This window comes from Lagenorhynchus albirostris, chromosome 1 (assembly GCF_949774975.1).
Source record: "Lagenorhynchus albirostris chromosome 1, mLagAlb1.1, whole genome shotgun sequence".
Lineage (NCBI taxonomy): Eukaryota > Metazoa > Chordata > Mammalia > Artiodactyla > Delphinidae > Lagenorhynchus > Lagenorhynchus albirostris.
In genome coordinates this window covers 104,084,822-104,229,000 of record NC_083095.1, presented here as the reverse complement: position 1 = coordinate 104,229,000, position 144,179 = coordinate 104,084,822, and positions in this window count along the sequence as shown.

Here is a 144,179-nt window from a genome sequence, read left to right as displayed (position 1 = left end):
ATTTCTTTTTCTGTGTGACATATTTCACTTAGAATCATCGTACCTGAATCCACTCATTATGCTGCTATGGGCCTGATGACATAGATTTCATTGCTGAGTGATATTGCCTTGTACGTAAGTACCACAAATTCTTTATTCATTTTTCGCTTTCTGTGATATTGAACTTGTACCATAAACGAGGATCTTCTAAACAGAGCCGTCCCAAACTTTTGGGTGGCTGTGTCTTTTTGATTTGAATTTCCCTAAGCTATAGGAGCATAAGTGGAAGTGCCCTAGGCTCTGTTGCTTTGTTTTTTAGATGTTTCAGGAAACACCATACACTTCTTCAGAGTGGCTGTTGGCAATTTACATCCCGCCCATCAGCATAACAAGGCTCCCAGTTCTCCATGGCCTGTCCTGCCTTTCTGGATTTTACACTTTTTTCAGATGGCCCTTTTGCCCGGGGGGCAGTGAGACTTCATTGTAGTGCAGATTTCCTTTGCAAGCTTGCTTGGTTGGCCAAAAAGGGCGTATGCGTTTTTTCCTGAATATATTCAGGAAAAAACGCATACGCCCTTTTTGGCCAAGTGCATCATTGTGGACGTTCTGCCTCTTTTCCTATGCTTTTCATGCAATTCCAGTCTACCTCCTGAAATCGGTTTCCTGCAATTCTGCCCCGCTTTCAAGTGCTCTTGGCAGCCTTACTTCAATATATTTTTGGACGATAGCTGTCATTTATAACTCTGCAGGTTTGTGAATGACAGTGCCCCTGAGATCCTTTCTTCAACTCTCTTTATTGTGAGCTGGCTGCAACACCGCAGGATTGCTTCAGGCCCTAGTGTGGTTCCGGCACGGCAAGCTGAGCCTTTGGTTAATTCCTCTTCCTGGTGGGAAATGAGAGTTAAATTTGCCCGTCCAGACACCTCCAGCTAGTCTCTCATTGGTTCTCCCTTTTCCTGTTCATTTCCCGCAGAAATTGCAAACTGGGCCAAACAGGACGTTAAAGGCACTGACTCTCCAAGTGGGCAGAGTGTTAGTAAAGCGTCTGGAATGTTGCACCCGAGTACCAGGGGACGAAAACTGAGACACATTTGAACACGTTTCCCGATCACACGGTGGATCATACTCTGGGTTCCACATGCATGTTTTAGCTGAAGGAGGAATCCCTTAAACCTGGAGAGTTGTGACCCATGGAATGGGTACCATGCAATATGACTTCAAAGGGTCTGCATTTGCTCACCGAACCTCACCAATCCTATCACTGCTGAGTTTATGCTGCTGTACACACGCTGGATTCTCTTTCAGAGACATGTAAATCCATAGGTTTTAAGATTCTTACCAGTCAGGTATATTCTTAGGCGTTTAATATGGGGTGTTGAGTCCACTTCGTTGAGCAAGGAGTAGCTCTTGTCTATTACATATTTGGCTTATGGAACGGTATCTGTGCTAATTTCAATCTCTGGTTTTATGCAGCACCCCAACTCACCTTTCCCTTAAGCAAGCATAAGTTGGTTTTCTACATTTGAGACCCTGTTCTGTTTTGTAATTCAGTTCCTGTGTAGCCAAGTTTACATTCCGTGTATTAGTGATACCTTATGATATTTCTTTTTCTGTGTGACATATTTCACTTAGAATCATCGTACCTGAATCCACTCATTATGCTGCTACGGGCCTGATGACATAGATTTCATTGCTGAGTGATATTGCCTTGTACGTAAGTACCACAAATTCTTTATTCATTTTTCGCTTTCTGTGATATTGAACTTGTACCATAAACGAGGATCTTCTAAACAGAGCCGTCCCAAACTTTTGGGTGGCTGTGTCTTTTTGATTTGAATTTCCCTAAGCTATAGGAGCATAAGTGGAAGTGCCCTAGGCTCTGTTGCTTTGTTTTTTAGATGTTTCAGGAAACACCATACACTTCTCCAGAGTGGCTGTTGGCAATTTACATCCCGCCCATCAGCATAACAAGGCTCCCAGTTCTCCATGGCCTGTCCTGCCTTTCTGGATTTTACATTTTTTCAGATGGCCCTTTTGCCCGGGGGGCACTGAGACTTCATTGTAGTGCAGATTTCCTTTGCAAGCTTGCTTGGTTGGCCAAAAAGCGTGTATGCGTTTTTTCCTGAATATATTCAGGAAAAAACGCATACGCCCTTTTTGTCCAAGTGCATCATTGTGGAGGTTCTGCCTCTTTTCCTATGCTTTTCATGCAATTCCAGTCTACCTCCTGAAATCGGTTTCCTGCAATTCTGCCCCGCTTTCAAGTGCTCTTGGCAGCCTTACTTCAATATATTTTTGGACGATAGCTGTCATTTATAACTCTGCAGGTTTGTGAATGACAGTGCCCCTGAGATCCTTTCTTCAACTCTCTTTATTGTGAGCTGGCTGCAACACCGCAGGATTGCTTCAGGCCCTAGTGTGGTTCCGGCACGGCAAGCTGAGCCTTTGGTTAATTCCTCTTCCTGGTGGGAAATGAGAGTTAAATTTGCCCGTCCAGACACCTCCAGCTAGTCTCTCATTGGTTCTCCCTATTCCTGTTCATTTCCCGCAGAAATTGCAAACTGGGCCAAACACGACGTTAAAGGCACTGACTCTCCAAGTGGGGAGAGTGTTAGTAAAGCGTCTGGAATGTTGCACCCGAGTACCAGGGGACGAAAACTGAGACACATTTGAACACGTTTCCCGATCACACGGTGGATCATACTCTGGGTTCCACATGTATGTTTTAGCTGAAGGAGGAATCCCTTAAACCTGGAGAGTTGTGACCCATGGAATGGGTACCATGCTATATGACTTCAAAGGGTCTGCATTTGCTCACCGAACCTCACCAATCCTATCACTGCTGAGTTTATGCTGCTGTACACACACTTGATTCTCTTTTGGAGACATGTAAATCCATAGGTTTTAAGATTCTTACCAGTCAGGTATATTCTTAGGCGTTTAATATGGTGTGTTGAGTCCACTTCGTTGAGCAAGGAGTAGCTCTTGTCTATTACATATTTGGCTTATGGAACGGTATCTGTGCTAATTTCAATCTCTGGTTTTATGCAGCACCGCAACTCACCTTTCCCTTAAGCAAGCATAAGTTGGTTTTCTACATTTGAGACCCTGTTCTGTTTTGTAATTCAGTTCGTGTGTAGCCAAGTTTACATTCCATGTATTAGTGATACCTTATGATATTTCTTTTTCTGTGTGACATATTTCACTTAGAATCATCGTACCTGAATCCACTCATTATGCTGCTACGGGCCTGATGACATAGATTTCATTGCTGAGTGATATTGCCTTGTACGTAAGTACCACAAATTCTTTATTCATTTTTCGCTTTCTGTGATATTGAACTTGTACCATAAACGAGGATCTTCTAAACAGAGCCGTCCCAAACTTTTGGGTGGCTGTGTCTTTTTGATTTGAATTTCCCTAAGCTATAGGAGCATAAGTGGAAGTGCCCTAGGCTCTGTTGCTTTGTTTTTTAGATGTTTCAGGAAACACCATACACTTCTCCAGAGTGGCTGTTGGCAATTTACATCCCGCCCATCAGCATAACAAGGCTCCCAGTTCTCCATGGCCTGTCCTGCCTTTCTGGATTTTACATTTTTTCAGATGGCCCTTTTGCCCGGGGGGCACTGAGACTTCATTGTAGTGCAGATTTCCTTTGCAAGCTTGCTTGGTTGGCCAAAAAGCGTGTATGCGTTTTTTCCTGAATATATTCAGGAAAAAACGCATACGCCCTTTTTGTCCAAGTGCATCATTGTGGAGGTTCTGCCTCTTTTCCTATGCTTTTCATGCAATTCCAGTCTACCTCCTGAAATCGGTTTCCTGCAATTCTGCCCCGCTTTCAAGTGCTCTTGGCAGCCTTACTTCAATATATTTTTGGACGATAGCTGTCATTTATAACTCTGCAGGTTTGTGAATGACAGTGCCCCTGAGATCCTTTCTTCAACTCTCTTTATTGTGAGCTGGCTGCAACACCGCAGGATTGCTTCAGGCCCTAGTGTGGTTCCGGCACGGCAAGCTGAGCCTTTGGTTAATTCCTCTTCCTGGTGGGAAATGAGAGTTAAATTTGCCCGTCCAGACACCTCCAGCTAGTCTCTCATTGGTTCTCCCTATTCCTGTTCATTTCCCGCAGAAATTGCAAACTGGGCCAAACACGACGTTAAAGGCACTGACTCTCCAAGTGGGGAGAGTGTTAGTAAAGCGTCTGGAATGTTGCACCCGAGTACCAGGGGACGAAAACTGAGACACATTTGAACACGTTTCCCGATCACACGGTGGATCATACTCTGGGTTCCACATGTATGTTTTAGCTGAAGGAGGAATCCCTTAAACCTGGAGAGTTGTGACCCATGGAATGGGTACCATGCTATATGACTTCAAAGGGTCTGCATTTGCTCACCGAACCTCACCAATCCTATCACTGCTGAGTTTATGCTGCTGTACACACACTTGATTCTCTTTCAGAGACATGTAAATCCATAGGTTTTAAGATTCTTACCAGTCAGGTATATTCTTAGGCGTTTAATATGGGGTGTTGAGTCCACTTCGTTGAGCAAGGAGTAGCTCTTGTCTATTACATATTTGGCTTATGGAACGGTATCTGTGCTAATTTCAATCTCTGGTTTTATGCAGCACCCCAACTCACCTTTCCCTTAAGCAAGCATAAGTTGGTTTTCTACATTTGAGACCCTGTTCTGTTTTGTAATTCAGTTCCTGGGTAGCCAAGTTTACATTCCGTGTATTAGTGATACCTTATGATATTTCTTTTTCTGTGTGACATATTTCACTTAGAATCATCGTACCTGAATCCACTCATTATGCTGCTACGGGCCTGATGACATAGATTTCATTGCTGAGTGATATTGCCTTGTACGTAAGTACCACAAATTCTTTATTCATTTTTCGCTTTCTGTGATATTGAACTTGTACCATAAACGAGGATCTTCTAAACAGAGCCGTCCCAAACTTTTGGGTGGCTGTGTCTTTTTGATTTGAATTTCCCTAAGCTATAGGAGCATAAGTGGAAGTGCCCTAGGCTCTGTTGCTTTGTTTTTTAGATGTTTCAGGAAACACCATACACTTCTCCAGAGTGGCTGTTGGCAATTTACATCCCGCCCATCAGCATAACAAGGCTCCCAGTTCTCCATGGCCTGTCCTGCCTTTCTGGATTTTACATTTTTTCAGATGGCCCTTTTGCCCGGGGGGCACTGAGACTTCATTGTAGTGCAGATTTCCTTTGCAAGCTTGCTTGGTTGGCCAAAAAGCGTGTATGCGTTTTTTCCTGAATATATTCAGGAAAAAACGCATACGCCCTTTTTGGCCAAGTGCATCATTGTGGAGGTTCTGCCTCTTTTCCTATGCTTTTCATGCAATTCCAGTCTACCTCCTGAAATCGGTTTCCTGCAATTCTGCCCCGCTTTCAAGTGCTCTTGGCAGCCTTACTTCAATATATTTTTGGACGATAGCTGTCATTTATAACTCTGCAGGTTTGTGAATGACAGTGCCCCTGAGATCCTTTCTTCAACTCTCTTTATTGTGAGCTGGCTGCAACACCGCAGGATTGCTTCAGGCCCTAGTGTGGTTCCGGCACGGCAAGCTGAGCCTTTGGTTAATTCCTCTTCCTGGTGGGAAATGAGAGTTAAATTTGCCCGTCCAGACACCTCCAGCTAGTCTCTCATTGGTTCTCCCTATTCCTGTTCATTTCCCGCAGAAATTGCAAACTGGGCCAAACACGACGTTAAAGGCACTGACTCTCCAAGTGGGGAGAGTGTTAGTAAAGCGTCTGGAATGTTGCACCCGAGTACCAGGGGACGAAAACTGAGACACATTTGAACACGTTTCCCGATCACACGGTGGATCATACTCTGGGTTCCACATGTATGTTTTAACTGAAGGAGGAATCCCTTAAACCTGGAGAGTTGTGACCCATGGAATGGGTACCATGCTATATGACTTCAAAGGGTCTGCATTTGCTCACAGAACCTCACCAATCCTATCACTGCTGAGTTTATGCTGCTGTACACACACTTGATTCTCTTTCAGAGACATGTAAATCCATAGGTTTTAAGATTCTTACCAGTCAGGTATATTCTTAGGCGTTTAATATGGGGTGTTGAGTCCACTTCGTTGAGCAAGGAGTAGCTCTTGTCTATTACATATTTGGCTTATGGAACGGTATCTGTGCTAATTTCAATCTCTGGTTTTATGCAGCACCCCAACTCACCTTTCCCTTAAGCAAGCATAAGTTGGTTTTCTACATTTGAGACCCTGTTCTGTTTTGTAATTCAGTTCCTGTGTAGCCAAGTTTACATTCCGTGTATTAGTGATACCTTATGATATTTCTTTTTCTGTGTGACATATTTCACTTAGAATCATCGTACCTGAATCCACTCATTATGCTGCTACGGGCCTGATGACATAGATTTCATTGCTGAGTGATATTGCATTGTACGTAAGTACCACAAATTCTTTATTCATTTTTCGCTTTCTGTGATATTGAACTTGTACCATAAACGAGGATCTTGTAAACAGAGCCGTCCCAAACTTTTGGGTGGCTGTGTCTTTTTGATTTGAATTTCCCTAAGCTATAGGAGCATAAGTGGAAGTGCCCTAGGCTCTGTTGCTTTGTTTTTTAGATGTTTCAGGAAACACCATACACTTCTCCAGAGTGGCTGTTGGCAATTTACATCCCGCCCATCAGCATAACAAGGCTCCCAGTTCTCCATGGCCTGTCCTGCCTTTCTGGATTTTACACTTTTTTCAGATGGCCCTTTTGCCCGGGGGGCAGTGAGACTTCATTGTAGTGCAGATTTCCTTTGCAAGCTTGCTTGGTTGGCCAAAAAGCGCGTATGCGTTTTTTCCTGAATATATTCAGGAAAAAACGCATACGCCCTTTTTGGCCAAGTGCATCATTGTGGACGTTCTGCCTCTTTTCCTATGCTTTTCATGCAATTCCAGTCTACCTCCTGAAATCGGTTTCCTGCAATTCTGCCCCGCTTTCAAGTGCTCTTGGCAGCCTTACTTCAATATATTTTTGGACGATAGCTGTCATTTATAACTCTGCAGGTTTGTGAATGACAGTGCCCCTGAGATCCTTTCTTCAACTCTCTTTATTGTGAGCTGGCTGCAACACCGCAGGATTGCTTCAGGCCCTAGTGTGGTTCCGGCACGGCAAGCTGAGCCTTTGGTTAATTCCTCTTCCTGGTGGGAAATGAGAGTTAAATTTGCCCGTCCAGACACCTCCAGCTAGTCTCTCATTGGTTCTCCCTATTCCTGTTCATTTCCCGCAGAAATTGCAAACTGGGCCAAACACGACGTTAAAGGCACTGACTCTCCAAGTGGGGAGAGTGTTAGTAAAGCGTCTGGAATGTTGCACCCGAGTACCAGGGGACGAAAACTGAGACACATTTGAACACGTTTCCCGATCACACGGTGGATCATACTCTGGGTTCCACATGCATGTTTTAGCTGAAGGAGGAATCCCTTAAACCTGGAGAGTTGTGACCCATGGAATGGGTACCATGCTATATGACTTCAAAGGGTCTGCATTTGCTCACCGAACCTCACCAATCCTATCACTGCTGAGTTTATGCTGCTGTACACACGCTTGATTCTCTTTCAGAGACATGTAAATCCATAGGTTTTAAGATTCTTACCAGTCAGGTATATTCTTAGGCGTTTAATATGGGGTGTTGAGTCCACTTCATTGAGCAAGGAGTAGCTCTTGTCTATTACATATTTGGCTTATGGAACGGTATCTGTGCTAATTTCAATCTCTGGTTTTATGCAGCACCCCAACTCACCTTTCCCTTAAGCAAGCATAAGTTGGTTTTCTACATTTGAGACCCTGTTCTGTTTTGTAATTCAGTTCCTGTGTAGCCAAGTTTACATTCCATGTATTAGTGATACCTTATGATATTTCTTTTTCTGTGTGACATATTTCACTTAGAATCATCGTACCTGAATCCACTCATTATGCTGCTACGGGCCTGATGACATAGATTTCATTGCTGAGTGATATTGCCTTGTACGTAAGTACCACAAATTCTTTATTCATTTTTCGCTTTCTGTGATATTGAACTTGTACCATAAACGAGGATCTTGTAAACATAGCCGTCCCAAACTTTTGGGTGGCTGTGTCTTTTTGATTTGAATTTCCCTAAGCTATAGGAGCATAAGTGGAAGTGCCCTAGGCTCTGTTGCTTTGTTTTTTAGATGTTTCAGGAAACACCATACACTTCTCCAGAGTGGCTGTTGGCAATTTACATCCCGCCCATCAGCATAACAAGGCTCCCAGTTCTCCATGGCCTGTCCTGCCTTTCTGGATTTTACATTTTTTCAGATGGACCTTTTGCCTGTGGGGCAGTGAGACTTCATTGCAGTGCAGATTTCCTTTGCAAGCTTGCTTGGTTGGCCAAAAAGCGCGTATGCGTTTTCTCCTGAATATATTCAGGAAAAAACGCATACGCCCTTTTTGGCCAAGTGCATCATTGTGGACGTTCTGCCTCTTTTCCTATGCTTTTCATGCAATTCCAGTCTACCGCCTGAAATCGGTTTCCTGCAATTCTGCCCCGCTTTCAAGTGCTCTTGGCAGCCTTACTTCAATATATTTTTGGACGATAGCTGTCATTTATAACTCTGCAGGTTTGTGAATGACAGTGCCCCTGAGATCCTTTCTTCAACTCTCTTTATTGTGAGCTGGCTGCAACACCGCAGGATTGCTTCAGGCCCTAGTGTGGTTCCGGCACGGCAAGCTGAGCCTTTGGTTAATTCCTCTTCCTGGTGGGAAATGAGAGTTAAATTTGCCCATCCAGACACCTCCAGCTAGTCTCTCATTGGTTCTCCCTATTCCTGTTCATTTCCCGCAGAAATTGCAAACTGGGCCAAACAGGAGGTTAAAGGCACTGACTCTCCAAGTGGGGAGAGTGTTAGTAAAGCGTCTGGAATGTTGCACCCGAGTACCAGGGGACGAAAACTGAGACACATTTGAACACGTTTCCCGATCACACGGTGGATCATACTCTGGGTTCCACATGCATGTTTTAGCTGAAGGAGGAATCCCTTAAACCTGGAGAGTTGTGACCCATGGAATGGGTACCATGCTATATGACTTCAAAGGGTCTGCATTTGCTCACCGAACCTCACCAATCCTATCACTGCTGAGTTTATGCTGCTGTACACACGCTGGATTCTCTTTCAGAGACATGTAAATCCATAGGTTTTAAGATTCTTACCAGTCAGGTATATTCTTAGGCGTTTAATATGGGGTGTTGAGTCCACTTCGTTGAGCAAGGAGTAGCTCTTGTCTATTACATATTTGGCTTATGGAACGGTATCTGTGCTAATTTCAATCTCTGGTTTTATGCAGCACCCCAACTCACCTTTCCCTTAAGCAAGCATAAGTTGGTTTTCTACATTTGAGACCCTGTTCTGTTTTGTAATTCAGTTCCTGGGTAGCCAAGTTTACATTCCGTGTATTAGTGATACCTTATGATATTTCTTTTTCTGTGTGACATATTTCACTTAGAATCATCGTACCTGAATCCACTCATTATGCTGCTACGGGCCTGATGACATAGATTTCATTGCTGAGTGATATTGCATTGTACGTAAGTACCACAAATTCTTTATTCATTTTTCGCTTTCTGTCATATTGAACTTGTACCATAAACGAGGATCTTGTAAACAGAGCCGTCCCAAACTTTTGGGTGGCTGTGTCTTTTTGATTTGAATTTCCCTAAGGTATAGGAGCATAAGTGGAAGTGCCCTAGGCTCTGTTGCTTTGTTTTTTAGATGTTTCAGGAAACACCATACACTTCTCCAGAGTGGCTGTTGGCAATTTACATCCCTCCCATCAGCATAACAAGGCTCCCAGTTCTCCATAGCCTGTCCTGCCTTTCTGGATTTTACACTTTTTTCAGATAGCCCTTTTGCCCGGGGGGCAGTGAGACTTCATTGTAGTGCAGATTTCCTTTGCAAGCTTGCTTGGTTGGCCAAAAAGGGCGTATGCGTTTTTTCCTGAATATATTCAGGAAAAAACGCATACGCCCTTTTTGGCCAAGTGCATCATTGTGGAGGTTCTGCCTCTTTTCCTATGCTTTTCATGCAATTCCAGTCTACCGCCTGAAATCGGTTTCCTGCAATTCTGCCCCGCTTTCAAGTGCTCTTGGCAGCCTTACTTCAATATATTTTTGGACGATAGCTGTCATTTATAACTCTGCAGGTTTGTGAATGACAGTGCCCCTGAGATCCTTTCTTCAACTCTCTTTATTGTGAGCTGGCTGCAACACCGCAGGATTGCTTCAGGCCCTAGTGTGGTTCCGGCACGGCAAGCTGAGCCTTTGGTTAATTCCTCTTCCTGGTGGGAAATGAGAGTTAAATTTGCCCGTCCAGACACCTCCAGCTAGTCTCTCATTGGTTCTCCCTATTCCTGTTCATTTCCCGCAGAAATTGCAAACTGGGCCAAACACGACGTTAAAGGCACTGACTCTCCAAGTGGGGAGAGTGTTAGTAAAGCGTCTGGAATGTTGCACCCGAGTACCAGGGGACGAAAACTGAGACACATTTGAACACGTTTCCCGATCACACGGTGGATCATACTCTGGGTTCCACATGCATGTTTTAGCTGAAGGAGGAATCCCTTAAACCTGGAGAGTTGTGACCCATGGAATGGGTACCATGCTATATGACTTCAAAGGGTCTGCATTTGCTCACCGAACCTCACCAATCCTATCACTGCTGAGTTTATGCTGCTGTACACACGCTTGATTCTCTTTCAGAGACATGTAAATCCATAGGTTTTAAGATTCTTACCAGTCAGGTATATTCTTAGGCGTTTAATATGGGGTGTTGAGTCCACTTCGTTGAGCAAGGAGTAGCTCTTGTCTATTACATATTTGGCTTATGGAACGGTATCTGTGCTAATTTCAATCTCTGGTTTTATGCAGCACCCCAACTCACCTTTCCCTTAAGCAAGCATAAGTTGGTTTTCTACATTTGAGACCCTGTTCTGTTTTGTAATTCAGTTCCTGTGTAGCCAAGTTTACATTCCGTGTATTAGTGATACCTTATGATATTTCTTTTTCTGTGTGACATATTTCACTTAGAATCATCGTACCTGAATCCACTCATTATGCTGCTACGGGCCTGATGACATAGATTTCATTGCTGAGTGATATGGCATTGTACGTAAGTACCACAAATTCTTTATTAATTTTTCGCTTTCTGTGATATTGAACTTGTACCATAAACGAGGTTCTTGTAAACAGAGTTGTCCCAAACTTTGGGGTGGCTGTGTCTTTTTGATTTTAATTTCCCTAAGCTATAGGAGCATAAGTGGAAGTGCCCTAGGCTCTGTTGCTTTGTTTTTTAGATGTTTCAGGAAACACCATACACTTCTCCAGAGTGGCTGTTGGCAATTTACATCCCGCCCATCAGCATAACAAGGCTCCCAGTTCTCCATGGCCTGTCCTGCCTTTCTGGATTTTACACATTTTTCAGATGGCCCTTTTGTCCGGGGGGCAGTGATACTTCATTGTAGTGCAGATTTCCTTTGCAAGCTTGCTTGGTTGGCCAAAAAGGGCGTATGCGTTTTTTCCTGAATATATTCAGGAAAAAACGCATACGCCCTTTTTGGCCAAGTGCATCATTGTGGACGTTCTGCCTCTTTTCCTATGCTTTTCATGCAATTCCAGTCTACCTCCTGAAACCGGTGTCCTGCAATTCTGCCCCGCTTTCAAGTGCTCTTGGCAGCCTTACTTCAATATATTTTTGGACGATAGCTGTCATTTATAACTCTGCAGGTTTGTGAATGACAGTGCCCCTGCGCTCCTTTGTTCAACTCGCTTTCTTGTGAGCTGGCCGCAACACCGCAGGATTGCTTCAGGCCCTAGTGTGGTTCCGGCACGGCAAGCTGAGCCTTTGGTTAATTCCTCTTCCTGGTGGGAAATGAGAGTTAAATTTGCCCGTCCAGACACCTCCAGCTAGTTTCTCATTGGTTCTCCCTATTCCTGTTCATTTCCCGCAGAAATTACAAACTGGGCCAAACAGGACGTTAAAGGCACTGACTCTCCAAGTGGGGAGCGTGTTAGTAAAGCGTCTGGAATGTTGCACCCGAGTACCAGGGGACGAAAACTGAGACACATTTGAACACGTTTCCCGATCACACGGTGGATCATACTCTGGGTTCCACATGCATGTTTTAGCTGAAGGAGGAATCCCTTAAACCTGGAGAGTTGTGACCCATGGAATGGGTACCATGCTATATGACTTCAAAGGGTCTGCATTTGCTCACCGAACCTCACCAATCCTATCACTGCTGAGTTTATGCTGCTGTACACACGCTTGATTCTCTTTCAGAGACATGTAAATCCATAGGTTTTAAGATTCTTACCAGTCAGGTATATTCTTAGGCGTTTAATATGGGGTGTTGAGTCCACTTCATTGAGCAAGGAGTAGCTCTTGTCTATTACATATTTGGCTTATGGAACGGTATCTGTGCTAATTTCAATCTTTGGTTTTATGCAGCACCCCAACTCACCTTTCCCTTAAGCAAGCATAAGTTGGTTTTCTACATTTGAGACCCTGTTCTGTTTTGTAATTCAGTTCCTGTGTAGCCAAGTTTACATTCCATGTATTAGTGATACCTTATGATATTTCTTTTTCTGTGTGACATATTTCACTTAGAATCATCGTACCTGAATCCACTCATTATGCTGCTACGGGCCTGATGACATAGATTTCATTGCTGAGTGATATTGCCTTGTACGTAAGTACCACAAATTCTTTATTCATTTTTCGCTTTCTGTGATATTGAACTTGTACCATAAACGAGGATCTTGTAAACAGAGCCGTCCCAAACTTTTGGGTGGCTGTGTCTTTTTGATTTGAATTTCCCTAAGCTATAGGAGCATAAGTGGAAGTGCCCTAGGCTCTGTTGCTTTGTTTTTTAGATGTTTCAGGAAACACCATACACTTCTCCAGAGTGGCTGTTGGCAATTTACATCCCGCCCATCAGCATAACAAGGCTCCCAGTTCTCCATGGCCTGTCCTGCCTTTCTGGATTTTACATTTTTTCAGATGGACCTTTTGCCTGTGGGGCAGTGAGACTTCATTGTAGTGCAGATTTCCTTTGCAAGCTTGCTTGGTTGGCCAAAAAGCGCGTATGCGTTTTCTCCTGAATATATTCAGGAGAAAACGCATACGCCCTTTTTGGCCAAGTGCATCATTGTGGAGGTTCTGCCTCTTTTCCTATGCTTTTCATGCAATTCCAGTCTACCGCCTGAAATCGGTTTCCTGCAATTCTGCCCCGCTTTCAAGTGCTCTTGGCAGCCTTACTTCAATATATTTTTGGACGATAGCTGTCATTTATAACTCTGCAGGTTTGTGAATGACAGTGCCCCTGAGATCCTTTCTTCAACTCTCTTTATTGTGAGCTGGCTGCAACACCGCAGGATTGCTTCAGGCCCTAGTGTGGTTCCGGCACGGCAAGCTGAGCCTTTGGTTAATTCCTCTTCCTGGTGGGAAATGAGAGTTAAATTTGCCCGTCCAGACACCTCCAGCTAGTCTCTCATTGGTTCTCCCTATTCCTGTTCATTTCCCGCAGAAATTGCAAACTGGGCCAAACACGACGTTAAAGGCACTGACTCTCCAAGTGGGGAGAGTGTTAGTAAAGCGTCTGGAATGTTGCACCCGAGTACCAGGGGACGAAAACTGAGACACATTTGAACACGTTTCCCGATCACACGGTGGATCATACTCTGGGTTCCACATGCATGTTTTAGCTGAAGGAGGAATCCCTTAAACCTGGAGAGTTGTGACCCATGGAATGGGTACCATGCTATATGACTTCAAAGGGTCTGCATTTGCTCACCGAACCTCACCAATCCTATCACTGCTGAGTTTATGCTGCTGTACACACGCTGGATTCTCTTTCAGAGACATGTAAATCCATAGGTTTTAAGATTCTTACCAGTCAGGTATATTCTTAGGCGTTTAATATGGGGTGTTGAGTCCACTTCGTTGAGCAAGGAGTAGCTCTTGTCTATTACATATTTGGCTTATGGAACGGTATCTGTGCTAATTTCAATCTCTGGTTTTATGCAGCACCCCAACTCACCTTTCCCTTAAGCAAGCATAAGTTGGTTTTCTACATTTGAGACCCTGTTCTGTTTTGTAATTCAGTTCCTGGGTAGCCAAGTTTACATTCCGTGTATTAGTGATACCTTATGATATTTCTTTTTCTGTGTGACATATTTCACTTAGAATCATCGTACCTGAATCCACTCATTATGCTGCTACGGGCCTGATGACATAGATTTCATTGCTGAGTGATATTGCCTTGTACGTAAGTACCACAAATTCTTTATTCATTTTTCGCTTTCTGTCATATTGAACTTGTACCATAAACGAGGATCTTGTAAACAGAGCCGTCCCAAACTTTTGGGTGGCTGTGTCTTTTTGATTTGAATTTCCCTAAGCTATAGGAGCATAAGTGGAAGTGCCCTAGGCTCTGTTGCTTTGTTTTTTAGATGTTTCAGGAAACACCATACACTTCTCCAGAGTGGCTGTTGGCAATTTACATCCCTCCCATCAGCATAACAAGGCTCCCAGTTCTCCATAGCCTGTCCTGCCTTTCTGGATTTTACACTTTTTTCAGATAGCCCTTTTGCCCGGGGGGCAGTGAGACTTCATTGTAGTGCAGATTTCCTTTGCAAGCTTGCTTGGTTGGCCAAAAAGGGCGTATGCGTTTTTTCCTGAATATATTCAGGAAAAAACGCATACGCCCTTTTTGGCCAAGTGCATCATTGTGGAGGTTCTGCCTCTTTTCCTATGCTTTTCATGCAATTCCAGTCTACCGCCTGAAATCGGTTTCCTGCAATTCTGCCCCGCTTTCAAGTGCTCTTGGCAGCCTTACTTCAATATATTTTTGGACGATAGCTGTCATTTATAACTCTGCAGGTTTGTGAATGACAGTGCCCCTGAGATCCTTTCTTCAACTCTCTTTATTGTGAGCTGGCTGCAACACCGCAGGATTGCTTCAGGCCCTAGTGTGGTTCCGGCACGGCAAGCTGAGCCTTTGGTTAATTCCTCTTCCTGGTGGGAAATGAGAGTTAAATTTGCCCGTCCAGACACCTCCAGCTAGTCTCTCATTGGTTCTCCCTATTCCTGTTCATTTCCCGCAGAAATTGCAAACTGGGCCAAACACGACGTTAAAGGCACTGACTCTCCAAGTGGGGAGAGTGTTAGTAAAGCGTCTGGAATGTTGCACCCGAGTACCAGGGGACGAAAACTGAGACACATTTGAACACGTTTCCCGATCACACGGTGGATCATACTCTGGGTTCCACATGCATGTTTTAGCTGAAGGAGGAATCCCTTAAACCTGGAGAGTTGTGACCCATGGAATGGGTACCATGCTATATGACTTCAAAGGGTCTGCATTTGCTCACCGAACCTCACCAATCCTATCACTGCTGAGTTTATGCTGCTGTACACACGCTTGATTCTCTTTCAGAGACATGTAAATCCATAGGTTTTAAGATTCTTACCAGTCAGGTATATTCTTAGGCGTTTAATATGGGGTGTTGAGTCCACTTCGTTGAGCAAGGAGTAGCTCTTGTCTATTACATATTTGGCTTATGGAACGGTATCTGTGCTAATTTCAATCTCTGGTTTTATGCAGCACCCCAACTCACCTTTCCCTTAAGCAAGCATAAGTTGGTTTTCTACATTTGAGACCCTGTTCTGTTTTGTAATTCAGTTCCTGTGTAGCCAAGTTTACATTCCGTGTATTAGTGATACCTTATGATATTTCTTTTTCTGTGTGACATATTTCACTTAGAATCATCGTACCTGAATCCACTCATTATGCTGCTACGGGCCTGATGACATAGATTTCATTGCTGAGTGATATGGCATTGTACGTAAGTACCACAAATTCTTTATTAATTTTTCGCTTTCTGTGATATTGAACTTGTACCATAAACGAGGTTCTTGTAAACAGAGTTGTCCCAAACTTTGGGGTGGCTGTGTCTTTTTGATTTTAATTTCCCTAAGCTATAGGAGCATAAGTGGAAGTGCCCTAGGCTCTGTTGCTTTGTTTTTTAGATGTTTCAGGAAACACCATACACTTCTCCAGAGTGGCTGTTGGCAATTTACATCCCGCCCATCAGCATAACAAGGCTCCCAGTTCTCCATGGCCTGTCCTGCCTTTCTGGATTTTACACATTTTTCAGATGGCCCTTTTGTCCGGGGGGCAGTGAGACTTCATTGTAGTGCAGATTTCCTTTGCAAGCTTGCTTGGTTGGCCAAAAAGGGCGTATGCGTTTTTTCCTGAATATATTCAGGAAAAAACGCATACGCCCTTTTTGGCCAAGTGCATCATTGTGGACGTTCTGCCTCTTTTCCTATGCTTTTCATGCAATTCCAGTCTACCTCCTGAAACCGGTGTCCTGCAATTCTGCCCCGCTTTCAAGTGCTCTTGGCAGCCTTACTTCAATATATTTTTGGACGATAGCTGTCATTTATAACTCTGCAGGTTTGTGAATGACAGTGCCCCTGCGCTCCTTTGTTCAACTCGCTTTCTTGTGAGCTGGCCGCAACACCGCAGGATTGCTTCAGGCCCTAGTGTGGTTCCGGCACGGCAAGCTGAGCCTTTGGTTAATTCCTCTTCCTGGTGGGAAATGAGAGTTAAATTTGCCCGTCCAGACACCTCCAGCTAGTTTCTCATTGGTTCTCCCTATTCCTGTTCATTTCCCGCAGAAATTACAAACTGGGCCAAACAGGACGTTAAAGGCACTGACTCTCCAAGTGGGGAGCGTGTTAGTAAAGCGTCTGGAATGTTGCACCCGAGTACCAGGGGACGAAAACTGAGACACATTTGAACACGTTTCCCGATCACACGGTGGATCATACTCTGGGTTCCACATGCATGTTTTAGCTGAAGGAGGAATCCCTTAAACCTGGAGAGTTGTGACCCATGGAATGGGTACCATGCTATATGACTTCAAAGGGTCTGCATTTGCTCACCGAACCTCACCAATCCTATCACTGCTGAGTTTATGCTGCTGTACACACGCTTGATTCTCTTTCAGAGACATGTAAATCCATAGGTTTTAAGATTCTTACCAGTCAGGTATATTCTTAGGCGTTTAATATGGGGTGTTGAGTCCACTTCATTGAGCAAGGAGTAGCTCTTGTCTATTACATATTTGGCTTATGGAACGGTATCTGTGCTAATTTCAATCTCTGGTTTTATGCAGCACCCCAACTCACCTTTCCCTTAAGCAAGCATAAGTTGGTTTTCTACATTTGAGACCCTGTTCTGTTTTGTAATTCAGTTCCTGGGTAGCCAAGTTTACATTCCATGTATTAGTGATACCTTATGATATTTCTTTTTCTGTGTGACATATTTCACTTAGAATCATCGTACCTGAATCCACTCATTATGCTGCTACGGGCCTGATGACATAGATTTCATTGCTGAGTGATATTGCCTTGTACGTAAGTACCACAAATTCTTTATTCATTTTTCGCTTTCTGTGATATTGAACTTGTACCATAAACGAGGATCTTGTAAACAGAGCCGTCCCAAACTTTTGGGTGGCTGTGTCTTTTTGATTTGAATTTCCCTAAGCTATAGGAGCATAAGTGGAAGTGCCCTAGGCTCTGTTGCTTTGTTTTTTAGATGTTTCAGGAAACACCATACACTTCTCCAGAGTGGCTGTTGGCAATTTACATCCCGCCCATCAGCATAACAAGGCTCCCAGTTCTCCATGGCCTGTCCTGCCTTTCTGGATTTTACATTTTTTCAGACGGACCTTTTGCCCGTGGGGCAGTGAGACTTCATTGTAGTGCAGATTTCCTTTGCAAGCTTGCTTGGTTGGCCAAAAAGCGCGTATGCGTTTTCTCCTGAATATATTCAGGAAAAAACGCATACGCCCTTTTTGGCCAAGTGCATCATTGTGGACGTTCTGCCTCTTTTCCTATGCTTTTCATGCAATTCCAGTCTACCTCCTGAAACCGGTGTCCTGCAATTCTGCCCCGCTTTCAAGTGCTCTTGGCAGCCTTACTTCAATATATTTTTGGACGATAGCTGTCATTTATAACTCTGCAGGTTTGTGAATGACAGTGCCCCTGCGCTCCTTTGTTCAACTCGCTTTCTTGTGAGCTGGCCGCAACACCGCAGGATTGCTTCAGGCCCTAGTGTGGTTCCGGCACGGCAAGCTGAGCCTTTGGTTAATTCCTCTTCCTGGTGGGAAATGAGAGTTAAATTTGCCCATCCAGACACCTCCAGCTAGTTTCTCATTGGTTCTCCCTATTCCTGTTCATTTCCCGCAGAAATTACAAACTGGGCCAAACAGGACGTTAAAGGCACTGACTCTCCAAGTGGGGAGCGTGTTAGTAAAGCGTCTGGAATGTTGCACCCGAGTACCAGGGGACGAAAACTGAGACACATTTGAACACGTTTCCCGATCACACGGTGGATCATACTCTGGGTTCCACATGCATGTTTTAGCTGAAGGAGGAATCCCTTAAACCTGGAGAGTTGTGACCCATGGAATGGGTACCATGCTATATGACTTCAAAGGGTCTGCATTTGCTCACCGAACCTCACCAATCCTATCACTGCTGAGTTTATGCTGCTGTACACACGCTGGATTCTCTTTCAGAGACATGTAAATCCATAGGTTTTAAGATTCTTACCAGTCAGGTATATTCTTAGGCGTTTAATATGGGGTGTTGAGTCCACTTCGTTGAGCAAGGAGTAGCTCTTGTCTATTACATATTTGGCTTATGGAACGGTATCTGTGCTAATTTCAATCTCTGGTTTTATGCAGCACCCCAACTCACCTTTCCCTTAAGCAAGCATAAGTTGGTTTTCTACATTTGAGACCCTGTTCTGTTTTGTAATTCAGTTCCTTTGTAGCCAAGTTTACATTCCATGTATTAGTGATACCTTATGATATTTCTTTTTCTGTGTGACATATTTCACTTAGAATCATCGTACCTGAATCCACTCATTATGCTGCTACGGGCCTGATGACATAGATTTCATTGCTGAGTGATATGGCATTGTACGTAAGTACCACAATTTCTTTATTCATTTTTCGCTTTCTGTGATATTGAACTTGTACCATAAACGAGGATCTTCTAAACAGAGCCGTCCCAAACTTTTGGGTGGCTGTGTCTTTTTGATTTTAATTTCCCTAAGCTATAGGAGCATAAGTGGAAGTGCCCTAGGCTCTGTTGCTTTGTTTTTTAGATGTTTCAGGAAACACCATACACTTCTCCAGAGTGGCAGTTGGCAATTTACATCCCGCCCATCAGCATAACAAGGCTCCCAGTTCTCCATGGCCTGTCCTGCCTTTCTGGATTTTACATTTTTTCAGATGGCCCTTTTGCCCGGGGGGCAGTGAGACTTCATTGTAGTGCAGATTTCCTTTGCAAGCTTGCTTGGTTGGCCAAAAAGGGCGTATGCGTTTTTTCCTGAATATATTCAGGAAAAAACGCATACGCCCTTTTTGGCCAAGTGCATCATTGTGGACGTTCTGCCTCTTTTCCTATGCTTTTCATGCAATTCCAGTCTACCGCCTGAAATCGGTTTCCTGCAATTCTGCCCCGCTTTCAAGTGCTCTTGGCAGCCTTACTTCAATATATTTTTGGACGATAGCTGTCATTTATAACTCTGCAGGTTTGTGAATGACAGTGCCCCTGAGATCCTTTCTTCAACTCTCTTTATTGTGAGCTGCCTGCAACACCGCAGGATTGCTTCAGGCCCTAGTGTGGTTCCGGCACGGCAAGCTGAGCCTTTGGTTAATTCCTCTTCCTGGTGGGAAATGAGAGTTAAATTTGCCCGTCCAGACACCTCCAGCTAGTCTCTCATTGGTTCTCCCTATTCCTGTTCATTTCCCGCAGAAATTGCAAACTGGGCCAAACACGACGTTAAAGGCACTGACTCTCCAAGTGGGGAGAGTGTTAGTAAAACGTCTGGAATGTTGCACCCGAGTACCAGGGGACGAAAACTGAGACACATTTGAACACGTTTCCCGATCACACGGTGGATCATACTCTGGGTTCCACATGCATGTTTTAGCTGAAGGAGGAATCCCTTAAACCTGGAGAGTTGTGACCCATGGAATGGGTACCATGCTATATGACTTCAAAGGGTCTGCATTTGCTCACCGAACCTCACCAATCCTATCACTGCTGAGTTTATGCTGCTGTACACACGCTTGATTCTCTTTCAGAGACATGTAAATCCATAGGTGTTAAGATTCTTACCAGTCAGGTATATTCTTAGGCGTTTAATATGGGGTGTTGAGTCCACTTCATTGAGCAAGGAGTAGCTCTTGTCTATTACATATTTGGCTTATGGAACGGTATCTGTGCTAATTTCAATCTCTGGTTTTATGCAGCACCCCAACTCACCTTTCCCTTAAGCAAGCATAAGTTGGTTTTCTACATTTGAGACCCTGTTCTGTTTTGTAATTCAGTTCCTGGGTAGCCAAGTTTACATTCCGTGTATTAGTGATACCTTATGATATTTCTTTTTCTGTGTGACATATTTCACTTAGAATCATCGTACCTGAATCCACTCATTATGCTGCTACGGGCCTGATGACATAGATTTCATTGCTGAGTGATATTGCATTGTACGTAAGTACCACAAATTCTTTATTCATTTTTCGCTTTCTGTGATATTGAACTTGTACCATAAACGAGGATCTTGTAAACAGAGCCGTCCCAAACTTTTGGGTGGCTGTGTCATTTTGATTTTAATTTCCCTAAGCTATAGGAGCATAAGTGGAAGTGCCCTAGGCTCTGTTGCTTTGTTTTTTAGATGTTTCAGGAAACACCATACACTTCTCCAGAGTGGCTGTTGGCAATTTTCATCCCTCCCATCAGCAAAACAAGGCTCCCAGTTCTCCATGGCCTGTCCTGCCTTTCTGGATTTTACACTTTTTTCAGATGGCCCTTTTGCCCGTGGGGCAGTGAGACTTCATTGTAGTGCAGATTTCCTTTGCAAGCTTGCTTGGTTGGCCAAAAAGGGCGTATGCGTTTTTTCCTGAATATATTCAGGAAAAACGCATACGCCCTTTTTGGCCAAGTGCATCATTGTGGACGTTCTGCCTCTTTTCCTATGCTTTTCATGCAATTCCAGTCTACCTCCTGAAACCGGTGTCCTGCAATTCTGCCCCGCTTTCAAGTGCTCTTGGCAGCCTTACTTCAATATATTTTTGGACGATAGCTGTCATTTATAACTCTGCAGGTTTGTGAATGACAGTGCCCCTGCGCTCCTTTGTTCAACTCGCTTTCTTGTGAGCTGGCCGCAACACCGCAGGATTGCTTCAGGCCCTAGTGTGGTTCTGGCACGCAAGCTGAGCCTTTGGTTAATTCCTCTTCCTGGTGGGAAATGAGAGTTAAATTTGCCCGTCCAGACACCTCCAGCTAGTCTCTCATTGGTTCTCCCTATTCCTGTTCATTTCCCGCAGAAATTGCAAACTGGGCCAAACACGACGTTAAAGGCACTGACTCTCCAAGTGGGGAGAGTGTTAGTAAAACGTCTGGAATGTTGCACCCGAGTACCAGGGGACGAAAACTGAGACACATTTGAACACGTTTCCCGATCACACGGTGGATCATACTCTGGGTTCCACATGCATGTTTTAGCTGAAGGAGGAATCCCTTAAACCTGGAGAGTTGTGACCCATGGAATGGGTACCATGCTATATGACTTCAAAGGGTCTGCATTTGCTCACCGAACCTCACCAATCCTATCACTGCTGAGTTTATGCTGCTGTACACATGCTTGATTCTCTTTCAGAGACATGTAAATCCATAGGTTTTAAGATTCTTACCAGTCAGGTATATTCTTAGGCGTTTAATATGGGGTGTTGAGTCCACTTCGTTGAGCAAGGAGTAGCTCTTGTCTATTACATATTTGGCTTATGGAACGGTATCTGTGCTAATTTCAATCTCTGGTTTTATGCAGCACCCCAACTCACCTTTCCCTTAAGCAAGCATAAGTTGGTTTTTTACATTTGAGACCCTGTTCTGTTTTGTAATTCAGTTCCTGTGTAGCCAAGTTTACATTCCGTGTATTAGTGATACCTTATGATATTTCTTTTTCTGTGTGACATATTTCACTTAGAATCATCGTACCTGAATCCACTCATTATGCTGCTACGGGCCTGATGACATAGATTTCATTGCTGAGTGATATGGCATTGTACGTAAGTACCACAAATTCTTTATTCATTTTTCGCTTTCTGTGATATTGAACTTGTACCATAAACGAGGATCTTGTAAACAGAGCCGTCCCAAACTTTTGGGTGGCTGTGTCTTTTTGATTTTAATTTCCCTAAGCTATAGGAGCATAAGTGGAAGTGCCCTAGGCTCTGTTGCTTTGTTTTTTAGATGTTTCAGGAAACACCATACACTTCTCCAGAGTGGCTGTTGGCAATTTACATCCCGCCCATCAGCATAACAAGGCTCCCAGTTCTCCATGGCCTGTCCTGCCTTTCTGGATTTTACATTTTTTCAGATGGCCCTTTTGCCCGGGGGGCAGTGAGACTTCATTGTAGTGCAGATTTCCTTTGCAAGCTTGCTTGGTTGGCCAAAAAGCGCGTATGCGTTTTTTCCTGAATATATTCAGGAAAAAACGCATACGCCCTTTTTGGCCAAGTGCATCATTGTGGACGTTCTGCCTCTTTTCCTATGCTTTTCATGCAATTCCAGTCTACCTCCTGAAATCGGTTTCCTGCAATTCTGCCCCGCTTTCAAGTGCTCTTGGCAGCCTTACTTCAATATATTTTTGGACGATAGCTGTCATTTATAACTCTGCAGGTTTGTGAATGACAGTGCCCCTGAGATTCTTTCTTCAACTCTCTTTCTTGTGAGCTGGCTGCAACACCGCAGGATTGCTTCAGGCCCTAGTGTGGTTCCGGCACGGCAAGCTGAGCCTTTGGTTAATTCCTCTTCCTGGTGGGAAATGAGAGTTAAATTTGCCCGTCCAGACACCTCCAGCTAGTCTCTCATTGGTTCTCCCTATTCCTGTTCATTTCCCGCAGAAATTGCAAACTGGGCCAAACACAACGTTAAAGGCACTGACTCTCCAAGTGGGGAGAGTGTTAGTAAAGCGTCTGGAATGTTGCACCCGAGTACCAGGGGACGAAAACTGAGACACATTTGAACACGTTTCCCGATCACACGGTGGATCATACTCTGGGTTCCACATGCATGTTTTAGCTGAAGGAGGAATCCCTTAAACCTGGAGAGTTGTGACCCATGGAATGGGTACCATGCTATATGACTTCAAAGGGTCTGCATTTGCTCACCGAACCTCACCAATCCTATCACTGCTGAGTTTATGCTGCTGTACACACGCTTGATTCTCTTTCAGAGACATGTAAATCCATAGGTTTTAAGATTCTTACCAGTCAGGTATATTCTTAGGCGTTTAATATGGGGTGTTGAGTCCACTTCATTGAGCAAGGAGTAGCTCTTGTCTATTACATATTTGGCTTATGGAACGGTATCTGTGCTAATTTCAATCTCTGGTTTTATGCAGCACCCCAACTCACCTTTCCCTTAAGCAAGCATAAGTTGGTTTTCTACATTTGAGACCCTGTTCTGTTTTGTAATTCAGTTCCTGGGTAGCCAAGTTTACATTCCGTGTATTAGTGATACCTTATGATATTTCTTTTTCTGTGTGACATATTTCACTTAGAATCATCGTACCTGAATCCACTCATTATGCTGCTACGGGCCTGATGACATAGATTTCATTGCTGAGTGATATTGCATTGTACGTAAGTACCACAAATTCTTTATTCATTTTTCGCTTTCTGTGATATTGAACTTGTACCATAAACGAGGATCTTGTAAACAGAGCCGTCCCAAACTTTTGGGTGGCTGTGTCATTTTGATTTGAATTTCCCTAAGCTATAGGAGCATAAGTGGAAGTGCCCTAGGCTCTGTTGCTTTGTTTTTTAGATGTTTCAGGAAACACCATACACTTCTCCAGAGTGGCTGTTGGCAATTTTCATCCCTCCCATCAGCATAACAAGGCTCCCAGTTCTCCATGGCCTGTCCTGCCTTTCTGGATTTTACACTTTTTTCAGATGGCCCTTTTGCCCGTGGGGCAGTGAGACTTCATTGTAGTGCAGATTTCCTTTGCAAGCTTGCTTGGTTGGCCAAAAAGGGCGTATGCGTTTTTTCCTGAATATATTCAGGAAAAAACGCATACACCCTTTTTGGCCAAGTGCATCATTGTGGACGTTCTGCCTCTTTTCCTATGCTTTTCATGCAATTCCAGTCTACCTCCTGAAATCGGTTTCCTGCAATTCTGCCCCGCTTTCAAGTGCTCTTGGCAGCCTTACTTCAATATATTTTTGGACGATAGCTGTCATTTATAACTCTGCAGGTTTGTGAATGACAGTGCCCCTGCGCTCCTTTGTTCAACTCGCTTTCTTGTGAGCTGGCCACAACACCGCAAGATTGCTTCAGGCCCTAGTGTGGTTCCGGCACGGCAAGCTGAGCCTTTGGTTAATTCCTCTTCCTGGTGGGAAATGAGAGTTAAATTTGCCCGTCCAGACACCTCCAGCTAGTTTCTCATTGGTTCTCCCTATTCCTGTTCATTTCCCGCAGAAATTACAAACTGGGCCAAACAGGACGTTAAAGGCACTGACTCTCCAAGTGGGGAGAGTGTTAGTAAAGCGTCTGGAATGTTGCACCCGAGTACCAGGGGACGAAAACTGAGACACATTTGAACACGTTTCCCGATCACACGGTGGATCATACTCTGGGTTCCACATGCATGTTTTAGCTGAAGGAGGAATCCCTTAAACCTGGAGAGTTGTGACCCATGGAATGGGTACCATGCTATATGACTTCAAAGGGTCTGCATTTGCTCACCGAACCTCACCAATCCTATCACTGCTGAGTTTATGCTGCTGTACACATGCTTGATTCTCTTTCAGAGACATGTAAATCCATAGGTTTTAAGATTCTTACCAGTCAGGTATATTCTTAGGCGTTTAATATGGGGTGTTGAGTCCACTTCGTTGAGCAAGGTGTAGCTCTTGTCTATTACATATTTGGCTTATGGAACGTTATCTGTGCTAATTTCAATCTCTGGTTTTTATGCAGCACCCCAACTCACCTTTCCCTTAAGCAAGCATAAGTTGGTTTTCTACATTTGAGACCCTGTTCTGTTTTGTAATTCAGTTCCTGGGTAGCCAAGTTTACATTCCGTGTATTAGTGATACCTTATGATATTTCTTTTTCTGTGTGACATATTTCACTTAGAATCATCGTACCTGAATCCACTCATTATGCTGCTACGGGCCTGATGACATAGATTTCATTGCTGAGTGATATTGCATTGTACGTAAGTACCACAAATTCTTTATTCATTTTTCGCTTTCTGTGATATTGAACTTGTACCATAAACGAGGATCTTGTAAACAGAGCCGTCCCAAACTTTTGGGTGGCTGTGTCATTTTGATTTGAATTTCCCTAAGCTATAGGAGCATAAGTGGAAGTGCCCTAGGCTCTGTTGCTTTGTTTTTTAGATGTTTCAGGAAACACCATACACTTCTCCAGAGTGGCTGTTGGCAATTTTCATCCCTCCCATCAGCAAAACAAGGCTCCCAGTTCTCCATGGCCTGTCCTGCCTTTCTGGATTTTACACTTTTTTCAGATGGCCCTTTTGCCCGTGGGGCAGTGAGACTTCATTGTAGTGCAGATTTCCTTTGCAAGCTTGCTTGGTTGGCCAAAAAGGGCGTATGCGTTTTTTCCTGAATATATTCAGGAAAAACGCATACGCCCTTTTTGGCCAAGTGCATCATTGTGGACGTTCTGCCTCTTTTCCTATGCTTTTCATGCAATTCCAGTCTACCTCCTGAAACCGGTGTCCTGCAATTCTGCCCCGCTTTCAAGTGCTCTTGGCAGCCTTACTTCAATATATTTTTGGACGATAGCTGTCATTTATAACTCTGCAGGTTTGTGAATGACAGTGCCCCTGCGCTCCTTTGTTCAACTCGCTTTCTTGTGAGCTGGCCGCAACACCGCAGGATTGCTTCAGGCCCTAGTGTGGTTCCGGCACGGCAAGCTGAGCCTTTGGTTAATTCCTCTTCCTGGTGGGAAATGAGAGTTAAATTTGCCCATCCAGACACCTCCAGCTAGTTTCTCATTGGTTCTCCCTATTCCTGTTCATTTCCCGCAGAAATTACAAACTGGGCCAAACAGGACGTTAAAGGCACTGACTCTCCAAGTGGGGAGCGTGTTAGTAAAGCGTCTGGAATGTTGCACCCGAGTACCAGGGGACGAAAACTGAGACACATTTGAACACGTTTCCCGATCACACGGTGGATCATACTCTGGGTTCCACATGCATGTTTTAGCTGAAGGAGGAATCCCTTAAACCTGGAGAGTTGTGACCCATGGAATGGGTACCATGCTATATGACTTCAAAGGGTCTGCATTTGCTCACCGAACCTCACCAATCCTATCACTGCTGAGTTTATGCTGCTGTACACATGCTTGATTCTCTTTCAGAGACATGTAAATCCATAGGTTTTAAGATTCTTACCAGTCAGGTATATTCTTAGGCGTTTAATATGGGGTGTTGAGTCCACTTCGTTGAGCAAGGAGTAGCTCTTGTCTATTACATATTTGGCTTATGGAACGGTATCTGTGCTAATTTCAATCTCTGGTTTTATGCAGCACCCCAACTCACCTTTCCCTTAAGCAAGCATAAGTTGGTTTTCTACATTTGAGACCCTGTTCTGTTTTGTAATTCAGTTCCTGTGTAGCCAAGTTTACATTCCGTGTATTAGTGATACCTTATGATATTTCTTTTTCTGTGTGACATATTTCACTTAGAATCATCGTACCTGAATCCACTCATTATGCTGCTACGGGCCTGATGACATAGATTTCATTGCTGAGTGATATTGCATTGTACGTAAGTACCACAAATTCTTTATTCATTTTTCGCTTTCTGTGATATTGAACTTGTACCATAAACGAGGATCTTGTAAACAGAGCCGTCCCAAACTTTTGGGTGGCTGTGTCTTTTTGATTTTAATTTCCCTAAGCTATAGGAGCATAAGTGGAAGTGCCCTAGGCTCTGTTGCTTTGTTTTTTAGATGTTTCAGGAAACACCATACACTTCTCCAGAGTGGCTGTTGGCAATTTACATCCCGCCCATCAGCATAACAAGGCTCCCAGTTCTCCATGGCCTGTCCTGCCTTTCTGGATTTTACATTTTTTCAGATGGCCCTTTTGCCCGGGGGGCAGTGAGACTTCATTGTAGTGCAGATTTCCTTTGCAAGCTTGCTTGGTTGGCCAAAAAGGGCGTATGCGTTTTTTCCTGAATATATTCAGGAAAAAACGCATACGCCCTTTTTGGCCAAGTGCATCATTGTGGAGGTTCTGCCTCTTTTCCTATGCTTTTCATGCAATTCCAGTCTACCTCCTGAAATCGGTTTCCTGCAATTCTGCCCCGCTTTCAAGTGCTCTTGGCAGCCTTACTTCAATATATTTTTGGACGATAGCTGTCATTTATAACTCTGCAGGTTTGTGAATGACAGTGCCCCTGAGATCCTTTCTTCAACTCTCTTTCTTGTGAGCTGGCTGCAACACCGCAGGATTGCTTCAGGCCCTAGTGTGGTTCCGGCACGGCAAGCTGAGCCTTTGGTTAATTCCTCTTCCTGGTGGGAAATGAGAGTTAAATTTGCCCGTCCAGACACCTCCAGCTAGTCTCTCATTGGTTCTCCCTATTCCTGTTCATTTCCCGCAGAAATTGCAAACTGGGCCAAACACAACGTTAAAGGCACTGACTCTCCAAGTGGGGAGAGTGTTAGTAAAGCGTCTGGAATGTTGCACCCGAGTACCAGGGGACGAAAACTGAGACACATTTGAACACGTTTCCCGATCACACGGTGGATCATACTCTGGGTTCCACATGCATGTTTTAGCTGAAGGAGGAATCCCTTAAACCTGGAGAGTTGTGACCCATGGAATGGGTACCATGCTATATGACTTCAAAGGGTCTGCATTTGCTCACCGAACCTCACCAATCCTATCACTGCTGAGTTTATGCTGCTGTACACACGCTTGATTCTCTTTCAGAGACATGTAAATCCATAGGTTTTAAGATTCTTACCAGTCAGGTATATTCTTAGGCGTTTAATATGGGGTGTTGAGTCCACTTCATTGAGCAAGGAGTAGCTCTTGTCTATTACATATTTGGCTTATGGAACGGTATCTGTGCTAATTTCAATCTCTGGTTTTATGCAGCACCCCAACTCACCTTTCCCTTAAGCAAGCATAAGTTGGTTTTCTACATTTGAGACCCTGTTCTGTTTTGTAATTCAGTTCCTGGGTAGCCAAGTTTACATTCCGTGTATTAGTGATACCTTATGATATTTCTTTTTCTGTGTGACATATTTCACTTAGAATCATCGTACCTGAATCCACTCATTATGCTGCTACGGGCCTGATGACATAGATTTCATTGCTGAGTGATATTGCATTGTACGTAAGTACCACAAATTCTTTATTCATTTTTCGCTTTCTGTGATATTGAACTTGTACCATAAACGAGGATCTTGTAAACAGAGCCGTCCCAAACTTTTGGGTGGCTGTGTCATTTTGATTTTAATTTCCCTAAGCTATAGGAGCATAAGTGGAAGTGCCCTAGGCTCTGTTGCTTTGTTTTTTAGATGTTTCAGGAAACACCATACACTTCTCCAGAGTGGCTGTTGGCAATTTTCATCCCTCCCATCAGCATAACAAGGCTCCCAGTTCTCCATGGCCTGTCCTGCCTTTCTGGATTTTACACTTTTTTCAGATGGCCCTTTTGCCCGTGGGGCAGTGAGACTTCATTGTAGTGCAGATTTCCTTTGCAAGCTTGCTTGGTTGGCCAAAAAGGGCGTATGCGTTTTTTCCTGAATATATTCAGGAAAAAACGCATACGCCCTTTTTGGCCAAGTGCATCATTGTGGACGTTCTGCCTCTTTTCCTATGCTTTTCATGCAATTCCAGTCTACCTCCTGAAATCGGTTTCCTGCAATTCTGCCCCGCTTTCAAGTGCTCTTGGCAGCCTTACTTCAATATATTTTTGGACGATAGCTGTCATTTATAACTCTGCAGGTTTGTGAATGACAGTGCCCCTGCGCTCCTTTGTTCAACTCGCTTTCTTGTGAGCTGGCCACAACACCGCAAGATTGCTTCAGGCCCTAGTGTGGTTCCGGCACGGCAAGCTGAGCCTTTGGTTAATTCCTCTTCCTGGTGGGAAATGAGAGTTAAATTTGCCCGTCCAGACACCTCCAGCTAGTTTCTCATTGGTTCTCCCTATTCCTGTTCATTTCCCGCAGAAATTACAAACTGGGCCAAACAGGACGTTAAAGGCACTGACTCTCCAAGTGGGGAGAGTGTTAGTAAAGCGTCTGGAATGTTGCACCCGAGTACCAGGGGACGAAAACTGAGACACATTTGAACACGTTTCCCGATCACACGGTGGATCATACTCTGGGTTCCACATGCATGTTTTAGCTGAAGGAGGAATCCCTTAAACCTGGAGAGTTGTGACCCATGGAATGGGTACCATGCTATATGACTTCAAAGGGTCTGCATTTGCTCACCGAACCTCACCAATCCTATCACTGCTGAGTTTATGCTGCTGTACACATGCTTGATTCTCTTTCAGAGACATGTAAATCCATAGGTTTTAAGATTCTTACCAGTCAGGTATATTCTTAGGCGTTTAATATGGGGTGTTGAGTCCACTTCGTTGAGCAAGGTGTAGCTCTTGTCTATTACATATTTGGCTTATGGAACGGTATCTGTGCTAATTTCAATCTCTGGTTTTATGCAGCACCCCAACTCACCTTTCCCTTAAGCAAGCATAAGTTGGTTTTCTACATTTGAGACCCTGTTCTGTTTTGTAATTCAGTTCCTGTGTAGCCAAGTTTACATTCCGTGTATTAGTGATACCTTATGATATTTCTTTTTCTGTGTGACATATTTCACTTAGAATCATCGTACCTGAATCCACTCATTATGCTGCTACGGGCCTGATGACATAGATTTCATTGCTGAGTGATATGGCATTGTACGTAAGTACCACAAATTCTTTATTCAGTTTTCGCTTTCTGTGATATTGAACTTGTACCATAAACGAGGATCTTGTAAACAGAGCCGTCCCAAACTTTTGGGTGGCTGTGTCTTTTTGATTTTAATTTCCCTAAGCTATAGGAGCATAAGTGGAAGTGCCCTAGGCTCTGTTGCTTTGTTTTTTAGATGTTTCAGGAAACACCATACACTTCTCCAGAGTGGCTGTTGACAATTGACATCCCGCCCATCAGCATAACAAGGCTCCCAGTTCTCCATGGCCTGTCCTGCCTTTCTGGATTTTACACTTTTTTCAGATGGCCCTTTTGCCCGGGGGGCAGTGAGACATCATTGTAGTGCAGATTTCCTTTGCAAGCTTGCTTGGTTGGCCAAAAAGCGCGTATGCGTTTTTTCCTGAATATATTCAGGAAAAAACGCATACGCCCTTTTTGGCCAAGTGCATCATTGTGGACGTTCTGCCTCTTTTCCTATGCTTTTCATGCAATTCCAGTCTACCTCCTGAAATCGGTTTCCTGCAATTCTGCCCCGCTTTCAAGTGCTCTTGGCAGCCTTACTTCAATATATTTTTGGACGATAGCTGTCATTTATAACTCTGCAGGTTTGTGAATGACAGTGCCCCTGAGATCCTTTCTTCAACTCTCTTTATTGTGAGCTGGCTGCAACACCGCAGGATTGCTTCAGGCCCTAGTGTGGTTCCGGCACGGCAAGCTGAGCCTTTGGTTAATTCCTCTTCCTGGTGGGAAATGAGAGTTAAATTTGCCCGTCCAGACACCTCCAGCTAGTCTCTCATTGGTTCTCCCTATTCCTGTTCATTTCCCGCAGAAATTGCAAACTGGGCCAAACAGGACGTTAAAGGCACTGACTCTCCAAGTGGGGAGAGTGTTAGTAAAGCGTCTGGAATGTTGCACCCGAGTACCAGGGGACGAAAACTGAGACACATTTGAACACGTTTCCCGATCACACGGTGGATCATACTCTGGGTTCCACATGCATGTTTTAGCTGAAGGAGGAATCCCTTAAACCTGGAGAGTTGTGACCCATGGAATGGGTACCATGCTATATGACTTCAAAGGGTCTGCATTTGCTCACCGAACCTCACCAATCCTATCACTGCTGAGTTTATGCTGCTGTACACACGCTTGATTCTCTTTTGGAGACATGTAAATCCATAGGTTTTAAGATTCTTACCAGTCAGGTATATTCTTAGGCGTTTAATTTGGGGTGTTGAGTCCACTTCATTGAGCAAGAGTAGCTCTTGTCTATTACATATTTGGCTTATGGAACGGTATCTGTGCTAATTTCAATCTCTGGTTTTATGCAGCACCCCAACTCACCTTTCCCTTAAGCAAGCATAAGTTGGTTTTCTACATTTGAGACCCTGTTCTGTTTTGTAATTCAGTTCCTGTGTAGCCAAGTTTACATTCCATGTATTAGTGATACCTTATGATATTTCTTTTTCTGTGTGACATATTTCACTTAGAATCATCGTACCTGAATCCACTCATTATGCTGCTACGGGCCTGATGACATAGATTTCATTGCTGAGTGATATTGCCTTGTACGTAAGTACCACAAATTCTTTATTCATTTTTCGCTTTCTGTGATATTGAACTTGTACCATAAACGAGGATCTTGTAAACAGAGCCGTCCCAAACTTTTGGGTGGCTGTGTCTTTTTGATTTGAATTTCCCTAAGCTATAGGAGCATAAGTGGAAGTGCCCTAGGCTCTGTTGCTTTGTTTTTTAGATGTTTCAGGAAACACCATACACTTCTCCAGAGTGGCTGTTGGCAATTTACATCCCGCCCATCAGCATAACAAGGCTCCCAGTTCTCCATGGCCTGTCCTGCCTTTCTGGATTTTACATTTTTTCAGATGGACCTTTTGCCCGTGGGGCAGTGAGACTTCATTGTAGTGCAGATTTCCTTTGCAAGCTTGCTTGGTTGGCCAAAAAGCGCGTATACGTTTTCTCCTGAATATATTCAGGAAAAAACGCATACGCCCTTTTTGGCCAAGTGCATCATTGTGGAGGTTCTGCCTCTTTTCCTATGCTTTTCATGCAATTCCAGTCTACCGCCTGAAATCGGTTTCCTGCAATTCTGCCCCGCTTTCAAGTGCTCTTGGCAGCCTTACTTCAATATATTTTTGGACGATAGCTGTCATTTATAACTCTGCAGGTTTGTGAATGACAGTGCCCCTGAGATCCTTTCTTCAACTCTCTTTATTGTGAGCTGGCTGCAACACCGCAGGATTGCTTCAGGCCCTAGTGTGGTTCCGGCACGGCAAGCTGAGCCTTTGGTTAATTCCTCTTCCTGGTGGGAAATGAGAGTTAAATTTGCCCATCCAGACACCTCCAGCTAGTCTCTCATTGGTTCTCCCTATTCCTGTTCATTTCCCGCAGAAATTGCAAACTGGGCCAAACAGGAGGTTAAAGGCACTGACTCTCCAAGTGGGGAGAGTGTTAGTAAAGCGTCTGGAATGTTGCACCCGAGTACCAGGGAACGAAAACTGAGACACATTTGAACACGTTTCCCGATCACACGGTGGATCATACTCTGGGTTCCACATGCATGTTTTAGCTGAAGGAGGAATCCCTTAAACCTGGAGAGTTGTGACCCATGGAATGGGTACCATGCTATATGACTTCAAAGGGTCTGCATTTGCTCACCGAACCTCACCAATCCTATCACTGCTGAGTTTATGCTGCTGTACACACGCTGGATTCTCTTTCAGAGACATGTAAATCCATAGGTTTTAAGATTCTTACCAGTCAGGTATATTCTTAGGCGTTTAATATGGGGTGTTGAGTCCACTTCGTTGAGCAAGGAGTAGCTCTTGTCTATTACATATTTGGCTTATGGAACGGTATCTGTGCTAATTTCAATCTCTGGTTTTATGCAGCACCCCAACTCACCTTTCCCTTAAGCAAGCATAAGTTGGTTTTCTACATTTGAGACCCTGTTCTGTTTTGTAATTCAGTTCCTGGGTAGCCAAGTTTACATTCCGTGTATTAGTGATACCTTATGATATTTCTTTTTCTGTGTGACATATTTCACTTAGAATCATCGTACCTGAATCCACTCATTATGCTGCTACGGGCCTGATGACATAGATTTCATTGCTGAGTGATATTGCATTGTACGTAAGTACCACAAATTCTTTATTCATTTTTCGCTTTCTGTGATATTGAACTTGTACCATAAACGAGGATCTTGTAAACAGAGCCGTCCCAAACTTTTGGGTGGCTGTGTCTTTTTGATTTGAATTTCCCTAAGCTATAGGAGCATAAGTGGAAGTGCCCTAGGCTCTGTTGCTTTGTTTTTTAGATGTTTCATGAAACACCATACACTTCTCCAGAGTGGCTGTTGGCAATTTACATCCCTCCGATCAGCATAACAAGGCTCCCAGTTCTCCATAGCCTGTCCTGCCTTTCTGGATTTTACACTTTTTTCAGATGGCCCTTTTGCCCGGGGGGCAGTGAGACTTCATTGTAGTGCAGATTTCCTTTGCAAGCTTGCTTGGTTGGCCAAAAAGGGCGTATGCGTTTTTTCCTGAATATATTCAGGAAAAAACGCATACGCCCTTTTTGGCCAAGTGCATCATTGTGGACGTTCTGCCTCTTTTCCTATGCTTTTCATGCAATTCCAGTCTACCGCCTGAAATCGGTTTCCTGCAATTCTGCCCCGCTTTCAAGTGCTCTTGGCAGCCTTACTTCAATATATTTTTGGACGATAGCTGTCATTTATAACTCTGCAGGTTTGTGAATGACAGTGCCCCTGAGATCCTTTCTTCAACTCTCTTTCTTGTGAGCTGGCTGCAACACCGCAGGATTGCTTCAGGCCCTAGTGTGGTTCCGGCACGGCAAGCTGAGCCTTTGGTTAATTCCTCTTCCTGGTGGGAAATGAGAGTTAAATTTGCCCGTCCAGACACCTCCAGCTAGTCTCTCATTGGTTCTCCCTATTCCTGTTCATTTCCCGCAGAAATTGCAAACTGGGCCAAACACGACGTTAAAGGCACTGACTCTCCAAGTGGGGAGAGTGTTAGTAAAGCGTCTGGAATGTTGCACCCGAGTACCAGGGGACGAAAACTGAGACACATTTGAACACGTTTCCCGATCACACGGTGGATCATACTCTGGGTTCCACATGCATGTTTTAGCTGAAGGAGGAATCCCTTAAACCTGGAGATTTGTGACCCATGGAATGGGTACCATGCTATATGACTTCAAAGGGTCTGCATTTGCTCACCGAACCTCACCAATCCTATCACTGCTGAGTTTATGCTGCTGTACACACGCTTGATTCTCTTTCAGAGACATGTAAATCCATAGGTTTTAAGATTCTTACCAGTCAGGTATATTCTTAGGCGTTTAATATGGGGTGTTGAGTCCACTTCATTGAGCAAGGAGTAGCTCTTGTCTATTACATATTTGGCTTATGGAACGGTATCTGTGCTAATTTCAATCTCTGGTTTTATGCAGCACCCCAACTCACCTTTCCCTTAAGCAAGCATAAGTTGGTTTTCTACATTTGAGACCCTGTTCTGTTTTGTAATTCAGTTCCTGGGTAGCCAAGTTTACATTCCGTGTATTAGTGATACCTTATGATATTTCTTTTTCTGTGTGACATATTTCACTTAGAATCATCTTACCTGAATCCACTCATTATGCTGCTACGGGCCTGATGACATAGATTTCATTGCTGAGTGATATTGCATTGTACGTAAGTACCACAAATTCTTTATTCATTTTTCGCTTTCTGTGATATTGAACTTGTACCATAAACGAGGATCTTGTAAACAGAGCCGTCCCAAACTTTTGGGTGGCTGTGTCATTTTGATTTTAATTTCCCTAAGCTATAGGAGCATAAGTGGAAGTGCCCTAGGCTCTGTTGCTTTGTTTTTTAGATGTTTCAGGAAACACCATACACTTCTCCAGAGTGGCTGTTGGCAATTTTCATCCCTCCCATCAGCATAACAAGGCTCCCAGTTCTCCATGGCCTGTCCTGCCTTTCTGGATTTTACACTTTTTTCAGATGGCCCTTTTGCCCGGGGGGCAGTGAGACTTCATTGTAGTGCAGATTTCCTTTGCAAGCTTGCTTGGTTGGCCAAAAAGGGCGTATGCGTTTTTTCCTGAATATATTCAGGAAAAAACGCATACGCCCTTTTTGGCCAAGTGCATCATTGTGGACGTTCTGCCTCTTTTCCTATGCTTTTCATGCAATTCCAGTCTACCTCCTGAAACCGGTTTCCTGCAATTCTGCCCCGCTTTCAAGTGCTCTTGGCAGCCTTACTTCAATATATTTTTGGACGATAGCTGTCATTTATAACTCTGCAGGTTTGTGAATGACAGTGCCCCTGCGCTCCTTTGTTCAACTCGCTTTCTTGTGAGCTGGCCACAACACCGCAAGATTGCTTCAGGCCCTAGTGTGGTTCCGGCACGGCAAGCTGAGCCTTTGGTTAATTCCTCTTCCTGGTGGGAAATGAGAGTTAAATTTGCCCGTCCAGACACCTCCAGCTAGTTTCTCATTGGTTCTCCGTATTCCTGTTCATTTCCCGCAGAAATTACAAACTGGGCCAAACAGGACGTTAAAGGCACTGACTCTCCAAGTGGGGAGAGTGTTAGTAAAGCGTCTGGAATGTTGCACCCGAGTACCAGGGGACGAAAACTGAGACACATTTGAACACGTTTCCCGATCACACGGTGGATCATACTCTGGGTTCCACATGCATGTTTTAGCTGAAGGAGGAATCCCTTAAACCTGGAGAGTTGTGACCCATGGAATGGGTACCATGCTATATGACTTCAAAGGGTCTGCATTTGCTCACCGAACCTCACCAATCCTATCACTGCTGAGTTTATGCTGCTGTACACATGCTTGATTCTCTTTCAGAGACATGTAAATCCATAGGTTTTAAGATTCTTACCAGTCAGGTATATTCTTAGGCGTTTAATATGGGGTGTTGAGTCCACTTCGTTGAGCAAGGTGTAGCTCTTGTCTATTACATATTTGGCTTATGGAACGGTATCTGTGCTAATTTCAATCTCTGGTTTTATGCAGCACCCCAACTCACCTTTCCCTTAAGCAAGCATAAGTTGGTTTTCTACATTTGAGACCCTGTTCTGTTTTGTAATTCAGTTCCTGTGTAGCCAAGTTTACATTCCGTGTATTAGTGATACCTTATGATATTTCTTTTTCTGTGTGACATATTTCACTTAGAATCATCGTACCTGAATCCACTCATTATGCTGCTACGGGCCTGATGACATAGATTTCATTGCTGAGTGATATGGCATTGTACGTAAGTACCACAAATTCTTTATTCATTTTTCGCTTTCTGTGATATTGAACTTGTACCATAAACGAGGATCTTGTAAACAGAGCCGTCCCAAACTTTTGGGTGGCTGTGTCTTTTTGATTTGAATTTCCCTAAGCTATAGGAGCATAAGTGGAAGTGCCCTAGGCTCTGTTGCTTTGTTTTTTAGATGTTTCAGGAAACACCATACACTTCTCCAGAGTGGCTGTTGGCAATTTACATCCCGCCCATCAGCATAACAAGGCTCCCAGTTCTCCATGGCCTGTCCTGCCTTTCTGGATTTTACATTTTTTCAGATGGCCCTTTTGCCCGGGGGGCAGTGAGACTTCATTGTAGTGCAGATTTCCTTTGCAAGCTTGCTTGGTTGGCCAAAAAGGGCGTATGCGTTTTTTCCTGAATATATTCAGGAAAAAACGCATATGCCCTTTTTGGCCAAGTGCATCATTGTGGACGTTCTGCCTCTTTTCCTATGCTTTTCATGCAATTCCAGTCTACCGCCTGAAATCGGTTTCCTGCAATTCTGCCCCGCTTTCAAGTGCTCTTGGCAGCCTTACTTCAATATATTTTTGGACGATAGCTGTCATTTATAACTCTGCAGGTTTGTGAATTACAGTGCCCCTGAGCTCCTTTGTTCAACTCGCTTTCTTGTGAGCTGGCCGCAACACCGCAAGATTGCTTCAGGCCCTAGTGTGGTTCCGGCACGGCAAGCTGAGCCTTTGGTTAATTCCTCTTCCTGGTGGGAAATGAGAGTTAAATTTGCCCGTCCAGACACCTCCAGCTAGTCTCTCATTGGTTCTCCCTATTCCTGTTCATTTCCCGCAGAAATTGCAAACTGGGCCAAACACGACGTTAAAGGCACTGACTCTCCAAGTGGGGAGAGTGTTAGTAAAGCGTCTGGAATGTTGCACCCGAGTACCAGGGGACGAAAACTGAGACACATTTGAACACGTTTCCCGATCACACGGTGGATCATACTCTGGGTTCCACATGCATGTTTTAGCTGAAGGAGGAATCCCTTAAACCTGGAGAGTTGTGACCCATGGAATGGGTACCATGCTATATGACTTCAAAGGGTCTGCATTTGCTAACCGAACCTCACCAATCCTATCACTGCTGAGTTCATGCTGCTGTACACACGCTTGATTCTCTTTCAGAGACATGTAAATCCATAGGTTTTAAGATTCTTACCAGTCAGGTATATTCTTAGGCGTTTAATATGGGGTGTTGAGTCCACTTCGTTGAGCAAGGAGTAGCTCTTGTCTATTACATATTTGGCTTATGGAACGGTATCTGTGCTAATTTCAATCTCTGGTTTTATGCAGCACCCCAACTCACCTTTCCCTTAAGCAAGCATAAGTTGGTTTTCTACATTTGAGACCCTGTTCTGTTTTGTAATTCAGTTCCTGTGTAGCCAAGTTTACATTCCGTGTATTAGTGATACCTTATGATATTTCTTTTTCTGTGTGACATATTTCACTTAGAATCATCGTACCTGAATCCACTCATTATGCTGCTACGGCCTGATGACATAGATTTCATTGCTGAGTGATATGGCATTGTACGTAAGTACCACAAATTCTTTATTAATTTTTCGCTTTCTGTGATATTGAACTTGTACCATAAACGAGGATCTTGTAAACAGAGCCGTCCCAAACTTTTGGGTGGCTGTGTCTTTTTGATTTTAATTTCCCTAAGCTATAGGAGCATAAGTGGAAGTGCCCTAGGCTCTGTTGCTTTGTTTTTTAGATGTTTCAGGAAACACCATACACTTCTCCAGAGTGGCTGTTGGCAATTTACATCCCGCCCATCAGCATAACAAGGCTCCCAGTTCTCCATGGCCTGTCCTGCCTTTCTGGATTTTACATTTTTTCAGATGGCCCTTTTGCCCGGGGGGCAGTGAGACTTCATTGTAGTGCAGATTTCCTTTGCAAGCTTGCTTGGTTGGCCAAAAAGGGCGTATGCGTTTTTTCCTGAATATATTCAGGAAAAAACGCATACGCCCTTTTTGGCCAAGTGCATCATTGTGGACGTTCTGCCTCTTTTCCTATGCTTTTCATGCAATTCCAGTCTACCGCCTGAAATCGGTTTCCTGCAATTCTGCCCCGCTTTCAAGTGCTCTTGGCAGCCTTACTTCAATATATTTTTGGACGATAGCTGTTATTTATAACTCTGCAGGTTTGTGAATGACAGTGCCCCTGAGATCCTTTCTTCAACTCACTTTCTTGTGAGCTGGCTGCAACACCGCAGGATTGCTTCAGGCCCTAGTGTGGTTCCGGCACGGCAAGCTGAGCCTTTGGTTAATTCCTCTTCCTGGTGGGAAATGAGAGTTAAATTTGCCCGTCCAGACACCTCCAGCTAGTTTCTCATTGGTTCTCCCTATTCCTGTTCATTTCCCGCAGAAATTACAAACTGGGCCAAACAGGACGTTAAAGGCACTGACTCTCCAAGTGGGGAGAGTGTTAGTAAAGCGTCTGGAATGTTGCACCCGAGTACCAGGGGACGAAAACTGAGACACATTTGAACACGTTTCCCGATCACACGGTGGATCATACTCTGGGTTCCACATGCATGTTTTAGCTGAAGGAGGAATCCCTTAAACCTGGAGAGTTGTGACCCATGGAATGGGTACCATGCTATATGACTTCAAAGGGTCTGCATTTGCTCACCGAACCTCACCAATCCTATCACTGCTGAGTTTATGCTGCTGTACACATGCTTGATTCTCTTTCAGAGACATGTAAATCCATAGGTTTTAAGATTCTTACCAGTCAGGTATATTCTTAGGCGTTTAATATGGGGTGTTGAGTCCACTTCGTTGAGCAAGGTGTAGCTCTTGTCTATTACATATTTGGCTTATGGAACGGTATCTGTGCTAATTTCAATCTCTGGTTTTATGCAGCACCCCAACTCACCTTTCCCTTAAGCAAGCATAAGTTGGTTTTCTACATTTGAGACCCTGTTCTGTTTTGTAATTCAGTTCCTGGGTAGCCAAGTTTACATTCCGTGTATTAGTGATACCTTATGATATTTCTTTTTCTGTGTGACATATTTCACTTAGAATCATCTTACCTGAATCCACTCATTATGCTGCTACGGGCCTGATGACATAGATTTCATTGCTGAGTGATATGGCATTGTACGTAAGTACCACAAATTCTTTATTCATTTTTCGCTTTCTGTGATATTGAACTTGTACCATAAACGAGGATCTTGTAAACAGAGCCGTCCCAAACTTTTGGGTGGCTGTGTCTTTTTGATTTTAATTTCCCTAAGCTATAGGAGCATAAGTGGAAGTGCCCTAGGCTCTGTTGCTTTGTTTTTTAGATGTTTCAGGAAACACCATACACTTCTCCAGAGTGGCTGTTGACAATTTACATCCCGCCCATCAGCATAACAAGGCTCCCAGTTCTCCATGGCCTGTCCTGCCTTTCTGGATTTTACACTTTTTTCAGATGGCCCTTTTGCCCGGGGGGCAGTGAGACATCATTGTAGTGCAGATTTCCTTTGCAAGCTTGCTTGGTTGGCCAAAAAGCGCGTATGCGTTTTTTCCTGAATATATTCAGGAAAAAACGCATACGCCCTTTTTGGCCAAGTGCATCATTGTGGACGTTCTGCCTCTTTTCCTATGCTTTTCATTCAATTCCAGTCTACCTCCTGAAATCGGTTTCCTGCAATTCTGCCCCGCTTTCAAGTGCTCTTGGCAGCCTTACTTCAATATATTTTTGGACGATAGCTGTCATTTATAACTCTGCAGGTTTGTGAATGACAGTGCCCCTGAGATCCTTTCTTCAACTCTCTTTATTGTGAGCTGGCTGCAACACCGCAGGATTGCTTCAGGCCCTAGTGTGGTTCCGGCACGGCAAGCTGAGCCTTTGGTTAATTCCTCTTCCTGGTGGGAAATGAGAGTTAAATTTGCCCGTCCAGACACCTCCAGCTAGTCTCTCATTGGTTCTCCCTATTCCTGTTCATTTCCCGCAGAAATTGCAAACTGGGCCAAACAGGACGTTAAAGGCACTGACTCTCCAAGTGGGGAGAGTGTTAGTAAAGCGTCTGGAATGTTGCACCCGAGTACCAGGGGACAAAAACTGAGACACATTTAAACACGTTTCCCGATCACACGGTGGATCATACTCTGGGTTCCACATGCATGTTTTAGCTGAAGGAGGAATCCCTTAAACCTGGAGAGTTGTGACCCATGGAATGGGTACCATGCTATATGACTTCAAAGGGTCTGCATTTGCTCACCGAACCTCACCAATCCTATCACTGCTGAGTTTATGCTGCTGTACACACGCTTGATTCTCTTTCAGAGACATGTAAATCCATAGGTTTTAAGATTCTTACCAGTCAGGTATATTCTTAGGCGTTTAATTTGGGGTGTTGAGTCCACTTCATTGAGCAAGGAGTAGCTCTTGTCTATTACATATTTGGCTTATGGAACGGTATCTGTGCTAATTTCAATCTCTGGTTTTATGCAGCACCCCAACTCACCTTTCCCTTAAGCAAGCATAAGTTGGTTTTCTACATTTGAGACCCTGTTCTGTTTTGTAATTCAGTTCCTGTGTAGCCAAGTTTACATTCCATGTATTAGTGATACCTTATGATATTTCTTTTTCTGTGTGACATATTTCACTTAGAATCATCGTACCTGAATCCACTCATTATGCTGCTACGGGCCTGATGACATAGATTTCATTGCTGAGTGATATTGCCTTGTACGTAAGTACCACAAATTCTTTATTCATTTTTCGCTTTCTGTGATATTGAACTTGTACCATAAACGAGGATCTTGTAAACAGAGCCGTCCCAAACTTTTGGGTGGCTGTGTCTTTTTGATTTGAATTTCCCTAAGCTATAGGAGCATAAGTGGAAGTGCCCTAGGCTCTGTTGCTTTGTTTTTTAGATGTTTCAGGAAACACCATACACTTCTCCAGAGTGGCTGTTGGCAATTTACATCCCGCCCATCAGCATAACAAGGCTCCCAGTTCTCCATAGCCTGTCCTGCCTTTCTGGATTTTACACTTTTTTCAGATGGCCCTTTTGCCCGGGGGGCAGTGAGACTTCATTGTAGTGCAGATTTCCTTTGCAAGCTTGCTTGGTTGGCCAAAAAGGGCGTATGCGTTTTTTCCTGAATATATTCAGGAAAAAACGCATACGCCCTTTTTGGCCAAGTGCATCATTGTGGAGGTTCTGCCTCTTTTCCTATGCTTTTCATGCAATTCCAGTCTACCGCCTGAAATCGGTTTCCTGCAATTCTGCCCCGCTTTCAAGTGCTCTTGGCAGCCTTACTTCAATATATTTTTGGACGATAGCTGTCATTTATAACTCTGCAGGTTTGTGAATGACAGTGCCCCTGAGATCCTTTCTTCAACTCTCTTTATTGTGAGCTGGCTGCAACACCGCAGGATTGCTTCAGGCCCTAGTGTGGTTCCGGCACGGCAAGCTGAGCCTTTGGTTAATTCCTCTTCCTGGTGGGAAATGAGAGTTAAATTTGCCCGTCCAGACACCTCCAGCTAGTCTCTCATTGGTTCTCCCTATTCCTGTTCATTTCCCGCAGAAATTGCAAACTGGGCCAAACACGACGTTAAAGGCACTGACTCTCCAAGTGGGGAGAGTGTTAGTAAAGCGTCTGGAATGTTGCACCCGAGTACCAGGGGACGAAAACTGAGACACATTTGAACACGTTTCCCGATCACACGGTGGATCATACTCTGGGTTCCACATGCATGTTTTAGCTGAAGGAGGAATCCCTTAAACCTGGAGAGTTGTGACCCATGGAATGGGTACCATGCTATATGACTTGAAAGGGTCTGCATTTGCTCACCGAACCTCACCAATCCTATCACTGCTGAGTTTATGCTGCTGTACACACGCTTGATTCTCTTTCAGAGACATGTAAATCCATAGGTTTTAAGATTCTTACCAGTCAGGTATATTCTTAGGCGTTTAATATGGGGTGTTGAGTCCACTTCGTTGAGCAAGGAGTAGCTCTTGTCTATTACATATTTGGCTTATGGAACGGTATCTGTGCTAATTTCAATCTCTGGTTTTATGCAGCACCCCAACTCACCTTTCCCTTAAGCAAGCATAAGTTGGTTTTCTACATTTGAGACCCTGTTCTGTTTTGTAATTCAGTTCCTGTGTAGCCAAGTTTACATTCCGTGTATTAGTGATACCTTATGATATTTCTTTTTCTGTGTGACATATTTCACTTAGAATCATCGTACCTGAATCCACTCATTATGCTGCTACGGGCCTGATGACATAGATTTCATTGCTGAGTGATATGGCATTGTACGTAAGTACCACAAATTCTTTATTAATTTTTCGCTTTCTGTGATATTGAACTTGTACCATAAACGAGGATCTTGTAAACAGAGCCGTCCCAAATTTTGGGGTGGCTGTGTCTTTTTGATTTTAATTTCCCTAAGCTATAGGAGCATAAGTGGAAGTGCCCTAGGCTCTGTTGCTTTGTTTTTTAGATGTTTCAGGAAACACCATACACTTCTCCAGAGTGGCTGTTGGCAATTTACATCCCGCCCATCAGCATAACAAGGCTCCCAGTTCTCCATGGCCTGTCCTGCCTTTCTGGATTTTACACATTTTTCAGATGGCCCTTTTGTCCGGGGGGCAGTGAGACTTCATTGTAGTGCAGATTTCCTTTGCAAGCTTGCTTGGTTGGCCAAAAAGGGCGTATGCGTTTTTTCCTGAATATATTCAGGAAAAAACGCATACGCCCTTTTTGGCCAAGTGCATCATTGTGGACGTTCTGCCTCTTTTCCTATGCTTTTCATGCAATTCCAGTCTACCTCCTGAAACCGGTGTCCTGCAATTCTGCCCCGCTTTCAAGTGCTCTTGGCAGCCTTACTTCAATATATTTTTGGACGATAGCTGTCATTTATAACTCTGCAGGTTTGTGAATGACAGTGCCCCTGCGCTCCTTTGTTCAACTCGCTTTCTTGTGAGCTGGCCGCAACACCGCAGGATTGCTTCAGGCCCTAGTGTGGTTCCGGCACGGCAAGCTGAGCCTTTGGTTAATTCCTCTTCCTGGTGGGAAATGAGAGTTAAATTTGCCCATCCAGACACCTCCAGCTAGTTTCTCATTGGTTCTCCCTATTCCTGTTCATTTCCCGCAGAAATTACAAACTGGGCCAAACAGGACGTTAAAGGCACTGACTCTCCAAGTGGGGAGCGTGTTAGTAAAGCGTCTGGAATGTTGCACCCGAGTACCAGGGGACGAAAACTGAGACACATTTGAACACGTTTCCCGATCACACGGTGGATCATACTCTGGGTTCCACATGCATGTTTTAGCTGAAGGAGGAATCCCTTAAACCTGGAGAGTTGTGACCCATGGAATGGGTACCATGCTATATGACTTCAAAGGGTCTGCATTTGCTCACCGAACCTCACCAATCCTATCACTGCTGAGTTTATGCTGCTGTACACACGCTGGATTCTCTTTCAGAGACATGTAAATCCATAGGTTTTAAGATTCTTACCAGTCAGGTATATTCTTAGGCGTTTAATATGGGGTGTTGAGTCCACTTCGTTGAGCAAGGAGTAGCTCTTGTCTATTACATATTTGGCTTATGGAACGGTATCTGTGCTAATTTCAATCTCTGGTTTTATGCAGCACCCCAACTCACCTTTCCCTTAAGCAAGCATAAGTTGGTTTTCTACATTTGAGACCCTGTTCTGTTTTGTAATTCAGTTCCTGTGTAGCCAAGTTTACATTCCATGTATTAGTGATACCTTATGATATTTCTTTTTCTGTGTGACATATTTCACTTAGAATCATCGTACCTGAATCCACTCATTATGCTGCTACGGGCCTGATGACATAGATTTCATTGCTGAGTGATATGGCATTGTACGTAAGTACCACAATTTCTTTATTCATTTTTCGCTTTCTGTGATATTGAACTTGTACCATAAACGAGGATCTTCTAAACAGAGCCGTCCCAAACTTTTGGGTGGCTGTGTCTTTTTGATTTTAATTTCCCTAAGCTATAGGAGCATAAGTGGAAGTGCCCTAGGCTCTGTTGCTTTGTTTTTTAGATGTTTCAGGAAACACCATACACTTCTCCAGAGTGGCTGTTGGCAATTTACATCCCGCCCATCAGCATAACAAGGCTCCCAGTTCTCCATGGCCTGTCCTGCCTTTCTGGATTTTACATTTTTTCAGATGGCCCTTTTGCCCGGGGGGCAGTGAGACTTCATTGTAGTGCAGATTTCCTTTGCAAGCTTGCTTGGTTGGCCAAAAAGGGCGTATGCGTTTTTTCCTGAATATATTCAGGAAAAACGCATACGCCCTTTTTGGCCAAGTGCATCATTGTGGACGTTCTGCCTCTTTTCCTATGCTTTTCATGCAATTCCAGTCTACCTCCTGAAACCGGTGTCCTGCAATTCTGCCCCGCTTTCAAGTGCTCTTGGCAGCCTTACTTCAATATATTTTTGGACGATAGCTGTCATTTATAACTCTGCAGGTTTGTGAATGACAGTGCCCCTGCGCTCCTTTGTTCAACTCGCTTTCTTGTGAGCTGGCCGCAACACCGCAGGATTGCTTCAGGCCCTAGTGTGGTTCCGGCACGGCAAGCTGAGCCTTTGGTTAATTCCTCTTCCTGGTGGGAAATGAGAGTTAAATTTGCCCATCCAGACACCTCCAGCTAGTTTCTCATTGGTTCTCCCTATTCCTGTTCATTTCCCGCAGAAATTACAAACTGGGCCAAACAGGACGTTAAAGGCACTGACTCTCCAAGTGGGGAGCGTGTTAGTAAAGCGTCTGGAATGTTGCACCCGAGTACCAGGGGACGAAAACTGAGACACATTTGAACACGTTTCCCGATCACACGGTGGATCATACTCTGGGTTCCACATGCATGTTTTAGCTGAAGGAGGAATCCCTTAAACCTGGAGAGTTGTGACCCATGGAATGGGTACCATGCTATATGACTTCAAAGGGTCTGCATTTGCTCACCGAACCTCACCAATCCTATCACTGCTGAGTTTATGCTGCTGTACACATGCTTGATTCTCTTTCAGAGACATGTAAATCCATAGGTTTTAAGATTCTTACCAGTCAGGTATATTCTTAGGCGTTTAATATGGGGTGTTGAGTCCACTTCGTTGAGCAAGGAGTAGCTCTTGTCTATTACATATTTGGCTTATGGAACGGTATCTGTGCTAATTTCAATCTCTGGTTTTATGCAGCACCCCAACTCACCTTTCCCTTAAGCAAGCATAAGTTGGTTTTCTACATTTGAGACCCTGTTCTGTTTTGTAATTCAGTTCCTGTGTAGCCAAGTTTACATTCCGTGTATTAGTGATACCTTATGATATTTCTTTTTCTGTGTGACATATTTCACTTAGAATCATCGTACCTGAATCCACTCATTATGCTGCTACGGGCCTGATGACATAGATTTCATTGCTGAGTGATATGGCATTGTACGTAAGTACCACAAATTCTTTATTCATTTTTCGCTTTCTGTGATATTGAACTTGTACCATAAACGAGGATCTTCTAAACAGAGCCGTCGCAAACTTTTGGGTGGCTGTGTCTTTTTGATTTTAATTTCCCTAAGCTATAGGAGCATAAGTGGAAGTGCCCTAGGCTCTGTTGCTTTGTTTTTTAGATGTTTCAGGAAACACCATACACTCCTCCAGAGTGGCTGTTGGCAATTTACATCCCGCCCATCAGCATAACAAGGCTCCCAGTTCTCCATGGCCTGTCCTGCCTTTCTGGATTTTACATTTTTTCAGATGGCCCTTTTGCCCGGGGGGCAGTGAGACTTCATTGTAGTGCAGATTTCCTTTGCAAGCTTGCTTGGTTGGCCAAAAAGCGTGTATGCGTTTTTTCCTGAATATATTCAGGAAAAAACGCATACGCCCTTTTTGGCCAAGTGCATCATTGTGGACGTTCTGCCTCTTTTCCTATGCTTTTCATGCAATTCCAGTCTACCGCCTGAAATCGGTTTCCTGCAATTCTGCCCCGCTTTCAAGTGCTCTTGGCAGCCTTACTTCAATATATTTTTGGATGATAGCTGTCATTTATAACTCTGCAGGTTTGTGAATGACAGTGCCCCTGAGATCCTTTCTTCAACTCTCTTTATTGTGAGCTGCCTGCAACACCGCAGGATTGCTTCAGGCCCTAGTGTGGTTCCGGCACGGCAAGCTGAGCCTTTGGTTAATTCCTCTTCCTGGTGGGAAATGAGAGTTAAATTTGCCCGTCCAGACACCTCCAGCTAGTCTCTCATTGGTTCTCCCTATTCCTGTTCATTTCCCGCAGAAATTGCAAACTGGGCCAAACACGACGTTAAAGGCACTGACTCTCCAAGTGGGGAGAGTGTTAGTAAAACGTCTGGAATGTTGCACCCGAGTACCAGGGGACGAAAACTGAGACACATTTGAACACGTTTCCCGATCACACGGTGGATCATACTCTGGGTTCCACATGCATGTTTTAGCTGAAGGAGGAATCCCTTAAACCTGGAGAGTTGTGACCCATGGAATGGGTACCATGCTATATGACTTCAAAGGGTCTGCATTTGCTCACCGAACCTCACCAATCCTATCACTGCTGAGTTTATGCTGCTGTACACACGCTTGATTCTCTTTCAGAGACATGTAAATCCATAGGTTTTAAGATTCTTACCAGTCAGGTATATTCTTAGGCGTTTAATATGGGGTGTTGAGTCCACTTCATTGAGCAAGGAGTAGCTCTTGTCTATTACATATTTGGCTTATGGAACGGTATCTGTGCTAATTTCAATCTCTGGTTTTATGCAGCACCCCAACTCACCTTTCCCTTAAGCAAGCATAAGTTGGTTTTCTACATTTGAGACCCTGTTCTGTTTTGTAATTCAGTTCCTGGGTAGCCAAGTTTACATTCCGTGTATTAGTGATACCTTATGATATTTCTTTTTCTGTGTGACATATTTCACTTAGAATCATCGTACCTGAATCCACTCATTATGCTGCTACGGGCCTGATGACATAGATTTCATTGCTGAGTGATATTGCATTGTACGTAAGTACCACAAATTCTTTATTCATTTTTCGCTTTCTGTGATATTGAACTTGTACCATAAACGAGGATCTTGTAAACAGAGCCGTCCCAAACTTTTGGGTGGCTGTGTCATTTTGATTTTAATTTCCCTAAGCTATAGGAGCATAAGTGGAAGTGCCCTAGGCTCTGTTGCTTTGTTTTTTAGATGTTTCAGGAAACACCATACACTTCTCCAGAGTGGCTGTTGGCAATTTTCATCCCTCCCATCAGCAAAACAAGGCTCCCAGTTCTCCATGGCCTGTCCTGCCTTTCTGGATTTTACACTTTTTTCAGATGGCCCTTTTGCCCGGGGGGCAGTGAGACTTCATTGTAGTGCAGATTTCCTTCAGGAAAAAACGCATACGCCCTTTTTGGCCAAGTGCATCATTGTGGACGTTCTGCCTCTTTTCCTATGCTTTTCATGCAATTCCAGTCTACCTCCTGAAACCGGTGTCCTGCAATTCTGCCCCGCTTTCAAGTGCTCTTGGCAGCCTTACTTCAATATATTTTTGGACGATAGCTGTCATTTATAACTCTGCAGGTTTGTGAATGACAGTGCCCCTGCGCTCCTTTGTTCAACTCGCTTTCTTGTGAGCTGGCCGCAACACCGCAGGATTGCTTCAGGCCCTAGTGTGGTTCCGGCACGGCAAGCTGAGCCTTTGGTTAATTCCTCTTCCTGGTGGGAAATGAGAGTTAAATTTGCCCATCCAGACACCTCCAGCTAGTTTCTCATTGGTTCTCCCTATTCCTGTTCATTTCCCGCAGAAATTACAAACTGGGCCAAACAGGACGTTAAAGGCACTGACTCTCCAAGTGGGGAGCGTGTTAGTAAAGCGTCTGGAATGTTGCACCCGAGTACCAGGGGACGAAAACTGAGACACATTTGAACACGTTTCCCGATCACACGGTGGATCATACTCTGGGTTCCACATGCATGTTTTAGCTGAAGGAGGAATCCCTTAAACCTGGAGAGTTGTGACCCATGGAATGGGTACCATGCTATATGACTTCAAAGGGTCTGCATTTGCTCACCGAACCTCACCAATCCTATCACTGCTGAGTTTATGCTGCTGTACACATGCTTGATTCTCTTTCAGAGACATGTAAATCCATAGGTTTTAAGATTCTTACCAGTCAGGTATATTCTTAGGCGTTTAATATGGGGTGTTGAGTCCACTTCGTTGAGCAAGGAGTAGCTCTTGTCTATTACATATTTGGCTTATGGAACGGTATCTGTGCTAATTTCAATCTCTGGTTTTATGCAGCACCCCAACTCACCTTTCCCTTAAGCAAGCATAAGTTGGTTTTCTACATTTGAGACCCTGTTCTGTTTTGTAATTCAGTTCCTGTGTAGCCAAGTTTACATTCCGTGTATTAGTGATACCTTATGATATTTCTTTTTCTGTGTGACATATTTCACTTAGAATCATCGTACCTGAATCCACTCATTATGCTGCTACGGGCCTGATGACATAGATTTCATTGCTGAGTGATATGGCATTGTACGTAAGTACCACAAATTCTTTATTCATTTTTCGCTTTCTGTGATATTGAACTTGTACCATAAACGAGGATCTTCTAAACAGAGCCGTCCCAAACTTTTGGGTGGCTGTGTCTTTTTGATTTTAATTTCCCTAAGCTATAGGAGCATAAGTGGAAGTGCCCTAGGCTCTGTTGCTTTGTTTTTTAGATGTTTCAGGAAACACCATACACTTCTCCAGAGTGGCTGTTGGCAATTTACATCCCGCCCATCAGCATAACAAGGCTCCCAGTTCTCCATGGCCTGTCCTGCCTTTCTGGATTTTACATTTTTTCAGATGGCCCTTTTGCCCGGGGGGCAGTGAGACTTCATTGTAGTGCAGATTTCCTTTGCAAGCTTGCTTGGTTGGCCAAAAAGGGCGTATGCGTTTTTTCCTGAATATATTCAGGAAAAAACGCATACGCCCTTTTTGGCCAAGTGCATCATTGTGGACGTTCTGCCTCTTTTCCTATGCTTTTCATGCAATTTCAGTCTACCGCCTGAAATCGGTTTCCTGCAATTCTGCCCCGCTTTCAAGTGCTCTTGGCAGCCTTACTTCAATATATTTTTGGACGATAGCTGTCATTTATAACTCTGCAGGTTTGTGAATGACAGTGCCCCTGAGATCCTTTCTTCAACTCTCTTTCTTGTGAGCTGGCTGCAACACCGCAGGATTGCTTCAGGCCCTAGTGTGGTTCCGGCACGGCAAGCTGAGCCTTTGGTTAATTCCTCTTCCTGGTGGGAAATGAGAGTTAAATTTGCCCGTCCAGACACCTCCAGCTAGTCTCTCATTGGTTCTCCCTATTCCTGTTCATTTCCCGCAGAAATTGCAAACTGGGCCAAACAGGACGTTAAAGGCACTGACTCTCCAAGTGGGGAGAGTGTTAGTAAAGCGTCTGGAATGTTGCACCCGAGTACCAGGGGACGAAAACTGAGACACATTTGAACACGTTTCCCGATCACACGGTGGATCATACTCTGGGTTCCACATGCATGTTTTAGCTGAAGGAGGAATCCCTTAAACCTGGAGAGTTGTGACCCATGGAATGGGTACCATGCTATATGACTTCAAAGGGTCTGCATTTGCTCACCGAACCTCACCAATCCTATCACTGCTGAGTTTATGCTGCTGTACACACGCTTGATTCTCTTTCAGAGACATGTAAATCCATAGGTTTTAAGATTCTTACCAGTCAGGTATATTCTTAGGCGTTTAATATGGGGTGTTGAGTCCACTTCATTGAGCAAGGAGTAGCTCTTGTCTATTACATATTTGGCTTATGGAACGGTATCTGTGCTAATTTCAATCTCTGGTTTTATGCAGCACCCCAACTCACCTTTCCCTTAAGCAAGCATAAGTTGGTTTTCTACATTTGAGACCCTGTTCTGTTTTGTAATTCAGTTCCTGGGTAGCCAAGTTTACATTCCGTGTATTAGTGATACCTTATGATATTTCTTTTTCTGTGTGACATATTTCACTTAGAATCATCGTACCTGAATCCACTCATTATGCTGCTACGGGCCTGATGACATAGATTTCATTGCTGAGTGATATTGCATTGTACGTAAGTACCACAAATTCTTTATTCATTTTTCGCTTTCTGTGATATTGAACTTGTACCATAAACGAGGATCTTGTAAACAGAGCCGTCCCAAACTTTTGGGTGGCTGTGTCATTTTGATTTTAATTTCCCTAAGCTATAGGAGCATAAGTGGAAGTGCCCTAGGCTCTGTTGCTTTGTTTTTTAGATGTTTCAGGAAACACCATACACTTCTCCAGAGTGGCTGTTGGCAATTTTCATCCCTCCCATCAGCATAACAAGGCTCCCAGTTCTCCATGGCCTGTCCTGCCTTTCTGGATTTTACACTTTTTTCAGATGGCCCTTTTGCCCGTGGGGCAGTGAGACTTCATTGTAGTGCAGATTTCCTTTGCAAGCTTGCTTGGTTGGCCAAAAAGGGCGTATGCGTTTTTTCCTGAATATATTCAGGAAAAAACGCATACGCCCTTTTTGGCCAAGTGCATCATTGTGGACGTTCTGCCTCTTTTCCTATGCTTTTCATGCAATTCCAGTCTACCTCCTGAAATCGGTTTCCTGCAATTCTGCCCCGCTTTCAAGTGCTCTTGGCAGCCTTACTTCAATATATTTTTGGACGATAGCTGTCATTTATAACTCTGCAGGTTTGTGAATGACAGTGCCCCTGAGATCCTTTCTTCAACTCTCTTTATTGTGAGCTGGCTGCAACACCGCAAGATTGCTTCAGGCCCTAGTGTGGTTCCGGCACGGCAAGCTGAGCCTTTGGTTAATTCCTCTTCCTGGTGGGAAATGAGAGTTAAATTTGCCCGTCCAGACACCTCCAGCTAGTTTCTCATTGGTTCTCCCTATTCCTGTTCATTTCCCGCAGAAATTACAAACTGGGCCAAACAGGACGTTAAAGGCACTGACTCTCCAAGTGGGGAGAGTGTTAGTAAAGCGTCTGGAATGTTGCACCCGAGTACCAGGGGACGAAAACTGAGACACATTTGAACACGTTTCCCGATCACACGGTGGATCATACTCTGGGTTCCACATGCATGTTTTAGCTGAAGGAGGAATCCCTTAAACCTGGAGAGTTGTGACCCATGGAATGGGTACCATGCTATATGACTTCAAAGGGTCTGCATTTGCTCACCGAACCTCACCAATCCTATCACTGCTGAGTTTATGCTGCTGTACACATGCTTGATTCTCTTTCAGAGACATGTAAATCCATAGGTTTTAAGATTCTTACCAGTCAGGTATATTCTTAGGCGTTTAATATGGGGTGTTGAGTCCACTTCGTTGAGCAAGGTGTAGCTCTTGTCTATTACATATTTGGCTTATGGAACGGTATCTGTGCTAATTTCAATCTCTGGTTTTATGCAGCACCCCAACTCACCTTTCCCTTAAGCAAGCATAAGTTGGTTTTCTACATTTGAGACCCTGTTCTGTTTTGTAATTCAGTTCCTGTGTAGCCAAGTTTACATTCCGTGTATTAGTGATACCTTATGATATTTCTTTTTCTGTGTGACATATTTCACTTAGAATCATCGTACCTGAATCCACTCATTATGCTGCTACGGGCCTGATGACATAGATTTCATTGCTGAGTGATATGGCATTGTACGTAAGTACCACAAATTCTTTATTCATTTTTCGCTTTCTGTGATATTGAACTTGTACCATAAACGAGGATCTTGTAAACAGAGCCGTCCCAAACTTTTGGGTGGCTGTGTCTTTTTGATTTTAATTTCCCTAAGCTATAGGAGCATAAGTGGAAGTGCCCTAGGCTCTGTTGCTTTGTTTTTTAGATGTTTCAGGAAACACCATACACTTCTCCAGAGTGGCTGTTGACAATTGACATCCCGCCCATCAGCATAACAAGGCTCCCAGTTCTCCATGGCCTGTCCTGCCTTTCTGGATTTTACACTTTTTTCAGATGGCCCTTTTGCCCGGGGGGCAGTGAGACATCATTGTAGTGCAGATTTCCTTTGCAAGCTTGCTTGGTTGGCCAAAAAGCGCGTATGCGTTTTTTCCTGAATATATTCAGGAAAAAACGCATACGCCCTTTTTGGCCAAGTGCATCATTGTGGACGTTCTGCCTCTTTTCCTATGCTTTTCATGCAATTCCAGTCTACCTCCTGAAATCGGTTTCCTGCAATTCTGCCCCGCTTTCAAGTGCTCTTGGCAGCCTTACTTCAATATATTTTTGGACGATAGCTGTCATTTATAACTCTGCAGGTTTGTGAATGACAGTGCCCCTGAGATCCTTTCTTCAACTCTCTTTCTTGTGAGCTGGCTGCAACACCGCAGGATTGCTTCAGGCCCTAGTGTGGTTCCGGCACGGCAAGCTGAGCCTTTGGTTAATTCCTCTTCCTGGTGGGAAATGAGAGTTAAATTTGCCCGTCCAGACACCTCCAGCTAGTCTCTCATTGGTTCTCCCTATTCCTGTTCATTTCCCGCAGAAATTGCAAACTGGGCCAAACAGGACGTTAAAGGCACTGACTCTCCAAGTGGGGAGAGTGTTAGTAAAGCGTCTGGAATGTTGCACCCGAGTACCAGGGGACGAAAACTGAGACACATTTGAACACGTTTCCCGATCACACGGTGGATCATACTCTGGGTTCCACATGCATGTTTTAGCTGAAGGAGGAATCCCTTAAACCTGGAGAGTTGTGACCCATGGAATGGGTACCATGCTATATGACTTCAAAGGGTCTGCATTTGCTCACCGAACCTCACCAATCCTATCACTGCTGAGTTTATGCTGCTGTACACACGCTTGATTCTCTTTTGGAGACATGTAAATCCATAGGTTTTAAGATTCTTACCAGTCAGGTATATTCTTAGGCGTTTAATTTGGGGTGTTGAGTCCACTTCATTGAGCAAGAGTAGCTCTTGTCTATTACATATTTGGCTTATGGAACGGTATCTGTGCTAATTTCAATCTCTGGTTTTATGCAGCACCCCAACTCACCTTTCCCTTAAGCAAGCATAAGTTGGTTTTCTACATTTGAGACCCTGTTCTGTTTTGTAATTCAGTTCCTGTGTAGCCAAGTTTACATTCCATGTATTAGTGATACCTTATGATATTTCTTTTTCTGTGTGACATATTTCACTTAGAATCATCGTACCTGAATCCACTCATTATGCTGCTACGGGCCTGATGACATAGATTTCATTGCTGAGTGATATGGCATTGTACGTAAGTACCACAATTTCTTTATTCATTTTTCGCTTTCTGTGATATTGAACTTGTACCATAAACGAGGATCTTGTAAACAGAGCCGTCCCAAACTTTTGGGTGGCTGTGTCTTTTTGATTTGAATTTCCCTAAGCTATAGGAGCATAAGTGGAAGTGCCCTAGGCTCTGTTGCTTTGTTTTTTAGATGTTTCAGGAAACACCATACACTTCTCCAGAGTGGCTGTTGGCAATTTACATCCCGCCCATCAGCATAACAAGGCTCCCAGTTCTCCATGGCCTGTCCTGCCTTTCTGGATTTTACATTTTTTCAGATGGCCCTTTTGCCCGGGGGGCAGTGAGACTTCATTGTAGTGCAGATTTCCTTTGCAAGCTTGCTTGGTTGGCCAAAAAGGGCGTATGCGTTTTTTCCTGAATATATTCAGGAAAAAACGCATACGCCCTTTTTGGCCAAGTGCATCATTGTGGACGTTCTGCCTCTTTTCCTATGCTTTTCATGCAATTCCAGTCTACCGCCTGAAATCTGTTTCCTGCAATTCTGCCCCGCTTTCAAGTGCTCTTGGCAGCCTTACTTCAATATATTTTTGGACGATAGCTGTCATTTATAACTCTGCAGGTTTGTGAATGACAGTGCCCCTGAGATCCTTTCTTCAACTCTCTTTATTGTGAGCTGGCTGCAACACCGCAGGATTGCTTCAGGCCCTAGTGTGGTTCCGGCACGGCAAGCTGAGCCTTTGGTTAATTCCTCTTCCTGGTGGGAAATGAGAGTTAAATTTGCCCGTCCAGACACCTCCAGCTAGTCTCTCATTGGTTCTCCCTATTCCTGTTCATTTCCCGCAGAAATTGCAAACTGGGCCAAACACGACGTTAAAGGCACTGACTCTCCAAGTGGGGAGAGTGTTAGTAAAACGTCTGGAATGTTGCACCCGAGTACCAGGGGACGAAAACTGAGACACATTTGAACACGTTTCCCGATCACACGGTGGATCATACTCTGGGTTCCACATGCATGTTTTAGCTGAAGGAGGAATCCCTTAAACCTGGAGAGTTGTGACCCATGGAATGGGTACCATGCTATATGACTTCAAAGGGTCTGCATTTGCTCACCGAACCTCACCAATCCTATCACTGCTGAGTTTATGCTGCTGTACACACGCTTGATTCTCTTTCAGAGACATGTAAATCCATAGGTTTTAAGATTCTTACCAGTCAGGTATATTCTTAGGCGTTTAATATGGGGTGTTGAGTCCACTTAATTGAGCAAGGAGTAGCTCTTGTCTATTACATATTTGGCTTATGGAACGGTATCTGTGCTAATTTCAATCTCTGGTTTTATGCAGCACCCCAACTCACCTTTCCCTTAAGCAAGCATAAGTTGGTTTTCTACATTTGAGACCCTGTTCTGTTTTGTAATTCAGTTCCTGGGTAGCCAAGTTTACATTCCGTGTATTAGTGATACCTTATGATATTTCTTTTTCTGTGTGACATATTTCACTTAGAATCATCGTACCTGAATCCACTCATTATGCTGCTACGGGCCTGATGACATAGATTTCATTGCTGAGTGATATTGCATTGTACGTAAGTACCACAAATTCTTTATTCATTTTTCGCTTTCTGTGATATTGAACTTGTACCATAAACGAGGATCTTGTAAACAGAGCCGTCCCAAACTTTTGGGTGGCTGTGTCATTTTGATTTTAATTTCCCTAAGCTATAGGAGCATAAGTGGAAGTGCCCTAGGCTCTGTTGCTTTGTTTTTTAGATGTTTCAGGAAACACCATACACTTCTCCAGAGTGGCTGTTGGCAATTTTCATCCCTCCCATCAGCATAACAAGGCTCCCAGTTCTCCATGGCCTGTCCTGCCTTTCTGGATTTTACACATTTTTCAGATGGCCCTTTTGCCCGTGGGGCAGTGAGACTTCATTGTAGTGCAGATTTCCTTTGCAAGCTTGCTTGGTTGGCCAAAAAGGGCGTATGCGTTTTTTCCTGAATATATTCAGGAAAAACGCATACGCCCTTTTTGGCTAAGTGCATCATTGTGGACGTTCTGCCTCTTTTCCTATGCTTTTCATGCAATTCCAGTCTACCTCCTGAAACCGGTGTCCTGCAATTCTGCCCCGCTTTCAAGTGCTCTTGGCAGCCTTACTTCAATATATTTTTGGACGATAGCTGTCATTTATAACTCTGCAGGTTTGTGAATGACAGTGCCCCTGCGCTCCTTTGTTCAACTCGCTTTCTTGTGAGCTGGCCGCAACACCGCAGGATTGCTTCAGGCCCTAGTGTGGTTCCGGCACGGCAAGCTGAGCCTTTGGTTAATTCCTCTTCCTGGTGGGAAATGAGAGTTAAATTTGCCCATCCAGACACCTCCAGCTAGTTTCTCATTGGTTCTCCCTATTCCTGTTCATTTCCCGCAGAAATTACAAACTGGGCCAAACAGGACGTTAAAGGCACTGACTCTCCAAGTGGGGAGCGTGTTAGTAAAGCGTCTGGAATGTTGCACCCGAGTACCAGGGGACGAAAACTGAGACACATTTGAACACGTTTCCCGATCACACGGTGGATCATACTCTGGGTTCCACATGCATGTTTTAGCTGAAGGAGGAATCCCTTAAACCTGGAGAGTTGTGACCCATGGAATGGGTACCATGCTATATGACTTCAAAGGGTCTGCATTTGCTCACCGAACCTCACCAATCCTATCACTGCTGAGTTTATGCTGCTGTACACATGCTTGATTCTCTTTCAGAGACATGTAAATCCATAGGTTTTAAGATTCTTACCAGTCAGGTATATTCTTAGGCGTTTAATATGGGGTGTTGAGTCCACTTCGTTGAGCAAGGAGTAGCTCTTGTCTATTACATATTTGGCTTATGGAACGGTATCTGTGCTAATTTCAATCTCTGGTTTTATGCAGCACCCCAACTCACCTTTCCCTTAAGCAAGCATAAGTTGGTTTTCTACATTTGAGACCCTGTTCTGTTTTGTAATTCAGTTCCTGTGTAGCCAAGTTTACATTCCGTGTATTAGTGATACCTTATGATATTTCTTTTTCTGTGTGACATATTTCACTTAGAATCATCGTACCTGAATCCACTCATTATGCTGCTACGGGCCTGATGACATAGATTTCATTGCTGAGTGATATGGCATTGTACGTAAGTACCACAAATTCTTTATTCATTTTTCGCTTTCTGTGATATTGAACTTGTACCATAAACGAGGATCTTGTAAACAGAGCCGTCCCAAACTTTTGGGTGGCTGTGTCTTTTTGATTTTAATTTCCCTAAGCTATAGGAGCATAAGTGGAAGTGCCCTAGGCTCTGTTGCTTTGTTTTTTAGATGTTTCAGGAAACACCATACACTTCTCCAGAGTGGCTGTTGGCAATTTACATCCCGCCCATCAGCATAACAAGGCTCCCAGTTCTCCATGGCCTGTCCTGCCTTTCTGGATTTTACATTTTTTCAGATGGCCCTTTTGCCCGGGGGGCAGTGAGACTTCATTGTAGTGCAGATTTCCTTTGCAAGCTTGCTTGGTTGGCCAAAAAGGGCGTATGCGTTTTTTCCTGAATATATTCAGGAAAAAACGCATACGCCCTTTTTGGCCAAGTGCATCATTGTGGACGTTCTGCCTCTTTTCCTATGCTTTTCATGCAATTTCAGTCTACCGCCTGAAATCGGTTTCCTGCAATTCTGCCCCGCTTTCAAGTGCTCTTGGCAGCCTTACTTCAATATATTTTTGGACGATAGCTGTCATTTATAACTCTGCAGGTTTGTGAATGACAGTGCCCCTGAGATCCTTTCTTCAACTCTCTTTCTTGTGAGCTGGCTGCAACACCGCAGGATTGCTTCAGGCCCTAGTGTGGTTCCGGCACGGCAAGCTGAGCCTTTGGTTAATTCCTCTTCCTGGTGGGAAATGAGAGTTAAATTTGCCCGTCCAGACACCTCCAGCTAGTCTCTCATTGGTTCTCCCTATTCCTGTTCATTTCCCGCAGAAATTGCAAACTGGGCCAAACAGGACGTTAAAGGCACTGACTCTCCAAGTGGGGAGAGTGTTAGTAAAGCGTCTGGAATGTTGCACCCGAGTACCAGGGGACGAAAACTGAGACACATTTGAACACGTTTCCCGATCACACGGTGGATCATACTCTGGGTTCCACATGCATGTTTTAGCTGAAGGAGGAATCCCTTAAACCTGGAGAGTTGTGACCCATGGAATGGGTACCATGCTATATGACTTCAAAGGGTCTGCATTTGCTCACCGAACCTCACCAATCCTATCACTGCTGAGTTTATGCTGCTGTACACACGCTTGATTCTCTTTCAGAGACATGTAAATCCATAGGTTTTAAGATTCTTACCAGTCAGGTATATTCTTAGGCGTTTAATATGGGGTGTTGAGTCCACTTCATTGAGCAAGGAGTAGCTCTTGTCTATTACATATTTGGCTTATGGAACGGTATCTGTGCTAATTTCAATCTCTGGTTTTATGCAGCACCCCAACTCACCTTTCCCTTAAGCAAGCATAAGTTGGTTTTCTACATTTGAGACCCTGTTCTGTTTTGTAATTCAGTTCCTGGGTAGCCAAGTTTACATTCCGTGTATTAGTGATACCTTATGATATTTCTTTTTCTGTGTGACATATTTCACTTAGAATCATCGTACCTGAATCCACTCATTATGCTGCTACGGGCCTGATGACATAGATTTCATTGCTGAGTGATATTGCATTGTACGTAAGTACCACAAATTCTTTATTCATTTTTCGCTTTCTGTGATATTGAACTTGTACCATAAACGAGGATCTTGTAAACAGAGCCGTCCCAAACTTTTGGGTGGCTGTGTCATTTTGATTTTAATTTCCCTAAGCTATAGGAGCATAAGTGGAAGTGCCCTAGGCTCTGTTGCTTTGTTTTTTAGATGTTTCAGGAAACACCATACACTTCTCCAGAGTGGCTGTTGGCAATTTTCATCCCTCCCATCAGCATAACAAGGCTCCCAGTTCTCCATGGCCTGTCCTGCCTTTCTGGATTTTACACTTTTTTCAGATGGCCCTTTTGCCCGTGGGGCAGTGAGACTTCATTGTAGTGCAGATTTCCTTTGCAAGCTTGCTTGGTTGGCCAAAAAGGGCGTATGCGTTTTTTCCTGAATATATTCAGGAAAAAACGCATACGCCCTTTTTGGCCAAGTGCATCATTGTGGACGTTCTGCCTCTTTTCCTATGCTTTTCATGCAATTCCAGTCTACCTCCTGAAATCGGTTTCCTGCAATTCTGCCCCGCTTTCAAGTGCTCTTGGCAGCCTTACTTCAATATATTTTTGGACGATAGCTGTCATTTATAACTCTGCAGGTTTGTGAATGACAGTGCCCCTGAGATCCTTTCTTCAACTCTCTTTATTGTGAGCTGGCTGCAACACCGCAAGATTGCTTCAGGCCCTAGTGTGGTTCCGGCACGGCAAGCTGAGCCTTTGGTTAATTCCTCTTCCTGGTGGGAAATGAGAGTTAAATTTGCCCGTCCAGACACCTCCAGCTAGTTTCTCATTGGTTCTCCCTATTCCTGTTCATTTCCCGCAGAAATTACAAACTGGGCCAAACAGGACGTTAAAGGCACTGACTCTCCAAGTGGGGAGAGTGTTAGTAAAGCGTCTGGAATGTTGCACCCGAGTACCAGGGGACGAAAACTGAGACACATTTGAACACGTTTCCCGATCACACGGTGGATCATACTCTGGGTTCCACATGCATGTTTTAGCTGAAGGAGGAATCCCTTAAACCTGGAGAGTTGTGACCCATGGAATGGGTACCATGCTATATGACTTCAAAGGGTCTGCATTTGCTCACCGAACCTCACCAATCCTATCACTGCTGAGTTTATGCTGCTGTACACATGCTTGATTCTCTTTCAGAGACATGTAAATCCATAGGTTTTAAGATTCTTACCAGTCAGGTATATTCTTAGGCGTTTAATATGGGGTGTTGAGTCCACTTCGTTGAGCAAGGTGTAGCTCTTGTCTATTACATATTTGGCTTATGGAACGGTATCTGTGCTAATTTCAATCTCTGGTTTTATGCAGCACCCCAACTCACCTTTCCCTTAAGCAAGCATAAGTTGGTTTTCTACATTTGAGACCCTGTTCTGTTTTGTAATTCAGTTCCTGTGTAGCCAAGTTTACATTCCGTGTATTAGTGATACCTTATGATATTTCTTTTTCTGTGTGACATATTTCACTTAGAATCATCGTACCTGAATCCACTCATTATGCTGCTACGGGCCTGATGACATAGATTTCATTGCTGAGTGATATGGCATTGTACGTAAGTACCACAAATTCTTTATTCATTTTTCGCTTTCTGTGATATTGAACTTGTACCATAAACGAGGATCTTGTAAACAGAGCCGTCCCAAACTTTTGGGTGGCTGTGTCTTTTTGATTTTAATTTCCCTAAGCTATAGGAGCATAAGTGGAAGTGCCCTAGGCTCTGTTGCTTTGTTTTTTAGATGTTTCAGGAAACACCATACACTTCTCCAGAGTGGCTGTTGACAATTGACATCCCGCCCATCAGCATAACAAGGCTCCCAGTTCTCCATGGCCTGTCCTGCCTTTCTGGATTTTACACTTTTTTCAGATGGCCCTTTTGCCCGGGGGGCAGTGAGACATCATTGTAGTGCAGATTTCCTTTGCAAGCTTGCTTGGTTGGCCAAAAAGCGCGTATGCGTTTTTTCCTGAATATATTCAGGAAAAAACGCATACGCCCTTTTTGGCCAAGTGCATCATTGTGGACGTTCTGCCTCTTTTCCTATGCTTTTCATGCAATTCCAGTCTACCTCCTGAAATCGGTTTCCTGCAATTCTGCCCCGCTTTCAAGTGCTCTTGGCAGCCTTACTTCAATATATTTTTGGACGATAGCTGTCATTTATAACTCTGCAGGTTTGTGAATGACAGTGCCCCTGAGATCCTTTCTTCAACTCTCTTTCTTGTGAGCTGGCTGCAACACCGCAGGATTGCTTCAGGCCCTAGTGTGGTTCCGGCACGGCAAGCTGAGCCTTTGGTTAATTCCTCTTCCTGGTGGGAAATGAGAGTTAAATTTGCCCGTCCAGACACCTCCAGCTAGTCTCTCATTGGTTCTCCCTATTCCTGTTCATTTCCCGCAGAAATTGCAAACTGGGCCAAACAGGACGTTAAAGGCACTGACTCTCCAAGTGGGGAGAGTGTTAGTAAAGCGTCTGGAATGTTGCACCCGAGTACCAGGGGACGAAAACTGAGACACATTTGAACACGTTTCCCGATCACACGGTGGATCATACTCTGGGTTCCACATGCATGTTTTAGCTGAAGGAGGAATCCCTTAAACCTGGAGAGTTGTGACCCATGGAATGGGTACCATGCTATATGACTTCAAAGGGTCTGCATTTGCTCACCGAACCTCACCAATCCTATCACTGCTGAGTTTATGCTGCTGTACACACGCTTGATTCTCTTTTGGAGACATGTAAATCCATAGGTTTTAAGATTCTTACCAGTCAGGTATATTCTTAGGCGTTTAATTTGGGGTGTTGAGTCCACTTCATTGAGCAAGAGTAGCTCTTGTCTATTACATATTTGGCTTATGGAACGGTATCTGTGCTAATTTCAATCTCTGGTTTTATGCAGCACCCCAACTCACCTTTCCCTTAAGCAAGCATAAGTTGGTTTTCTACATTTGAGACCCTGTTCTGTTTTGTAATTCAGTTCCTGTGTAGCCAAGTTTACATTCCATGTATTAGTGATACCTTATGATATTTCTTTTTCTGTGTGACATATTTCACTTAGAATCATCGTACCTGAATCCACTCATTATGCTGCTACGGGCCTGATGACATAGATTTCATTGCTGAGTGATATTGCCTTGTACGTAAGTACCACAAATTCTTTATTCATTTTTCGCTTTCTGTGATATTGAACTTGTACCATAAACGAGGATCTTCTAAACAGAGCCGTCCCAAACTTTTGGGTGGCTGTGTCTTTTTGATTTGAATTTCCCTAAGCTATAGGAGCATAAGTGGAAGTGCCCTAGGCTCTGTTGCTTTGTTTTTTAGATGTTTCAGGAAACACCATACACTTCTCCAGAGTGGCTGTTGGCAATTTACATCCCGCCCATCAGCATAACAAGGCTCCCAGTTCTCCATGGCCTGTCCTGCCTTTCTGGATTTTACATTTTTTCAGATGGACCTTTTGCCCGTGGGGCAGTGAGACTTCATTGTAGTGCAGATTTCCTTTGCAAGCTTGCTTGGTTGGCCAAAAAGCGCGTATACGTTTTCTCCTGAATATATTCAGGAAAAAACGCATACGCCCTTTTTGGCCAAGTGCATCATTGTGGAGGTTCTGCCTCTTTTCCTATGCTTTTCATGCAATTCCAGTCTACCGCCTGAAATCGGTTTCCTGCAATTCTGCCCCGCTTTCAAGTGCTCTTGGCAGCCTTACTTCAATATATTTTTGGACGATAGCTGTCATTTATAACTCTGCAGGTTTGTGAATGACAGTGCCCCTGAGATCCTTTCTTCAACTCTCTTTATTGTGAGCTGGCTGCAACACCGCAGGATTGCTTCAGGCCCTAGTGTGGTTCCGGCACGGCAAGCTGAGCCTTTGGTTAATTCCTCTTCCTGGTGGGAAATGAGAGTTAAATTTGCCCATCCAGACACCTCCAGCTAGTCTCTCATTGGTTCTCCCTATTCCTGTTCATTTCCCGCAGAAATTGCAAACTGGGCCAAACAGGAGGTTAAAGGCACTGACTCTCCAAGTGGGGAGAGTGTTAGTAAAGCGTCTGGAATGTTGCACCCGAGTACCAGGGAACGAAAACTGAGACACATTTGAACACGTTTCCCGATCACACGGTGGATCATACTCTGGGTTCCACATGCATGTTTTAGCTGAAGGAGGAATCCCTTAAACCTGGAGAGTTGTGACCCATGGAATGGGTACCATGCTATATGACTTCAAAGGGTCTGCATTTGCTCACCGAACCTCACCAATCCTATCACTGCTGAGTTTATGCTGCTGTACACACGCTGGATTCTCTTTCAGAGACATGTAAATCCATAGGTTTTAAGATTCTTACCAGTCAGGTATATTCTTAGGCGTTTAATATGGGGTGTTGAGTCCACTTCGTTGAGCAAGGAGTAGCTCTTGTCTATTACATATTTGGCTTATGGAACGGTATCTGTGCTAATTTCAATCTCTGGTTTTATGCAGCACCCCAACTCACCTTTCCCTTAAGCAAGCATAAGTTGGTTTTCTACATTTGAGACCCTGTTCTGTTTTGTAATTCAGTTCCTGGGTAGCCAAGTTTACATTCCGTGTATTAGTGATACCTTATGATATTTCTTTTTCTGTGTGACATATTTCACTTAGAATCATCGTACCTGAATCCACTCATTATGCTGCTACGGGCCTGATGACATAGATTTCATTGCTGAGTGATATTGCATTGTACGTAAGTACCACAAATTCTTTATTCATTTTTCGCTTTCTGTGATATTGAACTTGTACCATAAACGAGGATCTTGTAAACAGAGCCGTCCCAAACTTTTGGGTGGCTGTGTCTTTTTGATTTGAATTTCCCTAAGCTATAGGAGCATAAGTGGAAGTGCCCTAGGCTCTGTTGCTTTGTTTTTTAGATGTTTCATGAAACACCATACACTTCTCCAGAGTGGCTGTTGGCAATTTACATCCCTCCGATCAGCATAACAAGGCTCCCAGTTCTCCATAGCCTGTCCTGCCTTTCTGGATTTTACACTTTTTTCAGATGGCCCTTTTGCCCGGGGGGCAGTGAGACTTCATTGTAGTGCAGATTTCCTTTGCAAGCTTGCTTGGTTGGCCAAAAAGGGCGTATGCGTTTTTTCCTGAATATATTCAGGAAAAAACGCATACGCCCTTTTTGGCCAAGTGCATCATTGTGGAGGTTCTGCCTCTTTTCCTATGCTTTTCATGCAATTCCAGTCTACCGCCTGAAATCGGTTTCCTGCAATTCTGCCCCGCTTTCAAGTGCTCTTGGCAGCCTTACTTCAATATATTTTTGGACGATAGCTGTCATTTATAACTCTGCAGGTTTGTGAATGACAGTGCCCCTGAGATCCTTTCTTCAACTCTCTTTATTGTGAGCTGGCTGCAACACCGCAGGATTGCTTCAGGCCCTAGTGTGGTTCCGGCACGGCAAGCTGAGCCTTTGGTTAATTCCTCTTCCTGGTGGGAAATGAGAGTTAAATTTGCCCGTCCAGACACCTCCAGCTAGTCTCTCATTGGTTCTCCCTATTCCTGTTCATTTCCCGCAGAAATTGCAAACTGGGCCAAACAGGACGTTAAAGGCACTGACTCTCCAAGTGGGGAGAGTGTTAGTAAAGCGTCTGGAATGTTGCACCCGAGTACCAGGGGACGAAAACTGAGACACATTTGAACACGTTTCCCGATCACACGGTGGATCATACTCTGGGTTCCACATGCATGTTTTAGCTGAAGGAGGAATCCCTTAAACCTGGAGAGTTGTGACCCATGGAATGGGTACCATGCTATATGACTTCAAAGGGTCTGCATTTGCTCACCGAACCTCACCAATCCTATCACTGCTGAGTTTATGCTGCTGTACACACGCTTGATTCTCTTTCAGAGACATGTAAATCCATAGGTTTTAAGATTCTTACCAGTCAGGTATATTCTTAGGCGTTTAATATGGGGTGTTGAGTCCACTTCGTTGAGCAAGGAGTAGCTCTTGTCTATTACATATTTGGCTTATGGAACGGTATCTGTGCTAATTTCAATCTCTGGTTTTATGCAGCACCCCAACTCACCTTTCCCTTAAGCAAGCATAAGTTGGTTTTCTACATTTGAGACCCTGTTCTGTTTTGTAATTCAGTTCCTGTGTAGCCAAGTTTACATTCCGTGTATTAGTGATACCTTATGATATTTCTTTTTCTGTGTGACATATTTCACTTAGAATCATCGTACCTGAATCCACTCATTATGCTGCTACGGGCCTGATGACATAGATTTCATTGCTGAGTGATATGGCATTGTACGTAAGTACCACAATTTCTTTATTCATTTTTCGCTTTCTGTGATATTGAACTTGTACCATAAACGAGGATCTTGTAAACAGAGCCGTCCCAAACTTTTGGGTGGCTGTGTCTTTTTGATTTGAATTTCCCTAAGCTATAGGAGCATAAGTGGAAGTGCCCTAGGCTCTGTTGCTTTGTTTTTTAGATGTTTCAGGAAACACCATACACTTCTCCAGAGTGGCTGTTGGCAATTTACATCCCGCCCATCAGCATAACAAGGCTCCCAGTTCTCCATGGCCTGTCCTGCCTTTCTGGATTTTACATTTTTTCAGATGGCCCTTTTGCCCGGGGGGCAGTGAGACTTCATTGTAGTGCAGATTTCCTTTGCAAGCTTGCTTGGTTGGCCAAAAAGGGCATATGCGTTTTTTCCTGAATATATTCAGGAAAAAACGCATACGCCCTTTTTGGCCAAGTGCATCATTGTGGACGTTCTGCCTCTTTTCCTATGCTTTTCATGCAATTCCAGTCTACCGCCTGAAATCTGTTTCCTGCAATTCTGCCCCGCTTTCAAGTGCTCTTGGCAGCCTTACTTCAATATATTTTTGGACGATAGCTGTCATTTATAACTCTGCAGGTTTGTGAATGACAGTGCCCCTGAGATCCTTTCTTCAACTCTCTTTATTGTGAGCTGGCTGCAACACCGCAGGATTGCTTCAGGCCCTAGTGTGGTTCCGGCACGGCAAGCTGAGCCTTTGGTTAATTCCTCTTCCTGGTGGGAAATGAGAGTTAAATTTGCCCGTCCAGACACCTCCAGCTAGTCTCTCATTGGTTCTCCCTATTCCTGTTCATTTCCCGCAGAAATTGCAAACTGGGCCAAACACGACGTTAAAGGCACTGACTCTCCAAGTGGGGAGAGTGTTAGTAAAACGTCTGGAATGTTGCACCCGAGTACCAGGGGACGAAAACTGAGACACATTTGAACACGTTTCCCGATCACACGGTGGATCATACTCTGGGTTCCACATGCATGTTTTAGCTGAAGGAGGAATCCCTTAAACCTGGAGAGTTGTGACCCATGGAATGGGTACCATGCTATATGACTTCAAAGGGTCTGCATTTGCTCACCGAACCTCACCAATCCTATCACTGCTGAGTTTATGCTGCTGTACACACGCTTGATTCTCTTTCAGAGACATGTAAATCCATAGGTTTTAAGATTCTTACCAGTCAGGTATATTCTTAGGCGTTTAATATGGGGTGTTGAGTCCACTTAATTGAGCAAGGAGTAGCTCTTGTCTATTACATATTTGGCTTATGGAACGGTATCTGTGCTAATTTCAATCTCTGGTTTTATGCAGCACCCCAACTCACCTTTCCCTTAAGCAAGCATAAGTTGGTTTTCTACATTTGAGACCCTGTTCTGTTTTGTAATTCAGTTCCTGGGTAGCCAAGTTTACATTCCGTGTATTAGTGATACCTTATGATATTTCTTTTTCTGTGTGACATATTTCACTTAGAATCATCGTACCTGAATCCACTCATTATGCTGCTACGTGCCTGATGACATAGATTTCATTGCTGAGTGATATTGCATTGTATGTAAGTACCACAAATTCTTTATTCATTTTTCGCTTTCTGTGATATTGAACTTGTACCATAAACGAGGATCTTGTAAACAGAGCCGTCCCAAACTTTTGGGTGGCTGTGTCATTTTGATTTTAATTTCCCTAAGCTATAGGAGCATAAGTGGAAGTGCCCTAGGCTCTGTTGCTTTGTTTTTTAGATGTTTCAGGAAACACCATACACTTCTCCAGAGTGGCTGTTGGCAATTTTCATCCCTCCCATCAGCATAACAAGGCTCCCAGTTCTCCATGGCCTGTCCTGCCTTTCTGGATTTTACACATTTTTCAGATGGCCCTTTTGCCCGTGGGGCAGTGAGACTTCATTGTAGTGCAGATTTCCTTTGCAAGCTTGCTTGGTTGGCCAAAAAGGGCGTATGCGTTTTTTCCTGAATATATTCAGGAAAAACGCATACGCCCTTTTTGGCTAAGTGCATCATTGTGGACGTTCTGCCTCTTTTCCTATGCTTTTCATGCAATTCCAGTCTACCTCCTGAAACCGGTGTCCTGCAATTCTGCCCCGCTTTCAAGTGCTCTTGGCAGCCTTACTTCAATATATTTTTGGACGATAGCTGTCATTTATAACTCTGCAGGTTTGTGAATGACAGTGCCCCTGCGCTCCTTTGTTCAACTCGCTTTCTTGTGAGCTGGCCGCAACACCGCAGGATTGCTTCAGGCCCTAGTGTGGTTCCGGCACGGCAAGCTGAGCCTTTGGTTAATTCCTCTTCCTGGTGGGAAATGAGAGTTAAATTTGCCCATCCAGACACCTCCAGCTAGTTTCTCATTGGTTCTCCCTATTCCTGTTCATTTCCCGCAGAAATTACAAACTGGGCCAAACAGGACGTTAAAGGCACTGACTCTCCAAGTGGGGAGCGTGTTAGTAAAGCGTCTGGAATGTTGCACCCGAGTACCAGGGGACGAAAACTGAGACACATTTGAACACGTTTCCCGATCACACGGTGGATCATACTCTGGGTTCCACATGCATGTTTTAGCTGAAGGAGGAATCCCTTAAACCTGGAGAGTTGTGACCCATGGAATGGGTACCATGCTATATGACTTCAAAGGGTCTGCATTTGCTCACCGAACCTCACCAATCCTATCACTGCTGAGTTTATGCTGCTGTACACATGCTTGATTCTCTTTCAGAGACATGTAAATCCATAGGTTTTAAGATTCTTACCAGTCAGGTATATTCTTAGGCGTTTAATATGGGGTGTTGAGTCCACTTCGTTGAGCAAGGAGTAGCTCTTGTCTATTACATATTTGGCTTATGGAACGGTATCTGTGCTAATTTCAATCTCTGGTTTTATGCAGCACCCCAACTCACCTTTCCCTTAAGCAAGCATAAGTTGGTTTTCTACATTTGAGACCCTGTTCTGTTTTGTAATTCAGTTCCTGTGTAGCCAAGTTTACATTCCGTGTATTAGTGATACCTTATGATATTTCTTTTTCTGTGTGACATATTTCACTTAGAATCATCGTACCTGAATCCACTCATTATGCTGCTACGGGCCTGATGACATAGATTTCATTGCTGAGTGATATGGCATTGTACGTAAGTACCACAAATTCTTTATTCATTTTTCGCTTTCTGTGATATTGAACTTGTACCATAAACGAGGATCTTGTAAACAGAGCCGTCCCAAACTTTTGGGTGGCTGTGTCTTTTTGATTTTAATTTCCCTAAGCTATAGGAGCATAAGTGGAAGTGCCCTAGGCTCTGTTGCTTTTTTTTTTAGATGTTTCAGGAAACACCATACACTTCTCCAGAGTGGCTGTTGGCAATTTACATCCCGCCCATCAGCATAACAAGGCTCCCAGTTCTCCATGGCCTGTCCTGCCTTTCTGGATTTTACATTTTTTCAGATGGCCCTTTTGCCCGGGGGGCAGTGAGACTTCATTGTAGTGCAGATTTCCTTTGCAAGCTTGCTTGGTTGGCCAAAAAGCGTGTATGCGTTTTTTCCTGAATATATTCAGGAAAAAACGCATACGCCCTTTTTGGCCAAGTGCGTCATTGTGGACGTTCTGCCTCTTTTCCTATGCTTTTCATGCAATTCCAGTCTACCGCCTGAAATCGGTTTCCTGCAATTCTGCCCCGCTTTCAAGTGCTCTTGGCAGCCTTACTTCAATATATTTTTGGACGATAGCTGTCATTTATAACTCTGCAGGTTTGTGAATGACAGTGCCCCTGAGATCCTTTCTTCAACTCTCTTTATTGTGAGCTGCCTGCAACACCGCAGGATTGCTTCAGGCCCTAGTGTGGTTCCGGCACGGCAAGCTGAGCCTTTGGTTAATTCCTCTTCCTGGTGGGAAATGAGAGTTAAATTTGCCCGTCCAGACACCTCCAGCTAGTCTCTCATTGGTTCTCCCTATTCCTGTTCATTTCCCGCAGAAATTGCAAACTGGGCCAAACACGACGTTAAAGGCACTGACTCTCCAAGTGGGGAGAGTGTTAGTAAAACGTCTGGAATGTTGCACCCGAGTACCAGGGGACGAAAACTGAGACACATTTGAACACGTTTCCCGATCACACGGTGGATCATACTCTGGGTTCCACATGCATGTTTTAGCTGAAGGAGGAATCCCTTAAACCTGGAGAGTTGTGACCCATGGAATGGGTACCATGCTATATGACTTCAAAGGGTCTGCATTTGCTCACCGAACCTCACCAATCCTATCACTGCTGAGTTTATGCTGCTGTACACACGCTTGATTCTCTTTCAGAGACATGTAAATCCATAGGTTTTAAGATTCTTACCAGTCAGGTATATTCTTAGGCGTTTAATATGGGGTGTTGAGTCCACTTCATTGAGCAAGGAGTAGCTCTTGTCTATTACATATTTGGCTTATGGAACGGTATCTGTGCTAATTTCAATCTCTGGTTTTATGCAGCACCCCAACTCACCTTTCCCTTAAGCAAGCATAAGTTGGTTTTCTACATTTGAGACCCTGTTCTGTTTTGTAATTCAGTTCCTGGGTAGCCAAGTTTACATTCCGTGTATTAGTGATACCTTATGATATTTCTTTTTCTGTGTGACATATTTCACTTAGAATCATCGTACCTGAATCCACTCATTATGCAGCTACGGGCCTGATGACATAGATTTCATTGCTGAGTGATATTGCATTGTACGTAAGTACCACAAATTCTTTATTCATTTTTCGCTTTCTGTGATATTGAACTTGTACCATAAACGAGGATCTTGTAAACAGAGCCGTCCCAAACTTTTGGGTGGCTGTGTCATTTTGATTTTAATTTCCCTAAGCTATAGGAGCATAAGTGGAAGTGCCCTAGGCTCTGTTGCTTTGTTTTTTAGATGTTTCAGGAAACACCATACACTTCTCCAGAGTGGCTGTTGGCAATTTTCATCCCACCCATCAGCATAACAAGGCTCCCAGTTCTCCATGGCCTGTCCTGCCTTTCTGGATTTTACACTTTTTTCAGATGGCCCTTTTGCCCGTGGGGCAGTGAGACTTCATTGTAGTGCAGATTTCCTTTGCAAGCTTGCTTGGTTGGCCAAAAAGGGCGTATGCGTTTTTTCCTGAATATATTCAGGAAAAACGCATACGCCCTTTTTGGCCAAGTGCATCATTGTGGACGTTCTGCCTCTTTTCCTATGCTTTTCATGCAATTCCAGTCTACCTCCTGAAACCGGTGTCCTGCAATTCTGCCCCGCTTTCAAGTGCTCTTGGCAGCCTTACTTCAATATATTTTTGGACGATAGCTGTCATTTATAACTCTGCAGGTTTGTGAATGACAGTGCCCCTGCGCTCCTTTGTTCAACTCGCTTTCTTGTGAGCTGGCCGCAACACCGCAGGATTGCTTCAGGCCCTAGTGTGGTTCCGGCACGGCAAGCTGAGCCTTTGGTTAATTCCTCTTCCTGGTGGGAAATGAGAGTTAAATTTGCCCATCCAGACACCTCCAGCTAGTTTCTCATTGGTTCTCCCTATTCCTGTTCATTTCCCGCAGAAATTACAAACTGGGCCAAACAGGACGTTAAAGGCACTGACTCTCCAAGTGGGGAGCGTGTTAGTAAAGCGTCTGGAATGTTGCACCCGAGTACCAGGGGACGAAAACTGAGACACATTTGAACACGTTTCCCGATCACACGGTGGATCATACTCTGGGTTCCACATGCATGTTTTAGCTGAAGGAGGAATCCCTTAAACCTGGAGAGTTGTGACCCATGGAATGGGTACCATGCTATATGACTTCAAAGGGTCTGCATTTGCTCACCGAACCTCACCAATCCTATCACTGCTGAGTTTATGCTGCTGTACACATGCTTGATTCTCTTTCAGAGACATGTAAATCCATAGGTTTTGAGATTCTTACCAGTCAGGTATATTCTTAGGCGTTTAATATGGGGTGTTGAGTCCACTTCGTTGAGCAAGGAGTAGCTCTTGTCTATTACATATTTGGCTTATGGAACGGTATCTGTGCTAATTTCAATCTCTGGTTTTATGCAGCACCCCAACTCACCTTTCCCTTAAGCAAGCATAAGTTGGTTTTCTACATTTGAGACCCTGTTCTGTTTTGTAATTCAGTTCCTGTGTAGCCAAGTTTACATTCCGTGTATTAGTGATACCTTATGATATTTCTTTTTCTGTGTGACATATTTCACTTAGAATCATCGTACCTGAATCCACTCATTATGCTGCTACGGGCCTGATGACATAGATTTCATTGCTGAGTGATATGGCATTGTACGTAAGTACCACAAATTCTTTATTCATTTTTCGCTTTCTGTGATATTGAACTTGTACCATAAACGAGGATCTTCTAAACAGAGCCGTCCCAAACTTTTGGGTGGCTGTGTCTTTTTGATTTGAATTTCCCTAAGCTATAGGAGCATAAGTGGAAGTGCCCTAGGCTCTGTTGCTTTGTTTTTTAGATGTTTCAGGAAACACCATACACTTCTCCAGAGTGGCTGTTGGCAATTTACATCCCGCCCATCAGCATAACAAGGCTCCCAGTTCTCCATGGCCTGTCCTGCCTTTCTGGATTTTACATTTTTTCAGATGGCCCTTTTGCCCGGGGGGCAGTGAGACTTCATTGTAGTGCAGATTTCCTTTGCAAGCTTGCTTGGTTGGCCAAAAAGGGCGTATGCGTTTTTTCCTGAATATATTCAGGAAAAAACGCATACGCCCTTTTTGGCCAAGTGCATCATTGTGGACGTTCTGCCTCTTTTCCTATGCTTTTCATGCAATTCCAGTCTACCGCCTGAAATCGGTTTCCTGCAATTCTGCCCCGCTTTCAAGTGCTCTTGGCAGCCTTACTTCAATATATTTTTGGACGATAGCTGTCATTTATAACTCTGCAGGTTTGTGAATGACAGTGCCCCTGAGATCCTTTCTTCAACTCTCTTTCTTGTGAGCTGGCTGCAACACCGCAGGATTGCTTCAGGCCCTAGTGTGGTTCCGGCACGGCAAGCTGAGCCTTTGGTTAATTCCTCTTCCTGGTGGGAAATGAGAGTTAAATTTGCCCGTCCAGACACCTCCAGCTAGTCTCTCATTGGTTCTCCCTATTCCTGTTCATTTCCCGCAGAAATTGCAAACTGGGCCAAACACAACGTTAAAGGCACTGACTCTCCAAGTGGGGAGAGTGTTAGTAAAGCGTCTGGAATGTTGCACCCGAGTACCAGGGGACGAAAACTGAGACACATTTGAACACGTTTCCCGATCACACGGTGGATCATACTCTGGGTTCCACATGCATGTTTTAGCTGAAGGAGGAATCCCTTAAACCTGGAGAGTTGTGACCCATGGAATGGGTACCATGCTATATGACTTCAAAGGGTCTGCATTTGCTCACCGAACCTCACCAATCCTATCACTGCTGAGTTTATGCTGCTGTACACACGCTTGATTCTCTTTCAGAGACATGTAAATCCATAGGTTTTAAGATTCTTACCAGTCAGGTATATTCTTAGGCGTTTAATATGGGGTGTTGAGTCCACTTCATTGAGCAAGGAGTAGCTCTTGTCTATTACATATTTGGCTTATGGAACGGTATCTGTGCTAATTTCAATCTCTGGTTTTATGCAGCACCCCAACTCACCTTTCCCTTAAGCAAGCATAAGTTGGTTTTCTACATTTGAGACCCTGTTCTGTTTTGTAATTCAGTTCCTGGGTAGCCAAGTTTACATTCCGTGTATTAGTGATACCTTATGATATTTCTTTTTCTGTGTGACATATTTCACTTAGAATCATCGTACCTGAATCCACTCATTATGCTGCTACGGGCCTGATGACATAGATTTCATTGCTGAGTGATATTGCATTGTACGTAAGTACCACAAATTCTTTATTCATTTTTCGCTTTCTGTGATATTGAACTTGTACCATAAACGAGGATCTTGTAAACAGAGCCGTCCCAAACTTTTGGGTGGCTGTGTCATTTTGATTTGAATTTCCCTAAGCTATAGGAGCATAAGTGGAAGTGCCCTAGGCTCTGTTGCTTTGTTTTTTAGATGTTTCAGGAAACACCATACACTTCTCCAGAGTGGCTGTTGGCAATTTTCATCCCTCCCATCAGCATAACAAGGCTCCCAGTTCTCCATGGCCTGTCCTGCCTTTCTGGATTTTACACTTTTTTCAGATGGCCCTTTTGCCCGTGGGGCAGTGAGACTTCATTGTAGTGCAGATTTCCTTTGCAAGCTTGCTTGGTTGGCCAAAAAGGGCGTATGCGTTTTTTCCTGAATATATTCAGGAAAAAACGCATACGCCCTTTTTGGCCAAGTGCATCATTGTGGACGTTCTGCCTCTTTTCCTATGCTTTTCATGCAATTCCAGTCTACCTCCTGAAATCGGTTTCCTGCAATTCTGCCCCGCTTTCAAGTGCTCTTGGCAGCCTTACTTCAATATATTTTTGGACGATAGCTGTCATTTATAACTCTGCAGGTTTGTGAATGACAGTGCCCCTGCGCTCCTTTGTTCAACTCGCTTTCTTGTGAGCTGGCCACAACACCGCAAGATTGCTTCAGGCCCTAGTGTGGTTCCGGCACGGCAAGCTGAGCCTTTGGTTAATTCCTCTTCCTGGTGGGAAATGAGAGTTAAATTTGCCCGTCCAGACACCTCCAGCTAGTCTCTCATTGGTTCTCCCTATTCCTGTTCATTTCCCGCAGAAATTGCAAACTGGGCCAAACAGGACGTTAAAGGCACTGACTCTCCAAGTGGGGAGAGTGTTAGTAAAGCGTCTGGAATGTTGCACCCGAGTACCAGGGGACGAAAACTGAGACACATTTGAACACGTTTCCCGATCACACGGTGGATCATACTCTGGGTTCCACATGCATGTTTTAGCTGAAGGAGGAATCCCTTAAACCTGGAGAGTTGTGACCCATGGAATGGGTACCATGCTATATGACTTCAAAGGGTCTGCATTTGCTCACCGAACCTCACCAATCCTATCACTGCTGAGTTTATGCTGCTGTACACACGCTTGATTCTCTTTCAGAGACATGTAAATCCATAGGTTTTAAGATTCTTACCAGTCAGGTATATTCTTAGGCGTTTAATATGGGGTGTTGAGTCCACTTCGTTGAGCAAGGAGTAGCTCTTGTCTATTACATATTTGGCTTATGGAACGGTATCTGTGCTAATTTCAATCTCTGGTTTTATGCAGCACCCCAACTCACCTTTCCCTTAAGCAAGCATAAGTTGGTTTTCTACATTTGAGACCCTGTTCTGTTTTGTAATTCAGTTCCTGTGTAGCCAAGTTTACATTCCGTGTATTAGTGATACCTTATGATATTTCTTTTTCTGTGTGACATATTTCACTTAGAATCATCGTACCTGAATCCACTCATTATGCTGCTACGGGCCTGATGACATAGATTTCATTGCTGAGTGATATTGCATTGTACGTAAGTACCACAAATTCTTTATTCATTTTTCGCTTTCTGTGATATTGAACTTGTACCATAAACGAGGATCTTGTAAACAGAGCCGTCCCAAACTTTTGGGTGGCTGTGTCTTTTTGATTTGAATTTCCCTAAGCTATAGGAGCATAAGTGGAAGTGCCCTAGGCTCTGTTGCTTTGTTTTTTAGATGTTTCAGGAAACACCATACACTTCTCCAGAGTGGCTGTTGGCAATTTACATCCCTCCCATCAGCATAACAAGGCTCCCAGTTCTCCATGGCCTGTCCTGCCTTTCTGGATATTACACTTTTTTCAGATGGCCCTTTTGCCCGGGGGGCAGTGAGACTTCATTGTAGTGCAGATTTCCTTTGCAAGCTTGCTTGGTTGGCCAAAAAGGGCGTATGCGTTTTTTCCTGAATATATTCAGGAAAAAACGCATACGCCCTTTTTGGCCAAGTGCATCATTGTGGAGGTTCTGCCTCTTTTCCTATGCTTTTCATGCAATTCCAGTCTACCGCCTGAAATCGGTTTCCTGCAATTCTGCCCCGCTTTCAAGTGCTCTTGGCAGCCTTACTTCAATATATTTTTGGACGATAGCTGTCATTTATAACTCTGCAGGTTTGTGAATGACAGTGCCCCTGAGATCCTTTCTTCAACTCTCTTTATTGTGAGCTGGCTGCAACACCGCAGGATTGCTTCAGGCCCTAGTGTGGTTCCGGCACGGCAAGCTGAGCCTTTGGTTAATTCCTCTTCCTGGTGGGAAATGAGAGTTAAATTTGCCCGTCCAGACACCTCCAGCTAGTTTCTCATTGGTTCTCCCTATTCCTGTTCATTTCCCGCAGAAATTGCAAACTGGGCCAAACACGACGTTAAAGGCACTGACTCTCCAAGTGGGGAGAGTGTTAGTAAAGCGTCTGGAATGTTGCACCCGAGTACCAGGGGACGAAAACTGAGACACATTTGAACACGTTTCCCGATCACACGGTGGATCATACTCTGGGTTCCACATGCATGTTTTAGCTGAAGGAGGAATCCCTTAAACCTGGAGAGTTGTGACCCATGGAATGGGTACCATGCTATATGACTTCAAAGGGTCTGCATTTGCTCACCGAACCTCACCAATCCTATCACTGCTGAGTTTATGCTGCTGTACACACGCTTGATTCTCTTTCAGAGACATGTAAATCCATAGGTTTTAAGATTCTTACCAGTCAGGTATATTCTTAGGCGTTTAATATGGGGTGTTGAGTCCACTTCGTTGAGCAAGGAGTAGCTCTTGTCTATTACATATTTGGCTTATGGAACGGTATCTGTGCTAATTTCAATCTCTGGTTTTATGCAGCACCCCAACTCACCTTTCCCTTAAGCAAGCATAAGTTGGTTTTCTACATTTGAGACCCTGTTCTGTTTTGTAATTCAGTTCCTGTGTAGCCAAGTTTACATTCCGTGTATTAGTGATACCTTATGATATTTCTTTTTCTGTGTGACATATTTCACTTAGAATCATCGTACCTGAATCCACTCATTATGCTGCTACGGGCCTGATGACATAGATTTCATTGCTGAGTGATATGGCATTGTACGTAAGTACCACAAATTCTTTATTCATTTTTCGCTTTCTGTGACATTGAACTTGTACCATAAACGAGGATCTTGTAAACAGAGCCGTCCCAAACTTTTGGGTGGCTGTGTCATTTTGATTTTAATTTCCCTAAGCTATAGGAGCATAAGTGGAAGTGCCCTAGGCTCTGTTGCTTTGTTTTTTAGATGTTTCAGGAAACACCATACACTTCTCCAGAGTGGCTGTTGGCAATTTTCATCCCTCCCATCAGCATAACAAGGCTCCCAGTTCTCCATGGCCTGTCCTGCCTTTCTGGATTTTACACTTTTTTCAGATGGCCCTTTTGCCCGTGGGGCAGTGAGACTTCATTGTAGTGCAGATTTCCTTTGCAAGCTTGCTTGGTTGGCCAAAAAGGGCGTATGCGTTTTTTCCTGAATATATTCAGGAAAAACGCATACGCCCTTTTTGGCCAAGTGCATCATTGTTGACGTTCTGCCTCTTTTCCTATGCTTTTCATGCAATTCCAGTCTACCTCCTGAAACCGGTGTCCTGCAATTCTGCCCCGCTTTCAAGTGCTCTTGGCAGCCTTACTTCAATATATTTTTGGACGATAGCTGTCATTTATAACTCTGCAGGTTTGTGAATGACAGTGCCCCTGCGCTCCTTTGTTCAACTCGCTTTCTTGTGAGCTGGCCGCAACACCGCAGGATTGCTTCAGGCCCTAGTGTGGTTCCGGCACGGCAAGCTGAGCCTTTGGTTAATTCCTCTTCCTGGTGGGAAATGAGAGTTAAATTTGCCAATCCAGACACCTCCAGCTAGTTTCTCATTGGTTCTCCCTATTCCTGTTCATTTCCCGCAGAAATTACAAACTGGGCCAAACAGGACGTTAAAGGCACTGACTCTCCAAGTGGGGAGCGTGTTAGTAAAGCGTCTGGAATGTTGCACCCGAGTACCAGGGGACGAAAACTGAGACACATTTGAACACGTTTCCCGATCACACGGTGGATCATACTCTGGGTTCCACATGCATGTTTTAGCTGAAGGAGGAATCCCTTAAACCTGGAGAGTTGTGACCCATGGAATGGGTACCATGCTATATGACTTCAAAGGGTCTGCATTTGCTCACCGAACCTCACCAATCCTATCACTGCTGAGTTTATGCTGCTGTACACATGCTTGATTCTCTTTCAGAGACATGTAAATCCATAGGTTTTAAGATTCTTACCAGTCAGGTATATTCTTAGGCGTTTAATATGGGGTGTTGAGTCCACTTCGTTGAGCAAGGAGTAGCTCTTGTCTATTACATATTTGGCTTATGGAACGGTATCTGTGCTAATTTCAATCTCTGGTTTTATGCAGCACCCCAACTCACCTTTCCCTTAAGCAAGCATAAGTTGGTTTTCTACATTTGAGACCCTGTTCTGTTTTGTAATTCAGTTCCTGTGTAGCCAAGTTTACATTCCGTGTATTAGTGATACCTTATGATATTTCTTTTTCTGTGTGACATATTTCACTTAGAATCATCGTACCTGAATCCACTCATTATGCTGCTACGGGCCTGATGACATAGATTTCATTGCTGAGTGATATGGCATTGTACGTAAGTACCACAAATTCTTTATTCATTTTTCGCTTTCTGTGATATTGAACTTGTACCATAAACGAGGATCTTGTAAACAGAGCCATCCCAAACTTTTGGGTGGCTGTGTCTTTTTGATTTTAATTTCCCTAAGCTATAGGAGCATAAGTGGAAGTGCCCTAGGCTCTGTTGCTTTGTTTTTTAGATGTTTCAGGAAACACCATACACTTCTCCAGAGTGGCTGTTGGCAATTTACATCCCGCCCATCAGCATAACAAGGCTCCCAGTTCTCCATGGCCTGTCCTGCCTTTCTGGATTTTACATTTTTTCAGATGGCCCTTTTGCCCGGGGGGCAGTGAGACTTCATTGTAGTGCAGATTTCCTTTGCAAGCTTGCTTGGTTGGCCAAAAAGGGCGTATGCGTTTTTTCCTGAATATATTCAGGAAAAAACGCATACGCCCTTTTTGGCCAAGTGCATCATTGTGGACGTTCTGCCTCTTTTCCTATGCTTTTCATGCAATTCCAGTCTACCGCCTGAAATCGGTTTCCTGCAATTCTGCCCCACTTTCAAGTGCTCTTGGCAGCCTTACTTCAATATATTTTTGGACGATAGCTGTCATTTATAACTCTGCAGGTTTGTGAATGACAGTGCCCCTGCGCTCCTTTGTTCAACTCGCTTTCTTGTGAGCTGGCCACAACACCGCAAGATTGCTTCAGGCCCTAGTGTGGTTCCGGCACGGCAAGCTGAGCCTTTGGTTAATTCCTCTTCCTGGTGGGAAATGAGAGTTAAATTTGCCCGTCCAGACACCTCCAGCTAGTTTCTCATTGGTTCTCCCTACTCCTGTTCATTTCCCGCAGAAATTGCAAACTGGGCCAAACAGGACGTTAAAGGCACTGACTCTCCAAGTGGGGAGAGTGTTAGTAAAGCGTCTGGAATGTTGCACCCGAGTACCAGGGGACGAAAACTGAGACACATTTGAACACGTTTCCCGATCACACGGTGGATCATACTCTGGGTTCCACATGCATGTTTTAGCTGAAGGAGGAATCCCTTAAACCTGGAGAGTTGTGACCCATGGAATGGGTACCATGCTATATGACTTCAAAGGGTCTGCATTTGCTCACCGAACCTCACCAATCCTATCACTGCTGAGTTTATGCTGCTGTACACATGCTTGATTCTCTTTCAGAGACATGTAAATCCATAGGTTTTAAGATTCTTACCAGTCAGGTATATTCTTAGGCGTTTAATATGGGGTGTTGAGTCCACTTCGTTGAGCAAGGTGTAGCTCTTGTCTATTACATATTTGGCTTATGGAACGGTATCTGTGCTAATTTCAATCTCTGGTTTTATGCAGCACCCCAACTCACCTTTCCCTTAAGCAAGCATAAGTTGGTTTTCTACATTTGAGACCCTGTTCTGTTTTGTAATTCAGTTCCTGTGTAGCCAAGTTTACATTCCGTGTATTAGTGATACCTTATGATATTTCTTTTTCTGTGTGACATATTTCACTTAGAATCATCGTACCTGAATCCACTCATTATGCTGCTACGGGCCTGATGACATAGATTTCATTGCTGAGTGATATGGCATTGTACGTAAGTACCACAAATTCTTTATTCATTTTTCGCTTTCTGTGATATTGAACTTGTACCATAAACGAGGATCTTGTAAACAGAGCCGTCCCAAACTTTTGGGTGGCTGTGTCTTTTTGATTTTAATTTCCCTAAGCTATAGGAGCATAAGTGGAAGTGCCCTAGGCTCTGTTGCTTTGTTTTTTAGATGTTTCAGGAAACACCATACACTTCTCCAGAGTGGCTGTTGGCAATTTACATCCCGCCCATCAGCATAACAAGGCTCCCAGTTCTCCATGGCCTGTCCTGCCTTTCTGGATTTTACATTTTTTCAGATGGCCCTTTTGCCCGGGGGGCAGTGAGACTTCATTGTAGTGCAGATTTCCTTTGCAAGCTTGCTTGGTTGGCCAAAAAGGGCGTATGCGTTTTTTCCTGAATATATTCAGGAAAAAACGCATACGCCCTTTTTGGCCAAGTGCATCATTGTGGACGTTCTGCCTCTTTTCCTATGCTTTTCATGCAATTCCAGTCTACCGCCTGAAATCGGTTTCCTGCAATTCTGCCCCGCTTTCAAGTGCTCTTGGCAGCCTTACTTCAATATATTTTTGGACGATAGCTGTTATTTATAACTCTGCAGGTTTGTGAATGACAGTGCCCCTGAGATCCTTTCTTCAACTCTCTTTCTTGTGAGCTGGCTGCAACACCGCAGGATTGCTTCAGGCCCTAGTGTGGTTCCGGCACGGCAAGCTGAGCCTTTGGTTAATTCCTCTTCCTGGTGGGAAATGAGAGTTAAATTTGCCCGTCCAGACACCTCCAGCTAGTCTCTCATTGGTTCTCCCTATTCCTGTTCATTTCCCGCAGAAATTGCAAACTGGGCCAAACACGACGTTAAAGGCACTGACTCTCCAAGTGGGGAGAGTGTTAGTAAAGCGTCTGGAATGTTGCACCCGAGTACCAGGGGACGAAAACTGAGACACATTTGAACACGTTTCCCGATCACATGGTGGATCATACTCTGGGTTCCACATGCATGTTTTAGCTGAAGGAGGAATCCCTTAAACCTGGAGAGTTGTGACCCATGGAATGGGTACCATGCTATATGACTTCAAAGGGTCTGCATTTGCTCACCGAACCTCACCAATCCTATCACTGCTGAGTTTATGCTGCTGTACACACGCTTGATTCTCTTTCAGAGACATGTAAATCCATAGGTTTTAAGATTCTTACCAGTCAGGTATATTCTTAGGCGTTTAATATGGGGTGTTGAGTCCACTTCGTTGAGCAAGGAGTAGCTCTTGTCTATTACATATTTGGCTTATGGAACGGTATCTGTGCTAATTTCAATCTCTGGTTTTATGCAGCACCCCAACTCACCTTTCCCTTAAGCAAGCATAAGTTGGTTTTCTACATTTGAGACCCTGTTCTGTTTTGTAATTCAGTTCCTGTGTAGCCAAGTTTACATTCCGTGTATTAGTGATACCTTATGATATTTCTTTTTCTGTGTGACATATTTCACTTAGAATCATCGTACCTGAATCCACTCATTATGCTGCTACGGGCCTGATGACATAGATTTCATTGCTGAGTGATATGGCATTGTACGTAAGTACCACAAATTCTTTATTCATTTTTCGCTTTCTGTGATATTGAACTTGTCCCATAAACGAGGATCTTGTAAACAGAGCCGTCCCAAACTTTTGGGTGGCTGTGTCTTTTTGATTTTAATTTCCCTAAGCTATAGGAGCATAAGTGGAAGTGCCCTAGGCTCTGTTGCTTTGTTTTTTAGATGTTTCAGGAAACACCATACACTTCTCCAGAGTGGCTGTTGGCAATTTACATCCCGCCCATCAGCATAACAAGGCTCCCAGTTCTCCATGGCCTGTCCTGCCTTTCTGGATTTTACATTTTTTCAGATGGCCCTTTTGCCCGGGGGGCAGTGAGACTTCATTGTAGTGCAGATTTCCTTTGCAAGCTTGCTTGGTTGGCCAAAAAGGGCGTATGCGTTTTTTCCTGAATATATTCAGGAAAAAACGCATACGCCCTTTTTGGCCAAGTGCATCATTGTGGACGTTCTGCCTCTTTTCCTATGCTTTTCATGCAATTCCAGTCTACCGCCTGAAATCGGTTTCCTGCAATTCTGCCCCGCTTTCAAGTGCTCTTGGCAGCCTTACTTCAATATATTTTTGGACGATAGCTGTCATTTATAACTCTGCAGGTTTGTGAATGACAGTGCCCCTGAGATCCTTTCTTCAACTCACTTTCTTGTGAGCTGGCCGCAACACCGCAGGATTGCTTCAGGCCCTAGTGTGGTTCCGGCACGGCAAGCTGAGCCTTTGGTTAATTCCTCTTCCTGGTGGGAAATGAGAGTTAAATTTGCCCGTCCAGACACCTCCAGCTAGTCTCTCATTGGTTCTCCCTATTCCTGTTCATTTCCCGCAGAAATTGCAAACTGGGCCAAACAGGACGTTAAAGGCACTGACTCTCCAAGTGGGGAGAGTGTTAGTAAAGCGTCTGGAATGTTGCACCCGAGTACCAGGGGACGAAAACTGAGACACATTTGAACACGTTTCCCGATCACACGGTGGATCATACTCTGGGTTCCACATGCATGTTTTAGCTGAAGGAGGAATCCCTTAAACCTGGAGAGTTGTGACCCATCGAATGGGTACCATGCTATATGACTTCAAAGGGTCTGCATTTGCTCACCGAACCTCACCAATCCTATCACTGCTGAGTTTATGCTGCTGTACACACGCTTGATTCTCTTTCAGAGACATGTAAATCCATAGGTTTTAAGATTCTTACCAGTCAGGTATATTCTTAGGCGTTTAATATGGGGTGTTGAGTCCACTTCATTGAGCAAGGAGTAGCTCTTGTCTATTACATATTTGGCTTATGGAACGGTATCTGTGCTAATTTCAATCTCTGGTTTTATGCAGCACCCCAACTCACCTTTCCCTTAAGCAAGCATAAGTTGGTTTTTTACATTTGAGACCCTGATCTGTTTTGTAATTCAGTTCCTGTGTAGCCAAGTTTACATTCCGTGTATTAGTGATACCTTATGATATTTCTTTTTCTGTGTGACATATTTCACTTAGAATCATCGTACCTGAATCCACTCATTATGCTGCTACGGGCCTGATGACATAGATTTCATTGCTGAGTGATATTGCATTGTACGTAAGTACCACAAATTCTTTATTCATTTTTCGCTTTCTGTGATATTGAACTTGTACCATAAACGAGGATCTTGTAAACAGAGCCGTCCCAAACTTTTGGGTGGCTGTGTCTTTTTGATTTGAATTTCCCTAAGCTATAGGAGCATAAGTGGAAGTGCCCTAGGCTCTGTTGCTTTGTTTTTTAGATGTTTCAGGAAACACCATACACTTCTCCAGAGTGGCTGTTGGCAATTTACATCCCGCCCATCAGCATAACAAGGCTCCCAGTTCTCCATGGCCTGTCCTGCCTTTCTGGATTTTACTCTTTTTTCAGATGGCCCTTTTGCCCGGGGGGCAGTGAGACTTCATTGTAGTGCAGATTTCCTTTGCAAGCTTGCTTGGTTGGCCAAAAAGGCGCATGCGTTTTTTCCTGAATATATTCAGGAAAAAACGCATACGCCCTTTTTGGCCAAGTGCATCATTGTGGACGTTCTGCCTCTTTTCCTATGCTTTTCATGCAATTCCAGTCTACCTCCTGAAATCGGTTTCCTGCAATTCTGCTCCGCTTTCAAGTGCTCTTGGCAGCCTTACTTCAATATATTTTTGGACGATAGCTGTCATTTATAACTCTGCAGGTTTGTGAATGACAGTGCCCCTGAGATCCTTTCTTCAACTCTCTTTCTTGTGAGCTGGCTGCAACACCGCAGGATTGCTTCAGGCCCTAGTGTGGTTCCGGCACGGCAAGCTGAGCCTTTGGTTAATTCCTCTTCCTGGTGGGAAATGAGAGTTAAATTTGCCCGTCCAGACACCTCCAGCTAGTCTCTCATTGGTTCTCCCTATTCCTGTTCATTTCCCGCAGAAATTGCAAACTGGGCCAAACAGGACGTTAAAGGCACTGACTCTCCAAGTGGGGAGAGTGTTAGTAAAGCGTCTGGAATGTTGCACCCGAGTACCAGGGGACGAAAACTGAGACACATTTGAACACGTTTCCCGATCACACGGTGGATCATACTCTGGGTTCCACATGCATGTTTTAGCTGAAGGAGGAATCCCTTAAACCTGGAGAGTTGTGACCCATGGAATGGGTACCATGCTATATGACTTCAAAGGGTCTGCATTTGCTCACCGAACCTCACCAATCCTATCACTGCTGAGTTTATGCTGCTGTACACACGCTGGATTCTCTTTCAGAGACATGTAAATCCATAGGTTTTAAGATTCTTACCAGTCAGGTATATTCTTAGGCGTTTAATATGGGGTGTTGAGTCCACTTCGTTGAGCAAGGAGTAGCTCTTGTCTATTACATATTTGGCTTATGGAACGGTATCTGTGCTAATTTCAATCTCTGGTTTTATGCAGCACCCCAACTCACCTTTCCCTTAAGCAAGGATAAGTTGGTTTTCTACATTTGAGACCCTGTTCTGTTTTGTAATTCAGTTCCTGTGTAGCCAAGTTTACATTCCGTGTATTAGTGATACCTTATGATATTTCTTTTTCTGTGTGACATATTTCACTTAGAATCATCGTACCTGAATCCACTCATTATGCTGCTACGGGCCTGATGACATAGATTTCATTGCTGAGTGATATGGCATTGTACGTAAGTACCACAAATTCTTTATTCATTTTTCGCTTTCTGTGATATTGAACTTGTACCATAAACGAGGATCTTGTAAACAGAGCCGTCCCAAACTTTTGGGTGGCTGTGTCTTTTTGATTTGAATTTCCCTAAGCTATAGGAGCATAAGTGGAAGTGCCCTAGGCTCTGTTGCTTTGTTTTTTAGATGTTTCAGGAAACACCATACACTTCTCCAGAGTGGCTGTTGGCAATTTACATCCCGCCCATCAGCATAACAAGGCTCCCAGTTCTCCATGGCCTGTCCTGCCTTTCTGGATTTTACACTTTTTTCAGATGGCCCTTTTGCCCGGGGGGCAGTGAGACTTCATTGTAGTGCAGATTTCCTTTGCAAGCTTGCTTGGTTGGCCAAAAAGGGCGTATGCGTTTTTTCCTGAATATATTCAGGAAAAAACGCATACGCCCTTTTTGGCCAAGTGCATCATTGTGGACGTTCTGCCTCTTTTCCTATGCTTTTCATGCAATTCCAGTCTACCGCCTGAAATCGGTTTCCTGCAATTCTGCCCCGCTTTCAAGTGCTCTTGGCAGCCTTACTTCAATATATTTTTGGACGATAGCTGTTATTTATAACTCTGCAGGTTTGTGAATGACAGTGCCCCTGAGATCCTTTCTTCAACTCACTTTCTTGTGAGCTGGCTGCAACACCGCAGGATTGCTTCAGGCCCTAGTGTGGTTCCGGCACGGCAAGCTGAGCCTTTGGTTAATTCCTCTTCCTGGTGGGAAATGAGAGTTAAATTTGCCCGTCCAGACACCTCCAGCTAGTCTCTCATTGGTTCTCCCTATTCCTGTTCATTTCCCGCAGAAATTGCAAACTGGGCCAAACACGACGTTAAAGGCACTGACTCTCCAAGTGGGGAGAGTGTTAGTAAAGCGTCTGGAATGTTGCACCCGAGTACCAGGGGACGAAAACTGAGACACATTTGAACACGTTTCCCGATCACACGGTGGATCATACTCTGGGTTCCACATGCATGTTTTAGCTGAAGGAGGAATCCCTTAAACCTGGAGAGTTGTGACCCATGGAATGGGTACCATGCTATATGACTTCAAAGGGTCTGCATTTGCTCACCGAACCTCACCAATCCTATCACTGCTGAGTTTATGCTGCTGTACACACGCTTGATTCTCTTTCAGAGACATGTAAATCCATAGGTTTTAAGATTCTTACCAGTCAGGTATATATTTAGGCGTTTAATATGGGGTGTTGAGTCCACTTCATTGAGCAAGGAGTAGCTCTTGTCTATTACATATTTGGCTTATGGAACGGTATCTGTGCTAATTTCAATCTCTGGTTTATGCAGCACCCCAACTCACCTTTCCCTTAAGCAAGCATAAGTTGGTTTTTTACATTTGAGACCCTGTTCTGTTTTGTAATTCAGTTCCTGTGTAGCCAAGTTTACATTCCGTGTATTAGTGATACCTTATGATATTTCTTTTTCTGTGTGACATATTTCACTTAGAATCATCGTACCTGAATCCACTCATTATGCTGCTACGGGCCTGATGACATAGATTTCATTGCTGAGTGATATTGCATTGTACGTAAGTACCACAAATTCTTTATTCATTTTTCGCTTTCTGTGATATTGAACTTGTACCATAAACGAGGATCTTGTAAACAGAGCCGTCCCAAACTTTGGGGTGGCTGTGTCTTTTTGATTTGAATTTCCCTAAGCTATAGGAGCATAAGTGGAAGTGCCCTAGGCTCTGTTGCTTTGTTTTTTAGATGTTTCAGGAAACACCATACACTTCTCCAGAGTGGCTGTTGGCAATTTACATCCCGCCCATCAGCATAACAAGGCTCCCAGTTCTCCATGGCCTGTCCTGCCTTTCTGGATTTTACACATTTTTCAGATGGCCGTTTTGCCCGGGGGGCAGTGAGACATCATTGTAGTGCAGATTTCCTTTGCAAGCTTGCTTGGTTGGCCAAAAAGGGCGTATGCGTTTTTTCCTGAATATATTCAGGAAAAAACGCATACGCCCTTTTTGGCCAAGTGCATCATTGTGGACGTTCTGCCTCTTTTCCTATGCTTTTCATGCAATTCCAGTCTACCTCCTGAAATCGGTTTCCTGCAATTCTGCACCGTTTTCAAGTGCTCTTGGCAGCCTTACTTCAATATATTTTTGGACGATAGCTGTCATTTATAACTCTGCAGGTTTGTGAATGACAGTGCCCCTGCGCTCCTTTGTTCAACTCGCTTTGTTGTGAGCTGGCCACAACACCGCAAGATTGCTTCAGGCCCTAGTGTGGTTCCGGCACGGCAAGCTGAGCCTTTGGTTAATTCCTCTTCCTGGTGGGAAATGAGAGTTAAATTTGCCCGTCCAGACACCTCCAGCTAGTTTCTCATTGGTTCTCCCTATTCCTGTTCATTTCCCGCAGAAATTACAAACTGGGCCAAACAGGACGTTAAAGGCACTGACTCTCCAAGTGGGGAGAGTGTTAGTAAAGCGTCTGGAATGTTGCACCCGAGTACCAGGGGACGAAAACTGAGACACATTTGAACACGTTTCCCGATCACACGGTGGATCATACTCTGGGTTCCACATGCATGTTTTAGCTGAAGGAGGAATCCCTTAAACCTGGAGAGTTGTGACCCATGGAATGGGTACCATGCTATATGACTTCAAAGGGTCTGCATTTGCTCACCGAACCTCACCAATCCTATCACTGCTGAGTTTATGCTGCTGTACACATGCTTGATTCTCTTTCAGAGACATGTAAATCCATAGGTTTTAAGATTCTTACCAGTCAGGTATATTCTTAGGCGTTTAATATGGGGTGTTGAGTCCACTTCGTTGAGCAAGGAGTAGCTCTTGTCTATTACATATTTGGCTTATGGAACGGTATCTGTGCTAATTTCAATCTCTGGTTTTATGCAGCACCCCAACTCACCTTTCCCTTAAGCAAGCATAAGTTGGTTTTCTACATTTGAGACCCTGTTCTGTTTTGTAATTCAGTTCCTGGGTAGCCAAGTTTACATTCCGTGTATTAGTGATACCTTATGATATTTCTTTTTCTGTGTGACATATTTCACTTAGAATCATCGTACCTGAATCCACTCATTATGCTGCTACGGGCCTGATGACATAGATTTCATTGCTGAGTGATATGGCATTGTACGTAAGTACCACAAATTCTTTATTCATTTTTCGCTTTCTGTGATATTGAACTTGTACCATAAACGAGGATCTTGTAAACAGAGCCGTCCCAAACTTTTGGGTGGCTGTGTCTTTTTGATTTGAATTTCCCTAAGCTATAGGAGCATAAGTGGAAGTGCCCTAGGCTCTGTTGCTTTGTTTTTTAGATGTTTCAGGAAACACCATACACTTCTCCAGAGTGGCTGTTGGCAATTTACATCCCACCCATCAGCATAACAAGGCTCCCAGTTCTCCATGGCCTGTCCTGCCTTTCTGGATTTTACACTTTTTTCAGATGGCCCTTTTGCCCGGGGGGCAGTGAGACTTCATTGTAGTGCAGATTTCCTTTGCAAGCTTGCTTGGTTGGCCAAAAAGGCGCATACGTTTTTTCCTGAATATATTCAGGAATAAACGCATACGCCCTTTTTGGCCAAGTGCATCATTGTGGACGTTCTGCCTCTTTTCCTATGCTTTTCATGCAATTCCAGTCTACCTCCTGAAATCGGTTTCCTGCAATTCTGCTCCGCTTTCAAGTGCTCTTGGCAGCCTTACTTCAATATATTTTTGGACGATAGCTGTCATTTATAACTCTGCAGGTTTGTGAATGACAGTGCCCCTGAGATCCTTTCTTCAACTCTCTTTATTGTGAGCTGGCTGCAACACCGCAGGATTGCTTCAGGCCCTAGTGTGGTTCCGGCACGGCAAGCTGAGCCTTTGGTTAATTCCTCTTCCTGGTGGGAAATGAGAGTTAAATTTGCCCGTCCAGACACCTCCAGCTAGTCTCTCATTGGTTCTCCCTATTCCTGTTCATTTCCCGCAGAAATTGCAAACTGGGCCAAACAGGACGTTAAAGGCACTGACTCTCCAAGTGGGGAGAGTGTTAGTAAAGCGTCTGGAATGTTGCACCCGAGTACCAGGGGACGAAAACTGAGACACATTTGAACACGTTTCCCGATCACACGGTGGATCATACTCTGGGTTCCACATGCATGTTTTAGCTGAAGGAGGAATCCCTTAAACCTGGAGAGTTGTGACCCATGGAATGGGTACCATGCTATATGACTTCAAAGGGTCTGCATTTGCTCACCGAACCTCACCAATCCTATCACTGCTGAGTTTATGCTGCTGTACACACGCTGGATTCTCTTTCAGAGACATGTAAATCCATAGGTTTTAAGATTCTTACCAGTCAGGTATATTCTTAGGCGTTTAATATGGGGTGTTGAGTCCACTTCGTTGAGCAAGGAGTAGCTCTTGTCTATTACATATTTGGCTTATGGAACGGTATCTGTGCTAATTTCAATCTCTGGTTTTATGCAGCACCCCAACTCACCTTTCCCTTAAGCAAGCATAAGTTGGTTTTCTACATTTGAGACCCTGTTCTGTTTTGTAATTCAGTTCCTGTGTAGCCAAGTTTACATTCCGTGTATTAGTGATACCTTATGATATTTCTTTTTCTGTGTGACATATTTCACTTAGAATCATCGTACCTGAATCCACTCATTATGCTGCTACGGGCCTGATGACATAGATTTCATTGCTGAGTGATATTGCATTGTACGTAAGTACCACAAATTCTTTATTCATTTTTCGCTTTCTGTGATATTGAACTTGTACCATAAACGAGGATCTTGTAAACAGAGCCGTCCCAAACTTTTGGGTGGCTGTGTCATTTTGATTTGAATTTCCCTAAGCTATAGGAGCATAAGTGGAAGTGCCCTAGGCTCTGTTGCTTTGTTTTTTAGATGTTTCAGGAAACACCATACACTTCTCCAGAGTGGCTGTTGGCAATTTTCATCCCTCCCATCAGCATAACAAGGCTCCCAGTTCTCCATGGCCTGTCCTGCCTTTCTGGATTTTACACTTTTTTCAGATGGCCCTTTTGCCCGTGGGGCAGTGAGACTTCATTGTAGTGCAGATTTCCTTTGCAAGCTTGCTTGGTTGGCCAAAAAGGGTGTATGCGTTTTTTCCTGAATATATTCAGGAAAAAACGCATACGCCCTTTTTGGCCAAGTGCATCATTGTGGAGGTTCTGCCTCTTTTCCTATGCTTTTCATGCAATTCCAGTCTACCTCCTGAAATCAGTTTCCTGCAATTCTGCCCCGCTTTCAAGTGCTCTTGGCAGCCTTACTTCAATATATTTTTGGACGATAGCTGTCATTTATAACTCTGCAGGTTTGTGAATGACAGTGCCCCTGAGATCCTTTCTTCAACACTCTTTCTTGTGAGCTGGCTGCAACACCGCAGGATTGCTTCAGGCCCTAGTGTGGTTCCGGCACGGCAAGCTGAGCCTTTGGTTAATTCCTCTTCCTGGTGGGAAATGAGAGTTAAATTTGCCCGTCCAGACACCTCCAGCTAGTCTCTCATTGGTTCTCCCTATTCCTGTTCATTTCCCGCAGAAATTGCAAACTGGGCCAAACACGACGTTAAAGGCACTGACTCTCCAAGTGGGGAGAGTGTTAGTAAAGCGTCTGGAATGTTGCACCCGAGTACCAGGGGACGAAAACTGAGACACATTTGAACACGTTTCCCGATCACACGGTGGATCATACTCTGGGTTCCACATGCATGTTTTAGCTGAAGGAGGAATCCCTTAAACCTGGAGAGTTGTGACCCATGGAATGGGTACCATGCTATATGACTTCAAAGGGTCTGCATTTGCTCACCGAACCTCACCAATCCTATCACTGCTGAGTTTATGCTGCTGTACACACGCTTGATTCTCTTTCAGAGACATGTAAATCCATAGGTTTTAAGATTCTTACCAGTCAGGTATATTCTTAGGCGTTTAATATGGGGTGTTGAGTCCACTTCATTGAGCAAGGAGTAGCTCTTGTCTATTACATATTTGGCTTATGGAACGGTATCTGTGCTAATTTCAATCTCTGGTTTTATGCAGCACCCCAACTCACCTTTCCCTTAAGCAAGCATAAGTTGGTTTTCTACATTTGAGACCCTGTTCTGTTTTGTAATTCAGTTCCTGTGTAGCCAAGTTTACATTCCATGTATTAGTGATACCTTATGATATTTCTTTTTCTGTGTGACATATTTCACTTAGAATCATCGTACCTGAATCCACTCATTATGCTGCTACGGGCCTGATGACATAGATTTCATTGCTGAGTGATATTGCCTTGTACGTAAGTACCACAAATTCTTTATTCATTTTTCGCTTTCTGTGATATTGAACTTGTACCATAAACGAGGATCTTGTAAACAGAGCCGTCCCAAACTTTTGGGTGGCTGTGTCTTTTTGATTTGAATTTCCCTAAGCTATAGGAGCATAAGTGGAAGTGCCCTAGGCTCTGTTGCTTTGTTTTTTAGATGTTTCAGGAAACACCATACACTTCTCCAGAGTGGCTGTTGGCAATTGACATCCCGCCCATCAGCATAACAAGGCTCCCAGTTCTCCATGGCCTGTCCTGCCTTTCTGGATTTTACATTTTTTCAGATGGCCCTTTTGCCCGGGGGGGCAGTGAGACTTCATTGTAGTGCAGATTTCCTTTGCAAGCTTGCTTGGTTGGCCAAAAAGCGCGTATGCGTTTTCTCCTGAATATATTCAGGAAAAAACGCATACGCCCTTTTTGGCCAAGTGCATCATTGTGGAGGTTCTGCCTCTTTTCCTATGCTTTTCATGCAATTCCAGTCTACTGCCTGAAATCGGTTTCCTGCAATTCTGCCCCGCTTTCAAGTGCTCTTGGCAGCCTTACTTCAATATATTTTTGGACGATAGCTGTCATTTATAACTCTGCAGGTTTGTGAATGACAGTGCCCCTGAGATCCTTTCTTCAACTCTCTTTATTGTGAGCTGGCTGCAACACCGCAGGATTGCTTCAGGCCCTAGTGTGGTTCCGGCACGGCAAGCTGAGCCTTTGGTTAATTCCTCTTCCTGGTGGGAAATGAGAGTTAAATTTGCCCGTCCAGACACCTCCAGCTAGTCTCTCATTGGTTCTCCCTATTCCTGTTCATTTCCCGCAGAAATTGCAAACTGGGCCAAACACGACGTTAAAGGCACTGACTCTCCAAGTGGGGAGAGTGTCAGTAAAGCGTCTGGAATGTTGCAACCGAGTACCAGGGGACGAAAACTGAGACACATTTGAACACGTTTCCCGATCACACGGTGGATCATACTCTGGGTTCCACATGCATGTTTTAGCTGAAGGAGGAATCCCTTAAACCTGGAGAGTTGTGACCCATGGAATGGGTACCATGCTATATGACTTCAAAGGGTCTGCATTTGCTCACCGAACCTCACCAATCCTATCACTGCTGAGTTTATGCTGCTGTACACACGCTTGATTCTCTTTCAGAGACATGTAAATCCATAGGTTTTAAGATTCTTACCAGTCAGGTATATTCTTAGGCGTTTAATATGGGGTGTTGAGTCCACTTCGTTGAGCAAGGAGTAGCTCTTGTCTATTACATATTTGGCTTATGGAACGGTATCTGTGCTAATTTCAATCTCTGGTTTTATGCAGCACCCCAACTCACCTTTCCCTTAAGCAAGCATAAGTTGGTTTTCTACATTTGAGACCCTGTTCTGTTTTGTAATTCAGTTCCTGTGTAGCCAAGTTTACATTCCGTGTATTAGTGATACCTTATGATATTTCTTTTTCTGTGTGACATATTTCACTTAGAATCATCGTACCTGAATCCACTCATTATGCTGCTACGGGCCTGATGACATAGATTTCATTGCTGAGTGATATGGCATTGTACGTAAGTACCACAAATTCTTTATTCATTTTTCGCTTTCTGTGATATTGAACTTGTACCATAAACGAGGATCTTGTAAACAGAGCCGTCCCAAACTTTTGGGTGGCTGTGTCTTTTTGATTTGAATTTCCCTAAGCTATAGGAGCATAAGTGGAAGTGCCCTAGGCTCTGTTGCTTTGTTTTTTAGATGTTTCAGGAAACACCATACACTTCTCCAGAGTGGCTGTTGGCAATTTACATCCCGCCCATCAGCATAACAAGGCTCCCAGTTCTCCATGGCCTGTCCTGCCTTTCTGGATTTTACACTTTTTTCAGATGGCCCTTTTGCCCGGGGGGCAGTGAGACTTCATTGTAGTGCAGATTTCCTTTGCAAGCTTGCTTGGTTGGCCAAAAAGGGCGTATGCGTTTTTTCCTGAATATATTCAGGAAAAAACGCATACGCCCTTTTTGGCCAAGTGCATCATTGTGGACGTTCTGCCTCTTTTCCTATGCTTTTCATGCAATTCCAGTCTACCTCCTGAAACCGGTGTCCTGCAATTCTGCCCCGCTTTCAAGTGCTCTTGGCAGCCTTACTTCAATATATTTTTGGACGATAGCTGTCATTTATAACTCTGCAGGTTTGTGAATGACAGTGCCCCTGCGCTCCTTTGTTCAACTCGCTTTCTTGTGAGCTGGCCGCAACACCGCAGGATTGCTTCAGGCCCTAGTGTGGTTCCGGCACGGCAAGCTGAGCCTTTGGTTAATTCCTCTTCCTGGTGGGAAATGAGAGTTAAATTTGCCCGTCCAGACACCTCCAGCTAGTTTCTCATTGGTTCTCCCTATTCCTGTTCATTTCCCGCAGAAATTACAAACTGGGCCAAACAGGACGTTAAAGGCACTGACTCTCCAAGTGGGGAGCGTGTTAGTAAAGCGTCTGGAATGTTGCACCCGAGTACCAGGGGACGAAAACTGAGACACATTTGAACACGTTTCCCGATCACACGGTGGATCATACTCTGGGTTCCACATGCATGTTTTAGCTGAAGGAGGAATCCCTTAAACCTGGAGAGTTGTGACCCATGGAATGGGTACCATGCTATATGACTTCAAAGGGTCTGCATTTGCTCACCGAACCTCACCAATCCTATCACTGCTGAGTTTATGCTGCTGTACACATGCTTGATTCTCTTTCAGAGACATGTAAATCCATAGGTTTTAAGATTCTTACCAGTCAGGTATATTCTTAGGCGTTTAATATGGGGTGTTGAGTCCACTTCGTTGAGCAAGGAGTAGCTCTTGTCTATTACATATTTGGCTTATGGAACGGTATCTGTGCTAATTTCAATCTCTGGTTTTATGCAGCACCCCAACTCACCTTTCCCTTAAGCAAGCATAAGTTGGTTTTCTACATTTGAGACCCTGTTCTGTTTTGTAATTCAGGTCCTGTGTAGCCAAGTTTACATTCCGTGTATTAGTGATATCTTATGATGTTTCTTTTTCTCTGTGACTTATTTCAATTAGAATCATCGTACCTGAATCCACTCATTATGCTGCTACGGGCCTGATGACATAGATTTCATTGCTGAGTGATATGGCATTGTACGTAAGTACCACAAATTCTTTATTCATTTTTCGCTTTCTGTGATATTGAACTTGTACCATAAACGAGGATCTTGTAAACAGAGCCGTCCCAAACTTTTGGGTGGCTGTGTCTTTTTGATTTGAATTTCCCTAAGCTATAGGAGCATAAGTGGAAGTGCCCTAGGCTCTGTTGCTTTGTTTTTTAGATGTTTCAGGAAACACCATACACTTCTCCAGAGTGGCTGTTGGCAATTTACATCCCGCCCATCAGCATAACAAGGCTCCCAGTTCTCCATGGCCTGTCCTGCCTTTCTGGATTTTACATTTTTTCAGATGACCCTTTTGCCTGGGCGGCAGTGAGACTTCATTGTAGTGCAGATTTCCTTTGCAAGCTTGCTTGGTTGGCCAAAAAGGGCGTATGCGTTTTTTCCTGAATATATTCAGGAAAAAACGCATACGCCCTTTTTGGCCAAGTGCATCATTGTGGACGTTCTGCCTCTTTTCCTATGCTTTTCATGCAATTCCAGTCTACCGCCTGAAATCGGTTTCCTGCAATTCTGCCCCGCTTTCAAGTGCTCTTGGCAGCCTTACTTCAATATATTTTTGGACGATAGCTGTCATTTATAACTCTGCAGGTTTGTGAATGACAGTGCCCCTGAGATCCTTTCTTCAACTCTCTTTCTTGTGAGCTGGCTGCAACACCGCAGGATTGCTTCAGGCCCTAGTGTGGTTCCGGCACGGCAAGCTGAGCCTTTGGTTAATTCCTCTTCCTGGTGGGAAATGAGAGTTAAATTTGCCCGTCCAGACACCTCCAGCTAGTCTCTCATTGGTTCTCCCTATTCCTGTTCATTTCCCGCAGAAATTGCAAACTGGGCCAAACACGACGTTAAAGGCACTGACTCTCCAAGTGGGGAGAGTGTTAGTAAAGCGTCTGGAATGTTGCACCCGAGTACCAGGGGACGAAAACTGAGACACATTTGAACACGTTTCCCGATCACACGGTGGATCATACTCTGGGTTCCACATGCATGTTTTAGCTGAAGGAGGAATCCCTTAAACCTGGAGAGTTGTGACCCATGGAATGGGTACCATGCTATATGACTTCAAAGGGTCTGCATTTGCTCACCGAACCTCACCAATCCTATCACTGCTGAGTTTATGCTGCTGTACACACGCTGGATTCTCTTTCAGAGACATGTAAATCCATAGGTTTTAAGATTCTTACCAGTCAGGTATATTCTTAGGCGTTTAATATGGGGTGTTGAGTCCACTTCGTTGAGCAAGGAGTAGCTCTTGTCTATTACATATTTGGCTTATGGAACGGTATCTGTGCTAATTTCAATCTCTGGTTTTATGCAGCACCCCAACTCACCTTTCCCTTAAGCAAGCATAAGTTGGTTTTCTACATTTGAGACCCTGTTCTGTTTTGTAATTCAGTTCCTGTGTAGCCAAGTTTACATTCCGTGTATTAGTGATACCTTATGATATTTCTTTTTCTGTGTGACATATTTCACTTAGAATCATCGTACCTGAATCCACTCATTATGCTGCTACGGGCCTGATGACATAGATTTCATTGCTGAGTGATATTGCATTGTACGTAAGTACCACAAATTCTTTATTCATTTTTCGCTTTCTGTGATATTGAACTTGTACCATAAACGAGGATCTTGTAAACAGAGCCGTCCCAAACTTTTGGGTGGCTGTGTCTTTTTGATTTGAATTTCCCTAAGCTATAGGAGCATAAGTGGAAGTGCCCTAGGCTCTGTTGCTTTGTTTTTTAGATGTTTCAGGAAACACCATACACTTCTCCAGAGTGGCTGTTGGCAATTTTCATCCCTCCCATCAGCATAACAAGGCTCCCAGTTCTCCATGGCCTGTCCTGCCTTTCTGGATTTTACACTTTTTTCAGATGGCCCTTTTGCCCGTGGGGCAGTGAGACTTCATTGTAGTGCAGATTTCCTTTGCAAGCTTGCTTGGTTGGCCAAAAAGGGCGTATGCGTTTTTTCCTGAATATATTCAGGAAAAAACGCATACGCCCTTTTTGGCCAAGTGCATCATTGTGGAGGTTCTGCCTCTTTTCCTATGCTTTTCATGCAATTCCAGTCTACCTCCTGAAATCAGTTTCCTGCAATTCTGCCCCGCTTTCAAGTGCTCTTGGCAGCCTTACTTCAATATATTTTTGGACGATAGCTGTCATTTATAACTCTGCAGGTTTGTGAATGACAGTGCCCCTGAGATCCTTTCTTCAACACTCTTTCTTGTGAGCTGGCTGCAACACCGCAGGATTGCTTCAGGCCCTAGTGTGGTTCCGGCACGGCAAGCTGAGCCTTTGGTTAATTCCTCTTCCTGGTGGGAAATGAGAGTTAAATTTGCCCGTCCAGACACCTCCAGCTAGTCTCTCATTGGTTCTCCCTATTCCTGTTCATTTCCCGCAGAAATTGCAAACTGGGCCAAACACGACGTTAAAGGCACTGACTCTCCAAGTGGGGAGAGTGTTAGTAAAGCGTCTGGAATGTTGCACCCGAGTACCAGGGGACGAAAACTGAGACACATTTGAACACGTTTCCCGATCACACGGTGGATCATACTCTGGGTTCCACATGCATGTTTTAGCTGAAGGAGGAATCCCTTAAACCTGGAGAGTTGTGACCCATGGAATGGGTACCATGCTATATGACTTCAAAGGGTCTGCATTTGCTCACCGAACCTCACCAATCCTATCACTGCTGAGTTTATGCTGCTGTACACACGCTTGATTCTCTTTCAGAGACATGTAAATCCATAGGTTTTAAGATTCTTACCAGTCAGGTATATTCTTAGGCGTTTAATATGGGGTGTTGAGTCCACTTCATTGAGCAAGGAGTAGCTCTTGTCTATTACATATTTGGCTTATGGAACGGTATCTGTGCTAATTTCAATCTCTGGTTTTATGCAGCACCCCAACTCACCTTTCCCTTAAGCAAGCATAAGTTGGTTTTTTACATTTGAGACCCTGTTCTGTTTTGTAATTCAGTTCCTGTGTAGCCAAGTTTACATTCCGTGTATTAGTGATACCTTATGATATTTCTTTTTCTGTGTGACATATTTCACTTAGAATCATCGTACCTGAATCCACTCATTATGCTGCTACGGGCCTGATGACATAGATTTCATTGCTGAGTGATATTGCATTGTACGTAAGTACCACAAATTCTTTATTCATTTTTCGCTTTCTGTGATATTGAACTTGTACCATAAACGAGGATCTTGTAAACAGAGCCGTCCCAAACTTTTGGGTGGCTGTGTCTTTTTGATTTTAATTTCCCTAAGCTATAGGAGCATAAGTGGAAGTGCCCTAGGCTCTGTTGCTTTGTTTTTTAGATGTTTCAGGAAACACCATACACTTCTCCAGAGTGGCTGTTGGCAATTTACATCCCGCCCATCAGCATAACAAGGCTCCCAGTTCTCCATGGCCTGTCCTGCCTTTCTGGATTTTACACATTTTTCAGATGGCCCTTTTGCCCGGGGGGCAGTGAGACATCATTGTAGTGCAGATTTCCTTTGCAAGCTTGCTTGGTTGGCCAAAAAGGGCGTATGCGTTTTTTCCTGAATATATTCAGGAAAAAACGCATACGCCCTTTTTGGCCAAGTGCATCATTGTGGACGTTCTGCCTCTTTTCCTATGCTTTTCATGCAATTCCAGTCTACCTCCTGAAATCGGTTTCCTGCAATTCTGCCCCGCTTTCAAGTGCTCTTGGCAGCCTTACTTCAATATATTTTTGGACGATAGCTGTCATTTATAACTCTGCAGGTTTGTGAATGACAGTGCCCCTGAGATCCTTTCTTCAACTCTCTTTATTGTGAGCTGGCTGCAACACCGCAGGATTGCTTCAGGCCCTAGTGTGGTTCCGGCACGGCAAGCTGAGCCTTTGGTTAATTCCTCTTCCTGGTGGGAAATGAGAGTTAAATTTGCCCATCCAGACACCTCCAGCTAGTCTCTCATTGGTTCTCCCTATTCCTGTTCATTTCCCGCAGAAATTGCAAACTGGGCCAAACACGACGTTAAAGGCACTGACTCTCCAAGTGGGGAGAGTGTTAGTAAAGCGTCTGGAATGTTGCACCCGAGTACCAGGGGACGAAAACTGAGACACATTTGAACACGTTTCCCGATCACACGGTGGATCATACTCTGGGTTCCACATGCATGTTTTAGCTGAAGGAGGAATCCCTTAAACCTGGAGAGTTGTGACCCATGGAATGGGTACCATGCTATATGACTTCAAAGGGTCTGCATTTGCTCACCGAACCTCACCAATCCTATCACTGCTGAGTTTATGCTGCTGTACACACGCTGGATTCTCTTTCAGAGACATGTAAATCCATAGGTTTTAAGATTCTTACCAGTCAGGTATATTCTTAGGCGTTTAATATGGGGTGTTGAGTCCACTTCGTTGAGCAAGGAGTAGCTCTTGTCTATTACATATTTGGCTTATGGAACAGTATCTGTGCTAATTTCAATCTCTGGTTTTATGCAGCACCCCAACTCACCTTTCCCTTAAGCAAGCATAAGTTGGTTTTCTACATTTGAGACCCTGTTCTGTTTTGTAATTCAGTTCCTGTGTAGCCAAGTTTACATTCCGTGTATTAGTGATACCTTATGATATTTCTTTTTCTGTGTGACATATTTCACTTAGAATCATCGTACCTGAATCCACTCATTATGCTGCTACGGGCCTGATGACATAGATTTCATTGCTGAGTGATATTGCCTTGTACGTAAGTACCACAAATTCTTTATTCATTTTTCGCTTTCTGTGATATTGAACTTGTACCATAAACGAGGATCTTGTAAACAGAGCCGTCCCAAACTTTTGGGTGGCTGTGTCTTTTTGATTTGAATTTCCCTAAGCTATAGGAGCATAAGTGGAAGTGCCCTAGGCTCTGTTGCTTTGTTTTTTAGATGTTTCAGGAAACACCATACACTTCTCCAGAGTGGCTGTTGGCAATTTACATCCCGCCCATCAGCATAACAAGGCTCCCAGTTCTCCATGGCCTGTCCTGCCTTTCTGGATTTTACATTTTTTCAGATGGCCCTTTTGCCCGGGGGGCAGTGAGACTTCATTGTAGTGCAGATTTCCTTTGCAAGCTTGCTTGGTTGGCCAAAAAGCGCGTATGCGTTTTCTCCTGAATATATTCAGGAAAAAACGCATACGCCCTTTTTGGCCAAGTGCATCATTGTGGACGTTCTGCCTCTTTTCCTATGCTTTTCATGCAATTCCAGTCTACCGCCTGAAATCGGTTTCCTGCAATTCTGCCCCGCTTTCAAGTGCTCTTGGCAGCCTTACTTCAATATATTTTTGGACGATAGCTGTCATTTATAACTCTGCAGGTTTGTGAATGACAGTGCCCCTGAGATCCTTTCTTCAACTCTCTTTATTGTGAGCTGGCTGCAACACCGCAGGATTGCTTCAAGCCCTAGTGTGGTTCCGGCATGGCAAGCTGAGCCTTTGGTTAATTCCTCTTCCTGGTGGGAAATGAGAGTTAAATTTGCCCATCCAGACACCTCCAGCTAGTCTCTCATTGGTTCTCCCTATTCCTGTTCATTTCCCGCAGAAATTGCAAACTGGGCCAAACAGGACATTAAAGGCACTGACTCTCCAAGTGGGGAGAGTGTTAGTAAAGCGTCTGGAATGTTGCACCCGAGTACCAGGGGACGAAAACTGAGACACATTTGAACACGTTTCCCGATCACACGGTGGATCATACTCTGGGTTCCACATGCATGTTTTAGCTGAAGGAGGAATCCCTTAAACCTGGAGAGTTGTGACCCATGGAATGGGTACCATGCTATATGACTTCAAAGGGTCTGCATTTGCTCACCGAACCTCACCAATCCTATCACTGCTGAGTTTATGCTGCTGTACACATGCTTGATTCTCTTTCAGAGACATGTAAATCCATAGGTTTTAAGATTCTTACCAGTCAGGTATATTCTTAGGCGTTTAATATGGGGTGTTGAGTCCACTTCGTTGAGCAAGGAGTAGCTCTTGTCTATTACATATTTGGCTTATGGAACAGTATCTGTGCTAATTTCAATCTCTGGTTTTATGCAGCACCCCAACTCACCTTTCCCTTAAGCAAGCATAAGTTGGTTTTCTACATTTGAGACCCTGTTCTGTTTTGTAATTCAGTTCCTGTGTAGCCAAGTTTACATTCCGTGTATTAGTGATACCTTATGATATTTCTTTTTCTGTGTGACATATTTCACTTAGAATCATCGTACCTGAATCCACTCATTATGCTGCTACGGGCCTGATGACATAGATTTCATTGCTGAGTGATATTGCCTTGTACGTAAGTACCACAAATTCTTTATTCATTTTTCGCTTTCTGTGATATTGAACTTGTACCATAAACGAGGATCTTGTAAACAGAGCCGTCCCAAACTTTTGGGTGGCTGTGTCTTTTTGATTTGAATTTCCCTAAGCTATAGGAGCATAAGTGGAAGTGCCCTAGGCTCTGTTGCTTTGTTTTTTAGATGTTTCAGGAAACACCATACACTTCTCCAGAGTGGCTGTTGGCAATTTACATCCCGCCCATCAGCATAACAAGGCTCCCAGTTCTCCATGGCCTGTCCTGCCTTTCTGGATTTTACATTTTTTCAGATGGCCCTTTTGCCCGGGGGGCAGTGAGACTTCATTGTAGTGCAGATTTCCTTTGCAAGCTTGCTTGGTTGGCCAAAAAGCGCGTATGCGTTTTCTCCTGAATATATTCAGGAAAAAACGCATACGCCCTTTTTGGCCAAGTGCATCATTGTGGACGTTCTGCCTCTTTTCCTATGCTTTTCATGCAATTCCAGTCTACCGCCTGAAATCGGTTTCCTGCAATTCTGCCCCGCTTTCAAGTGCTCTTGGCAGCCTTACTTCAATATATTTTTGGACGATAGCTGTCATTTATAACTCTGCAGGTTTGTGAATGACAGTGCCCCTGAGATCCTTTCTTCAACTCTCTTTATTGTGAGCTGGCTGCAACACCGCAGGATTGCTTCAAGCCCTAGTGTGGTTCCGGCATGGCAAGCTGAGCCTTTGGTTAATTCCTCTTCCTGGTGGGAAATGAGAGTTAAATTTGCCCATCCAGACACCTCCAGCTAGTCTCTCATTGGTTCTCCCTATTCCTGTTCATTTCCCGCAGAAATTGCAAACTGGGCCAAACAGGACATTAAAGGCACTGACTCTCCAAGTGGGGAGAGTGTTAGTAAAGCGTCTGGAATGTTGCACCCGAGTACCAGGGGACGAAAACTGAGACACATTTGAACACGTTTCCCGATCACACGGTGGATCATACTCTGGGTTCCACATGCATGTTTTAGCTGAAGGAGGAATCCCTTAAACCTGGAGAGTTGTGACCCATGGAATGGGTACCATGCTATATGACTTCAAAGGGTCTGCATTTGCTCACCGAACCTCACCAATCCTATCACTGCTGAGTTTATGCTGCTGTACACATGCTTGATTCTCTTTCAGAGACATGTAAATCCATAGGTTTTAAGATTCTTACCAGTCAGGTATATTCTTAGGCGTTTAATATGGGGTGTTGAGTCCACTTCGTTGAGCAAGGAGTAGCTCTTGTCTATTACATATTTGGCTTATGGAACAGTATCTGTGCTAATTTCAATCTCTGGTTTTATGCAGCACCCCAACTCACCTTTCCCTTAAGCAAGCATAAGTTGGTTTTCTACATTTGAGACCCTGTTCTGTTTTGTAATTCAGTTCCTGTGTAGCCAAGTTTACATTCCGTGTATTAGTGATACCTTATGATATTTCTTTTTCTGTGTGACATATTTCACTTAGAATCATCATACCTGAATCCACTCATTATGCTGCTACGGGCCTGATGACATAGATTTCATTGCTGAGTGATATTGCATTGTACGTAAGTACCACAAATTCTTTATTCATTTTTCGCTTTCTGTGATATTGAACTTGTACCATAAACGAGGATCTTGTAAACAGAGCCGTCCCAAACTTTTGGGTGGCTGTGTCTTTTTGATTTGAATTTCCCTAAGCTATAGGAGCATAAGTGGAAGTGCCCTAGGCTCTGTTGCTTTGTTTTTTAGATGTTTCAGGAAACACCATACACTTCTCCAGAGTGGCTGTTGGCAATTTTCATCCCTCCCATCAGCATAACAAGGCTCCCAGTTCTCCATGGCCTGTCCTGCCTTTCTGGATTTTACACTTTTTTCAGATGGCCCTTTTGCCCGTGGGGCAGTGAGACTTCATTGTAGTGCAGATTTCCTTTGCAAGCTTGCTTGGTTGGCCAAAAAGGGCGTATGCGTTTTTTCCTGAATATATTCAGGTAAAAACGCATACGCCCTTTTTGGCCAAGTGCATCATTGTGGACGTTCTGCCTCTTTTCCTATGCTTTTCATGCAATTCCAGTCTACCTCCTGAAATTGGTTTCCTGCAATTCTGCCCCGCTTTCAAGTGCTCTTGGCAGCCTTACTTCAATATATTTTTGGACGATAGCTGTCATTTATAACTCTGCAGGTTTGTGAATTACAGTGCCCCTGAGCTCCTTTGTTCAACTCGCTTTCTTGTGAGCTGGCCGCAACACCGCAAGATTGCTTCAGGCCCTAGTGTGGTTCCGGCACGGCAAGCTGAGCCTTTGGTTAATTCCTCTTCCTGGTGGGAAATGAGAGTTAAATTTGCCCGTCCAGACACCTCCAGCTAGTCTCTCATTGGTTCTCCCTATTCCTGTTCATTTCCCGCAGAAATTGCAAACTGGGCCAAACACGACGTTAAAGGCACTGACTCTCCAAGTGGGGAGAGTGTTAGTAAAGCGTCTGGAATGTTGCACCCGAGTACCAGGGGACGAAAACTGAGACACATTTGAACACGTTTCCCGATCACACGGTGGATCATACTCTGGGTTCCACATGCATGTTTTAGCTGAAGGAGGAATCCCTTAAACCTGGAGAGTTGTGACCCATGGAATGGGTACCATGCTATATGACTTCAAAGGGTCTGCATTTGCTCACCGAACCTCACCAATCCTATCACTGCTGAGTTTATGCTGCTGTACACACGCTTGATTCTCTTTCAGAGACATGTAAATCCATAGGTTTTAAGCTTCTTACCAGTCAGGTATATTCTTAGGCGTTTAATATGGGGTGTTGAGTCCACTTCGTTGAGCAAGGAGTAGCTCTTGTCTATTACATATTTGGCTTGTGGAACGGTATCTGTGCTAATTTCAATCTCTGGTTTTATGCAGCACCCCAACTCACCTTTCCCTTAAGCAAGCATAAATTGGTTTTCTACATTTGAGACCCTGTTCTGTTTTGTAATTCAGTTCCTGTGTAGCCAAGTTTACATTCCGTGTATTAGTGATACCTTATGATATTTCTTTTTCTGTGTGACATATTTCACTTAGAATCATCGTACCTGAATCCACTCATTATGCTGCTACGGGCCTGATGACATAGATTTCATTGCTGAGTGATATTGCATTGTACGTAAGTACCACAAATTCTTTATTCATTTTTCGCTTTCTGTGATATTGAACTTGTACCATAAACGAGGATCTTGTAAACAGAGCCGTCCCAAACTTTTGGGTGGCTGTGTCATTTTGATTTGAATTTCCCTAAGCTATAGGAGCATAAGTGGAAGTGCCCTAGGCTCTGTTGCTTTGTTTTTTAGATGTTTCAGGAAACACCATACACTTCTCCAGAGTGGCTGTTGGCAATTTTCATCCCTCCCATCAGCATAACAAGGCTCCCAGTTCTCCATGGCCTGTCCTGCCTTTCTGGATTTTACACTTTTTTCAGATGGCCCTTTTGCCCGTGGGGCAGTGAGACTTCATTGTAGTGCAGATTTCCTTTGCAAGCTTGCTTGGTTGGCCAAAAAGGGCGTATGCGTTTTTTCCTGAATATATTCAGGAAAAAACGCATACGCCCTTTTTGGCCAAGTGCATCATTGTGGAGGTTCTGCCTCTTTTCCTATGCTTTTCATGCAATTCCAGTCTACCTCCTGAAATCAGTTTCCTGCAATTCTGCCCCGCTTTCAAGTGCTCTTGGCAGCCTTACTTCAATATATTTTTGGACGATAGCTGTCATTTATAACTCTGCAGGTTTGTGAATGACAGTGCCCCTGAGATCCTTTCTTCAACACTCTTTCTTGTGAGCTGGCTGCAACACCGCAGGATTGCTTCAGGCCCTAGTGTGGTTCCGGCACGGCAAGCTGAGCCTTTGGTTAATTCCTCTTCCTGGTGGGAAATGAGAGTTAAATTTGCCCGTCCAGACACCTCCAGCTAGTCTCTCATTGGTTCTCCCTATTCCTGTTCATTTCCCGCAGAAATTGCAAACTGGGCCAAACACGACGTTAAAGGCACTGACTCTCCAAGTGGGGAGAGTGTTAGTAAAGCGTCTGGAATGTTGCACCCGAGTACCAGGGGACGAAAACTGAGACACATTTGAACACGTTTCCCGATCACACGGTGGATCATACTCTGGGTTCCACATGCATGTTTTAGCTGAAGGAGGAATCCCTTAAACCTGGAGAGTTGTGACCCATGGAATGGGTACCATGCTATATGACTTCAAAGGGTCTGCATTTGCTCACCGAACCTCACCAATCCTATCACTGCTGAGTTTATGCTGCTGTACACACGCTTGATTCTCTTTCAGAGACATGTAAATCCATAGGTTTTAAGATTCTTACCAGTCAGGTATATTCTTAGGCGTTTAATATGGGGTGTTGAGTCCACTTCATTGAGCAAGGAGTAGCTCTTGTCTATTACATATTTGGCTTATGGAACGGTATCTGTGCTAATTTCAATCTCTGGTTTTATGCAGCACCCCAACTCACCTTTCCCTTAAGCAAGCATAAGTTGGTTTTTTACATTTGAGACCCTGTTCTGTTTTGTAATTCAGTTCCTGTGTAGCCAAGTTTACATTCCGTGTATTAGTGATACCTTATGATATTTCTTTTTCTGTGTGACATATTTCACTTAGAATCATCGTACCTGAATCCACTCATTATGCTGCTACGGGCCTGATGACATAGATTTCATTGCTGAGTGATATTGCATTGTACGTAAGTACCACAAATTCTTTATTCATTTTTCGCTTTCTGTGATATTGAACTTGTACCATAAACGAGGATCTTGTAAACAGAGCCGTCCCAAACTTTTGGGTGGCTGTGTCTTTTTGATTTGAATTTCCCTAAGCTATAGGAGCATAAGTGGAAGTGCCCTAGGCTCTGTTGCTTTGTTTTTTAGATGTTTCAGGAAACACCATACACTTCTCCAGAGTGGCTGTTGGCAATTTACATCCCGCCCATCAGCATAACAAGGCTCCCAGTTCTCCATGGCCTGTCCTGCCTTTCTGGATTTTACACATTTTTCAGATGGCCCTTTTGCCCGGGGGGCAGTGAGACATCATTGTAGTGCAGATTTCCTTTGCAAGCTTGCTTGGTTGGCCAAAAAGGGCGTATGCGTTTTTTCCTGAATATATTCAGGAAAAAACGCATACGCCCTTTTTGGCCAAGTGCATCATTGTGGACGTTCTGCCTCTTTTCCTATGCTTTTCATGCAATTCCAGTCTACCTCCTGAAATCGGTTTCCTGCAATTCTGCACCGCTTTCAAGTGCTCTTGGCAGCCTTACTTCAATATATTTTTGGACGATAGCTGTCATTTATAACTCTGCAGGTTTGTGAATGACAGTGCCCCTGAGATCCTTTCTTCAACTCTCTTTCTTGTGAGCTGGCTGCAACACCGCAGGATTGCTTCAGGCCCTAGTGTGGTTCCGGCACGGCAAGCTGAGCCTTTGGTTAATTCCTCTTCCTGGTGGGAAATGAGAGTTAAATTTGCCCATCCAGACACCTCCAGCTAGTCTCTCATTGGTTCTCCCTATTCCTGTTCATTTCCCGCAGAAATTGCAAACTGGGCCAAACACGACGTTAAAGGCACTGACTCTCCAAGTGGGGAGAGTGTTAGTAAAGCGTCTGGAATGTTGCACCCGAGTACCAGGGGACGAAAACTGAGACACATTTGAACACGTTTCCCGATCACACGGTGGATCATACTCTGGGTTCCACATGCATGTTTTAGCTGAAGGAGGAATCCCTTAAACCTGGAGAGTTGTGACCCATGGAATGGGTACCATGCTATATGACTTCAAAGGGTCTGCATTTGCTCACCGAACCTCACCAATCCTATCACTGCTGAGTTTATGCTGCTGTACACACGCTGGATTCTCTTTCAGAGACATGTAAATCCATAGGTTTTAAGATTCTTACCAGTCAGGTATATTCTTAGGCGTTTAATATGGGGTGTTGAGTCCACTTCGTTGAGCAAGGAGTAGCTCTTGTCTATTACATATTTGGCTTATGGAACAGTATCTGTGCTAATTTCAATCTCTGGTTTTATGCAGCACCCCAACTCACCTTTCCCTTAAGCAAGCATAAGTTGGTTTTCTACATTTGAGACCCTGTTCTGTTTTGTAATTCAGTTCCTGTGTAGCCAAGTTTACATTCCGTGTATTAGTGATACCTTATGATATTTCTTTTTCTGTGTGACATATTTCACTTAGAATCATCGTACCTGAATCCACTCATTATGCTGCTACGGGCCTGATGACATAGATTTCATTGCTGAGTGATATTGCCTTGTACGTAAGTACCACAAATTCTTTATTCATTTTTCGCTTTCTGTGATATTGAACTTGTACCATAAACGAGGATCTTGTAAACAGAGCCGTCCCAAACTTTTGGGTGGCTGTGTCTTTTTGATTTGAATTTCCCTAAGCTATAGGAGCATAAGTGGAAGTGCCCTAGGCTCTGTTGCTTTGTTTTTTAGATGTTTCAGGAAACACCATACACTTCTCCAGAGTGGCTGTTGGCAATTTACATCCCGCCCATCAGCATAACAAGGCTCCCAGTTCTCCATGGCCTGTCCTGCCTTTCTGGATTTTACATTTTTTCAGATGGCCCTTTTGCCCGGGGGGCAGTGAGACTTCATTGTAGTGCAGATTTCCTTTGCAAGCTTGCTTGGTTGGCCAAAAAGCGCGTATGCGTTTTCTCCTGAATATATTCAGGAAAAAACGCATACGCCCTTTTTGGCCAAGTGCATCATTGTGGACGTTCTGCCTCTTTTCCTATGCTTTTCATGCAATTCCAGTCTACCGCCTGAAATCGGTTTCCTGCAATTCTGCCCCGCTTTCAAGTGCTCTTGGCAGCCTTACTTCAATATATTTTTGGACGATAGCTGTCATTTATAACTCTGCAGGTTTGTGAATGACAGTGCCCCTGAGATCCTTTCTTCAACTCTCTTTATTGTGAGCTGGCTGCAACACCACAGGATTGCTTCAAGCCCTAGTGTGGTTCCGGCATGGCAAGCTGAGCCTTTGGTTAATTCCTCTTCCTGGTGGGAAATGAGAGTTAAATTTGCCCATCCAGACACCTCCAGCTAGTCTCTCATTGGTTCTCCCTATTCCTGTTCATTTCCCGCAGAAATTGCAAACTGGGCCAAACAGGACATTAAAGGCACTGACTCTCCAAGTGGGGAGAGTGTTAGTAAAGCGTCTGGAATGTTGCACCCGAGTACCAGGGGACGAAAACTGAGACACATTTGAACACGTTTCCCGATCACACGGTGGATCATACTCTGGGTTCCACATGCATGTTTTAGCTGAAGGAGGAATCCCTTAAACCTGGAGAGTTGTGACCCATGGAATGGGTACCATGCTATATGACTTCAAAGGGTCTGCATTTGCTCACCGAACCTCACCAATCCTATCACTGCTGAGTTTATGCTGCTGTACACATGCTTGATTCTCTTTCAGAGACATGTAAATCCATAGGTTTTAAGATTCTTACCAGTCAGGTATATTCTTAGGCGTTTAATATGGGGTGTTGAGTCCACTTCGTTGAGCAAGGAGTAGCTCTTGTCTATTACATATTTGGCTTATGGAACGGTATCTGTGCTAATTTCAATCTCTGGTTTTATGCAGCACCCCAACTCACCTTTCCCTTAAGCAAGCATAAGTTGGTTTTCTACATTTGAGACCCTGTTCTGTTTTGTAATTCAGTTCCTGTGTAGCCAAGTTTACATTCCGTGTATTAGTGATACCTTATGATATTTCTTTTTCTGTGTGACATATTTCACTTAGAATCATCGTACCTGAATCCACTCATTATGCTGCTACGGGCCTGATGACATAGATTTCATTGCTGAGTGATATTGCATTGTACGTAAGTACCACAAATTCTTTATTCATTTTTCGCTTTCTGTGATATTGAACTTGTACCATAAACGAGGATCTTGTAAACAGAGCCGTCCCAAACTTTTGGGTGGCTGTGTCTTTTTGATTTGAATTTCCCTAAGCTATAGGAGCATAAGTGGAAGTGCCCTAGGCTCTGTTGCTTTGTTTTTTAGATGTTTCAGGAAACACCATACACTTCTCCAGAGTGGCTGTTGGCAATTTTCATCCCTCCCATCAGCATAACAAGGCTCCCAGTTCTCCATGGCCTGTCCTGCCTTTCTGGATTTTACACTTTTTTCAGATGGCCCTTTTGCCCGTGGGGCAGTGAGACTTCATTGTAGTGCAGATTTCCTTTGCAAGCTTGCTTGGTTGGCCAAAAAGGGCGTATGCGTTTTTTCCTGAATATATTCAGGTAAAAACGCATACGCCCTTTTTGGCCAAGTGCATCATTGTGGACGTTCTGCCTCTTTTCCTATGCTTTTCATGCAATTCCAGTCTACCTCCTGAAATTGGTTTCCTGCAATTCTGCCCCGCTTTCAAGTGCTCTTGGCAGCCTTACTTCAATATATTTTTGGACGATAGCTGTCATTTATAACTCTGCAGGTTTGTGAATTACAGTGCCCCTGAGCTCCTTTGTTCAACTCGCTTTCTTGTGAGCTGGCCGCAACACCGCAAGATTGCTTCAGGCCCTAGTGTGGTTCCGGCACGGCAAGCTGAGCCTTTGGTTAATTCCTCTTCCTGGTGGGAAATGAGAGTTAAATTTGCCCGTCCAGACACCTCCAGCTAGTCTCTCATTGGTTCTCCCTATTCCTGTTCATTTCCCGCAGAAATTGCAAACTGGGCCAAACACGACGTTAAAGGCACTGACTCTCCAAGTGGGGAGAGTGTTAGTAAAGCGTCTGGAATGTTGCACCCGAGTACCAGGGGACGAAAACTGAGACACATTTGAACACGTTTCCCGATCACACGGTGGATCATACTCTGGGTTCCACATGCATGTTTTAGCTGAAGGAGGAATCCCTTAAACCTGGAGAGTTGTGACCCATGGAATGGGTACCATGCTATATGACTTCAAAGGGTCTGCATTTGCTCACCGAACCTCACCAATCCTATCACTGCTGAGTTTATGCTGCTGTACACACGCTTGATTCTCTTTCAGAGACATGTAAATCCATAGGTTTTAAGCTTCTTACCAGTCAGGTATATTCTTAGGCGTTTAATATGGGGTGTTGAGTCCACTTCATTGAGCAAGGAGTAGCTCTTGTCTATTACATATTTGGCTTGTGGAACGGTATCTGTGCTAATTTCAATCTCTGGTTTTATGCAGCACCCCAACTCACCTTTCCCTTAAGCAAGCATAAATTGGTTTTCTACATTTGAGACCCTGTTCTGTTTTGTAATTCAGTTCCTGTGTAGCCAAGTTTACATTCCGTGTATTAGTGATACCTTATGATATTTCTTTTTCTGTGTGACATATTTCACTTAGAATCATCGTACCTGAATCCACTCATTATGCTGCTACGGGCCTGATGACATAGATTTCATTGCTGAGTGATATTGCATTGTACGTAAGTACCACAAATTCTTTATTCATTTTTCGCTTTCTGTGATATTGAACTTGTACCATAAACGAGGATCTTGTAAACAGAGCCGTCCCAAACTTTTGGGTGGCTGTGTCATTTTGATTTGAATTTCCCTAAGCTATAGGAGCATAAGTGGAAGTGCCCTAGGCTCTGTTGCTTTGTTTTTTAGATGTTTCAGGAAACACCATACACTTCTCCAGAGTGGCTGTTGGCAATTTTCATCCCTCCCATCAGCATAACAAGGCTCCCAGTTCTCCATGGCCTGTCCTGCCTTTCTGGATTTTACACATTTTTCAGATGGCCCTTTTGCCCGTGGGGCAGTGAGACTTCATTGTAGTGCAGATTTCCTTTGCAAGCTTGCTTGGTTGGCCAAAAAGGGTGTATGCGTTTTTTCCTGAATATATTCAGGAAAAAACGCATACGCCCTTTTTGGCCAAGTGCATCATTGTGGAGGTTCTGCCTCTTTTCCTATGCTTTTCATGCAATTCCAGTCTACCTCCTGAAATCAGTTTCCTGCAATTCTGCCCCGCTTTCAAGTGCTCTTGGCAGCCTTACTTCAATATATTTTTGGACGATAGCTGTCATTTATAACTCTGCAGGTTTGTGAATGACAGTGCCCCTGAGATCCTTTCTTCAACACTCTTTCTTGTGAGCTGGCTGCAACACCGCAGGATTGCTTCAGGCCCTAGTGTGGTTCCGGCACGGCAAGCTGAGCCTTTGGTTAATTCCTCTTCCTGGTGGGAAATGAGAGTTAAATTTGCCCGTCCAGACACCTCCAGCTAGTCTCTCATTGGTTCTCCCTATTCCTGTTCATTTCCCGCAGAAATTGCAAACTGGGCCAAACACGACGTTAAAGGCACTGACTCTCCAAGTGGGGAGAGTGTTAGTAAAGTGTCTGGAATGTTGCACCCGAGTACCAGGGGACGAAAACTGAGACACATTTGAACACGTTTCCCGATCACACGGTGGATCATACTCTGGGTTCCACATGCATGTTTTAGCTGAAGGAGGAATCCCTTAAACCTGGAGAGTTGTGACCCATGGAATGGGTACCATGCTATATGACTTCAAAGGGTCTGCATTTGCTCACCGAACCTCACCAATCCTATCACTGCTGAGTTTATGCTGCTGTACACATGCTTGATTCTCTTTCAGAGACATGTAAATCCATAGGTTTTAAGATTCTTACCAGTCAGGTATATTCTTAGGCGTTTAATATGGGGTGTTGAGTCCACTTCGTTGAGCAAGGAGTAGCTCTTGTCTATTACATATTTGGCTTATGGAACGGTATCTGTGCTAATTTCAATCTCTGGTTTTATGCAGCACCCCAACTCACCTTTCCCTTAAGCAAGCATAAATTGGTTTTCTACATTTGAGACCCTGTTCTGTTTTGTAATTCAGTTCCTGTGTAGCCAAGTTTACATTCCGTGTATTAGTGATACCTTATGATATTTCTTTTTCTGTGTGACATATTTCACTTAGAATCATCGTACCTGAATCCACTCATTATGCTGCTACGGGCCTGATGACATAGATTTCATTGCTGAGTGATATTGCATTGTACGTAAGTACCACAAATTCTTTATTCATTTTTCGCTTTCTGTGATATTGAACTTGTACCATAAACGAGGATCTTGTAAACAGAGCCGTCCCAAACTTTTGGGTGGCTGTGTCATTTTGATTTGAATTTCCCTAAGCTATAGGAGCATAAGTGGAAGTGCCCTAGGCTCTGTTGCTTTGTTTTTTAGATGTTTCAGGAAACACCATACACTTCTCCAGAGTGGCTGTTGGCAATTTTCATCCCTCCCATCAGCATAACAAGGCTCCCAGTTCTCCATGGCCTGTCCTGCCTTTCTGGATTTTACACATTTTTCAGATGGCCCTTTTGCCCGTGGGGCAGTGAGACTTCATTGTAGTGCAGATTTCCTTTGCAAGCTTGCTTGGTTGGCCAAAAAGGGCGTATGCGTTTTTTCCTGAATATATTCAGGAAAAAACGCATACGCCCTTTTTGGCCAAGTGCATCATTGTGGACGTTCTGCCTCTTTTCCTATGCTTTTCATGCAATTCCAGTCTACCTCCTGAAATCGGTTTCCTGCAATTCTGCACCGCTTTCAAGTGCTCTTGGCAGCCTTACTTCAATATATTTTTGGACGATAGCTGTCATTTATAACTCTGCAGGTTTGTGAATGACAGTGCCCCTGCGCTCCTTTGTTCAACTCGCTTTGTTGTGAGCTGGCCACAACACCGCAAGATTGCTTCAGGCCCTAGTGTGGTTCCGGCACGGCAAGCTGAGCCTTTGGTTAATTCCTCTTCCTGGTGGGAAATGAGAGTTAAATTTGCCCATCCAGACACCTCCAGCTAGTTTCTCATTGGTTCTCCCTATTCCTGTTCATTTCCCGCAGAAATTACAAACTGGGCCAAACAGGACGTTAAAGGCACTGACTCTCCAAGTGGGGAGAGTGTTAGTAAAGCGTCTGGAATGTTGCACCCGAGTACCAGGGGACGAAAACTGAGACACATTTGAACACGTTTCCCGATCACACGGTGGATCATACTCTGGGTTCCACATGCATGTTTTAGCTGAAGGAGGAATCCCTTAAACCTGGAGAGTTGTGACCCATGGAATGGGTACCATGCTATATGACTTCAAAGGGTCTGCATTTGCTCACCGAACCTCACCAATCCTATCACTGCTGAGTTTATGCTGCTGTACACATGCTTGATTCTCTTTCAGAGACATGTAAATCCATAGGTTTTACGATTCTTACCAGTCAGGTATATTCTTAGGCGTTTAATATGGGGTGTTGAGTCCACTTCGTTGAGCAAGGAGTAGCTCTTGTCTATTACATATTTGGCTTATGGAACGGTATCTGTGCTAATTTCAATCTCTGGTTTTATGCAGCACCCCAACTCACCTTTCCCTTAAGCAAGCATAAGTTGGTTTTCTACATTTGAGACCCTGTTCTGTTTTGTAATTCAGTTCCTGTGTAGCCAAGTTTACATTCCGTGTATTAGTGATACCTTATGATATTTCTTTTTCTGTGTGACATATTTCACTTAGAATCATCGTACCTGAATCCACTCATTATGCTGCTACGGGCCTGATGACATAGATTTCATTGCTGAGTGATATGGCATTGTACGTAAGTACCACAAATTCTTTATTCATTTTTCGCTTTCCGTGATATTGAACTTTTACCATAAACGAGGATCTTGTAAACAGAGCCGTCCCAAACTTTTGGGTGGCTGTGTCTTTTTGATTTGAATTTCCCTAAGCTATAGGAGCATAAGTGGAAGTGCCCTAGGCTCTGTTGCTTTGTTTTTTAGATGTTTCAGGAAACACCATACACTTCTCCAGAGTGGCTGTTGGCAATTTACATCCCGCCCATCAGCATAACAAGGCTCCCAGTTCTCCATGGCCTGTCCTGCCTTTCTGGATTTTACATTTTTTCAGATGGCGCTTTTGCCCGGGGGGCAGTGAGACTTCATTGTAGTGCAGATTTCCTTTGCAAGCTTGCTTGGTTGGCCAAAAAGGGCGTATGCGTTTTTTCCTGAATATATTCAGGAAAAAACGCATACGCCCTTTTTGGCCAAGTGCATCATTGTGGACGTTCTGCCTCTTTTCCTATGCTTTTCATGCAATTCCAGTCTACCGCCTGAAATCGGTTTCCTGCAATTCTGCCCCGCTTTCAAGTGCTCTTGGCAGCCTTACTTCAATATATTTTTGGACGATAGCTGTTATTTATAACTCTGCAGGTTTGTGAATGACAGTGCCCCTGAGATCCTTTCTTCAACTCTCTTTCTTGTGAGCTGGCTGCAACACCGCAGGATTGCTTCAGGTCCTAGTGTGGTTCCGGCACGGCAAGCTGAGCCTTTGGTTAATTCCTCTTCCTGGTGGGAAATGAGAGTTAAATTTGCCCGTCCAGACACCTCCAGCTAGTCTCTCATTGGTTCTCCCTATTCCTGTTCATTTCCCGCAGAAATTGCAAACTGGGCCAAACACGACGTTAAAGGCACTGACTCTCCAAGTGGGGAGAGTGTTAGTAAAGCGTCTGGAATGTTGCACCCGAGTACCAGGGGACGAAAACTGAGACACATTTGAACACGTTTCCCGATCACACGGTGGATCATACTCTGGGTTCCACATGCATGTTTTAGCTGAAGGAGGAATCCCTTAAACCTGGAGAGTTGTGACCCATGGAATGGGTACCATGCTATATGACTTCAAAGGGTCTGCATTTGCTCACCGAACCTCACCAATCCTATCACTGCTGAGTTTATGCTGCTGTACACACGCTTGATTCTCTTTCAGAGACATGTAAATCCATAGGTTTTAAGATTCTTACCAGTCAGGTATATTCTTAGGCGTTTAATATGGGGTGTTGAGTCCACTTCGTTGAGCAAGGAGTAGCTCTTGTCTATTACATATTTGGCTTATGGAACGGTATCTGTGCTAATTTCAATCTCTGGTTTTATGCAGCACCCCAACTCACCTTTCCCTTAAGCAAGCATAAGTTGGTTTTCTACATTTGAGACCCTGTTCTGTTTTGTAATTCAGTTCCTGTGTAGCCAAGTTTACATTCCGTGTATTAGTGATACCTTATGATATTTCTTTTTCTGTGTGACATATTTCACTTAGAATCATCGTACCTGAATCCACTCATTATGCTGCTACGGGCCTGATGACATAGATTTCATTGCTGAGTGATATTGCATTGTACGTAAGTACCACAAATTCTTTATTCATTTTTCGCTTTCTGTGATATTGAACTTGTACCATAAACGAGGATCTTGTAAACAGAGCCGTCCCAAACTTTTGGGTGGCTGTGTCATTTTGATTTGAATTTCCCTAAGCTATAGGAGCATAAGTGGAAGTGCCCTAGGCTCTGTTGCTTTGTTTTTTAGATGTTTCAGGAAACACCATACACTTCTCCAGAGTGGCTGTTGGCAATTTTCATCCCTCCCATCAGCATAACAAGGCTCCCAGTTCTCCATGGCCTGTCCTGCCTTTCTGGATTTTACACTTTTTTCAGATGGCCCTTTTGCCCGTGGGGCAGTGAGACTTCATTGTAGTGCAGATTTCCTTTGCAAGCTTGCTTGGTTGGCCAAAAAGGGTGTATGCGTTTTTTCCTGAATATATTCAGGAAAAAACGCATACGCCCTTTTTGGCCAAGTGCATCATTGTGGAGGTTCTGCCTCTTTTCCTATGCTTTTCATGCAATTCCAGTCTACCTCCTGAAATCAGTTTCCTGCAATTCTGCCCCGCTTTCAAGTGCTCTTGGCAGCCTTACTTCAATATATTTTTGGACGATAGCTGTCATTTATAACTCTGCAGGTTTGTGAATGACAGTGCCCCTGAGATCCTTTCTTCAACACTCTTTCTTGTGAGCTGGCTGCAACACCGCAGGATTGCTTCAGGCCCTAGTGTGGTTCCGGCACGGCAAGCTGAGCCTTTGGTTAATTCCTCTTCCTGGTGGGAAATGAGAGTTAAATTTGCCCGTCCAGACACCTCCAGCTAGTCTCTCATTGGTTCTCCCTATTCCTGTTCATTTCCCGCAGAAATTGCAAACTGGGCCAAACACGACGTTAAAGGCACTGACTCTCCAAGTGGGGAGAGTGTTAGTAAAGCGTCTGGAATGTTGCACCCGAGTACCAGGGGACGAAAACTGAGACACATTTGAACACGTTTCCCGATCACACGGTGGATCATACTCTGGGTTCCACATGCATGTTTTAGCTGAAGGAGGAATCCCTTAAACCTGGAGAGTTGTGACCCATGGAATGGGTACCATGCTATATGACTTCAAAGGGTCTGCATTTGCTCACCGAACCTCACCAATCCTATCACTGCTGAGTTTATGCTGCTGTACACACGCTTGATTCTCTTTCAGAGACATGTAAATCCATAGGTTTTAAGATTCTTACCAGTCAGGTATATTCTTAGGCGTTTAATATGGGGTGTTGAGTCCACTTCATTGAGCAAGGAGTAGCTCTTGTCTATTACATATTTGGCTTATGGAACGGTATCTGTGCTAATTTCAATCTCTGGTTTTATGCAGCACCCCAACTCACCTTTCCCTTAAGCAAGCATAAGTTGGTTTTTTACATTTGAGACCCTGTTCTGTTTTGTAATTCAGTTCCTGTGTAGCCAAGTTTACATTCCGTGTATTAGTGATACCTTATGATATTTCTTTTTCTGTGTGACATATTTCACTTAGAATCATCGTACCTGAATCCACTCATTATGCTGCTACGGGCCTGATGACATAGATTTCATTGCTGAGTGATATTGCATTGTACGTAAGTACCACAAATTCTTTATTCATTTTTCGCTTTCTGTGATATTGAACTTGTACCATAAACGAGGATCTTGTAAACAGAGCCGTCCCAAACTTTTGGGTGGCTGTGTCTTTTTGATTTGAATTTCCCTAAGCTATAGGAGCATAAGTGGAAGTGCCCTAGGCTCTGTTGCTTTGTTTTTTAGATGTTTCAGGAAACACCATACACTTCTCCAGAGTGGCTGTTGGCAATTTTCATCCCTCCCATCAGCATAACAAGGCTCCCAGTTCTCCATGGCCTGTCCTGCCTTTCTGGATTTTACACTTTTTTCAGATGGCCCTTTTGCCCGTGGGGCAGTGAGACTTCATTGTAGTGCAGATTTCCTTTGCAAGCTTGCTTGGTTGGCCAAAAAGTGTGTATGCGTTTTTTCCTGAATATATTCAGGTAAAAACGCATACGCCCTTTTTGGCCAAGTGCATCATTGTGGAGGTTCTGCCTCTTTTCCTATGCTTTTCATGCAATTCCAGTCTACCGCCTGAAATCGGTTTCCTGCAATTCTGCCCCGCTTTCAAGTGCTCTTGGCAGCCTTACTTCAATATATTTTTGGACGATAGCTGTCATTTATAACTCTGCAGGTTTGTGAATGACAGTGCCCCTGCGCTCCTTTGTTCAACTCGCTTTGTTGTGAGCTGGCTGCAACACCGCAGGATTGCTTCAGGCCCTAGTGTGGTTCCGGCACGGCAAGCTGAGCCTTTGGTTAATTCCTCTTCCTGGTGGGAAATGAGAGTTAAATTTGCCCGTCCAGACACCTCCAGCTAGTTTCTCATTGGTTCTCCCTATTCCTGTTCATTTCCCGCAGAAATTGCAAACTGGGCCAAACACGACGTTAAAGGCACTGACTCTCCAAGTGGGGAGAGTGTTAGTAAAGCGTCTGGAATGTTGCACCCGAGTACCAGGGGACGAAAACTGAGACACATTTGAACACGTTTCCCGATCACACGGTGGATCATACTCTGGGTTCCACATGCATGTTTTAGCTGAAGGAGGAATCCCTTAAACCTGGAGAGTTGTGACCCATGGAATGGGTACCATGCTATATGACTTCAAAGGGTCTGCATTTGCTCACCGAACCTCACCAATCCTATCACTGCTGAGTTTATGCTGCTGTACACACGCTTGATTCTCTTTCAGAGACATGTAAATCCTTAGGTTTTAAGATTCTTACCAGTCAGGTATATTCTTAGGCGTTTAATATGGGGTGTTGAGTCCACTTCGTTGAGCAAGGAGTAGCTCTTGTCTATTACATATTTGGCTTATGGAACAGTATCTGTGCTAATTTCAATCTCTGGTTTTATGCAGCACCCCAACTCACCTTTCCCTTAAGCAAGCATAAGTTGGTTTTCTACATTTGAGACCCTGTTCTGTTTTGTAATTCAGTTCCTGTGTAGCCAAGTTTACATTCCGTGTATTAGTGATACCTTATGATATTTCTTTTTCTGTGTGACATATTTCACTTAGAATCATCGTACCTGAATCCACTCATTATGCTGCTACGGGCCTGATGACATAGATTTCATTGCTGAGTGATATTGCATTGTACGTAAGTACCACAAATTCTTTATTCATTTTTCGCTTTCTGTGATATTGAACTTGTACCATAAACGAGGATCTTGTAAACAGAGCCGTCCCAAACTTTTGGGTGGCTGTGTCTTTTTGATTTGAATTTCCCTAAGCTATAGGAGCATAAGTGGAAGTGCCCTAGGCTCTGTTGCTTTGTTTTTTAGATGTTTCAGGAAACACCATACACTTCTCCAGAGTGGCTGTTGGCAATTTACATCCCGCCCATCAGCATAACAAGGCTCCCAGTTCTCCATGGCCTGTCCTGCCTTTCTGGATTTTACATTTTTTCAGATGGCCCTTTTGCCCGGGGGGCAGTGAGACTTCATTGTAGTGCAGATTTCCTTTGCAAGCTTGCTTGGTTGGCCAAAAAGCGCGTATGCGTTTTCTCCTGAATATATTCAGGAAAAAACGCATACGCCCTTTTTGGCCAAGTGCATCATTGTGGACGTTCTGCCTCTTTTCCTATGCTTTTCATGCAATTCCAGTCTACCGCCTGAAATCGGTTTCCTGCAATTCTGCCCCGCTTTCAAGTGCTCTTGGCAGCCTTACTTCAATATATTTTTGGACGATAGCTGTCATTTATAACTCTGCAGGTTTGTGAATGACAGTGCCCCTGAGATCCTTTCTTCAACTCTCTTTATTGTGAGCTGGCTGCAACACCGCAGGATTGCTTCAAGCCCTAGTGTGGTTCCGGCATGGCAAGCTGAGCCTTTGGTTAATTCCTCTTCCTGGTGGGAAATGAGAGTTAAATTTGCCCATCCAGACACCTCCAGCTAGTCTCTCATTGGTTCTCCCTATTCCTGTTCATTTCCCGCAGAAATTGCAAACTGGGCCAAACAGGACATTAAAGGCACTGACTCTCCAAGTGGGGAGAGTGTTAGTAAAGCGTCTGGAATGTTGCACCCGAGTACCAGGGGACGAAAACTGAGACACATTTGAACACGTTTCCCGATCACACGGTGGATCATACTCTGGGTTCCACATGCATGTTTTAGCTGAAGGAGGAATCCCTTAAACCTGGAGAGTTGTGACCCATGGAATGGGTACCATGCTATATGACTTCAAAGGGTCTGCATTTGCTCACCGAACCTCACCAATCCTATCACTGCTGAGTTTATGCTGCTGTACACATGCTTGATTCTCTTTCAGAGACATGTAAATCCATAGGTTTTAAGATTCTTACCAGTCAGGTATATTCTTAGGCGTTTAATATGGGGTGTTGAGTCCACTTCGTTGAGCAAGGAGTAGCTCTTGTCTATTACATATTTGGCTTATGGAACAGTATCTGTGCTAATTTCAATCTCTGGTTTTATGCAGCACCCCAACTCACCTTTCCCTTAAGCAAGCATAAGTTGGTTTTCTACATTTGAGACCCTGTTCTGTTTTGTAATTCAGTTCCTGTGTAGCCAAGTTTACATTCCGTGTATTAGTGATACCTTATGATATTTCTTTTTCTGTGTGACATATTTCACTTAGAATCATCGTACCTGAATCCACTCATTATGCTGCTACGGGCCTGATGACATAGATTTCATTGCTGAGTGATATTGCATTGTACGTAAGTACCACAAATTCTTTATTCATTTTTCGCTTTCTGTGATATTGAACTTGTACCATAAACGAGGATCTTGTAAACAGAGCCGTCCCAAACTTTTGGGTGGCTGTGTCTTTTTGATTTGAATTTCCCTAAGCTATAGGAGCATAAGTGGAAGTGCCCTAGGCTCTGTTGCTTTGTTTTTTAGATGTTTCAGGAAACACCATACACTTCTCCAGAGTGGCTGTTGGCAATTTTCATCCCTCCCATCAGCATAACAAGGCTCCCAGTTCTCCATGGCCTGTCCTGCCTTTCTGGATTTTACACTTTTTTCAGATGGCCCTTTTGCCCGTGGGGCAGTGAGACTTCATTGTAGTGCAGATTTCCTTTGCAAGCTTGCTTGGTTGGCCAAAAAGGGCGTATGCGTTTTTTCCTGAATATATTCAGGTAAAAACGCATACGCCCTTTTTGGCCAAGTGCATCATTGTGGACGTTCTGCCTCTTTTCCTATGCTTTTCATGCAATTCCAGTCTACCTCCTGAAATTGGTTTCCTGCAATTCTGCCCCGCTTTCAAGTGCTCTTGGCAGCCTTACTTCAATATATTTTTGGACGATAGCTGTCATTTATAACTCTGCAGGTTTGTGAATGACAGTGCCCCTGAGATCCTTTCTTCAACTCTCTTTATTGTGAGCTGGCTGCAACACCGCAGGATTGCTTCAAGCCCTAGTGTGGTTCCGGCATGGCAAGCTGAGCCTTTGGTTAATTCCTCTTCCTGGTGGGAAATGAGAGTTAAATTTGCCCATCCAGACACCTCCAGCTAGTCTCTCATTGGTTCTCCCTATTCCTGTTCATTTCCCGCAGAAATTGCAAACTGGGCCAAACAGGACATTAAAGGCACTGACTCTCCAAGTGGGGAGAGTGTTAGTAAAGCGTCTGGAATGTTGCACCCGAGTACCAGGGGACGAAAACTGAGACACATTTGAACACGTTTCCCGATCACACGGTGGATCATACTCTGGGTTCCACATGCATGTTTTAGCTGAAGGAGGAATCCCTTAAACCTGGAGAGTTGTGACCCATGGAATGGGTACCATGCTATATGACTTCAAAGGGTCTGCATTTGCTCACCGAACCTCACCAATCCTATCACTGCTGAGTTTATGCTGCTGTACACATGCTTGATTCTCTTTCAGAGACATGTAAATCCATAGGTTTTAAGATTCTTACCAGTCAGGTATATTCTTAGGCGTTTAATATGGGGTGTTGAGTCCACTTCGTTGAGCAAGGAGTAGCTCTTGTCTATTACATATTTGGCTTATGGAACGGTATCTGTGCTAATTTCAATCTCTGGTTTTATGCAGCACCCCAACTCACCTTTCCCTTAAGCAAGCATAAGTTGGTTTTCTACATTTGAGACCCTGTTCTGTTTTGTAATTCAGTTCCTGTGTAGCCAAGTTTACATTCCGTGTATTAGTGATACCTTATGATATTTCTTTTTCTGTGTGACATATTTCACTTAGAATCATCGTACCTGAATCCACTCATTATGCTGCTACGGGCCTGATGACATAGATTTCATTGCTGAGTGATATTGCATTGTACGTAAGTACCACAAATTCTTTATTCATTTTTCGCTTTCTGTGATATTGAACTTGTACCATAAACGAGGATCTTGTAAACAGAGCCGTCCCAAACTTTTGGGTGGCTGTGTCTTTTTGATTTGAATTTCCCTAAGCTATAGGAGCATAAGTGGAAGTGCCCTAGGCTCTGTTGCTTTGTTTTTTAGATGTTTCAGGAAACACCATACACTTCTCCAGAGTGGCTGTTGGCAATTTTCATCCCTCCCATCAGCATAACAAGGCTCCCAGTTCTCCATGGCCTGTCCTGCCTTTCTGGATTTTACACTTTTTTCAGATGGCCCTTTTGCCCGTGGGGCAGTGAGACTTCATTGTAGTGCAGATTTCCTTTGCAAGCTTGCTTGGTTGGCCAAAAAGGGCGTATGCGTTTTTTCCTGAATATATTCAGGTAAAAACGCATACGCCCTTTTTGGCCAAGTGCATCATTGTGGACGTTCTGCCTCTTTTCCTATGCTTTTCATGCAATTCCAGTCTCCCTCCTGAAATTGGTTTCCTGCAATTCTGCCCCGCTTTCAAGTGCTCTTGGCAGCCTTACTTCAATATATTTTTGGACGATAGCTGTCATTTATAACTCTGCAGGTTTGTGAATGACAGTGCCCCTGCGCTCCTTTGTTCAACTCGCTTTCTTGTGAGCTGGCCGCAACACCGCAAGATTGCTTCAGGCCCTAGTGTGGTTCCGGCACGGCAAGCTGAGCCTTTGGTTAATTCCTCTTCCTGGTGGGAAATGAGAGTTAAATTTGCCCGTCCAGACACCTCCAGCTAGTCTCTCATTGGTTCTCCCTATTCCTGTTCATTTCCCGCAGAAATTGCAAACTGGGCCAAACACGACGTTAAAGGCACTGACTCTCCAAGTGGGGAGAGTGTTAGTAAAGCGTCTGGAATGTTGCACCCGAGTACCAGGGGACGAAAACTGAGACACATTTGAACACGTTTCCCGATCACACGGTGGATCATACTCTGGGTTCCACATGCATGTTTTAGCTGAAGGAGGAATCCCTTAAACCTGGAGAGTTGTGACCCATGGAATGGGTACCATGCTATATGACTTCAAAGGGTCTGCATTTGCTCACCGAACCTCACCAATCCTATCACTGCTGAGTTTATGCTGCTGTACACATGCTTGATTCTCTTTCAGAGACATGTAAATCCATAGGTTTTAAGATTCTTACCAGTCAGGTATATTCTTAGGCGTTTAATATGGGGTGTTGAGTCCACTTCGTTGAGCAAGGAGTAGCTCTTGTCTATTACATATTTGGCTTATGGAACAGTATCTGTGCTAATTTCAATCTCTGGTTTTATGCAGCACCCCAACTCACCTTTCCCTTAAGCAAGCATAAGTTGGTTTTCTACATTTGAGACCCTGTTCTGTTTTGTAATTCAGTTCCTGTGTAGCCAAGTTTACATTCCGTGTATTAGTGATACCTTATGATATTTCTTTTTCTGTGTGACATATTTCACTTAGAATCATCGTACCTGAATCCACTCATTATGCTGCTACGGGCCTGATGACATAGATTTCATTGCTGAGTGATATTGCATTGTACGTAAGTACCACAAATTCTTTATTCATTTTTCGCTTTCTGTGATATTGAACTTGTACCATAAACGAGGATCTTGTAAACAGAGCCGTCCCAAACTTTTGGGTGGCTGTGTCATTTTGATTTGAATTTCCCTAAGCTATAGGAGCATAAGTGGAAGTGCCCTAGGCTCTGTTGCTTTGTTTTTTAGATGTTTCAGGAAACACCATACACTTCTCCAGAGTGGCTGTTGGCAATTTTCATCCCTCCCATCAGCATAACAAGGCTCCCAGTTCTCCATGGCCTGTCCTGCCTTTCTGGATTTTACACATTTTTCAGATGGCCCTTTTGCCCGTGGGGCAGTGAGACTTCATTGTAGTGCAGATTTCCTTTGCAAGCTTGCTTGGTTGGCCAAAAAGGGTGTATGCGTTTTTTCCTGAATATATTCAGGAAAAAACGCATACGCCCTTTTTGGCCAAGTGCATCATTGTGGAGGTTCTGCCTCTTTTCCTATGCTTTTCATGCAATTCCAGTCTACCTCCTGAAATCAGTTTCCTGCAATTCTGCCCCGCTTTCAAGTGCTCTTGGCAGCCTTACTTCAATATATTTTTGGACGATAGCTGTCATTTATAACTCTGCAGGGTTGTGAATGACAGTGCCCCTGCGCTCCTTTGTTCAACACTCTTTCTTGTGAGCTGGCTGCAACACCGCAGGATTGCTTCAGGCCCTAGTGTGGTTCCGGCACGGCAAGCTGAGCCTTTGGTTAATTCCTCTTCCTGGTGGGAAATGAGAGTTAAATTTGCCCGTCCAGACACCTCCAGCTAGTCTCTCATTGGTTCTCCCTATTCCTGTTCATTTCCCGCAGAAATTGCAAACTGGGCCAAACACGACGTTAAAGGCACTGACTCTCCAAGTGGGGAGAGTGTTAGTAAAGCGTCTGGAATGTTGCACCCGAGTACCAGGGGACGAAAACTGAGACACATTTGAACACGTTTCCCGATCACACGGTGGATCATACTCTGGGTTCCACATGCATGTTTTAGCTGAAGGAGGAATCCCTTAAACCTGGAGAGTTGTGACCCATGGAATGGGTACCATGCTATATGAGTTCAAAGGGTCTGCATTTGCTCACCGAACCTCACCAATCCTATCACTGCTGAGTTTATGCTGCTGTACACATGCTTGATTCTCTTTCAGAGACATGTAAATCCATAGGTTTTAAGATTCTTACCAGTCAGGTATATTCTTAGGCGTTTAATATGGGGTGTTGAGTCCACTTCGTTGAGCAAGGAGTAGCTCTTGTCTATTACATATTTGGCTTATGGAACGGTATCTGTGCTAATTTCAATCTCTGGTTTTATGCAGCACCCCAACTCACCTTTCCCTTAAGCAAGCATAAGTTGGTTTTTTACATTTGAGACCCTGTTCTGTTTTGTAATTCAGTTCCTGTGTAGCCAAGTTTACATTCCGTGTATTAGTGATACCTTATGATATTTCTTTTTCTGTGTGACATATTTCACTTAGAATCATCGTACCTGAATCCACTCATTATGCTGCTACGGGCCTGATGACATAGATTTCATTGCTGAGTGATATTGCATTGTACGTAAGTACCACAAATTCTTTATTCATTTTTCGCTTTCTGTGATATTGAACTTGTACCATAAACGAGGATCTTGTAAACAGAGCCGTCCCAAACTTTTGGGTGGCTGTGTCTTTTTGATTTGAATTTCCCTAAGCTATAGGAGCATAAGTGGAAGTGCCCTAGGCTCTGTTGCTTTGTTTTTTAGATGTTTCAGGAAACACCATACACTTCTCCAGAGTGGCTGTTGGCAATTTTCATCCCTCCCATCAGCATAACAAGGCTCCCAGTTCTCCATGGCCTGTCCTGCCTTTCTGGATTTTACACTTTTTTCAGATGGCCCTTTTGCCCGTGGGGCAGTGAGACTTCATTGTAGTGCAGATTTCCTTTGCAAGCTTGCTTGGTTGGCCAAAAAGGGCGTATGCGTTTTTTCCTGAATATATTCAGGAAAAAACGCATACGCCCTTTTTGGCCAAGTGCATCATTGTGGACGTTCTGCCTCTTTTCCTATGCTTTTCATGCAATTCCAGTCTACCTCCTGAAATCGGTTTCCTGCAATTCTGCACCGTTTTCAAGTGCTCTTGGCAGCCTTACTTCAATATATTTTTGGACGATAGCTGTCATTTATAACTCTGCAGGTTTGTGAATGACAGTGCCCCTGCGCTCCTTTGTTCAACTCGCTTTGTTGTGAGCTGGCCACAACACCGCAAGATTGCTTCAGGCCCTAGTGTGGTTCCGGCACGGCAAGCTGAGCCTTTGGTTAATTCCTCTTCCTGGTGGGAAATGAGAGTTAAATTTGCCCGTCCAGACACCTCCAGCTAGTTTCTCATTGGTTCTCCCTATTCCTGTTCATTTCCCGCAGAAATTACAAACTGGGCCAAACAGGACGTTAAAGGCACTGACTCTCCAAGTGGGGAGAGTGTTAGTAAAGCGTCTGGAATGTTGCACCCGAGTACCAGGGGACGAAAACTGAGACACATTTGAACACGTTTCCCGATCACACGGTGGATCATACTCTGGGTTCCACATGCATGTTTTAGCTGAAGGAGGAATCCCTTAAACCTGGAGAGTTGTGACCCATGGAATGGGTACCATGCTATATGACTTCAAAGGGTCTGCATTTGCTCACCGAACCTCACCAATCCTATCACTGCTGAGTTTATGCTGCTGTACACATGCTTGATTCTCTTTCAGAGACATGTAAATCCATAGGTTTTAAGATTCTTACCAGTCAGGTATATTCTTAGGCGTTTAATATGGGGTGTTGAGTCCACTTCGTTGAGCAAGGAGTAGCTCTTGTCTATTACATATTTGGCTTATGGAACGGTATCTGTGCTAATTTCAATCTCTGGTTTTATGCAGCACCCCAACTCACCTTTCCCTTAAGCAAGCATAAGTTGGTTTTCTACATTTGAGACCCTGTTCTGTTTTGTAATTCAGTTCCTGGGTAGCCAAGTTTACATTCCGTGTATTAGTGATACCTTATGATATTTCTTTTTCTGTGTGACATATTTCACTTAGAATCATCGTACCTGAATCCACTCATTATGCTGCTACGGGCCTGATGACATAGATTTCATTGCTGAGTGATATGGCATTGTACGTAAGTACCACAAATTCTTTATTCATTTTTCGCTTTCTGTGATATTGAACTTGTACCATAAACGAGGATCTTGTAAACAGAGCCGTCCCAAACTTTTGGGTGGCTGTGTCTTTTTGATTTGAATTTCCCTAAGCTATAGGAGCATAAGTGGAAGTGCCCTAGGCTCTGTTGCTTTGTTTTTTAGATGTTTCAGGAAACACCATACACTTCTCCAGAGTGGCTGTTGGCAATTTACATCCCACCCATCAGCATAACAAGGCTCCCAGTTCTCCATGGCCTGTCCTGCCTTTCTGGATTTTACACTTTTTTCAGATGGCCCTTTTGCCCGGGGGGCAGTGAGACTTCATTGTAGTGCAGATTTCCTTTGCAAGCTTGCTTGGTTGGCCAAAAAGGCGCATACGTTTTTTCCTGAATATATTCAGGAATAAACGCATACGCCCTTTTTGGCCAAGTGCATCATTGTGGACGTTCTGCCTCTTTTCCTATGCTTTTCATGCAATTCCAGTCTACCTCCTGAAATCGGTTTCCTGCAATTCTGCTCCGCTTTCAAGTGCTCTTGGCAGCCTTACTTCAATATATTTTTGGACGATAGCTGTCATTTATAACTCTGCAGGTTTGTGAATGACAGTGCCCCTGAGATCCTTTCTTCAACTCTCTTTATTGTGAGCTGGCTGCAACACCGCAGGATTGCTTCAGGCCCTAGTGTGGTTCCGGCACGGCAAGCTGAGCCTTTGGTTAATTCCTCTTCCTGGTGGGAAATGAGAGTTAAATTTGCCCGTCCAGACACCTCCAGCTAGTCTCTCATTGGTTCTCCCTATTCCTGTTCATTTCCCGCAGAAATTGCAAACTGGGCCAAACAGGACGTTAAAGGCACTGACTCTCCAAGTGGGGAGAGTGTTAGTAAAGCGTCTGGAATGTTGCACCCGAGTACCAGGGGACGAAAACTGAGACACATTTGAACACGTTTCCCGATCACACGGTGGATCATACTCTGGGTTCCACATGCATGTTTTAGCTGAAGGAGGAATCCCTTAAACCTGGAGAGTTGTGACCCATGGAATGGGTACCATGCTATATGACTTCAAAGGGTCTGCATTTGCTCACCGAACCTCACCAATCCTATCACTGCTGAGTTTATGCTGCTGTACACACGCTGGATTCTCTTTCAGAGACATGTAAATCCATAGGTTTTAAGATTCTTACCAGTCAGGTATATTCTTAGGCGTTTAATATGGGGTGTTGAGTCCACTTCGTTGAGCAAGGAGTAGCTCTTGTCTATTACATATTTGGCTTATGGAACGGTATCTGTGCTAATTTCAATCTCTGGTTTTATGCAGCACCCCAACTCACCTTTCCCTTAAGCAAGCATAAGTTGGTTTTCTACATTTGAGACCCTGTTCTGTTTTGTAATTCAGTTCCTGTGTAGCCAAGTTTACATTCCGTGTATTAGTGATACCTTATGATATTTCTTTTTCTGTGTGACATATTTCACTTAGAATCATCGTACCTGAATCCACTCATTATGCTGCTACGGGCCTGATGACATAGATTTCATTGCTGAGTGATATTGCATTGTACGTAAGTACCACAAATTCTTTATTCATTTTTCGCTTTCTGTGATATTGAACTTGTACCATAAACGAGGATCTTGTAAACAGAGCCGTCCCAAACTTTTGGGTGGCTGTGTCATTTTGATTTGAATTTCCCTAAGCTATAGGAGCATAAGTGGAAGTGCCCTAGGCTCTGTTGCTTTGTTTTTTAGATGTTTCAGGAAACACCATACACTTCTCCAGAGTGGCTGTTGGCAATTTTCATCCCTCCCATCAGCATAACAAGGCTCCCAGTTCTCCATGGCCTGTCCTGCCTTTCTGGATTTTACACTTTTTTCAGATGGCCCTTTTGCCCGTGGGGCAGTGAGACTTCATTGTAGTGCAGATTTCCTTTGCAAGCTTGCTTGGTTGGCCAAAAAGGGTGTATGCGTTTTTTCCTGAATATATTCAGGAAAAAACGCATACGCCCTTTTTGGCCAAGTGCATCATTGTGGAGGTTCTGCCTCTTTTCCTATGCTTTTCATGCAATTCCAGTCTACCTCCTGAAATCAGTTTCCTGCAATTCTGCCCCGCTTTCAAGTGCTCTTGGCAGCCTTACTTCAATATATTTTTGGACGATAGCTGTCATTTATAACTCTGCAGGTTTGTGAATGACAGTGCCCCTGAGATCCTTTCTTCAACACTCTTTCTTGTGAGCTGGCTGCAACACCGCAGGATTGCTTCAGGCCCTAGTGTGGTTCCGGCACGGCAAGCTGAGCCTTTGGTTAATTCCTCTTCCTGGTGGGAAATGAGAGTTAAATTTGCCCGTCCAGACACCTCCAGCTAGTCTCTCATTGGTTCTCCCTATTCCTGTTCATTTCCCGCAGAAATTGCAAACTGGGCCAAACACGACGTTAAAGGCACTGACTCTCCAAGTGGGGAGAGTGTTAGTAAAGCGTCTGGAATGTTGCACCCGAGTACCAGGGGACGAAAACTGAGACACATTTGAACACGTTTCCCGATCACACGGTGGATCATACTCTGGGTTCCACATGCATGTTTTAGCTGAAGGAGGAATCCCTTAAACCTGGAGAGTTGTGACCCATGGAATGGGTACCATGCTATATGACTTCAAAGGGTCTGCATTTGCTCACCGAACCTCACCAATCCTATCACTGCTGAGTTTATGCTGCTGTACACACGCTTGATTCTCTTTCAGAGACATGTAAATCCATAGGTTTTAAGATTCTTACCAGTCAGGTATATTCTTAGGCGTTTAATATGGGGTGTTGAGTCCACTTCATTGAGCAAGGAGTAGCTCTTGTCTATTACATATTTGGCTTATGGAACGGTATCTGTGCTAATTTCAATCTCTGGTTTTATGCAGCACCCCAACTCACCTTTCCCTTAAGCAAGCATAAGTTGGTTTTCTACATTTGAGACCCTGTTCTGTTTTGTAATTCAGTTCCTGTGTAGCCAAGTTTACATTCCATGTATTAGTGATACCTTATGATATTTCTTTTTCTGTGTGACATATTTCACTTAGAATCATCGTACCTGAATCCACTCATTATGCTGCTACGGGCCTGATGACATAGATTTCATTGCTGAGTGATATTGCCTTGTACGTAAGTACCACAAATTCTTTATTCATTTTTCGCTTTCTGTGATATTGAACTTGTACCATAAACGAGGATCTTGTAAACAGAGCCGTCCCAAACTTTTGGGTGGCTGTGTCTTTTTGATTTGAATTTCCCTAAGCTATAGGAGCATAAGTGGAAGTGCCCTAGGCTCTGTTGCTTTGTTTTTTAGATGTTTCAGGAAACACCATACACTTCTCCAGAGTGGCTGTTGGCAATTGACATCCCGCCCATCAGCATAACAAGGCTCCCAGTTCTCCATGGCCTGTCCTGCCTTTCTGGATTTTACATTTTTTCAGATGGCCCTTTTGCCCGGGGGGGCAGTGAGACTTCATTGTAGTGCAGATTTCCTTTGCAAGCTTGCTTGGTTGGCCAAAAAGCGCGTATGCGTTTTCTCCTGAATATATTCAGGAAAAAACGCATACGCCCTTTTTGGCCAAGTGCATCATTGTGGAGGTTCTGCCTCTTTTCCTATGCTTTTCATGCAATTCCAGTCTACTGCCTGAAATCGGTTTCCTGCAATTCTGCCCCGCTTTCAAGTGCTCTTGGCAGCCTTACTTCAATATATTTTTGGACGATAGCTGTCATTTATAACTCTGCAGGTTTGTGAATGACAGTGCCCCTGAGATCCTTTCTTCAACTCTCTTTATTGTGAGCTGGCTGCAACACCGCAGGATTGCTTCAGGCCCTAGTGTGGTTCCGGCACGGCAAGCTGAGCCTTTGGTTAATTCCTCTTCCTGGTGGGAAATGAGAGTTAAATTTGCCCGTCCAGACACCTCCAGCTAGTCTCTCATTGGTTCTCCCTATTCCTGTTCATTTCCCGCAGAAATTGCAAACTGGGCCAAACACGACGTTAAAGGCACTGACTCTCCAAGTGGGGAGAGTGTCAGTAAAGCGTCTGGAATGTTGCAACCGAGTACCAGGGGACGAAAACTGAGACACATTTGAACACGTTTCCCGATCACACGGTGGATCATACTCTGGGTTCCACATGCATGTTTTAGCTGAAGGAGGAATCCCTTAAACCTGGAGAGTTGTGACCCATGGAATGGGTACCATGCTATATGACTTCAAAGGGTCTGCATTTGCTCACCGAACCTCACCAATCCTATCACTGCTGAGTTTATGCTGCTGTACACACGCTTGATTCTCTTTCAGAGACATGTAAATCCATAGGTTTTAAGATTCTTACCAGTCAGGTATATTCTTAGGCGTTTAATATGGGGTGTTGAGTCCACTTCGTTGAGCAAGGAGTAGCTCTTGTCTATTACATATTTGGCTTATGGAACGGTATCTGTGCTAATTTCAATCTCTGGTTTTATGCAGCACCCCAACTCACCTTTCCCTTAAGCAAGCATAAGTTGGTTTTCTACATTTGAGACCCTGTTCTGTTTTGTAATTCAGTTCCTGTGTAGCCAAGTTTACATTCCGTGTATTAGTGATACCTTATGATATTTCTTTTTCTGTGTGACATATTTCACTTAGAATCATCGTACCTGAATCCACTCATTATGCTGCTACGGGCCTGATGACATAGATTTCATTGCTGAGTGATATGGCATTGTACGTAAGTACCACAAATTCTTTATTCATTTTTCGCTTTCTGTGATATTGAACTTGTACCATAAACGAGGATCTTGTAAACAGAGCCGTCCCAAACTTTTGGGTGGCTGTGTCTTTTTGATTTGAATTTCCCTAAGCTATAGGAGCATAAGTGGAAGTGCCCTAGGCTCTGTTGCTTTGTTTTTTAGATGTTTCAGGAAACACCATACACTTCTCCAGAGTGGCTGTTGGCAATTTACATCCCGCCCATCAGCATAACAAGGCTCCCAGTTCTCCATGGCCTGTCCTGCCTTTCTGGATTTTACACTTTTTTCAGATGGCCCTTTTGCCCGGGGGGCAGTGAGACTTCATTGTAGTGCAGATTTCCTTTGCAAGCTTGCTTGGTTGGCCAAAAAGGGCGTATGCGTTTTTTCCTGAATATATTCAGGAAAAAACGCATACGCCCTTTTTGGCCAAGTGCATCATTGTGGACGTTCTGCCTCTTTTCCTATGCTTTTCATGCAATTCCAGTCTACCTCCTGAAACCGGTGTCCTGCAATTCTGCCCCGCTTTCAAGTGCTCTTGGCAGCCTTACTTCAATATATTTTTGGACGATAGCTGTCATTTATAACTCTGCAGGTTTGTGAATGACAGTGCCCCTGCGCTCCTTTGTTCAACTCGCTTTCTTGTGAGCTGGCCGCAACACCGCAGGATTGCTTCAGGCCCTAGTGTGGTTCCGGCACGGCAAGCTGAGCCTTTGGTTAATTCCTCTTCCTGGTGGGAAATGAGAGTTAAATTTGCCCGTCCAGACACCTCCAGCTAGTTTCTCATTGGTTCTCCCTATTCCTGTTCATTTCCCGCAGAAATTACAAACTGGGCCAAACAGGACGTTAAAGGCACTGACTCTCCAAGTGGGGAGCGTGTTAGTAAAGCGTCTGGAATGTTGCACCCGAGTACCAGGGGACGAAAACTGAGACACATTTGAACACGTTTCCCGATCACACGGTGGATCATACTCTGGGTTCCACATGCATGTTTTAGCTGAAGGAGGAATCCCTTAAACCTGGAGAGTTGTGACCCATGGAATGGGTACCATGCTATATGACTTCAAAGGGTCTGCATTTGCTCACCGAACCTCACCAATCCTATCACTGCTGAGTTTATGCTGCTGTACACATGCTTGATTCTCTTTCAGAGACATGTAAATCCATAGGTTTTAAGATTCTTACCAGTCAGGTATATTCTTAGGCGTTTAATATGGGGTGTTGAGTCCACTTCGTTGAGCAAGGAGTAGCTCTTGTCTATTACATATTTGGCTTATGGAACGGTATCTGTGCTAATTTCAATCTCTGGTTTTATGCAGCACCCCAACTCACCTTTCCCTTAAGCAAGCATAAGTTGGTTTTCTACATTTGAGACCCTGTTCTGTTTTGTAATTCAGGTCCTGTGTAGCCAAGTTTACATTCCGTGTATTAGTGATATCTTATGATGTTTCTTTTTCTCTGTGACTTATTTCAATTAGAATCATCGTACCTGAATCCACTCATTATGCTGCTACGGGCCTGATGACATAGATTTCATTGCTGAGTGATATGGCATTGTACGTAAGTACCACAAATTCTTTATTCATTTTTCGCTTTCTGTGATATTGAACTTGTACCATAAACGAGGATCTTGTAAACAGAGCCGTCCCAAACTTTTGGGTGGCTGTGTCTTTTTGATTTGAATTTCCCTAAGCTATAGGAGCATAAGTGGAAGTGCCCTAGGCTCTGTTGCTTTGTTTTTTAGATGTTTCAGGAAACACCATACACTTCTCCAGAGTGGCTGTTGGCAATTTACATCCCGCCCATCAGCATAACAAGGCTCCCAGTTCTCCATGGCCTGTCCTGCCTTTCTGGATTTTACATTTTTTCAGATGACCCTTTTGCCTGGGCGGCAGTGAGACTTCATTGTAGTGCAGATTTCCTTTGCAAGCTTGCTTGGTTGGCCAAAAAGGGCGTATGCGTTTTTTCCTGAATATATTCAGGAAAAAACGCATACGCCCTTTTTGGCCAAGTGCATCATTGTGGACGTTCTGCCTCTTTTCCTATGCTTTTCATGCAATTCCAGTCTACCGCCTGAAATCGGTTTCCTGCAATTCTGCCCCGCTTTCAAGTGCTCTTGGCAGCCTTACTTCAATATATTTTTGGACGATAGCTGTCATTTATAACTCTGCAGGTTTGTGAATGACAGTGCCCCTGAGATCCTTTCTTCAACTCTCTTTCTTGTGAGCTGGCTGCAACACCGCAGGATTGCTTCAGGCCCTAGTGTGGTTCCGGCACGGCAAGCTGAGCCTTTGGTTAATTCCTCTTCCTGGTGGGAAATGAGAGTTAAATTTGCCCGTCCAGACACCTCCAGCTAGTCTCTCATTGGTTCTCCCTATTCCTGTTCATTTCCCGCAGAAATTGCAAACTGGGCCAAACACGACGTTAAAGGCACTGACTCTCCAAGTGGGGAGAGTGTTAGTAAAGCGTCTGGAATGTTGCACCCGAGTACCAGGGGACGAAAACTGAGACACATTTGAACACGTTTCCCGATCACACGGTGGATCATACTCTGGGTTCCACATGCATGTTTTAGCTGAAGGAGGAATCCCTTAAACCTGGAGAGTTGTGACCCATGGAATGGGTACCATGCTATATGACTTCAAAGGGTCTGCATTTGCTCACCGAACCTCACCAATCCTATCACTGCTGAGTTTATGCTGCTGTACACACGCTGGATTCTCTTTCAGAGACATGTAAATCCATAGGTTTTAAGATTCTTACCAGTCAGGTATATTCTTAGGCGTTTAATATGGGGTGTTGAGTCCACTTCGTTGAGCAAGGAGTAGCTCTTGTCTATTACATATTTGGCTTATGGAACGGTATCTGTGCTAATTTCAATCTCTGGTTTTATGCAGCACCCCAACTCACCTTTCCCTTAAGCAAGCATAAGTTGGTTTTCTACATTTGAGACCCTGTTCTGTTTTGTAATTCAGTTCCTGGGTAGCCAAGTTTACATTCCGTGTATTAGTGATACCTTATGATATTTCTTTTTCTGTGTGACATATTTCACTTAGAATCATCGTACCTCAATCCACTCATTATGCTGCTACGGGCCTGATGACATAGATTTCATTGCTGAGTGATATTGCATTGTACGTAAGTACCACAAATTCTTTATTCATTTTTCGCTTTCTGTGATATTGAACTTGTACCATAAACGAGGATCTTGTAAACAGAGCCGTCCCAAACTTTTGGGTGGCTGTGTCTTTTTGATTTGAATTTCCCTAAGCTATAGGAGCATAAGTGGAAGTGCCCTAGGCTCTGTTGCTTTGTTTTTTAGATGTTTCAGGAAACACCATACACTTCTCCAGAGTGGCTGTTGGCAATTTTCATCCCTCCCATCAGCATAACAAGGCTCCCAGTTCTCCATGGCCTGTCCTGCCTTTCTGGATTTTACACTTTTTTCAGATGGCCCTTTTGCCCGTGGGGCAGTGAGACTTCATTGTAGTGCAGATTTCCTTTGCAAGCTTGCTTGGTTGGCCAAAAAGGGCGTATGCGTTTTTTCCTGAATATATTCAGGAAAAAACGCATACGCCCTTTTTGGCCAAGTGCATCATTGTGGAGGTTCTGCCTCTTTTCCTATGCTTTTCATGCAATTCCAGTCTACCTCCTGAAATCAGTTTCCTGCAATTCTGCCCCGCTTTCAAGTGCTCTTGGCAGCCTTACTTCAATATATTTTTGGACGATAGCTGTCATTTATAACTCTGCAGGTTTGTGAATGACAGTGCCCCTGAGATCCTTTCTTCAACACTCTTTCTTGTGAGCTGGCTGCAACACCGCAGGATTGCTTCAGGCCCTAGTGTGGTTCCGGCACGGCAAGCTGAGCCTTTGGTTAATTCCTCTTCCTGGTGGGAAATGAGAGTTAAATTTGCCCGTCCAGACACCTCCAGCTAGTCTCTCATTGGTTCTCCCTATTCCTGTTCATTTCCCGCAGAAATTGCAAACTGGGCCAAACACGACGTTAAAGGCACTGACTCTCCAAGTGGGGAGAGTGTTAGTAAAGCGTCTGGAATGTTGCACCCGAGTACCAGGGGACGAAAACTGAGACACATTTGAACACGTTTCCCGATCACACGGTGGATCATACTCTGGGTTCCACATGCATGTTTTAGCTGAAGGAGGAATCCCTTAAACCTGGAGAGTTGTGACCCATGGAATGGGTACCATGCTATATGACTTCAAAGGGTCTGCATTTGCTCACCGAACCTCACCAATCCTATCACTGCTGAGTTTATGCTGCTGTACACACGCTTGATTCTCTTTCAGAGACATGTAAATCCATAGGTTTTAAGATTCTTACCAGTCAGGTATATTCTTAGGCGTTTAATATGGGGTGTTGAGTCCACTTCATTGAGCAAGGAGTAGCTCTTGTCTATTACATATTTGGCTTATGGAACGGTATCTGTGCTAATTTCAATCTCTGGTTTTATGCAGCACCCCAACTCACCTTTCCCTTAAGCAAGCATAAGTTGGTTTTTTACATTTGAGACCCTGTTCTGTTTTGTAATTCAGTTCCTGTGTAGCCAAGTTTACATTCCGTGTATTAGTGATACCTTATGATATTTCTTTTTCTGTGTGACATATTTCACTTAGAATCATCGTACCTGAATCCACTCATTATGCTGCTACGGGCCTGATGACATAGATTTCATTGCTGAGTGATATTGCATTGTACGTAAGTACCACAAATTCTTTATTCATTTTTCGCTTTCTGTGATATTGAACTTGTACCATAAACGAGGATCTTGTAAACAGAGCCGTCCCAAACTTTTGGGTGGCTGTGTCTTTTTGATTTGAATTTCCCTAAGCTATAGGAGCATAAGTGGAAGTGCCCTAGGCTCTGTTGCTTTGTTTTTTAGATGTTTCAGGAAACACCATACACTTCTCCAGAGTGGCTGTTGGCAATTTACATCCCGCCCATCAGCATAACAAGGCTCCCAGTTCTCCATGGCCTGTCCTGCCTTTCTGGATTTTACACATTTTTCAGATGGCCCTTTTGCCCGGGGGGCAGTGAGACATCATTGTAGTGCAGATTTCCTTTGCAAGCTTGCTTGGTTGGCCAAAAAGGGCGTATGCGTTTTTTCCTGAATATATTCAGGAAAAAACGCATACGCCCTTTTTGGCCAAGTGCATCATTGTGGACGTTCTGCCTCTTTTCCTATGCTTTTCATGCAATTCCAGTCTACCTCCTGAAATCGGTTTCCTGCAATTCTGCACCGCTTTCAAGTGCTCTTGGCAGCCTTACTTCAATATATTTTTGGACGATAGCTGTCATTTATAACTCTGCAGGTTTGTGAATGACAGTGCCCCTGAGATCCTTTCTTCAACTCTCTTTATTGTGAGCTGGCCGCAACACCGCAGGATTGCTTCAGGCCCTAGTGTGGTTCCGGCACGGCAAGCTGAGCCTTTGGTTAATTCCTCTTCCTGGTGGGAAATGAGAGTTAAATTTGCCCATCCAGACACCTCCAGCTAGTCTCTCATTGGTTCTCCCTATTCCTGTTCATTTCCCGCAGAAATTGCAAACTGGGCCAAACACGACGTTAAAGGCACTGACTCTCCAAGTGGGGAGAGTGTCAGTAAAGCGTCTGGAATGTTGCACCCGAGTACCAGGGGACGAAAACTGAGACACATTTGAACACGTTTCCCGATCACACGGTGGATCATACTCTGGGTTCCACATGCATGTTTTAGCTGAAGGAGGAATCCCTTAAACCTGGAGAGTTGTGACCCATGGAATGGGTACCATGCTATATGACTTCAAAGGGTCTGCATTTGCTCACCGAACCTCACCAATCCTATCACTGCTGAGTTTATGCTGCTGTACACACGCTGGATTCTCTTTCAGAGACATGTAAATCCATAGGTTTTAAGATTCTTACCAGTCAGGTATATTCTTAGGCGTTTAATATGGGGTGTTGAGTCCACTTCGTTGAGCAAGGAGTAGCTCTTGTCTATTACATATTTGGCTTATGGAACAGTATCTGTGCTAATTTCAATCTCTGGTTTTATGCAGCACCCCAACTCACCTTTCCCTTAAGCAAGCATAAGTTGGTTTTCTACATTTGAGACCCTGTTCTGTTTTGTAATTCAGTTCCTGTGTAGCCAAGTTTACATTCCGTGTATTAGTGATACCTTATGATATTTCTTTTTCTGTGTGACATATTTCACTTAGAATCATCGTACCTGAATCCACTCATTATGCTGCTACGGGCCTGATGACATAGATTTCATTGCTGAGTGATATTGCCTTGTACGTAAGTACCACAAATTCTTTATTCATTTTTCGCTTTCTGTGATATTGAACTTGTACCATAAACGAGGATCTTGTAAACAGAGCCGTCCCAAACTTTTGGGTGGCTGTGTCTTTTTGATTTGAATTTCCCTAAGCTATAGGAGCATAAGTGGAAGTGCCCTAGGCTCTGTTGCTTTGTTTTTTAGATGTTTCAGGAAACACCATACACTTCTCCAGAGTGGCTGTTGGCAATTTACATCCCGCCCATCAGCATAACAAGGCTCCCAGTTCTCCATGGCCTGTCCTGCCTTTCTGGATTTTACATTTTTTCAGATGGCCCTTTTGCCCGGGGGGCAGTGAGACTTCATTGTAGTGCAGATTTCCTTTGCAAGCTTGCTTGGTTGGCCAAAAAGCGCGTATGCGTTTTCTCCTGAATATATTCAGGAAAAAACGCATACGCCCTTTTTGGCCAAGTGCATCATTGTGGACGTTCTGCCTCTTTTCCTATGCTTTTCATGCAATTCCAGTCTACCGCCTGAAATCGGTTTCCTGCAATTCTGCCCCGCTTTCAAGTGCTCTTGGCAGCCTTACTTCAATATATTTTTGGACGATAGCTGTCATTTATAACTCTGCAGGTTTGTGAATGACAGTGCCCCTGAGATCCTTTCTTCAACTCTCTTTATTGTGAGCTGGCTGCAACACCGCAGGATTGCTTCAAGCCCTAGTGTGGTTCCGGCATGGCAAGCTGAGCCTTTGGTTAATTCCTCTTCCTGGTGGGAAATGAGAGTTAAATTTGCCCATCCAGACACCTCCAGCTAGTCTCTCATTGGTTCTCCCTATTCCTGTTCATTTCCCGCAGAAATTGCAAACTGGGCCAAACAGGACATTAAAGGCACTGACTCTCCAAGTGGGGAGAGTGTTAGTAAAGCGTCTGGAATGTTGCACCCGAGTACCAGGGGACGAAAACTGAGACACATTTGAACACGTTTCCCGATCACACGGTGGATCATACTCTGGGTTCCACATGCATGTTTTAGCTGAAGGAGGAATCCCTTAAACCTGGAGAGTTGTGACCCATGGAATGGGTACCATGCTATATGACTTCAAAGGGTCTGCATTTGCTCACCGAACCTCACCAATCCTATCACTGCTGAGTTTATGCTGCTGTACACATGCTTGATTCTCTTTCAGAGACATGTAAATCCATAGGTTTTAAGATTCTTACCAGTCAGGTATATTCTTAGGCGTTTAATATGGGGTGTTGAGTCCACTTCGTTGAGCAAGGAGTAGCTCTTGTCTATTACATATTTGGCTTATGGAACGGTATCTGTGCTAATTTCAATCTCTGGTTTTATGCAGCACCCCAACTCACCTTTCCCTTAAGCAAGCATAAGTTGGTTTTCTACATTTGAGACCCTGTTCTGTTTTGTAATTCAGTTCCTGTGTAGCCAAGTTTACATTCCGTGTATTAGTGATACCTTATGATATTTCTTTTTCTGTGTGACATATTTCACTTAGAATCATCGTACCTGAATCCACTCATTATGCTGCTACGGGCCTGATGACATAGATTTCATTGCTGAGTGATATTGCATTGTACGTAAGTACCACAAATTCTTTATTCATTTTTCGCTTTCTGTGATATTGAACTTGTACCATAAACGAGGATCTTGTAAACAGAGCCGTCCCAAACTTTTGGGTGGCTGTGTCTTTTTGATTTGAATTTCCCTAAGCTATAGGAGCATAAGTGGAAGTGCCCTAGGCTCTGTTGCTTTGTTTTTTAGATGTTTCAGGAAACACCATACACTTCTCCAGAGTGGCTGTTGGCAATTTTCATCCCTCCCATCAGCATAACAAGGCTCCCAGTTCTCCATGGCCTGTCCTGCCTTTCTGGATTTTACACTTTTTTCAGATGGCCCTTTTGCCCGTGGGGCAGTGAGACTTCATTGTAGTGCAGATTTCCTTTGCAAGCTTGCTTGGTTGGCCAAAAAGGGCGTATGCGTTTTTTCCTGAATATATTCAGGTAAAAACGCATACGCCCTTTTTGGCCAAGTGCATCATTGTGGACGTTCTGCCTCTTTTCCTATGCTTTTCATGCAATTCCAGTCTACCTCCTGAAATCGGTTTCCTGCAATTCTGCCCCGCTTTCAAGTGCTCTTGGCAGCCTTACTTCAATATATTTTTGGACGATAGCTGTCATTTATAACTCTGCAGGTTTGTGAATTACAGTGCCCCTGAGCTCCTTTGTTCAACTCGCTTTCTTGTGAGCTGGCCGCAACACCGCAAGATTGCTTCAGGCCCTAGTGTGGTTCCGGCACGGCAAGCTGAGCCTTTGGTTAATTCCTCTTCCTGGTGGGAAATGAGAGTTAAATTTGCCCGTCCAGACACCTCCAGCTAGTCTCTCATTGGTTCTCCCTATTCCTGTTCATTTCCCGCAGAAATTGCAAACTGGGCCAAACACGACGTTAAAGGCACTGACTCTCCAAGTGGGGAGAGTGTTAGTAAAGCGTCTGGAATGTTGCACCCGAGTACCAGGGGACGAAAACTGAGACACATTTGAACACGTTTCCCGATCACACGGTGGATCATACTCTGGGTTCCACATGCATGTTTTAGCTGAAGGAGGAATCCCTTAAACCTGGAGAGTTGTGACCCATGGAATGGGTACCATGCTATATGACTTCAAAGGGTCTGCATTTGCTCACCGAACCTCACCAATCCTATCACTGCTGAGTTTATGCTGCTGTACACACGCTGGATTCTCTTTCAGAGACATGTAAATCCATAGGTTTTAAGATTCTTACCAGTCAGGTATATTCTTAGGCGTTTAATATGGGGTGTTGAGTCCACTTCATTGAGCAAGGAGTAGCTCTTGTCTATTACATATTTGGCTTGTGGAACGGTATCTGTGCTAATTTCAATCTCTGGTTTTATGCAGCACCCCAACTCACCTTTCCCTTAAGCAAGCATAAATTGGTTTTCTACATTTGAGACCCTGTTCTGTTTTGTAATTCAGTTCCTGTGTAGCCAAGTTTACATTCCGTGTATTAGTGATACCTTATGATATTTCTTTTTCTGTGTGACATATTTCACTTAGAATCATCGTACCTGAATCCACTCATTATGCTGCTACGGGCCTGATGACATAGATTTCATTGCTGAGTGATATTGCATTGTACGTAAGTACCACAAATTCTTTATTCATTTTTCGCTTTCTGTGATATTGAACTTGTACCATAAACGAGGATCTTGTAAACAGAGCCGTCCCAAACTTTTGGGTGGCTGTGTCATTTTGATTTGAATTTCCCTAAGCTATAGGAGCATAAGTGGAAGTGCCCTAGGCTCTGTTGCTTTGTTTTTTAGATGTTTCAGGAAACACCATACACTTCTCCAGAGTGGCTGTTGGCAATTTTCATCCCTCCCATCAGCATAACAAGGCTCCCAGTTCTCCATGGCCTGTCCTGCCTTTCTGGATTTTACACATTTTTCAGATGGCCCTTTTGCCCGTGGGGCAGTGAGACTTCATTGTAGTGCAGATTTCCTTTGCAAGCTTGCTTGGTTGGCCAAAAAGGGTGTATGCGTTTTTTCCTGAATATATTCAGGAAAAAACGCATACGCCCTTTTTGGCCAAGTGCATCATTGTGGAGGTTCTGCCTCTTTTCCTATGCTTTTCATGCAATTCCAGTCTACCTCCTGAAATCAGTTTCCTGCAATTCTGCCCCGCTTTCAAGTGCTCTTGGCAGCCTTACTTCAATATATTTTTGGACGATAGCTGTCATTTATAACTCTGCAGGTTTGTGAATGACAGTGCCCCTGAGATCCTTTCTTCAACACTCTTTCTTGTGAGCTGGCTGCAACACCGCAGGATTGCTTCAGGCCCTAGTGTGGTTCCGGCACGGCAAGCTGAGCCTTTGGTTAATTCCTCTTCCTGGTGGGAAATGAGAGTTAAATTTGCCCGTCCAGACACCTCCAGCTAGTCTCTCATTGGTTCTCCCTATTCCTGTTCATTTCCCGCAGAAATTGCAAACTGGGCCAAACACGACGTTAAAGGCACTGACTCTCCAAGTGGGGAGAGTGTTAGTAAAGTGTCTGGAATGTTGCACCCGAGTACCAGGGGACGAAAACTGAGACACATTTGAACACGTTTCCCGATCACACGGTGGATCATACTCTGGGTTCCACATGCATGTTTTAGCTGAAGGAGGAATCCCTTAAACCTGGAGAGTTGTGACCCATGGAATGGGTACCATGCTATATGACTTCAAAGGGTCTGCATTTGCTCACCGAACCTCACCAATCCTATCACTGCTGAGTTTATGCTGCTGTACACATGCTTGATTCTCTTTCAGAGACATGTAAATCCATAGGTTTTAAGATTCTTACCAGTCAGGTATATTCTTAGGCGTTTAATATGGGGTGTTGAGTCCACTTCGTTGAGCAAGGAGTAGCTCTTGTCTATTACATATTTGGCTTATGGAACGGTATCTGTGCTAATTTCAATCTCTGGTTTTATGCAGCACCCCAACTCACCTTTCCCTTAAGCAAGCATAAATTGGTTTTCTACATTTGAGACCCTGTTCTGTTTTGTAATTCAGTTCCTGTGTAGCCAAGTTTACATTCCGTGTATTAGTGATACCTTATGATATTTCTTTTTCTGTGTGACATATTTCACTTAGAATCATCGTACCTGAATCCACTCATTATGCTGCTACGGGCCTGATGACATAGATTTCATTGCTGAGTGATATTGCATTGTACGTAAGTACCACAAATTCTTTATTCATTTTTCGCTTTCTGTGATATTGAACTTGTACCATAAACGAGGATCTTGTAAACAGAGCCGTCCCAAACTTTTGGGTGGCTGTGTCATTTTGATTTGAATTTCCCTAAGCTATAGGAGCATAAGTGGAAGTGCCCTAGGCTCTGTTGCTTTGTTTTTTAGATGTTTCAGGAAACACCATACACTTCTCCAGAGTGGCTGTTGGCAATTTTCATCCCTCCCATCAGCATAACAAGGCTCCCAGTTCTCCATGGCCTGTCCTGCCTTTCTGGATTTTACACATTTTTCAGATGGCCCTTTTGCCCGTGGGGCAGTGAGACTTCATTGTAGTGCAGATTTCCTTTGCAAGCTTGCTTGGTTGGCCAAAAAGGGCGTATGCGTTTTTTCCTGAATATATTCAGGAAAAAACGCATACGCCCTTTTTGGCCAAGTGCATCATTGTGGACGTTCTGCCTCTTTTCCTATGCTTTTCATGCAATTCCAGTCTACCTCCTGAAATCGGTTTCCTGCAATTCTGCACCGCTTTCAAGTGCTCTTGGCAGCCTTACTTCAATATATTTTTGGACGATAGCTGTCATTTATAACTCTGCAGGTTTGTGAATGACAGTGCCCCTGCGCTCCTTTGTTCAACTCGCTTTGTTGTGAGCTGGCCACAACACCGCAAGATTGCTTCAGGCCCTAGTGTGGTTCCGGCACGGCAAGCTGAGCCTTTGGTTAATTCCTCTTCCTGGTGGGAAATGAGAGTTAAATTTGCCCATCCAGACACCTCCAGCTAGTTTCTCATTGGTTCTCCCTATTCCTGTTCATTTCCCGCAGAAATTACAAACTGGGCCAAACAGGACGTTAAAGGCACTGACTCTCCAAGTGGGGAGAGTGTTAGTAAAGCGTCTGGAATGTTGCACCCGAGTACCAGGGGACGAAAACTGAGACACATTTGAACACGTTTCCCGATCACACGGTGGATCATACTCTGGGTTCCACATGCATGTTTTAGCTGAAGGAGGAATCCCTTAAACCTGGAGAGTTGTGACCCATGGAATGGGTACCATGCTATATGACTTCAAAGGGTCTGCATTTGCTCACCGAACCTCACCAATCCTATCACTGCTGAGTTTATGCTGCTGTACACATGCTTGATTCTCTTTCAGAGACATGTAAATCCATAGGTTTTACGATTCTTACCAGTCAGGTATATTCTTAGGCGTTTAATATGGGGTGTTGAGTCCACTTCGTTGAGCAAGGAGTAGCTCTTGTCTATTACATATTTGGCTTATGGAACGGTATCTGTGCTAATTTCAATCTCTGGTTTTATGCAGCACCCCAACTCACCTTTCCCTTAAGCAAGCATAAGTTGGTTTTCTACATTTGAGACCCTGTTCTGTTTTGTAATTCAGTTCCTGTGTAGCCAAGTTTACATTCCGTGTATTAGTGATACCTTATGATATTTCTTTTTCTGTGTGACATATTTCACTTAGAATCATCGTACCTGAATCCACTCATTATGCTGCTACGGGCCTGATGACATAGATTTCATTGCTGAGTGATATGGCATTGTACGTAAGTACCACAAATTCTTTATTCATTTTTCGCTTTCCGTGATATTGAACTTTTACCATAAACGAGGATCTTGTAAACAGAGCCGTCCCAAACTTTTGGGTGGCTGTGTCTTTTTGATTTGAATTTCCCTAAGCTATAGGAGCATAAGTGGAAGTGCCCTAGGCTCTGTTGCTTTGTTTTTTAGATGTTTCAGGAAACACCATACACTTCTCCAGAGTGGCTGTTGGCAATTTACATCCCGCCCATCAGCATAACAAGGCTCCCAGTTCTCCATGGCCTGTCCTGCCTTTCTGGATTTTACATTTTTTCAGATGGCGCTTTTGCCCGTGGGGCAGTGAGACTTCATTGTAGTGCAGATTTCCTTTGCAAGCTTGCTTGGTTGGCCAAAAAGGGCGTATGCGTTTTTTCCTGAATATATTCAGGAAAAAACGCATACGACCTTTTTGGCCAAGTGCATCATTGTGGAGGTTCTGCCTCTTTTCCTATGCTTTTCATGCAATTCCAGTCTACCGCCTGAAATCGGTTTCCTGCAATTCTGCCCCGCTTTCAAGTGCTCTTGGCAGCCTTACTTCAATATATTTTTGGACGATAGCTGTTATTTATAACTCTGCAGGTTTGTGAATGACAGTGCCCCTGAGATCCTTTCTTCAACTCTCTTTCTTGTGAGCTGGCTGCAACACCGCAGGATTGCTTCAGGCCCTAGTGTGGTTCCGGCACGGCAAGCTGAGCCTTTGGTTAATTCCTCTTCCTGGTGGGAAATGAGAGTTAAATTTGCCCGTCCAGACACCTCCAGCTAGTCTCTCATTGGTTCTCCCTATTCCTGTTCATTTCCCGCAGAAATTGCAAACTGGGCCAAACAGGACGTTAAAGGCACTGACTCTCCAAGTGGGGAGAGTGTTAGTAAAGCGTCTGGAATGTTGCACCCGAGTACCAGGGGACGAAAACTGAGACACATTTGAACACGTTTCCCGATCACACGGTGGATCATACTCTGGGTTCCACATGCATGTTTTAGCTGAAGGAGGAATCCCTTAAACCTGGAGAGTTGTGACCCATGGAATGGGTACCATGCTATATGACTTCAAAGGGTCTGCATTTGCTCACCGAACCTCACCAATCCTATCACTGCTGAGTTTATGCTGCTGTACACACGCTTGATTCTCTTTCAGAGACATGTAAATCCATAGGTTTTAAGATTCTTACCAGTCAGGTATATTCTTAGGCGTTTAATATGGGGTGTTGAGTCCACTTCATTGAGCAAGGAGTAGCTCTTGTCTATTACATATTTGGCTTATGGAACGGTATCTGTGCTAATTTCAATCTCTGGTTTTATGCAGCACCCCAACTCACCTTTCCCTTAAGCAAGCATAAGTTGGTTTTTTACATTTGAGACCCTGTTCTGTTTTGTAATTCAGTTCCTGTGTAGCCAAGTTTACATTCCGTGTATTAGTGATACCTTATGATATTTCTTTTTCTGTGTGACATATTTCACTTAGAATCATCGTACCTGAATCCACTCATTATGCTGCTACGGGCCTGATGACATAGATTTCATTGCTGAGTGATATGGCATTGTACGTAAGTACCACAAATTCTTTATTCATTTTTCGCTTTCTGTTATATTGAACTTGTACCATAAACGAGGATCTTGTAAACAGAGCCGTCCCAAACTTTTGGGTGGCTGTGTCTTTTTGATTTTAATTTCCCTAAGCTATAGGAGCATAAGTGGAAGTGCCCTAGGCTCTGTTGCTTTGTTTTTTAGATGTTTCAGGAAACACCATACACTTCTCCAGAGTGGCTGTTGGCAATTTACATCCCGCCCATCAGCATAACAAGGCTCCCAGTTCTCCATGGCCTGTCCTGCCTTTCTGGATTTTACACATTTTTCAGATGGCCCTTTTGCCCGGGGGGCAGTGAGACATCATTGTAGTGCAGATTTCCTTTGCAAGCTTGCTTGGTTGGCCAAAAAGGGCGTATGCGTTTTTTCCTGAATATATTCAGGAAAAAACGCATACGCCCTTTTTGGCCAAGTGCATCATTGTGGACGTTCTGCCTCT